This window comes from Chlorocebus sabaeus, chromosome 2 (assembly GCF_047675955.1).
Source record: "Chlorocebus sabaeus isolate Y175 chromosome 2, mChlSab1.0.hap1, whole genome shotgun sequence".
In the NCBI taxonomy this organism is placed as follows: domain Eukaryota; kingdom Metazoa; phylum Chordata; class Mammalia; order Primates; family Cercopithecidae; genus Chlorocebus; species Chlorocebus sabaeus.
In genome coordinates, this window is record NC_132905.1 from 33,545,324 (window position 1) to 33,688,324 (window position 143,001).

Sequence of the window (143,001 nt, forward strand, 5' to 3'; positions counted from 1 at the left end):
ACCCACTTCAGTCTCCTAGAGTGCTGGGATTATAGGCATGAGCCAACGCATCTAGCTAAGACTTGTTCTTGATTCCTCTTTTTCTCACCACTCTCATCCAATTCATCAAAAGGCTACAATGGTTCTGCCTCTAACCATTGGACTCTGTCTCCTCTCCTCACCACCCCTCCCCCTGCCTCGTGCAGGCTTACACACACACACACACACACACACCTTTTTTAAAAAAAAAATTATTTTATTTTAAGTTCCAGGATACATGTGCAGGACTTGCAGGTTTGTTATGTAGGTAAACGTGTGCCATGGTGGTCTGCTGCACCTATCAACCCATCACCTAAGTATTAAGACCCACAAGCATTAGCTATTTAACCTGATGCTCTCCCTCCCCTCCAACCCCCTGGACAGGCCCCAGTGTGTGTTGTTCCCCTCCCTGTGTCCATGTGTTCTCATTGTTCAGCTCCCACTTATAAGTGAAGAACATGTGTGCACCACACCATTTTTTGGAAGCAAAGGTATCAAAGGCAAGAATTTGGCCACAGAGGTTTGTTCTGCTGATGAAAGCAGCTGAAAGAAGACTGGCAACTCATGCTGCCTGTTAATGATGAAATGTGTCCGTAGCATTTATCAAGACCCCATTGTGCCTTCACACCAGCCTCCCGAAAGTGGTGTATGACTGTAATAGAGAACAATAGTTGCCTGTCAATAGCCATTTTTCCCTTTTTCCTTAGTAACAGAGTTCTTTCATTTCAGCACATTGCTGGCCAGAATAAAGGCTGCTTTCCTAGCCCCTCCCCACAACCCTTGTTCTAGAGTTTGCATTTGGCTCAATTCTGGCCAACAGATTATAAGCAGACACATTGCTGGGACTTCTGGGAAATCTAAAAGGGGATTTAGTAGATATTTCCTCTTCCCTTTCTTTCCCTGCTGCCTGGAATGTAGATGCAATGACAAGCGCTCCTGCAGCCACCTTGGACCACAAAATCAAAGGCCACCCCCAGAACCAAAAGCTGGAAGGAGCTTGGGCTTCTGATAATTTTGTAGCACCAAAATCACAGCACTCAACCTTGGGACTTCTTTTACATAAGATACAGTCATCATGGCGGCGGCTGGAGTCCCGGATGGCATGGAGGAACCTGGCATGGACATGGAGGCCGGGATGTGTTAGAAGATCCCCATAGATGTGTAGAAGATAAATAGAAATTCCAGGACCTTGAAGACTGCACAGGAGGCAGTGACAAAAGAGTGTGGAAGTGAGAAGGCACCAGAAATAAACTTGGCCAACCTGGCTTTTTGCCAATGGCTAATCCTACCTGTGGCCAACATGGCCAGGATCATACAAGCTCACATTGCCAGCTTCACGGGCACCTTTTCTGAAATGTACAGAGTAGCCTGCCCCATTGGGGAGAGACACCAATATGTTCAGAGGGCACATGCCTCAGCAACAACATGCCACTGGTGGCTACCACACTGAACAACAGGGGCAGATGCTGTCAGTTCCCTTTACATGTACTGGTCACTAGCAGCTTCTTACTGTAGTCACCTGTGGCTCTGCCTTGGCGCTCCGTCTCATCCGAACACACAGCAGACCGGAAGTGCTGAGGAAGAAATGCCCCAAGAAGCAGCCCTCAAACAATGAAGATTTGCAGTTGGCAGATTACATCCTCCTCCCTGACTCCTTAGATGGAGCAGGACTTCAATTAAATTTTAATTGAAATGAATTTGATGTGATTCAACTTGTCTTTTGCCTTTTTTTTTTTTTTTTTTGAGATGGAGTCTCTGTGTCGCTCAGGCTGGAGTGCAGCGGTGCAATCTCGGTTCATTGCAACCTCCACCTCCCGGGTTCAAGTGATTCTCCTGCCTCAGCCTCCCTAGTAGCTGGGACTACAGGCGCACAACACCACGCCTGGCTAATTTCACCATGTTGGCCAGGCTGGTCTTGAACTCCTGACCTCAAGTGATCTGTCCTCCTCGGCCTCCCAAAGTGCTGGGATTACAGACATGAGCCACCATGCCTGGCCATCTTTCACTTTTGTTGCTTGTGCTTCTGATTCCCCATCCAAGAAATCATTGTGAAATCCAGTGTCATGAAGATTTCCCCCTATGTATTCTCAGGGAAGTTGTACAGTTTCAGGTCTTATGCTTAAATCTTTAATCTATTTTGAGTTCATTTTTGTGTTTCAATTTCAAGCTGGGCATGGTTGCTCATGCCTGTAATCCCAGCACTTTGGGAGGCCGTGGTGCGTGGATCACTCGAGGGTTTCAAACTCTTGGTCAAAATGGCAAAACCCTGTCTCCACTAAAAATATGAAAATTAGCCATGCGGGGTGGCGCACACCTGTAATTCCAGCTACTCAGGAGGCTGAAGCACAAGAATTACTTGAACCTGGGAGGTTGGAGATTGCAGCAAGGTGAGATCATGCCACTGCACTCTAGCCTGGGCCACAGAACGAGACTGCATCTCAAAAAAAAAAAAAAAAAAAAAAAATCCAGTTTTATTATTTTGCATGTGGATAGCCAGTTTCCCCATCATTTGTTGAAGAGACTATCCTTTCCCCATTGTGTATTCTAGGTTCTCTTTTTGAATATCAGTTGACCATATGTGCATATTGTGTGGGTTTATTTCCAGGCTATCTATTCTGTTCTATCTGTCTACACGTCTGTTTTTATTCCAGTATCATACTGCTTCAATTACTGTAGCTTTGTAATATATTAATATTTTGAAATCAGGAAGTACGATGTCTCCAGCTTTGTTCTTCTTTCTCAAAATTGGCTTGGCTATTGGGGGTCTCCTGTGGTTCCATATGAATTTTAGGATTGTTTTTTCTATTTCTGTTTTTAAAAAATGCTATTGTGTTAGCCAGGTGTGGTGGCATGTGCATGTAGTCCCAGCTACTGGGGAGGCTGAGGTGAGAGGATTGCTTGAGCCCAGGAGTTCAAGGCTGCAGTGAGCTGGGATGGCACCACTGTGCTCCAGCCTGGGTGACAGAGCAAGATCTTGTCTCAGGAAATTTAAAATACATAAATAAAATCTGTATTAAAAAAAAAAAGTCATTGTGATTTTGATAGGAATTGCATTGACTCTGTAGATTGCTTTGAGTTGTATGGACATCTCAACAATATTGTGTTCTAATCCATGAACACAAAATGTCTTTTCATTTATGTATGTATTCTTTAATTTGTTTCATTAATGTTTTGCCATTTTCGGTGCACAAGTCTTCTACCCCTTTGGTTTAGTTTATCCTAAGTATTTTATTCTTCCTGATGTTATTGTAAATGAGACGGTTTTCTGGATTACCTTTCACACAGTTCATTGCTGATGCATAGAAATTCAATTGACTCTGTATATTCATCTTGTATCCTGCAACCTTGTGAACTTGTTTATTAGTTCTAACAGCTGTTTAGTGGATTTCTTAGGGCTTTCTATATACAAGTTCATCTCATCTGCAAATGCAAATAGGTTTACTTCTTCCTTTTGTCTGAATGACTTATGATTTTTTTCTTCCCTGATTCCTCTAGTTAGAACCTTCAGTACAATGCTGCATAGAAGCAGTGAAAGTAGACATCCTTCTCTTGTTCCTAGTCTTAGAATGAAAGCAGTCAGTCACCATTAAGTATGACATTTGCTGTGGCTTTTATATAAATATCCTTTATCAGGTTGAGGAAGTTCCCTTCTCTTTCCAGCGTGTTGAATGTTCTTATTATTAAAGCATATTGGATGTCGTCAAATGTTTTCCTGAATTTATTGAAAAAAAATGTCTTCTCAGGGGAAAACAGAATTTTGATCAGTGCGTCCTAGTTAGTGCAATAACTGTGGCATGGACAGGTTTGTATCCTGTGCCTTGGGTCACTCCAGAAACACAGCCATTGGGTTTTCTCTACTTGGGGCCAGCCAGCTATGGCCTTAAACCTTCTGGAGCATAAGACAAGTAGCCACCATCAATCCTTCTGAAATATATAGCTTAAAAAAATCACACTCTGACTTTAAATTTGGCATCAGCACTCAGCCACATTATAATCATACCAGCCAGATTTTTAATTAAGGCCTCAGGCTCCAAATAATTTGGATGACACATGGATAACAAAATGAGAAAGAGTTATTGCCAAATGACATTTGATTGATGGGCTTGGACCTGTAAAGAGGATTATCTTGAGACCCCTAACAATATAGGTGACCAAGTTGCTAAATCTTTATGAGCCTCAATATTATGTCCTATTAAATATGTAGAATAATATTTAGCTCATAAGGATGCTATGATGATGAAATGAAATGGTGCAAATAAAGAGACAGTTACTTGGTCCAGGAAAAGCTTTGATAAGTTTTCATTAATAATTAACTATGAATAAGTCTTCCCACATAGTATTCCAATGATCCACTTAAAATGTCTCTCTTAATAACAAGGGCAAGGCATGATTTGTTTTTGTACATAATTTTGTGAATAAATAAAAGAACAATCCCAGCTAGTAAAGAAAGGAAAGGGAAGGGAGAGGAGGGGTAGGGAGGAGCACTTCTGCGCTCAGTGAATAACTAGGCTAAAGCTCTGTACAATGACTTTTCTATTTCACTAAATGCCTTCTGGTTATGTTCTCAGAAGCCACCAACCTCTCTCCTTTCCACAGGACCCCGACAGAATCTTAATCATCACAGATGGACAACTTCATAAACTTAGCACGTTGACAAAAATCAGCTGTCAATGACACAGAAGAGGCCTGTTTGTCCCCCTCCCACCCCCTTCTCATTCTTCAACCAGCAAACCACCTCTCCAAATAGAGGCCAATCTAGGCCAGGCAAAGGAGAAATATCAGTTATTTGTTGGGGAGCCGTGCTCTCTGGGAACTCAGAGAATTAACAGCAGGGTGCCTGAAGGGTAGGTAGTCTACCACCTAGGGAGAGCAGAACAGGGAGGATAGTCAGCTTTTAAAACTCTGCTCTTAACAAAAAAAGAAAGAAAAAGAAAACAATTGGCTTTATTATGAACTTCATAAGGACAAGAACCAGGTTTTGCAATCACTCAAGATATCTAATACAGTAGCCCTTTAGTCTAATTTATCATTTTTTTTCTTTTATAGGGAGCCTTTTTGTGTCATGTTTAAGAAATCTTTGTCTACTCTGAGGTCATGAAGGTGGTCTCCTATGTTTTCTTCAAAAGCTTTATTGCTTTACCTTTCACGTTTAGATGGATTTAAAAATCCATCTGGATTTTTTTTTTTTTTTTTTTGGTATGGTGTGAGGTAATTTTCCACATGAATATATAATTGATCCAGTACACTTATTGAAATGACTGGTTGGGCACACTGGCTCATGCCTGTAATCCCAGTATTTTGGGAGGCCAAGGCGGGAGGATTGCTTGAGGCCAGGAATTTGAGACTAGCCTGGCCAACATAGCAAGACCCCATCTCTATATATTAAAATAACATTTTTTAGAAACCAGATATTTAACATCAACGGTACAGTTTATTTAGAAAAGGCAGGAAACGTGCTTGATTCTTTCATTAACTAGTTTTAGAAATAGAGTTGGTTTGCCCACATCCTCCAATACTGGTTACATGAATGTAGGTATTATTATGAATTCATGTATTTAAATATAATCAGTGTGTTTCCATTGATTGCAGTTATTACCCTTATTGATGTTCAAAATGTCCCATGTTTAGGAGCCTCTTCTTGCTGACTCTGCCTCATTTTGACATGACCCTACCATTTGCTTTTTATGGCTTCCTTGCTCTCTAGTATGTTTGCAGCAATAAATAATGGACAAATAGAAAGTCTTTGGTCAGATAACAATCCCTCAAGGTTGACTGATGACTCTGTAGAGTTCAGTGTGAGCAGCCACTTGTGCAACAGCTATGTTCAAGGGCAGGGAGACCCAGACCCAAGAGTAACTCCCCCACCCAGAATGGGACCACCCCGGGGGTGATATTAAAAGGCCAAGCGACCAGGCACAGTGGCTCATGCCTGTAATCCTAATATGTTGGGAGGCCACGATGGGCAGATCACTTGAGGTCAGGGGTTCAAGACTGGCCTAGCCAACATGGCAAAACTCTGTCTCTACTAAAAATACAAAAATTAGCTGGGTGTGGTGGCAGTGCCTGTAATCCCAACTACTCGTGAGGTTGAAGCACCACTTGAATCCAGGAGGCGGAGGTTGCAGTGAGCCAAGGTAGTGCCACTGCACTCCAGTCTTGGCGACAGAGTGAAGCTCTGTCTCAAAAAAAAAAAAAAAAAAAAAGGAAAAGGAAAGGCCAAGCCTTCAGATCAGGAAGAAAAGGGGGTGCCAGTGGGAGCAGACACTGAAATAATAATGGTAATAATAATATTTATGAAAACTCACTGTGTGCCAGAAGCTAGTCTAAGCTCTTTGAAAGTATTAACTTATTTAATCCTCACAATGATCACGGGAGTGAGTATGATTCCCGTATAGTATAAACAGTATTATCTTCTGTTTTACAGACAAGGAGACTGAAGCACAGAAAGGTTAAATAACTTGCCCAAGGCCACACAGCCACCAAGGGATGGAGTCAGGAATCGAATTCAGGCACTGCCCCAGCCCGAATGGAAAAGAAGACAAGCCATTCCTCCTTCATGGATTTGGTAAGGATGGCCGTGGAGGAGGTTCTAGCACCTGATGGGAACCTGGACGATGTCATGAAATAGCCAGCATTCCAGTGTGAATTTCAGTTCGAGCTGGCCTGGGTGTGTTCAGTGTAAGGTTAGCCATAGTTACCATTTCATTCCCCTCCCCTTCATTTCCAAGAACTCCCTTCCCTCTCTGTGCCTCCAGCCTCAATGTCCGGCCCTGCCTCTGCCTTCACTGGAACATTTCTCTGCTTCTTCCCCGGCATCCCTGAGAAATTCACTTCTCAGCCAAGGTGGTAATATTACAAATAAAAGTTTAAAATAGTGCAAATAAAACTTTCTGTTGGATGATTACTAGATGCTAGGAGTGGACCCATGCTTTGCAAATTTTCTCAATTACCCTTAGTTTATAGAGGGGGAAGCTGAGTGGTTAAGGGTTTTGTTCCAGACCACAAAGCTAGTGAATGCTGGGCTAGGATCCTCTGCAGATAAGGATGTCTCACTTCTAAGCCCTGCCTGTGCCTCACTCTTGAACCACTACTGCCCTCTGCTGGGCCCTTGGCAGCACTGCCTCACTAGGCTGGGTACCACATCTTACCTAGGCATCTACAGCAGTGGCCCCAGGCGTTTCTATCACAGGAGGGAAGGGGTGGCCAGGAAGGAAGTAGGAAAGGTATTTCTTGTTCTCAGAGCTCCTGCAGAGTTCCTCAAATTGCACCAGTCAAAAACATACATATTAATATTCTTTGCTATGACGGACATTATTGGGATAATTGGTTAAATCTGAATAAGGTTATGTAACAGTAAAGGGACATAATGTCTACGATTTACAAACAATTCAGAAAAAAAAGTGTGTGTGTGGAGTGAGAACATAAACAAATGTGGCAAAATGTTAACATTTGGAAAATTTGGGTGAAGGATGTAGGAAATTCTTTATACTATTCTTACAACTTTTCTGTAAGTCTAAAACTACTCAAAATACAAAGTTAAATAATTACAACTTCAGGAAGTCACAAACCCCAGCTCCCCAGACTCAGGAGGTTCTCTAGTAACCCACAGATTATCAGAGGGCTCCCTCCTGGCCCCGCTTCCTGATGAACACCATGGTAGACAGGGCATTTAGGGGCCCGTGAGACTACGGCGGGGAAGAAGCTCACTCTTGGGCAGTGGCTACGGGGGTCTTCAGTGCCCACAGGATCCCACGCATGCCCCCTCCAACACACGCACTGGTGCACAACCACAGGAAGTGACTGGGGACCCCCAACAAGGATAAGCTTGTGGGTGTCTAGAACTGGTCAGCATAGTGAAAGGAGTGGGAGGCATTTCTCGTGAGAAAGAGTGAAAATAACAAGATAGAAAACTTGGGAAGAGAAGGCTGGGCAGCAAGGGGAAAGTCGGGAGGCACTTAAGAATCATTGTAGACATGTGTCATGCAAAAGAGGAATGAGATTCAGTCTGTGAGGTGTAAGAAGACAGAAGGAGGCCGGGTGCGGTGGGTCAGGCCCGTAATCCCAGCACTATAGGAGACCGCAGCAGGCGAATCAGTTGAGGTCAGGAGTTTAAGACCAGCCTAGCCAACATGGCGAAACCTCATCTCTACTAAATTAGCTGGGTGTGGTGGCGGGCACCTGTAATCCCAGCTACTCAGGAGGCTGAGGCAGGAGAATTGCTTGAACCCAGAAGGTGGAGGTTGCAGTGAGCTGAGATTGTGCCACTGTACTCCAGCCTGGGTAAGAAAGCAAGACTCTGTCTTTAAAAAAAAAAAAAAAGAAGACGACGACAGGAGTCCTGGGCAGAGGCACTGGGAGGCACACACCATTCTGCACCATGGCTCGTGGTGTAGAATGAAAGCATTGGATAGAACAGCAGCACTGCCCCAGAAGGGTCACCTCGGGACATCCTGAGGCTCACCCTGGGATGCTCCAGCAGAGGGTGCTGCTGACCAGTTGCGGCTGGTTTCTGAGAGGGGCTGGACTCACTGGAGGAAGTTTCAACCACTGTTTCTTAACCTCAGCTACACTTTGGAATCACTCCCGGGAACTGTTTTTTAAACACTCATGCCTGCGTCCCACGCCGAGAAATTCTTATCTAATTGGTCTGAGGTACTGCCCGGCCATTGGTAGATTTTTAGGTTCCTCAGGCGATTCTAACGTGGAGCCAAGTTTGAGAATCAAAGGCTTAAAAGGCTCTACCTCTACGACTCTTGGAATCTACGAGAAATAGAGACCACGTGGGCAAGATCAGAGAGCCCATCTTTGCTGCAGGAATAACTTCAGTTGCCTCAGTCAAATCCAGATCAGAGTTTACCCTGAACCTAGACTCAGTCTGATGGATGTGCTTTTTACCCTAAAAATGTACTGAAGTTTGTTAAAATTGAGAAGTGATATTAACGTAAATAACACAATGGTGTTTCTTTCATTTGAGAACTCCCTAAGTTTTGGTTGACTTGGGAACTGGCAATGTCTTTTGGTAAATATTGGATGGTGTATAAGTTAGTATGCCATGGCCAGGCCATGAGTCCATCTCTGGGGCTCCCCAGCCCAAGTGCCTGGCCTCTGAATAATCAAACAGAGAAGTTACTCTTGCTTTGTTCCCCTTCCTCTCCTTTCCCCAGGAGACCAAAAGGTAAAGCTGCCCTTTCTTCTCAAGGGAAGGGCACCCAGGTCTCTAGAATTCCGGCCCCAGGGGAAAATTAATAGCTGCTTCTGCTGTCAGGTGGGAGTGGGGCCACCTGAAAGCAATGCTACCCAGGCCCTTCCCCAGGCCTGAAGGCTGGATTGTCTTACTGAAGGGAAGCGAGTAGCCCTAGCTAAAAAGTAGATCCTCAAGTCCAAAACAATGGAGGGGCTCATCTCCAGACCTTAGCTCCTCTCTGTCGGTGACTTTATCCAGTCTTCTGGCTCCTGGTGTAGACTAACGCCCACACCCTGATCACTCTCAAATTTCTATTTCCATCTCAGACTCCTCCCCGGGACTGGATATCCCTGTGTGGGTATCTCACAGGCATCTCAAACCGAACGTGTCCAAACCCAAACTCCTGACTGTCCATCTGCATCCACCTCCCACCTGCACCTGGTCCTCCCACAGCCGTCCACAGTTCAGAAATGGCAGCGCCATCCTTCTGGCTGCCCAAGCCAACTTCACAGCCATCCTTGACTCCTCTTCTTCCCTCTCCTCCATACCTAATCCTTCTGCAGATTCTGACAATCTGACCATTTCTCACCACTGCCCCACTCCCATGTCCCCCGCTGAGCCACCTGTGTGTCTGGATCGCTGCTGTTGCCTCCTCTGTGATCACCCTGCTTTCGCCCTTGGCCCGCTGTAGTCTGTTCTCAACATAGCAGCCCTTTGCAAACACCACTTTGACACTCCCAGGCTCTGAAGAGTCACTCCTAGGTTCTGAACTCCCCAACAGCTTCTCATCTTGCTCAGAGTAATTACTCAGGATCTCTGCGACCCCTGGGTTTCCTGCCAGTGCTCCTCCCTACTCCCCTGCTCCATCTACCCTGCAGTTCCTCCACAACACAGGTGTCTTTGCACTTCCCCAGATACCTGAACAGCCCCCTCCCCCAGAGCCTCGAGGTGTGTCCATTTGCCCAAACACCACCTCTGCAGTGAGGCCTTCCCTGTTCACCCTATTTAAAATGGCAATCTCTCCCTACCAGCATTTCCTCTTCCCTCCTCCTGGCTACAATTTTCTCCATCTAACAAGCTTTCTCAGGTTTGTGGTTCTTCCCTAAAATTAGCTCCATGAAACAAGGACTTTTTGTTGCAGTGTCTGGACAGGGCCTACCCCAGAGCAGGCACTCCACAAGTGCTGGCTGAACGTTCGCACAACCAGCCGTGGCTCACGCCTGTAATCCCAGCACTTTGGGAGGCCAAGGCGGGTGGATCACCTGAGGTCAGGAGTTCGAGACCAGCATGGCCAACATGGCGAAATCGTCTCTACTAAAAATACAAAAAAATTAGCAGGGTGTGGTGGCACGTGCCTGTAATCCCAGCTACTTGGGAGGCTGAGGCAGGAGAATCGCTTGAACCTGGCAGGCAAAGGTTGCAGTGAGCTGAGATCCCACCACTGCACTCCAGCCTGGGCAACAGAGGGAGACTCTGTCTAAAAAAAAAAAAAAAAAAAAAAAAAGAAAAAGAAAAAAAAGAAAGAAGAGAGAAAAGAGAAGAGAAAAAAGAGATCATCAAGGCCAGTGTGTGGGGGCTCTGGATATGGAAGGATGCCAGATGCAGGCAACTGCACAGGTGCTCTGTGCCACTGGCCTAGGGCCTCCTATGGACTTTACAGGCCTGGACAACAGAACCTTTAGCAGATGGAGTTGAGCCCAGGGACCCTCACCACTTCAGCACCATGTGAGCCCTCGGCCCCTAGTGCAACAAAAGGGAGCAAGGCAGCCAGGGAAACTGCTCATGTTGGTTTTCCCAACAGTCTTGGAAACTGGTGGCTTAGAGTCAGATTTTGTGGGGTTTAGGAAGGTAAGTGAATGCAGCGGGGTTTTTTGCATCTTGAATGTGGGTAAGCAATTCGCTGTGGAAGTTCCGACGGTAGTAGGTTTCCTGTGGGTGAAATGACAGAGGCCACTGTCCAAAAGGTAATCAATCTAGAGGTCCCACTGGCCTCAGACATTTGCCCTGGTAAGGTTGGTCTGCTGGCTCCCAGGAGTTCAGATCCTCCTGTCCTGGGGCAGGAGACACACACACAGTGAGGAGACAACACAAGGCCTCCCCAAGGAAGTGCTGTTGACAGTGAGAACTGCAAGGAAAAGAGGAGTTAGGCAGGCTGAGGAAGAGCTGGGGAAAGGAAAAAAACTGGGCAGAGGAAACAGCACATGCCAGCGCCCGGGACAGGCACACACCCGGAACAAGGAAAGACAAGCAGCAGCTGTGGCTGTGAGGGCCCGAACGCGTGGGTCAGGCACTGGCCAGCTCACAGATGGCCCCAGAAGCCTCGTTACCAAGTCTGAACTTTAACCTCAGGCCCCAAAGGGTTCCAAGCAGAGAGCTCATCCCAGCTATCATGTAAGAAATGGATTAGCAGAGGTGGCCAGGCTGTAGGGAGAGGGCTAGAGGCAGCCTTAGAAATCCTGGCAGGAGGCAGGGCCTGGCCCAGAAGGCTGGCGGTAAGGATGAGTCCAAGGATGTTTGGAAGGCAGAACGGGCAGGCTTGGGTGACTGATGAGATCACCCCAGTTACTGGCTTGTGTGACAGAACACATGGGAAGTTAGAGAACACAGGACTCAGGACATGGGTAGGAAAAGGGCATAGGTTTGGGTTTTATCATGCAAACTCCATGTGAGAGGCCTCACAGGCAGCTGGAAATGCAGGTCCACTTGGGCTAGAGACACAGACTTGAGAAGTGTGGTGATCAGGGCCCTGGGAGGGGGTGGGAACCCCCAGAGGGGACAGTTCAGTGTCCGAGAGCCTCAGGCAGAATGCCACCACCCAAGGGATGGCCCAGAAAAGGGACACGCAGAAAGAAGACTGAGGAGGAGCAACTAAGGGCAGGAGGAAAGCCAGGGGGGCAAGTTGCAAAGGCCAAGGACAGAGGGAGTCTCTAGAAGTAAGGGGTGGTCAGTAGCATCCTGGAAAGCAATGCTGGCTTCACATAAGTGAACAAACGTCCACACCCTTGGCCTTCCGCCACCCCACCGTCAAAAACCACACATGATCTAGAATTTAATATGTTTATTTGTGTAGTAGGAACATTCAGGTATATAAATAAGGTAAATGCTTTCCAATGTACAGTATATCATGTTCTTACATTGCATGGAAAAAGAATCTACATGTATTGTTCAACACGGATCACGAGTGCACAGAGATCAGCTGCATTTAGTGAAATGCCAAGTTGGGGAAATGGCACAGCAGTAGCGCACAGGCACACACCTATCTGGGGAGGCCGTGGGGACTGTGAGGTGGACTCTACAAACTGAGAGCTGCTTCAAGGTCGCCCATGTCTGAGTGCAGGAAAAGTGAATATTAACACCCGGGCTATCAGGGTGAGACAACTGAATTCTGTCATGTCCATCCACTTTACAAAGGGGCGGGGGACACCACGGAGAAACTGACCAGAAATGCTCTGCCCTGTCACAGAGGAGACAGGGCCAGGGCAGACACAGGGCTGACCGCTGGGAGGCACAGACACTGGCAGTGATGGGGCCCATGGGATGCCTGGCACTCCCAGCACAGACAGCTCTCCAAAGCAGGTAGGGAGGCCCTTTCTGTGTCTGGGAACTTTTTAGTTAAACAAATCCTCAGAGTGGAATTAAGAAGGATGTCCACAGCTGTGCACAACTCAACCAGAAAAAAAACAAAAACCAAGGTTCCTAAGATCCTTCAACAGAGGCGCTTCCCATCTGATCTTACCCTTCTGTTTTAGAAGGTATTAAATAACAATAAAAATTAAAACTTGTTATCAGTATCAACTCTAGAAGATAACCCATGGCTTCAAATCTTCCTGGATGGGTTCTCTGAGCCCAGATTTCTGGTCCCCAACTCACATGACATCCAGGGCCAGTGAGCGTTCAGCTGGCCTCTGTTACAGTCTGCCCTCCACTGTGAGACTCCTGGCCCCTTCCTGGCCCTGGTATTCCTCCTGCTGCTGCCCCTAGGAGTCCTCCAGCTGGATAACAATAAACCAAACCGCTGTCTCCTAGTCCCTGACTTGTTCTCCTGACTCCTAGTCCTTTGGTTTCATCGGCCGTTGATGTCTGCTCAACTCTTCCCCTTTGTAATCAGCCCCTAGCACCCAGCGAGCATGATGTAAGACAGAAAAACGGTTTACTAAAGGCCAGAGCCCTGTGCATGGAGGATTTAAAAGAAACACACCCAAAGGACACTCATAAAAACATGTATGCACATTCTGCCTGCTAGAAAACATTCTTAACCTCTTTTCTACTCTGGTGTTCCTTTAAGAAAAACCAGCATAAGCAGTACAAGAACCTAACGCAGGTGAAAAAAAAGGCACCCAAACAGCAAGGACAGAGGTGGCTATATGGATGATTATTGGCAAACAGTTTCACTACAGACAGAATCACCAGGTGGCTAAACCTTCTGAGTGCTTTATGCAGGGAAGGTCCTCTGGGGGGCTGCAAAGGGCTAAGCCCTGCCCAATGCCCGGGAGACCACTGCAAGGATATTCTCTGCTTGATTTCCAGAGGGCCCTTACCCCCACGAGTGGAGGCTTTCTATGGATACAGGGCCGCCTGCGTCCATTCAACGACACAGTGAGGGAGGAAGCACTAGGCCAGGCAAACACAAACCCAGAAGGGCAAGAGGCCTCTGAGGCAAGCCTGGGATTGGCCCATCACAGCAGCTGCTTCCTAGAAACCCCCACAACCATCTTCTCCTGGTTCATGGCATCATCATAACTTCATTAATTCACTGAAACAGAGGGACCATTATTTCCACACTTTTAATAGCAATGTGCTATTGGGTCCCACAAATACTCAGGAAATAATCCACAGTCAAACCAGTAGTTCAGCGTTATTATTCAACTGACCTAAGAATTCCATGGATCCCGTTAGCCAACACCATTCCTTCAAAGTGAGGCGGCCTCCCCTCACACACAAACGTGCCCCAACTCCACATCCCCATTCAGAAAACTAAGTTCAAGAAACTCTTTTCATTAAGTCCTGTGCCTGTTCTCCCATTATTCATGAGTCACCCATTTGAGTCTTTGCTAACCTAGAATCTGGCAGAAACACCACACATCATGTGTCCTCAATGGGTCACCCACTTCTACCCTGTTACTACTTTTAAGAAGGAAACATGAAGCTCCAAATTGGCTGCGTCATAAGGATGTGGGCAGAACTTCTAGGCTTTTAGTCTACATAATCCCCTACAAAGCAGGTTTCTGTTGTCCCCATTCTTCTCTTCTTGGCCCCTGATGATATCCACCCATACAGGGAACTGCTGCAGGTTCCTGAGCTATGTGGACAGAGGACAGCCCTTGGCCAGAGCGGGAAGTGGGGTCCAGAGCGAGTCACAGACAGGCCCTCCCTGCCCAGAGTGGAGGCACCACCAGGCAGGAGGAGATGGCCTCCTTCCCACAAGCAGTCTAGACTGTGGGCAGAGGAGATGAGTTGGATTCTCAGGCCAGCCATTCCCACTAAGAATAGAACTTCTGCACACCCTCATGTCCTCTTGCCTCGTTAGGCTGGCCTCCTAAATGGTGTGTGAAGCACCAAGATGCTGTAGGGGATGTTCAGGTTGGCCTGCTTCTCTCGGAGGGACCCAGACTGTGTGCAGGATGGTGGCAGTGTGGTGGCTGAGAATCCCATCTCTGGCATTGCACCAACGGAGGTCAAACTACCAGCTGAGCTCAACAAAAGTAACTATCATTTATTGAGCGCTTACTATGTGCCAGGCATGGTACTACATGCTTACATGCATTACCTCGTTATATCCTCACAACCACACCGCGAAGAAGGTACTATTATCAGACCCAACTGGCTTCAAAGTGGAAGCTTAGAGCAGCCTGGTAACCTGCCCACACCTAGGGTGATTTGATCCCAAAGTCGGTCTTAACTGCTGCTCTCGGCCTCAGTCATACTGCCTCAGTTTCCTCATCTATAAAATGGAGATAATAATACCTAATCAAAGGTTGTTTTCTGGATTAAAAAGGATAACGTATGTAAACCCTTAGCACTACGCCTGGCACATATTAAGCACTATACTATTGTAATCCTTATTAATAAACACACTGATATCTCACTGGCTCAACAATAAAAAGAAGGCGCCTCAGTAGGTAGGCATTTGATGGGAAAAGGAAGGGGAGGGTTGGGGAGGAGACAGTGTCTTTAAACAGCCAACGAATTTGAAACCCACTGGACATAAAACCCTAGACTTCACATATTCTGCCCCTCTATTCTCATAAATCATCCACATGACCTCAAAACTCCAACACTTCGGCATCCAAAGGATACCTCCTAAACTGCACTCAAAGTGTGTTGGGAAACATGGTCCCCATACAAACAGGTGACAGCCTTAATCAAGAGACAGCTCCAGGTGAGAACGGCTTCCATCCACCTGAGAGGCCAGGTAAGGCCACTGCTGGTCAACCTGAAAGGTAGGGGCACATTCAGATGGCAACAGCAGCCAGGACTTTTCTGAGAATAGGGCCCACTTTCTGCAGGGATGGGGATAAGGAGAGTCCAGGCCCAAGAGAAGGTGGGCCAGGCAGAGCCCTGAGATAAGAATCCTTCATCACTACTTGGTTTAAACCCTAGCACCCCATGCAGGTCATGGCACAAGGCCCCCACCGAACAAGAGAAAATGAGTCAGGAAGTGAGAGCTGTTCATCTCTTTAAAAACTGGAAGCTGGGCAACTGTGTGGAGGGTAATAAAGGGAAAAGGAAGTTTGTTTTGACCAAGTCAGGGAAGAATATGAGGCTCTGCCCAAGTATTAGCCACCACCTTCAGGAGCCCAGAGTTTGTTCCACCTGCTCTTTGGAGCCCAGTGTTCCAAAGCACAAGTGAGAGTCCATCTGCAGCTTACTGTCTTGCAGTGTGTCCACAAAAGTCACCTGGACATCCTCCCCACCCTGACCTCAGAAGAACAGAAACCTGGGTTCAAGTGAAATTGTCCTCCCGACTCCACCCCTTTCTTAGCACATAATCACTGTGCAAGAAAAGTGGGCCCAGATATGTTACTCTGGAAGACGAAAGACAATAGTGCCTAAGATATTACTAAAACAGGGAAAGGCTTCAGCAGTGACATACCACATTCAGTAAAGTGATGAAAATCTACTGCCTTGGACATGCATCTAGGGCTGGCTTTGTAACTAACAAGACCCCTGCTTCACAGTTTTCTGAGCAAGGACGCTCTGTCCCAAGTCATTGATACCCTCCCACTACCCAACTCTGTCAACAGCGGAGATGAACCTGAGCTTTGGGAAACATGGTCCCCATACAAACAGGTGACAAGGGCTGAGCCAAGGGCTCACTGACAGTGTGAAGATCTCAACTCAAAGATCCATTCAAATAAGGCTCCAGTCGATTCAGCAACTAGCTCAGACCCAAATCACAAGGTCTGTGTAGTCTCCCTTAAAACATGTTTTTGGGATTTTCTTGCATAAAATAGGTCAAGTTACAGGATAAAAACCCAGTGGAAAAAAATTCTATAAAAATGGTTTCGAAGTCCACCTGTGTAAAGTCAAAAGTTACATCCTCCCCAATGAAAGAGATTAGTTTCAAAGGATGTGAAACTAGTTCTCATACATTATAGGACTGTACAATACTAAGAGTAATTACATTTTAAATGCAAAATACTGTAGCTATTAAAATGCCCAGAATATGAAACAAGTTGCCTAAGAGGGTTTAACTTTCAGGAGTAAAACATAAATGGAACCTTTTTGAATACTAAAAGCAGCTAAAAGGGCGACATGCACACACACAAAAGGCAAAGACTTGGCACCCTGTGAGCAGTCATGAGCAGAGCTCCCAGGGGCTGGGGGGTGCCCATCAGCCCTGGTTTCTATGACCCCCTTGTTCCACCAGGCAGGAGCCAACAGCAATTTAAGCTCCCACCTGGCTCAGGCCAGGCCTCCTGAGCTAGAGGGAAGGAAACTGCAATACCTTGGTGTACTCACACCACATTCACAAAAGCAAGAAGGGCTGGGGGACCCTCCAGGTGTCCTGTGGGTAAAGTGCAGGATAGAGTGAGCCCTGACTCCACCACGCTACGCTGGGGAAGCTCCCTGCCTGGTAAGGTGCTCCTGACTCTCACCCAAGGTAAGAAGGCTGTTGTGAGAATGTAGGGATAGAAGTTGGAAAGCAAAGCAAAAGTCTCTGAATCAGGATTATGCAGTATTTATGAATAAACAAATGAGAGGCACAAAACCACACATGGAAGTGATAAACAGGGAATTCACGACAAGGGAGGGCACACAGTTGCAGTCACATTTTATTTTTGACCAAAAAAAAAAAAAAATGGGTCTAAAGCAAGTGATGCCATTCATTAAGATGTGAATGTATATACGTAAAAATGGTTTCTTGTATCTTGTCTGTGAATAGGAGAAAGAGAAACATTGCGCTATATGGACACAAGACAGTGGTGCTCTCCCAGCTACCTGACAAAAATTCTTCATCTCCAGAAAGCATGCAGGGGAAATCAGAAAATAAAACACAAGCTGACCCTCTGGTCTGCCTGCTAGCAGCTCTAGTGAGCACTCAGCTTTGGCTTCCTAGGACCCCCCTTCCCCACCCCACCCGCCACCAAGTGAACATGAGCCTTGCCCAGTATGCTCGACTCCCTGATCCCAAAGGCAGCCCTATTCAAAAGCAGGTCTCTGTAGCTGGGCCCCAGCTGAGACTCCCTCCTCTCGAGGAGCCCACCATATGCCCACAATGGGCCAAAAGAGACAAATGAGGAGCCCTTTTGGTATCTAGTTTGGTGATCAAGGTTCCTTCTTCAATCTGAAAACTACAGTTTCATTATCAATCACCTTTACTGTTTGGGTGTGCTGCTGAGATACCTACTCACCTTGAGGATAAGCATGTAAGGGCCTGAAAACACTTCCTGTTTGGGGGGTGCCCAGGACCTCACTCAACGAGCCTCTACTGGCATGAACTTGCTCAGCCAGAATCACAGAAGAGTGGAATTGGGAGTAGCTCTGAAAAAGGGGCCCTTGAGAGTGATGCATCCTGCCCGGGGTCACACAGCCAGTACTGAAATGAAACCCCTTGTAATAATACGTTTTGTTTTTAAGGGGCCTTGGACCTGAATAAGAAAAGCCATGAGGCTGAAATGGAAATAAAAGTTCAGCAGAAAGAAGCTGCTTCAGCCCTGCACACATGTGGGAAGTCACTCAAGGATGTGTGAGCTGAAACATCCCGAGGACTCCATCCTCTGCTGGACGCTCTAGAGACCTGGGCTGACTGTGCACTTTCAGGGAGGCAGTGAGGCTAATTTACAAACAAAAACACCACAAACCAGCACTAGACAACGGTGCTGAAGCAAATCATTACACCCTCGTTGGCAATGAAAACATCTATGGCACCGAATAATTTAATATATTTGGGCACCAAGTTCTCTCTCTGGCACTCCATTGCTTATTGGCCTGACAAAGAACTAATCTGTCCTCCCAAAGTCAATCTCACCCCTGAAATTAGGGAGGGGAAAAAAATCACAGTTTAAGCAAACAACAACAACAAAAGGTCCCCCAGTATAATATAAACTACATTTAAACTGGTCACATTATATAAAAAGTGTGCATTTAATCTTCAAAATAGTCAAGCCTCTAATCAGGTTAGGTTTTCCATAGTTTTAAGCAGGACTTTGTGGTTTTAGTGAAGAAGTCATGGTACAATGGAAATCACTGTAAGAAATAAGTAACTTTTAAAACAAACACAGACACACACACTCCTCTTAAGAGTAATATATACACAACACAGCAGCTACATGGGTGTTCAGGCAAAGGGTGCATGAACAACAAGCCCTCTGCTCCCTGCCTGATGAGAAAGTCCCCAGAAAGGATTCAGCAGCAGAAAGTCTACAGCACATACGTGGATGGCATCGTCCCTGAAAACACACAGTTAGGTGGACTGACCTACAGGAGACACTGGAGCCTAGACATGTGGGAAAGGGCTCAGTTACAGTACATTCTACTGCTTACACTTGAAATATTACAGTGTGTTTTTTCTCCAGACTACTATAAATAATTTTTCGTGCTTTCTGAAAAAAATAAAAACTGAAATTTTCTTTCAGTCTGTAATGAAGGTGAACCCATCTTATAAAGCAGAGCTTATTTATATTCTGCAGGATTTTGGTGTGGATGGACAGAAGGCTTATCTGATTAGTAAGCCTCCATTCCTCCGACCTACAGAAGGCAACTCTCCTGCAGCTCCAAGCAGGGATTTCTAGAAAAGACTAGGTGTACAAAACATCCAAGCTGTGCCTCCCCCCACAGGTGGGGAAGTCCCCTGATTTGGTTGGACACAGATGAATGTCTGTGTTTGACTGAGCCCAGAAACAGTTCAATTGATAGGAGCTGGAACCACCAAGAAAACACTCCTGACCTGGGCAGCACTGTCTTCCAGATAAATACTTTTGTTTTAAAAAAATCCAAATGGTTTTACAACCCATGACTTCTTTCCAACTCAAAGCTGTAGTTTACTCACAATGCAAATTCTAAACACATAGACTGCTGTATGTACAGATTTGTTGAACCCACAAATAAAAAATACCCTACCAAAAAAAAAGTGAGTTGAAGCCTCATCATTGTCTAAGTCACACCAGCTGGGCTTGCCTTGGAGACCTGCCCCTGCTCAGTTCTGCTCCTGTTCTTTTGGCCCTGGGTGGCCCCTACTCGTCCTCTGTGGTGGATGTCAGCATCCCCTTGTCGATCAGATGAGACCGCAGTGTGTTGAAGATATGGAGCTGCTGATCTGGCCGTAAGGTCAGGAACTGCTGAATCAGTTTGCTTGGGTTAGGGCCTCTGGAACAGAATGTAAAGAAACAGCACTGAGCTGGGCCCCGGAAGCTTCCAGGGCCTGATTATCCGAGTGACTGCTCTGATCTCTGGATCAGAGAGTTATCTATTAATAGACGGCAGGAGAAGGCCTCAGAAAATCCGTAAGCAGCAACAACTGAAAATTGCATTATTTGGGATGCTTTTCACTGGAACTGAGATGCTGCTAAAATTCTAGAATTGCACCATACTTAAAAATCCACCAACTTGGTTGAGATGGAAAGGTACTATACTATACCTGATAAAACTGGCGATGTATACATTGACAAAGGTGGCCATCAGATACTGGCAGTCAAAGCGATCCATGATACCTCCGTGGCCAGGAATGGTATTGGCAAAGTCCTGTTAGAGGCAGGGGAAGGATGGGTGAACTTGGGCTCAGCCACTGATCAATCCCAACCTAATGGTCCCACCCCAATGTCTGGCTTCTGTCCTGAGTAGCTGAGGGCAACAGAAGGTGAGAAGTATTAAATCCACTGGTGAGGCTATATTAGGACACAATTTTATTGCATTACAAAATGTTCTTAAAATCATTTACTTAATAAAGACAGGAGTCTTGCTATGTTGCTCAGGCTAGTTTCGAACTCCTAGCCTCAAGTGATCCTCCCGGCTTGGCCTCTTAAAATGCCGGGGTTACAGACATGAGCCACTGCCTGGCCCAAAATGTTCTTTTGAAGAAAGCTATTATTAACAAATAAACTGAAAAACAACAATTGCATTTTCCTGAGAATAAAGTATTGTTATTAATTAACTCACCTAAATTCAGTGCATGGGTCAAGATCACACATTAAAAGCCAGGGTGTATAGCCCAGTGTTTTGGAGGGAGCAGGGAAGGGGGAGAAAGGTAGAAGATGGGTGAGGAGGGAGTGAGATGAGAGGAACACAAGAGGGTTTTCCTACTTTGATTTTAAAGGCTCGTTTGAATCCACTTGCGAAGAATCCTCCAAAGGGGCCAATGAGCGAGGCAAAGGTGGAGAGGGCAATGCTGTGAATCTGGAAGGGGTACATCCGGACCGTTTTCTGAGAAGAGCAAATGAAGTAAAAGTTAAGGTGCGTACATGCCCAGTGTTACCGTTTGAGTTGTCAACTCATGTTGACATTTGACCCCCATTGTAGCCTCAGTGGGAGGTGATGCCTAGTGGGAGGTGTTTGGGTCTCAGGGGCAAATCCCTCATAAATGGCTTGGTGCCTCTCTCCTGGTAGTGGGTTCTCTCTGTCAAAAGACGAGATAAGCATTGGCAAATGGGTTGTTAGGAAGTGATGAAGCCCCTGGTTTTCCTCTTTGCATGTGTCTGCTTCCACCTTTGACCTTCTCCGCCATATTACAATGCAGCACAAAAAGCCCTCACCAGAGGCCAGGCAGCAGCCAATGCCACACTTCTCGCACTTCCCAGCCTGCAGAAACAAGCTAAGCAAACCTCTTTTCTTTATAAATTACCCAGCCCCAAGTGTTCTATCAACACTATATTGTTATAATATACCTACAATATATATAATGTGTAAATATATAATAATGCTATAACAACAGACAGACCAAGACATCCAACCTCATAACTCTTTATGAAACTAATTGCATATATATAGGTTTTTAAATCAATAAAAGGAGTGAATTTTTCCCATTTTTGTAAATTTTTAATCTCAAAGTTAATGGAAAACATTAAAATATTCTGCATTCAATCTGTTGCAACATGCTGTTTTAGTGGAAGTATATAAAGAAAATCCAGCCTTACACAGATACATAGTTGAAAAGAGTATTTTAGTCGTAGTCTCAGATGGTTTTGGGTATTCTCTGACACTACACCAGAGCTTGACAAGCAGTCATTTCTTGAGTATTAGGTGTGATATAGAATCCAGAATTCTATCAATGTACTTTGTTCTCTCTTACATTAAAATCCATTGGTCTATCTCATACTTGAATGTATCTTTTACCCATGTATGACTATATAGCACCGTGTATCAGCCATTTTGAAAATAATGGTTCACTGAGTTATGTAAATCTTCCAAATGTAGACACATTTTATTATACAGTGTCAAATATGTTTGTTTTTCTCATGTGATCAACACACACACACACACACGTTAAGAATCATCACAGGCCTCATCAGAAAAGGCTTTAAGTATTAGGAAGTTGTCAAGTTCACACTAGCAGGTTAAGTTTTCCAAAATTCTAATGTTCATTTGAAAGCCAAATTTTATCCTTGGTAACAATTACTGTCAGTCATTTTTCTTTTTTTTTTTTTTTTTTTTTTGAGACAGTCTCACTCTGTTGCCCAGTCTGGAGTGCAGTGGTGCGATCTCGGCTCACTGCATCCTCCGCCTCCTGGGTTCAAGCAACTCAACCTCCCGAGTAGCTGGGACTACAGGCACACGCCACCACGCCCAGGTAATTTTTTGTATTTTTAGTAGAGATGAGGTTTCGCCATGTTACCCAGGCTGGTCTGGAACTCCTGACCTCAAGAGATCCACCTGCCTCAGCCTTCCAAAGTGCTGGAATTTCAGGTGTGAGCCACCATGCCTAGCCTCAGTCATTTTCTTTAAAGTGATAGGCTCACTTCATTTCTTTTCAAGAAAAATGTCTGCCAAATACCCAAGTCTGAAAAATTATAATTTGTTGGTTCTTTCCAAGTAAAATTTACTTTCTTTTCTAGAAAAAAGCAGCTAATTCAGTTCACAAGTCAAACAACTGCACACCTGCTTTCCCTTTAGGCAAGCACTGTACTGCAGTACTTAGCAGAAATGTTTTACACATACTTTCCGTTTCAGTAGAGTACTAAAAAGGTGTGTATACAAAGGTCAAGATTTAACAAAATTAGTAACTTTACTATTTCATAGACATTCATTAGAAGAACTGGCCTGTTTGTACTGTGAGTGTGTGGCATTAGGAACCCACTGCCTTAACTCACGCGAAGGCATCAGCAGTTTTAACCACTGTTGCTTTTGCGCCGTATCACAGCAAATGTCAACACAATGAAAAAGGCAAATAATGTCACAGTCTAATTATAAAAGAGTTGTGACCTCACAGACCCCCCACACTATCCCTGCAACTAAAAGGATCCCACAGCCTTCCAGGGATCCACAGAACACACTTTGAGAACCACTGGTCTAAATGATCTGACGTTGGGGGAAACATCTTCTGCCCGTACCCTGACCTGGCGTGAGCAATTCTCCCTCATCCTGGGGCTTACAGCTTTGGGAAGGAGGAAGCTAGCTTTTTTTGGAAGGCAGGTGGTGGAGGGGGATCTCTCTTTGTAGCCACTGTCCACAGAGGCCGCTGACCCCCTGTGAGTGGCACATACCCAGCCAATGACTGACTGGATCACCCCAGGAATGTTGTACTCCTGCAGGCGAAACAGGTCCGAGGGCTCACAGTCCACAGTGAAGCTGTTGGTGTCGTTGTTGTACTCCACAGGGCAGACGAAGCATCTGTACCCGGACATCACATAGGATAGCTGAGAAGGAATAACAGAGAGACTGGCAAGGAGGTAAGTTCCAGCCATCCAGCCTAGACACGGGCACCTGGTTTGGCCATGTTCCTCAGGGTGCCCAGTACCCTGCTAACTGCAAGCTATGTGCTCAGTGGTTCATGTTTTACCATACATACTTTACCTCAATTTAAAAAAAAAGAGGCTCATGACCCATCAAGGTTACACATAGGCACCCAAACACCTAGGCCCCGAAAGAATCTGGGAAAACCTAAAGGGACTGGGGCAAAAAACTATAGGAAGACTCTCTCCATTTGGGGAGCTAGGACCACTTTCCTCAGAATCTCTGAACTCAGTGATAACTGGACAGAGGCCATGGGGAAGGGGCACAGTGAGAGTCAGACCTCAGGAGGAACAAGGCTGGAAAGCAACAAAGCTGGGCAGGGAGCATGAGGGGCAGTCAGACAGCGCTGAAGAAGGAGGACTGCCCCAGGGATCAGAAGCAGAGAATGGTGTTCTGGAAAGGGTGGGAAGATCACCCACCTCTGGGCAAGGCACATGTAGGAGAAAAGCTGTGTATCTCATCTTCCCTTGGGTGCCCTCACCCTGACCTTGGAACATCAAATGCCTGACAAGAAGGCTACCTGCTGATGTCACCGTGCCTGGGCGTGAGAGGGCACAGAAGGTGCTCTCCAACTGCTAGCACCCTTCCTGAAAGCTGGTGGATGGCTGGCACGGCCAGTGGCCCTCTTCAGGGCAAGGTTGCCATTCAGCAGGACAGAGTCCTGGTCTCCAAAGACACTCTCTAGCTCTGGACAGGCCTTGGAAGGTGGTGTGAGACCTCTGTCCACCCAATCCCTCACACAGCTAGAAGCCACCACCTACCAGAAGGCCAAACACCACAGTAGCAAAGAAGCCCCCAATGAAGCCTTCCCAGGTCTTCTTCGGGGACAGCTGTGGACAGAGAGCAAGTTCTTAGCAAAGGATGTTTTGATAACTACAGTTTTGGGAACAATAAGTACTTGTTAAGAACCCTTCTTTCATAAAACCCCATTCTCTTAACCATATCACCTTCCAAAGCTCCCCCAAATATGGTTTCCTTGTTCCCTACCTTATACCCTCCCTTTGGTTCCCTTTCTGTTTCAATCAGTCATTCGAATAGTTTTATATTAGAAAACTATATACTAATTAAATGACTACACTCAAATCCAGATCAAAGTCCCCAAAAATGTGTCCCAAAAAGATTATATAAATCTATAAAAATATTTTCCTTTCTTCTTTTTTCAAGACATGATCTTGCCCTGTCAGTCAGGCTGGAGTGTAGTGGCACTATCACAGCTCCCTGAAGCCTCAACCTCCTGGGCTCAAGAGATCCTCCCGTCTCAACCTCCCAAGGAGCTGGGACTACAGGTGCATGCCACCACCATGCCCAGCTAATTTTTAAATATTTTAGTAAAGACATGGCCTATGTTCCCCAGGCTGGTTTTGAACACCTGGCCTCAAGCAATCCTCCTGCCTCAGCATCCCAAAGTGCTAGGATTACAGGCATGAGCCACCATGCCCAGCCTATTTTCTTTATTATCTTTTTTTTTTTTTAATCAGTTGTCAGTGTTTTCCTTTGGCCTTTCTCCAGGATGACATGAAGACATGGTCACAATACAACACAGCAAGATTTCTTCTGTCTGCCAGGCTGATCCACTCACATTGAGAGCACCACCCTCCCCCTCACAGTGATATTTCACATTAGGGTAATCCATTTACCTTGATAAGTGGGGTCCGACCAAAGAAAAAGCCAAACATATAGGCCATGATGTCATTACAGATCACACAAGATATGGGGACAATGAACCTAGAAATGAACCAAAGTAAGGATCAACTCAACCAAGGTGACAGTGCCTCAAGAGTACACAAAACAGTGCCATTCTTAAATTCCAGTACCAAAATCACCCATAAAATTCTGATAACCCATTAAGGAGTAAGTTAAAAACATAAAAATACCAAAAAAGTCATACCTAGCACCTGACACAAAGTACACATTCAAGTGTTTACTGAATGACTACTGAATAAGTGGAGGTTGCAAACTAAAAGGTCATCTGTCCTTTTTTCATGATAAAGAAATATACATAAACAATGATAGAAATTTAATTTTAAAAGGAACAAAAAGTTTTCCTTCTTTCCCCCATCCCTATCTCCATTCCCAAAAATAACCACTTCTAATCGTTTCTCATTTTTATTTTCCTAGTGGTTACCTCCCCGATTCTAAATAATATGCTTTAATGTCTAATTACTGACCTTTTTTGCTGTTTATTACTAGCTCTAGTAGGCCCTACCTTTTCCTAGGACTGTATTGAGCATGAAACCCCAACACACACAGCTAGATTTCCTCTCTGCCCGTCCCCTGCTGTTCCAGTCATCCTCACTATGAAAGAGGTGGTTTCCACACTTGCACTCTCTCTCTCCTCACTCTCCATGCTGACACTTTTTAAAAAGTTCTTTGATTACTGTTTTTTGTTTTGTTTTGTTTTTTTGAGATAGAGTCTCTCTCTGTTGCCCAGGCTGGAGTGCAGTGGCACAATCCCGGCTCACTGCAACCTCCACCCCCAGGTTAAGTGATTCTCCTGCCTCAGCCTCCCGAATAGCTGGGATTACAGGCGCCTGCCACCATGCCCAGATAATTTTTTGTATTTTTAGTAGAGACGGGGGTTTCACTATGTTGGCCAGGCTGGTCTTCAACTCCTGAGCTCATGAAATTTAATTGTAAAAGGAACAAAGAGTTTTCCTTCTTTCCCCCATCCCTATCTCCATTCCCAAAAATAACCACTTCTAATCATTTCTAATTTTTATTTTTCTAGTGGTTACCTCCCCAATTCTAAATAATATGCTTTAATTATTTAATATTTAATTACTTAATATCCAGCCTCCCAAAGTGCTGGATTACAGGCATGAGCCACCGCACCTGGCCTTTTACCTTTTCACTAAGATCACCTAGCTGCTTCGGTTGGCCAGTGGTTTCTATCAATGCTGACAGATGAAACCACTGCATTTTTGGAATAAAATCCACTCAGTATTTGCATATTAATCCCTTGACACACTGCCAGATTCTATTTGCTAATATTTTATTTAGAATGATTTACCTATAATCGCAGCAGAAATGGGTTTATCATTCCTGCTTCTCTCTCCTCATCAGCTTTGGTATAAAGGTTAGATAAAACTTAGCTGTTAACCCATTTGGTCCTGTTTCTTTTTCCAGATATGGAATTTTACATAATTTTCAAAGCTCATTTGAAGTTATTGATCTATTCACGTTTTCTTCTTCATGACTTTTAGTACACATTTTGCCAAGAAATCATGAATATTTCCTCTAGGTTTTCAAATCTGTTGCCATACATGTTGCATTGTCTTTGCGTCTTTAAATATTCCTGTACCTGTTAGTCTAGAACAGTGATTCTCAGAGCATGGGTCCTGTCCAGCAATATCAGCACCACCCAGAAATGTACTAGAATTTCAAATTCTCAAGCCTACCCCAGATCTAATGAATCAAAAACTCAGGGGTGGGGCTCAGCAATCTGTGTTGTAAGGAGCCCTGCAGAGGATTCTGATGTGGCTCAAGGTGACAGCTACTGGCTTAGAGGGTATCTGTGCATGAGAAACATTCACAAAATAAAAGGGAAAATCCACCTCCCAACTCTCACCAGATCATTCCTTCAAATAGGTTGTGGATAACAAGATGTGACTGTGTTACAACAATCAGCAGCGTCACATGGGTCCAGCCAAACTGCAAAAAAAGAAAAATAAACACTACTTACCAGTTTACCTTGAAAGTAACTTCAAAGAACAATCAGTACCAAATAGAAAATTGCTGAGAAACAGGTAGGAAAAATATCTGCTTTTGTATCTGACTTATTGAAAGTGAACAGGTAAGATCAGGCTTCTGAGAGTAACACTTTGTCCCCCACAGCCCACTAGTGAGTGAGCTCTCCCATGCTCTGAAAGCCTGGGTATTTTTCATTTTCTTAGTAGTTACTGAACACCTGGAGCACTCAGAGAGGAGCTGTTCTCTAGTGAGTCAGGGAATAAGCGGTAGCAAGTGATGTACCAGACAGGACATCTGCAGGCAATGTCTGAAGCTTCAGCTTGTGCTTTCTCTGGAACCCACCTCAGAGTCCTAGTAGAGAGGCTGCTTAAAGTATAAGTTAAGTAACAGTGACTGGGTCTAAGTCAGTGTAGAGTCGTTAAACCTAAATGGGCATTCTTCCTTCATGCTCTAGATCCTTACAGATCAGACCATGTTCCTGAGTTTTGATTTGTCACAGAAAGCATGAAAGGCTTGTTGAGTTCCTGAAAAACTTTATTTAAATCAAGAATTCTGACACACACACATGCATTTCCTTTACCATGTAGAACTGCAGTCGATAATGCTTCTTGACCAGACTCAGTACAAACATGCAGAATCCTAGTTTGAGGTGGGAGGAGAAAAGAAAAATGAATTATGTTCTGCATTTATCTTTGCCCTTCTTTAGCTATGTTAAGTAGTTCTTTGGCTGATTTATTCCCAGCAGCTAACCAGTGCACAATGTCAAAGCCCAGGGGAGGAAAACAGTATCCAGATAAACAGTCACAAGGAAAAAATAACTCCTCCAAAACAGTAAAAGGAAGGCAATATTTTATAGTCATGCAGACCACACTAAACTTAGAACATGGTTCATCAGATAGGAATGTTTATTTCTAGAACAGGGACCAGCAAACAGGGGTCAGGCCAGCTGCTTGTTTTTATAAATAAAGTTTTATTCAAACACAGTTATGTCCATTTGTTTACATATTGTCTATGGCTGCTTTCAAGCTACAACTCAACAGAACTGAGTACAGTCATGCTCTGAACAACGAGGTTCTGGTCAACAACAGACCACATATACAACAACAGTTCCCTAAGATTATAATACCCATTAGATTGTAATACCGTAAGATTTACTAATTACCATATAGTACCTTTTATATGTTTAGATACACAAATACTTACCATTGTGAAATAACTGACTACAGTATTTATTTAGTAAAGTAACATGCTGTACAGGTTTCTACTCTAAGAGAAGTAGACTACACATTATAGCCTAGGTGTATAGGAGGCTATATCATCTAGGTCTGTGTAAGTTCACTCTACGATGTTTGCACAATGACAAAATCACAACAATGCATTTCCCAGAACGTAGCCCATCATTAAACGATGCATGGCTGTAATTGCAAGAAAGACCCTATGGTCCCCAAAGCCTAAAATATTAACTGTTTGGAACTTTAATAAAAAGTTTGCAGGCTGCTGTGCCTACAGAGTAGCAATTCTTTTATTCCTTTACTTTCTTAATAGACTTGCTTTCACTTTACTCCATAGACTCGCCCCAAACTCTTTCTTGTATGAGATCCAAGAACACTCTCTCGGGGTCTAGGTCTGGACCCCTCTCTGGTAACATCTGTCTGGTGAACCCCAAAGGGACAATACTGAGGAGACCTCCCCCAACCCAAAGGAAACAGACTGCAGCACTGATTGGCTGACTTTTTTTTTTTCCTGCAATTTAGACTGCTTGTTCCTGTGAACCAACCAGTGATCTCTGGCTGCAGCTCAGAAGGAACAAGAGGGACTGGTGATATAAAAATCTGAATCAGTATTCTAATTCTGGGAACATATTGCAATCAGCTACCAACCCCATATCAGCTTGGTTCCAACAATTACCCAGTTCATGGAAAGCCTTCTTTAGTTTACTTGGGATAGTTTTGCTTATTTTGCTTTACTGATACGGAATATATCGCTGTTGTACTATTTGTGTAGGAATGCAGGATAAGCTTACTCAATGTTCTCTTAAACACTTACAAAATCTTGCAGATATCACTTTGTGTCCCAGTTGTGAACGACCCTCACCATACTGACACTTTCTGACTGAGCGCCTCTCTATCCTGAATACGAGAGACCTCGATAGGTAGGCAGGAATATCATTGCCCCTAATCAGCCCGAAGAAGTTACAGAGGATGGATCTTCATCCCTCTGCAACCCTTAGGATTAAGGGTTCTCTTATAAAAGTGATGGGGGAAATGTCAGAGGCATTTGAACTAGAGTAACTCCATCTTGAATAGGAGCTGGGTAAAATCAGGCTGAGACCTACGGGGTCTGCATTCCCAGACGGTTAGGCATTCTAAGTCACAGGATGAGACAGGAGGTCGCACAAGATACAGGTCATAAAGACCTTGCTGAGAAAACAGTTTGCAGTAAAGAAGCCAGCCAAAACCCTCCAAAATCAATATGGCAAAGAGAATGACCTCTGATCGTCCTCATTGCTACACTCCAATCAGTGCCATGGCAGTTTACAAATGCCATGGCAATGTCAGGAAGTTACCCTATATGATCTAAAAAAGGGAGACATGAATAATCCACCCTTTGTTTAACATATAATCAAAAAATAACCATAAAAATGGTCAACCAGCAGCCCTTGGGGCTGCTCTGCCTATGAGGTAGCCATTCTTTTATTCCTTTACTTTCTTAATAAACTTGCTTCCTCTTTAAAAAAAAAAAAAAAAAAAAAAAAAAGGTTTGCCAATACCATCCTAGTATTCACAGGGCTGGGAGAAGAGGGATCCACATGGTATAGGGTCAAAACCACCTTTTTATCTCTCTCACAGTGACCTAGATGGTAGCAAAACATGTCTGCAAACCCCTTCTCCAGGAAGGAAAGGAACCTTTACCCATAAATATGCAGAGCCCCCTCAAAAGCAGTCCTGCCCAGAAATAAGTACGTCACTGTTCCAGACCCCTGACCTCCCACTGTGGAAGGCTGCTTTCGGCATCTGCAGCATACACTCTGAATATCCTCGATGGCGGCAGACCCCTTCGCAGATTTTATATTTTAATAGTCAGGTGTCATTCACAGAAGTATTGCTATCAAGCTGATCAAAAATAGGTCAGACTGACGTTGCGGACAGAAGAAATTTTTCTGTACCTCAAACTAGCTTTGAAGGCAGCTATGAAAAATGATCAGCATTATTAGAATTAGTACGTGGCCTCAGCTGAGTTTATATTAATATAATGCTTTAATGTTTGTGAAGTTTTAAAGTATTTGATTTAATCCAGAGTAACCCTGCAGTTTTAGCTCTAGATTACAAAACAGCTGAGACTCAGAAATATTAGGTTCCTAGCTCCCTCTGAGGTTGCAGTCTTTTTAAGCCTAAATCCAGTAAAATTTCCACCATGCTACAATGTCACCCAAGGCGGTCTCCTAAAACAACTCCCCTAAAGATGGTAAGTTCCTAGATGATTTTTGTTTCAGTCCCACTGCAGAATCTTTGCCAACAGGAGAGTCAAGGCAGGACCATGCTGTGCTGTTCCTCAATGGTGGCTGAAACACAGGGGCAGTTGGCACAGGCTACAGTCCCGCCCCCACACTCCGTTTCTCTTAAAAGAGCTCCTACAAGGGCAGGCGTGTGGCTCATACCTGTAATCCCAGCACTTTGGGAGGCTGAGGCAGGTGGATAAGTTAAGCTCAGGAGTTTGAGACCAGCCTGGCCAACATGGCAATAGCCTGACTCTACTGAAAATATAAAAATTAGCTGGGCATGGTAGCATGCACCTGTAGTCCCAGCTACTTTGGGACCTGAGGTGGGAGGATCGCTTGAACTCGGGACGTAGAGATTGCAGTGAGCTGAGATCATGCCACTGCACTCCAGCCTGGGTGACAGAGTGAGACCCTGTCTCAAAAAAAAAAAAAAGGAAAGACCTGCTACAGCCTGACATAAAGCATCAGCTCTGCTCCCCTGCATGGTCAGAGTTAATGTCACAGAACTGTACACTAACCAAGAAATTCCCCAATTCCTACTTGACAGACATACAAAAACAATACAGACACAAGAAGTGGTGAACTGTTTAATGCATACCTATTAGATAGAGAGTAAAGGAAATGAACCGGTGGTATTTACTGAGAATCCGCAAAGGCTCTTCTCTCTGGACCAGGGTGAAGAAGTAATCCGTCACTGTCTCACCATAGAAGAAATAGTTTACACACAGGAGAAAGTACCTGTAAATGAAGACAGGTCATTGCCGCGGGGAGCACCCTTGCCTTTACAGCAAGGCAGTCAGACATCCCAGAGGAGGGGACAAAGGGCAGCACAATACCCTCCACCCTTGAGCCCCCCAGCACAGCTCACAGAGGGACAGGCAGACCACGGTTTCCTGCTCTCTGGTGACACCACAGGTGAGAAATTTATCTAGAAACAGCAGCTTTCATTCACTCTCCATTTCTCCCAAACTTGAGACTCATTTTTGCCCCTTTTGTAGCATTCCCATACCTAACTGAGGGATCTTTGAACCATACGACCTTCAAAAACACGCCTCATCCTGCTTCCCCAGTCTCGTTTCCACTCTTCCCAACAGGAACTCCTTCACTCCTATCACAATGGTTTCTTCCGGCTATGCCGCCTGTCTGCTGTTCTCCTGCCTTTTTCCTGCTCCTGACATTCTCTTTGCATCTCCATATTTTCACTCCTTGCTCAAATGCCATTTTATTCATAAAACTTTGCATGACCTAACATGACATCTGCCTCCCCTGCATTTACTTCTATAGCAAGTAATATGTGATTATCTGACTAAGCAATTCATGATGCATCTCCCTCTCTGAAGCCTGGCTCTGACACAGACCTTCCGCTAGCGTTAACTCTTCACTTGCGTATCCTCTCTCCTCAACTGGCGTTCGTGAGAAGAGAAACCATCCCTTGCAGCGTCCACAGTACTGCCGAGTATGGGACCGTGCAGCCACCACTGCAAACCCCCAGCAAGGATCCTGAGACAGAGAAGAAAGTGGAGAGCTTTTCTTTCCCATTCTTTTTTTTAAATTATGAAGTACAAAAACTTCGTATTTCACTTCTTTTCTGTTACATGGAAAAAGCTTTCTTTGTAAAGTGACCACAGCCAGGAGTCAGGCCTCCTGAGTATGTTAACAAAACGCAAAACACTGCTTTCCAGCTAAAGAACAGCCGCAACAGGGACCTGCATCTTAAGCCACAGGGCAATCACAGTTCCATCTGGAGGCTGGGAGGCAGCTCGTGCTGTTCGGTGATAGGAAACACCTCAGGAAGTGGGTGCCCAGCCTACATCTGAGCACATCGGCTTCCTTGACGGTGACCAGGTTGCTGGGGCAAAAACCACTACTCTCCAGCCGGCTAAGTCATGGCCTCAACCCCTGTATCCCCCGCACAGTGGAGTGAGAAGGTCCACATTTGCCTCAGGTTTTCTCAGCATTGTGCAGTGCTCTGCTCAAAAGTCACCACCTGAGAATACTACAGCCAATAAAGCAGAGAGTTTCAGATCAGAAAGGGGTCTCAGACATGTGCTACAGGTTTTTCTTTCGTTTTTGCTTTAAGAAAGCTGAGTCCTTTCCTAAGAAACAGAGAAAGCCAACTTTCCCAGCAGAGCCCAGGTCCCATGCATTCAGTCTCACTTCTGTCCACTCTGGCACTCAAAACACCTCTGATGAAGTAGGGCTCAAACACCAGTCTGGAAACCACAAAGTCTCAACCATCTGTCTTAGATACAAGGAAACCAAGTTCCAGGGATAACAAGCAAAACCAGCAGCAGAACCTAACAACTTTCAGACAACTCTAGTGGGATGCTGAGATATGACAGCATGAAAAATATACTGATCTAGAAAAACGGGATCATCACGCAGAGTTTAAGGAATCCAAATACCGAGGCAAACACAGTCACAGAATGCAGCCCATCTGGTTTCTTCTCAGGAAGAGTCCAGACTTCAAGTAACTATTAAAGACTAATCCAAGGCCAACCACACAGTCTGGGCTATTAAATACTCAGGTCTCAAAGGCACTGTGCAAGTCTGCAGCAATCACCTCCTTTTTTCTGCTAACATTCTCTTACCCATTTCTTTACTCGTTGCTCAAATGCCATTTTCTTCATAAAACTTTGCATGACCTAACATGATATCTGCCTCCCCAGCATTTATTTCTATAGCAAGTAATAGAAATACCCACCATCACTGTAAATACCTGCCAAAAAGCACATCATCCAAATTCTAAGGGCCTCTGTTAGGCGGAGAGCTTACCAGCTGAGGGTCCTGAACCAGGGCAGATCATAGGAGTGGTAGACGTTGTAGCCAATAGTGATTATCTCGTGGAAACACTTAATCTGAACACACATCACCTGCGGGACACAAAACATTCACTGACACCCCAATTCTTATGATTTTTGGAAATGGAAACCAACGGGTCATGAGCCTTCCAGAAAATCCATTGTACTTAAGAAAAATATCAGGCTTCCAATGGTTCTGCTTGCTTCCTCTTCCTTCCTCTCTCACACCATCCCACAGAGCAATGCAGCCCTCTGTGTAACAGGGAGTAGATCCAATTTTCCACTCACAATAAAATACACACCCTGATATTTCAATTAACTTTTTTATTTTTTAAGACAGAGTTTCACCATATTGCCCAGGCTGGTCTTAAACTCCTGGGCTCAAGCAATCCACCTGCCTCAGCGTCCCAAAGTGCCAGGATTACAGGCGTGAGCCACTGCACCCAGCCAAAAAGACTTTTTTTAAAAGTAGAGACGAGGTCTCACCTTCTTTCCCAGGCTGGTCTTGAACTCCTGGGCGATCTTCCCCACTTGGCCTCTCAAAGTACTGGGATTACAGGTGTGAGCCGCCATGCCCGGCCCTCAATTAACTTTCTATTCTAGAACCTCGTTTTTAACTTTTTATTCTAGAACCTCCGAGGAGTCAACCAATCCATTCTCCTTTTGACTTTGAGTACTTTAAAAGTCTCATCTGCTTTGCTCACATGCAGCTGATGGTCACCTGACCCTGTCCAGGACAGTGGGAAGACAGAGAGAGCAGCTCTGTGGACTGAGATTTCTTAATAAAAGCTCTATACCCAGGAGGGAGGCCCCATGAAAACAAGAAACAAAACCAGGAGTCACATAGAGACATGGCTAGGGTAAAATTTTACAGAGTTGGAATAATAAAGTCGGTTGTTTGTTTGTTTTGAGACAGAGTCTCACTCTGTTGCCCAGGCTGCAGTGCAGTGGTGTGATCTCAGCTCACTACAACCTCTGCCTCCTCGGTTCAAGCGATTCTCCTGCCTCAGCCTCCGGGGTAGCTTGGATTACAGGTGGCTGCCACCACGCATGGCTAATTTTTGTATTTTTAGTGGAGACAGGGTTTCACCGTGTTGGTCAGGCTGGTCTCGAACTCCTGACCCTGTGATCCGCCCGCCTCCGCCTCCCAAAGTGCTGGGATTACAGGCGATAAAGTCAGTTTTTTAAATGAAGATACATCTTCAACCATATACAACTAGCCTACATCAATGGCCCTCCAGGTGGCTACTGAAAAGTGGGAAGTCACAGATGTTCTATGGCAGAGGTTTTCTGAGCAGCCCGGACCCCTGTCAGTTCCCCCAACCAACCCAATATCTGGCACTTAAGACAACCCGGCCTGCAGCAAAAACTGAAAGGAAAACTAAAATAGTATGAAATGGCACTTACGATTATCATTAAAACCATTGGTCCCAGGTAAATGATGATGAAGAAAAATGCAATCATGGCCAAAGTCAGGATGCCTCTCACCCACCAGTTCTTCCATCTATGTCAGAGTAGGGGAAGGAGAAAACACCAGTTAAAAACACCAATGCACAAACTCAAGGGACATGGATCTTTCTGAGATTTGAGGGCCCTGAGCTCAGTCCTTTCCAGATTCACCTTGACGGAAGCACCAGCCACATGCTGGCAGGAGCAGGGCCACAGTACCAATGCCTCAGCCACAACCAAACTTGGCAGAAAAATACACCTAGCTTATATCTTAAAGAAGGTATCAGGCAAAAAACAAACAAACAAACAAAAAACCAAGGAAAATGTAGTACCCTCTGCTTCTGTATCCACTTGGATGGTTTCTACAGCTGACTATCTGAAGGAAAAAAACACTTTTTTTCCGACAGCAGGCTCCTACACTGTACTGCCCTGAATAATTATGGGAATAACAGTAACATTATGCAATGATAATAACAGCTACCACAAATATGCCTTAGGTAATTTTATGAGGACTTTACATATATTAACTCCTTCAATCCTCAACACACTTTGCTTTTATAGACGAAGAAACAGAGGCACAGGTTGAATAGCTGGCAAACAGTAAAGCTGGGATCTGAATCCAGGGGTCTGACTGCAAAGTCCACGCCCTTAACCACTGCACAATTCAGACTCCCAAGGGCACAGCTGGAGGCACACATAGGAACACTGAGATAATGCTTTGGGGTCTTACAAGTTGTTTTTGATCTACTCACATAGCTGTGTTAAAAGAACTAAGTTCTCAAGGGCCAAAAGTTTTAACTAGATTCACCTAGGTTAAGATGTTTCCCAGTTCTTCCTGGAGAATTTAAGGAACTGTTCACAATGGATGTGGGAGAGAGAAACTAAACTGAACTGGAAACATGGACTCCTCAGTGAAAAGCAGCCTGCCCATTAATCACAAACCCAAGGCCGGTTTCCTGTGCTATGCAGTGTCAGCTGACCTCACCCACCTCCATCCCTCCTGTCCCCTCTTCCTCTTTGGACTGCACTTCCTAGTCCAGTCTGGAGCACCCTTCCAGGGCCAGATCCTTCCAGCCTTGGTTGCCCTCCCTTCCTGGTCACTGTGCTCACTGCCACCGCTAAGCACTAGATTACACTCAATGGAGCCTGGAGCAGCGGCATGGGAGGCTGAAGCAAGGGAGCCGGCCTGCTCTGCAAGACCACAGGCTCTCTGCAGGCTCTTCCAGGGCACTTGGACATGGTGCAAAGCCCCCAACAAGCACCTGCCAGGTTACCTTGAAGACAAGTTGGAAAGGGCCCTATTGAGGACCTCCGGGGTATCATCTGCAGAGACTGGCAGGGGTGCAGATTCTGCCCGGCTCTCACTGTCCGATGCAGTCTCTCCATCTACCTTTGCTTCTGACTCTGACTCCTATGTGGCAGAAATATAGAAGAGAAAAAGGTCAAAAGTGCTGAGTCAACCACTGAGAAGTCTACGCTTGTCATGAGAGATCTGTGGGGAAAGACTCCAAACAGGGCCTAAGAACCTGGCACAGTCAGGTGATGGAACCGACAGGACTAGCAGCAATCCTGACACTTGTGACATGTGCCGAGGTGGCCAGCCGCACTCTGCTGGAAGAGAGGTGTGCATCTGCACCATGTACCATCTGCTCAACTGCAGAGGACAGATCCAGAAGAGAGAACATGGCTCCTTTGTATCCAAAGAATGCAAAAGGGAGGCAGGGACTGGTTTTACCAGGAGGTTATCCCTGAGCCTGCTAGGGCAGTAAATGGCACTGACCAAGCTCTCTCAGGGGAAGCCAGGTAGTGTGGGCTATTGCCCTGGTAGACCCGTTAATGTCAACATGCCCCAAGTCCACAGTGTTATTTCTGGACTTCACTAGAGCACTCTGTGAGGAGGTCAATCACAGTCAGTGTGGACGACGAACTAGACAGCCTACTCCAGCCAATGCCTGAGCCAGGACTGGTGCACCTCAGTCCTTTCCCTGCCACCAGGCCCTGGGTGTCAAAAGACCCGAAGGAACTCACCCTGCTCCCAGCCTGGGTGAGGGAACCAGAGCCATGCCAGCAGTAAGCTCTTTACCCAAAGTATCAAGGGATGGGATATTCTGAATCCTAGGAATCATCCTACTACTCAAGTCTTTTCTTTCGTAAGGGAATTTAGAATAGCTGCTATGAGAAGAGGTGGGGGAGAAATTAAATCACTTAGAGTAACAACACTACTTAGTATCTGTATAGCATGCACAGTCTGAAGAGCCTTTCCCATGCCTGCAAGCTTCAGAGCAGTACTGGGAGGAAGGGAAAGGACAAAAGCCCCATTTACAAATAAGAAACAGGATCTGGGAAGTTCAACATGTGGCCCAATGTCCCATATTAACCCAGGTCCTCTGACCTCCCTGATGATTGATAAATACATGGAATTGAGCACTGTTTCACATGTTCATTGGCCATTTGGATATCTTCTTTTGTCAAGTGTTTTTCAAATTATTGGCGAGTTTTTCTCGGAGTTTTCTGCCTTCCTTTTTTTTATTGATTTGTAGTGGTTTATGTGCTCCAGATTTGAGTACTTTGTGTTACCAATATGTTCTCTCAGACTGTTCTAACCCCCACCTTCACCTCAGGCAAGGTTAGACACTCCAGTTATAGTGGCTCTGGGTAAGTCATCCAAGTGCCTCTATACTTTGGCATCTTCACCTCATAAAAGGGGCCCAGTAAGGTAAGGACCCTCCTTCCAGTGGGGATTCCTTGAAGAGGTATAACCGAACTCTCACCTGGAGCTGTGTCCCAGTACACCACTCCAGAGGTTCTGAAACACAGTAAGGTCTCCAGAGTCGCCCCTCTCCAGGGAGACTAAATGAAGACGAAGCATTTAGAACAGCTGTCCAGTCTTTATTTCAACATTGACACCCACACACCATCGGCAACCACCAGTTGCCAGTAATATTACGGTAATCATTATGAGTTACAAGGTAATGATGCTGCCTGATTATCTGGCTCTGACCTCTAAAATCTCGGGGCTTCAAAATGCTAGCACCTGGACCCCACCGAGACTCCCACAGATGCATTCCAAGAGCCTCTAGAAGCTGCAGGGACTGTGCTCCAGCACAGCAGGCGAGAGGGCACTCACACACAGAAAGCTCGGTACAAGGTTATTTTTAACTTATCCATCCTGTTGTCAAGGAGACTCACAAAGGCTGCTAGTTCCCCAGGCAGGGAAGGACAGGAACGGAACCCAGGCAGCGTCCTGTGAGGGAGGAGCAGGCAGCTCCAGCTCCGTGCTAAGAGCCTTTCTGGATTTCCCGTTAGCCCAGCACTGCATCCTGCAACACTGTCAGACCTGACTCCTCTCCTTCCTTGTAGGAAGGGGTGAAGTGAAGAGGGGTATCCGGAAGCAGGGAGTAGTAAAAGGAGATAGAAAACTGTTACAAAGATACCGCAACTATTGTTACCAAGACCTCAGGAGGACCCATCTGAACAACTAAGAAATGAAGTAATCACCTGAACAAACAAGGCTGAAAGAGATTCACTTTCTAGGTTTTCCCTGCCTTTAAGTGAGTAACTCCAGGTTCCCTGGGCCTCATCTGGGCCTGCTAAGGAAGCATCCTCTGAGCAGGAGACCAACACAGACCACGCTCTCCCAAAAGCTGAGATAGAGCCGAACATGTGCCAAGGGCAAATCCCTGTGAGGGGGGAAACTGCACAGCCTGGGGAAGACACAGAGGAGGAGGGGGGGGACAGGTCAGCCAGCCACCCAGCTCCTGATGTCCTGTGGATGCCAAAGGGAACAGAAACGAGAGAACGTGGAGGTCTGCAGTCTTCTGGCTCCTCCCCACCCCGTGGACAAAGGCATTCTGCTTGGTGAAACAACTGCTCACACCTGAGAAAAGGAAGCTGCGTGCCAGCGGCAGCTTCCACAGAGGGTCTGGAAGGAGGCAGGGACCTGGAACCCATGCTCCTTCCCACAAGAAAGGTGGTACATTCTGAACATGTTCATCAGTTTGCTCCTCTGGGGCACAGCGAGGCGGGAAGATGTCAAGGAAAACTTTCTGCAGAATGAGGCAGCAGCCAGTCCAGGAAAGCAAGGCCCAGGGCCGGCTCTGACATTCATGATACGCAGCACAGGCCTCCATCCTTTGGTCTTCAGTAGGGAAAGGACTCCCTATCTCGGAAGGTTGTTGGGATGACCAATGTGACCTCGATGAAAGACTATGAAAACTATAAAGTCCTGAATAGCAGCAGGTGCCTGCCGCACTCCCCTCAATAGCCTAACCACAGCACACAGGACAGAAGGACGAGAGCCTAAAACACCCACCCCAGACAAGCTGGGCACCCTTCCCAAGGAGAGCATCAGGCCTTGCTGGGGCCAACTGCTAATAAATGATCTGGGCACAGCATTTGCCTACCTTGCTTCAAGCTCTTTCACATCGGCAGCCCCGACTCAAAACTGTGTAAGGTGGTGTCTGAAACACAAGGGCTAACCATTAAAGCAACAGTCCATGCTAGTAGACTCTGAAGCTGAACCATCTGCCAAAGTGTGGGAGGAAATCTTAGGACTTGTTTCTACTTACCTCATTCTTTTCTTTCCCATGTATGCTTTGTAATAGGCATTATCAGGACACATGTATATGTTCATGAGTGTAAATTGGGACACATGGTAAAAACACCATATACATGTCAGACATGGCGGTGTGTCAGGGGCCAGGAGTTACCTGTTCACCACTGCACTGAGCGGTGTCTGGAACATAACAGGTGCCCCAAGATTTGCTGAACTGGTGAGCTAATTAATTCTACTTGACCTGTGATGGACCAAAGTGTCCAGACTACACTGAGATATGATAGCACACACTTTCCTGCTCGTGTGCCTGACTGGTGCCCCTGCAGCAGCCCTGGAAGCAGGACCAGACCAGCGTCCACTCCTGCCTTGCTCCTGGTGGGAGGCGAGACCAGCACGGCAGGAAGAGGCTGCCATGCCTCTTCCGACTCATACCCACCCAGCTCCCAGGCACCCCTCCTCCTTCCTTCCCTATTGATCCCGAGGGCCAGGAACACAGGCCAAGTGGGGCAGACCCTCTCAGGTTCTCTCTCAACCACCGCCCATCCTCTCACAGTTCCTCAGCCACTTCCCAAGGGGGCTGTAGTGCTAGAATAAACAGGAAACAAGAGTGATGTTTTTTTTTTGTTTTTTTTTTGAGACGGAGTCTTGCTGTGTTGCCCGGGCTGGAGTGCAGTGGCCGGATCTCAGCTCACTGCAAGCTCCGCCTCCCGGGTTTATGCCATTCTCCTGCCTCAGCCTCCCGTGTAGCTGGGACTACAGGCACCCGCCACCTCGCCCAGCTAGTTTTTTGTATTTTTTAGTAGAGACGGGGTTTCACCGTGTTAGCCAGGATGGTCTCGATCTCCTGACCTCGTGATCCGCCCGCCTCGGCCTCCCAAAGTGCTGGGATTACAGGCTTGAGCCACCGCGCCCAGCCAAGAGTGATATTTTAAAGGAAGGGGGAAAGCTTCTCTGAGGGCCCACCCCTTTTGGTTTACATAGACCCTCTAGGGAAAGGCAGAAGCACTTAGGATGAGGGACACATATAGTGTCCTGTGCACTGTGGGCTCAGTAAGAGTCATTAGCATTTTTGGAGAAACTCATGCTCAGAAAGCTTCTCCACCAACTGCCCAGAAGCTTCCATATACACAGCACTGACCCGAAGATCAGAACAGAACAGAAGCAAGAGAAGGCAGTGAGGGAGGACCAGAGGGAGCAGTGGGCGGGAGGGGATGTTCCTGCCTTAGCCTCCCAAGTAGCTAGGATTACAGGTGTCCGCCACCACGCCTGGATAATTTTTATATTTTTAGTAGAGATGAGGTTTTGCCACATTGGCCAGGCTGGTCTTGAACTCCTCACCTCAGGAGGAAGGAAATTTCATTAAAAGGCGGAGTTCAAGGTACTGGGGGGTTATACCTCCAACAACTCTGCCTTTCCCACTGACACTGCATTCAAATTCACAAGTTTCACTGACTAACTCCATAACTTACACAACTTTTTGCATTGCTTTATATACAAATTATCAACTTTCTCCTGGAGGAAAGTCATTAGTCTAAGCCTAACCTTTCTGCTGAATACTATGGCCTCCATCTTCTAGATCAAGCCCTGTGGCCAGTTGCCAGGGAGGGCAACACCCCACTCACACAGACAGGATCTTAGGAGAGAAATTACCAGAGATGGTTCTATCCTTAATAAGCATCCTTAATAAGTGTCAGGGACTTAGGTGGCCATCTCAATGAAAAAGCCAAGTAGGCTTTCATCTGAGTTCCTACTGAAAAAAATATATACGCATATATGTGTGAGAGTGCGCATCTGTGTGTGTGTATTGTTAGGAATAACAAAGAAATACTTTAGCCCTAATACTAACTCCATTTGGCAAGTTCAATTGTCAGAACAAAACACCAAGCAGAAGGAGGACCCCACTCTGAATGAGTTTACAATCATCCCCAGTATGGCCATACCCTGTCCTTCAAAAGCCTCATAGCAATAATGGGATCCAAAGCTACCCAGATGGACAGCTTCACTTCTGGCATCCCTAACAGGTTAACTGCACTCAGAGAAAGGACAAGAAAATACATGAATGTGGCAGATTCAGCTTCTTAAAACCTAACTCTGGCTGTGAGCCATTTTGCCTCCAGATAAAGCTATTTACAAAGGACCACAGGGGACTTGGTAGAGGACACACCACTGGTGGCAAAGGACAACTGTCCCCAGGACAGTCACACTCGGAGCCAGCCATGTGCTCGCCATGCCCTCTCTTCCTATCTCCTCAGAGACTCACTCCATTGCCCTCCCCATCTTCTCACCTCTCTCCCTCACTACAGCCCTACTTACAACCATCTAGGCAGGCTCAACAAACAATTTTTGACAGCTCATCCAACCAATACACTTTTTTCCCCACTTCATGAGTAAACCTCTGGGAAGAGCTGTCGACATTTCATGTCCCCTCCCTGGCTGTGCATCATTCCTCAAACCACAACAACCCAACTTCAGCCCCACCTGTTCCACTGAAGCAGCTCTCCCAGGTCAACAAGGACCTTGTCACAAAACCCACCGGGTACTTAGTCCTCAACTCGTTCAATCCCTCAGCAGCTTTTAATGCTATTATTGAAAAATAATCTTCCTCTGGCGTCCAAGCAGCACCTCTCCCTAGGTTTCCACTTGCCTCTCTGGCCAGGCATCTTTAGCTGGCCTTCTCCTTAGGAACTGCCTCTTCCTCGGCCTGTCCCTTCATTTGAGGGCTCCTTGGGGTTGGTCCTAAGCTCTCCTACTATTCTGCTGCCTCCTACTCTCCCTGAGTTTTCCCATTCATTTTCATGCTCCCTACTGTCTCTTCTTGAGCTACAGACCCTAACTCCAAATGTCGAATAGATGTCTCCACAGACACCTAAAACAACATGTGTCCAAAACCGAGCTCATCTCTTCCCACAAATGTCTTCCTTCTACTATGTGACCTATCTTAGCAAATGGTACCCTTTACCCTGAATTCTCAAGAGAACAAGGTGGCCATCACCCTTAGTGGCTCCTTCCTCAGCTTGTAGATCTGTCACCAAGCTTGTTCATGCTACCTCCAAAACAGCTGTCAGCTGCATCCACTCATTATGCCACCCATCATTCCCGTAGTTCAAGCCAACATCATACCTCCTCTGAGTAACTGTAACAGCCTAACTGGCTACCTCACCTTCAGCCTAGAGTCCATTCCCACCTACACTCTTGCCACTGTAGCACAAGGATCTTCCCAGAAATTCTGATTGTGTCACTCTCCATCCTGAACCCCTCCCACAGCTCCCCAGTACCTAGATAACAGCTCTTTAAAATGGCGTACATGCCCCTTGGGATCAGGGTCTTATCTACTCATCCAGCCTTACCTCTTACAGCCATTCTGAACTAGAATCAGCTTCTAGAACAGGTTATACTTTCTTACCTTTAGGATTTTTGCTCCTGTGTTCCTATCTAAAACAGTCTGCAAACCACCCTCTACTGAAACCCACTTCTCTTCCAGCAAATTTTCACTGATCCTTTAAGAGTTCCCTTTCTCTCCAAATATTCCCCAGCTGCCTGTGTGTCCCAGCGGCCCTTGTCCTTCCTTAGGAGTGCTCCCCACCATGGTCCATGCCTGTAATCCCAAAACCTTGGGAGGCCAAAGTGGGAGGATCGCCTGAAGTCTAGGAGGTTGAGGCTGCAGTGAGACCTGATCATGCCACTGCATTCCAGCCTAGACGACAGGGCAAGATCCTGTCTCAAAAAAAACCAAAAAACAAAAAAGGACTGCTTCCCACACTGCACAGTCTCCACCTCAAGACCATCATCTCTCTGGGGAAGCCATGTTGATATCCTCACCACTGTACCCCCAGCACCTGGCCTGGCACCTAGAACCACATCTGCATAGGGAGCCACAGTCAATTACATTGAGAGAATCCAGGGTTTACTACAGTGGCAGGTACAGCTGGGCTACATATAGCATAGAGCAACCATTCATTTTTGCACTCAGTTGCACTATAGGAGGCATTTTAGGGCTGCAGCCAGCTGTCCCACTGTTTATCTCCCTGTCTTCTTAGGCGTTTGTGGCCAAATGTATCCTAAGTGATATGGGGGTTTCCAAAAAAAGTACAGGGTCTGTATGTCTCAGAAAGGACAAGGAAAGCCTGTCTGAAATCCAGTTTCTAGGAATGCAAGGCTTTCTAATTCAAATACATACAGTTGTATTGAGTCCCAACCTCTGCACAACTGCCAATCTCATACATTAAAGCCGTAATTTTTGTGACAAGGAATGATCAGGAATCCTTCTTTCTCCCAACACTCTCTCACACCTTGCCCATTAAAGCCTCCTTCTGGAGTAAATGCATCTGTTTACTAACAGCAAGCATATAACTATAAATGTGAAAGAGCTGCAGGAAGTACCAACCTCCATCACAAGCCATTACTTAATTCAGAACAGAGACTATCAGAGACAGGAAAACCACTCAGGTCCCCAGGAGGCTCTGCCAATGGCTCTGTTCTGATGACATCACTTGTTTTCCTATTGTCTTCCAGGATTAGGGGAAAAACACCAAAAATCAGAAGCCCCACTGGAGTTCAATAGGTCCTCCTATTATCAGTTCCTTAGTCGGGCATCTCTCTTTAGTATTTAAAGGAAAATTAGTTTTCAGCCTTACTGGGAAAGGAAGGAAATTTTTTTTTTTTTTTCAGTTTATTAAGATAAAGCTCTTCCAAGGAGGGAATATGTTGAATACTGCCAAAAGATCTAGTAAGATGGAGAAAAAATATATATTTGCAATCTCAAAACTGGGCTCAAGTGTGCTCCCCAGACCCCTGCCAGGAAGCAGAACCAGGATAGCTGCTGGGTTCCACATGCAACGAGCCCCTAAATCATAAATCGCTATCTGGTACCTGCTTCGTTGTCACTCAACTCACAATAGTGCTTTCTACAAAGATTCCTAGACAAAATAAGTAGACATGAGAGCAAATGTCCCCAGTGTCTCATGCCCCAACCTCTCCTACTCCTGTGGGCAGGCAAGCACCCTGAGGCTGTTTACCATATTGGAACTTTATATTGTCACTTTTGTACTATTCCTGGTTTATAACCAACACTCATGGAATCAAGTACCAATCAAATAGACTCTAACTCTTCAAGGGAGAAACTAGTATGTTTCTCCCTTGAAGAACATGGAATTAACAGTGTTCTCAATCCCAAATTTGTCATATTAGTTATAGAAGAAATTATGGGCTGGGCCCAGTGACTCGCTCCTGTAATCCCAGCACTTCGGGAGGCCGAGGTGGGTGGATCACTTGAGGTCAGGAGTTCAAGACCAGCCTGGCCAATATGGTAAACTCCGTCTCTACTAAAAACACAAAAATTATCTGAACGTGGTGGCAGGCACCTGTGATCCTAGCTACTTGGGAGGCTGAGGCAAGAGAATTGCCCGAACCTGGGAGGTGGAGGCTGCAGTGAGCCGAGATCACACCACTGCTCTCCAGCCTGGGCAACAAAGCTAGACTCTGCTTCAAAAAATAAAAGTAAGAAAGAAAGAAAGAAAGAAATTATGAAAGCCACAATGCTAAATAGTTTCTCTTTTTGATAAATCACTAGGGATGCCTGGGGAAAATATTAAATTGAAAATGAGAAAGGCATTGAAGACAGACTCCTAATGGCCAATGATAGGACAATTTGAACATTAAAATAATAAACAAAAAGTGATTTAAACACAAGTATATAAAAATTTATGAGTTCATAATGATAACTGTAAGAAACTACTGGCCAGGCACAGTGGGTCATGCCTATAATCCCAGCACTTTGGGAGGCCAAGGCAGGCGGATCACCTGAGGTTGGGAGTTTGAGACCAGCCTGACCAACATGAAGAAATCTCATCTCTACTAAAATTACAAAATTAGCTGAGCATGGTGGCCCATGCCTGTAATCCCAGCTACTCAGGAGGCTGAAGCAGGAGAACTGCTTGAACCCAGGAGGCAGAGGTTGTGGTGAGCCGAGATTGAGCCATTGCACTCCAGCCTGGGCAACAAGAGCAAAACTCCATCTCAAAAAAGAAAACAAAACTACTTTGGCCACCTTTGAAGGGTGCTGAAACACCAAATCTTTTTTTGAAAACCAGTAATTAAAAGGAAAGAGCCTCTCTACATTGCCCAGGCTGGTCTAGAACTTCTGGCCTCAAGTAATTCTCATGCTTTGGCCTCCCAAAGTGCTGGGAGAATAAGCATCAGCCACAGCACCTGGCCATCAAATTACTTCCAAATATCCATTACCCCAGCAAAGAAAAGTCAATGTGGCCTCAGTGTGATCTCTCCAGGCTCTGGAGACTAAAGTCTTCAAACACAAGTAAATAAAACAACCTCCATGCTGCTAAATCAGATAGACTCTCCTGCCTTCATCTTATCATATATCTTGGCAATGTCAGATCTAGTTGACCATTTCCTCCTTGAAACATTCTCCGCTCAGCTACTTCCATACCATACTTATCAGATTCTCACTCTACCTGACTGGCTGCTCTTTCTCAGTCTCCTGTGCTATTTTATCTCTATCTGACTTCAAAATGTTGAATGGGACCTGGGCTCAGTTCTGGACCTACCACACTCTCTCCCTAGGTATCATCATCCAGCCCCTTGGCTTTAATTACCAATTCCATGCCAATGACCCCAACACTTGTATCTCCAACCCCAACTTCTCCCCCAAGCTTCAGACTCATATTTCCAACCACTTACCGACATCTCCACGAGAAAGTTTTTACAGGCATCTCAAAAATAACACATCTAAACAGAGCGCTTTTGACATTGTCCGTAAAACTGTTGATCCTGAAGTCTTGCCTAGTCAATCAGTTGACAGCATGCGAGTCTATGTACCCTGCATAAGCCAGAAACCTCAGAGGTACAGATTGAATATCCCTTACCCAAAATGCTTGAGACCGGAAGTGTTTTGCATTTGTTTTTTCTTTTTTTTTCTTGTTCTTTTTTTTTTTTTTTTTGAGATGGAGTCTCGCTCTGTCGCCCAGGCTGGAGTGCAGTGGCCGGATCTCAGCTCACTGCAAGCTCCGCCTCCCGGGTTTAGGCCATTCTCCTGCCTCAGCCTCCCGAGTAGCTGAGACTACAGGCGCCCGCCACCTCGCCCGGCTTGTTTTTTGTATTTTTTAGTAGAGACGGGGTTCCACCGTGTTAGCCAGGATGGTCTCGATCTTCTGACCTCGTGATCCACCCGTCTCGGCCTCCCAAAGTGCTGGGATTACAGGCTTGAGCCACCGCACCCGGCCCTGTTTTGCATTTCAGAATTCTTTTCAGAATTTGGAATATTTGCATTATACTTACTGGTTGAGCATCCCTAATCAGAAAATCCTAAATCCAAAATGCTCCAATGAGCATTTCCTTTGAGCATCACATTGGCACTCAAAAACTTTCAGATTTTGAAAATTTCAAATTTTTGATTTTGGGATGTTCAACCCTTAATTCTTATCTCCCCATCTTCCCCCAGGTACTGGACACTGCAGTTAGGTCCCTCTTAAAAATCCATTCAACTGTTTTCATGGTATACAGTAGCTTGTACAGTCTACTTATTTTTAATCCTGCCCCTCTGCCACAGTGATAGGTTCACGAACAGGCATTTACCTCAGCTTAAGGCAATGTGCACCTTGACTGTTTTGGAGTAGGCACTTGACTCAAGATGGTACAATCAGTTCAAATAGCAAAAATAGCTAGTGGTATTTTAGGCTATATTAACACAGGCATGGTCTGGTTCTAGTTAGCATTAGTCAGACTTTACCTAGAGGCCAAATATGTCCAATGGAGTGGTTAAAACAGAAAGGAGACCAAAAAGAGCAAGACGATATAATGAATAGATGAAGAAACCAGAAGGGCTAAGCGTGGAGACAACCAGGAAATGAGCATACTCTACTGCAGTACTGAAAAGGAGAAACTGGTTTTATGTTCCTAACAAGGAAAAATTATTAGGTAAATGACGGTAAATCAATTTTCTGTGCAGCTATTAACAAGACAACTATAAACACCGTGCAGCAACATGAAAAAGGCAGAATATAAAACTGTGTCTATACTGGGCTATACTACATACACAAAGTATGAAAACAATTGATGTATGTGTCAGTTATCAATGGATTGCCTCTCAATGTATGTGTCAGTTATACATTGACTAAATCCCTGGTGACTCTGCTGGGCTTGGATCAATCCCTTTCAGGTCCACTGCTACCTCCAGGTTTTGTCAGTATAGAACTTTCTGCAATAATGGAAATGTTCTCTCTGTACTGTCCAATATAAAAGCCACAGCTGCGTATGGCTATTGAACAATTAAAATGTGGCTAGTGTGACTAAGGAAGTGAATTTATGTATTTATTTTTAATTAAATTTAAACTGCCGCACACTTCACATCCACCAGAGTGGCTATTTTCAAAAAAGAAAAACCAAAATAACAAGTATTGGTGAAGATGTGAAAAAACTGAAACCTCTGTGCACTGTTGGTCAAATGTAAAATAATGCAGCTGCTATAGTAAACAGTCTGGCAGTTCCTCAAAAAATCAAACACAGAATTACCACATGACTCAGCAATTCCACCTCTGGGTATACACCCAAAAGAACTGAGGGCAGGGACTCAAAGAGATATCTGTACACCCATATTCACAGCAGCCTTATTCACAATAAATAAAAATGTAGAGGCAATCCGAGTATCCATCAACAAAGGAATGAACAAAATGTAGTATACATACACAGTGGCATATTATTCAGCCTTAAAAAGGAAGGAAATTCTCACACATGCTACCACATGGATGAACCTTGAGGACATTGTGCTAAGCGAAATAAGCCAGACACAAAAGGACAAATATATGATTCCACTTACATGAGGTACCTAGAGTAGTCAAATTCATAGAGACAGAAAATAGAATGGTGGTTGTCAGGGGCTGGGGGAGTGAGAGGGGAGAGTTGCTTAATAGGTACAGAGTTTCATTTGGGGAAGATGAAAATATTCTGGAATGTTTGTTCTGGTGACAGTTGCAAAACAATGTGAATGTACTCAATGCTATAGAACCATATGCTTGAAAATGGTTAAAATTATCAATTTTATGTTATATATAATATTTACCCACAGTAAGGAAAGGTTTAATTGGCCACATGTGGCTAGTGGCTACTATACTGGACAATGCAGACAGTCTAACAGCTGTATCTACCCCAACCTGCAACCAGGGAGAAAACTGCTAAGGTTCCCCAAAGCTCTGATTCCCCTACTACTGTGAGGAGGGGGCTAGAACCCCCAATACCACCTCAGCAACCTACAACTTCTAGTCCTCAATAGCCAGGTGAACAGGATTCTGAACAAGGTTCAATCAGTCAAGGACAGACCTATCCCTTCAGCAAGCATATGAAGCGTTAAGTAGTTGCAGGGCTAAGAAAAGACCTGAGCAAAGCCATCCTCAGCAGAGATTCCAGCTCTCCCCTGCCTTTCTTTTAAATTTAATTCAGTGGCCAGTTACTACTCTGCCTTTTAACAGAAGCAGTAACAGATATAACAGTTGTGATTCTCGCAGCATCAAATGGCAGTGGCACAAACAGCTCAGCTTCATCATCATCGGCATATGGGCAGCCGGTCAAAAAGTAAAATGAAGAGAGGCATGCCAAACACTCCAATATTCTTAATCTTGCATTACTTTTCCCTCTTTTTAAAAAACATAAGGGCACTGAATCACAACAATTCTGAGTTTTTACTTCATTTTTTAAAATGTGTCAGTAATTTATACTGCTAAGATGTACACACTTTACACAGATGCCCAACCCCATTATTTTTTAAGTAAAAACAGGGGAATTATTTAACAAACCAGGGTTGGTTTGCTTTTTAACTGCACATAATATATATGGAAATGACCTGAAAATTACTAGAAACATCCTTCAAAAGAACACAGTTTGGTATATACTTAGTAGAAAAGGTTTGTGAATAGTGTAACAAATACAATTTTTACCAATTTGTTATGGGGAAAAGATGAACAAAACAAAGCTGGTTACCAGCTGCACAGGCATTATTATTCCTTTGACATCTTGCTAATAGTCTTTTAATGAAGATCAAAACACCTAAAATTTTCTTCTGATGCTTTACAAAGATTCCTTACACTTGTTTACATGCACATCATCCAAAAAAAAGGAAAAAAAAACCTGTAATATACTTTTAAATTACTGAACTATAAAATTTTAACATAATTTCATCTTCAAATGAATTTATCAAGACCATTGAGTCATTCTTTGATGCTTCTCTGTTTTACATTTTCTGACATAAAATTTCAATCTGATTTTCAAAGCAGCTTGCTTACCCTTCTGTTCCACTGCAAAGACACACGGGTTAAAGCAAGGTTTTCCTGACATCAAGTGCCTCACCCTCACCTGTGCTGAAATAACAGCGTGAATGAGTCTCAGTTCATCTTCACTGTCAGATTTAAATTTTGTTTGGAGAACCCCTAACATATCAGCAGAGAAGACAGTTGGCAAATCACTGCAAAACACCACCTTACATCTCTGACAAATGAGTCATTACTACTCGAGGATGCACCTTGTGAGATACAACGATCACCCAGTATCAAATTCCTACTGTGTCCCCAAACCACCAGCTGCTCAGAAACTGGCTGTGTTCTCATTCTGTCACTCCAACCAGAAATTGGGGTACATACTGGTGGCTCTGTTTGTACATATCAAACCAAGATTCACAAGCTTTACTGTTAATAGAAAAGTCTACTTATAGTCTTATATTCTGAAAATATGTCATTTGATGACCTGGAGACCAGAGTCAAACAGATTCCATTATAATCTGGAAACAGCTGAAAAATCCTGGTGAGATTTTACAGGGTTTTTAAAAAAATGATGACCTAGGCCGGGCGCAGTGGCTTACGACTGTAATCCCAGCACTTTGGGAGGCCGAGGCAGGTAGATCACTTTGAGGTCAGGAGCTCAAAACCAACCTGGGCAACATGGTGAAACCCCATCTCTACTAAAAAGACAAAAAATTAGCCGGGCATGGTGGCAGGTGCCTGTAATCCCAGCTACTCGAGAGGCTGAGGCAGGAGAATCACTTGATCTAGAGAGGCAGAGGTTGCAATGAGTCGAGATCGTGCCATTGCATTCCAGCCTGGGCAACAGGAGCAAAACTCTGTCTCAAAAAAAAAAAAAAAGGACCTAAAGCAGAAGCCAATTTTTTGGCTTCCCTGGGCCACATTGGAAGAAGAACAATTGTCTTGGGCCACATATAAAATGCACTAACACTAATGATAGCTGATAAGCTCAAACAAACAAAAAACTCATAATGTTTTAAGAACGTTTACGAATTTGTGTTGTGTTGTGGGTCGGACAAATGTGAACTAAAGGACCTAAAATGATAATCTGTCAGTAACAAGCTCCTTCAGAAAGAAGTGAAATAAATGCCTGCCATCTATCCCAATCTGAAATCTTCGCCTACTGTGGTCTGAATATTTATGTCTCCCCAAAATTCATACGCTGAAATTCTAACCCCCAACTCAATGGTATTAGAAGATGGGGCTGTTGGAAGGTGATTGGGTCATGAGGCTGAACCCCTCATTAATGGGATTAGCACCCTTATAAAAGAGGTCCCAGAGCAATCCTTCTTCCACCACATGAGGACTCAGTGAGAAGCCATGGATGAATCAGAAAGTAGCTCTTTACCAGACACAATCTGCTGGCACCATAATCTTGGACTTCCCAGACCCCAGAACAATAAGAAATAAACTTCTGTTGTTTATAAGCTTCCCAGTTCATGGTGTTTCATAATAGTAGCCCAAACAGACTGACACATGGCCTCTCTTTCTCTGCTCAGGCCCCAGATCCCACATCTTCCAGTGCTCTCCCACACCAATCAACTCCTCCTCTCTCTACCTCTACCATATGATCTTTTCTCTCAGAATTTTTTCCACTCTTCAGATGTTTGTCCTAAAACCATTTTCCTTTCAACTCCATTCGGCCTGGAGTCACCAATTCACTTCTCCTCTTTACTTCCAAACTCTTTTACAAAGTCTGCATCTACCATATGTTCTCAAACTTCCTGAGTCTGGCTTCAGCCTACACTGTTTCAGAAAACCGTTTCCTGAAAGATTAGCTCCTGACTGTCAAGCCCCACACACTGTTCTCCAGCATCCTCACAGCGATCTCAGCAGCATCCAACCAATTCTTGTTTTGCGTGCCACCATTCCCCTTCCCACCCAGATCCCTGGTGTCCTGGACATTTAGTGTCTTACTATCCAGCTTCATTCCACTCTGTGCAGTAACGGTTCCTTTATTTTGCTTTTGAGTACTCCTCCCACCCCCTACTCCAAGTGTAGGCACATAATTCAGACCTGATTCATCAGAGCACTGTGCTCCCTTGACCACAGTGACCAGGTCAAAGATGACAAGAACACATAACAGCGATTTCCTGTGCTTCTGAAGCCACCAGGAGGAAGGCATGACCTTTCCCATGGGACTCTCACCTGCTGGCCGACATCTTGCTACATCTAGCTACTACCATTTAAAATCCAAAAATGAAGCCAACATGAGGGGGAGCCAAGAGATGGAGGGAGACCAAAGCTTGGTGATATTTGAGAACCTGGATTAAACCAGGCCTGAAGCTAGAATTACCTTAGTCTTCTAAGTTACATGAGCCAATGGATTCCTTTTTTTCTTTTTAGTCAATTTGAGTGGCTGCCTGCATTTACAATTAATCACATCTGAATCCTCTCCAATGACATCTTCTCTGTTTTTCCTCCCCACACTTTCTAAATGCCAGTAGCTCCTCCAGGCTGTATCTCCACACTGCCCCTTAGTGAGCTGACCCTGCCATTCAGCCTCTCTTCTGTGGACCAGCTCCCATAACATGAGTTATGTCCTCTCCTCCAAGCTCCAGTGCAACCTTTCAACCTGTCAACAAGATACCTCCAACTTAGTGGGTTCAAAAACAACCACCATATTTCCCACCCACACTAGTTCATCCTTCTGCTTTCCTTCAAGACCCTAATCTCCCTGAAATGTGCCCCATGGAAAAGACTGTCCACACATCACTGTTGCCAAATCCCCTGCCCTATACACCTCCTCAGTTCTCACACTATGCAGACCCTTTCTTTTTTCTTTTTTTTTTTTTTTGAGACGGAGTCTTGCTCTGTCGCCCGGGCTGGAGTGCAGTGACCGGATCTCGGCTCACTGCAAGCTCCGCCTCCCGGGTTCACGCCATTCTCCTGCCTCAGCCTCCCGAGTAGCTGGGACTACAGGCGCCCGCCACCTCGCCCGGCTAGTTTTTTGTATTTTTTTAGTAGAGACGGGGTTTCACCGTGTTAGCCAGGATGGTCTCGATCTCCTGACCTCGTGATCCACCCGTCTCGGCCTCCCAAAGTGCTGGGATTACAGGCTTGAGCCACCGCGCCCGGCCTCTTTTTTCTTTTTTTGAGACGGAGTCTCGCTCTGTCACCCAGGCTGAAGTGCAGTGGCCAGATCTCAGCTCACTGCAAGCTCCACCTCCCGGGTTTACACCATTCTCCTGCCTCAGCCTCCCGAGTAGCTGGGACTACAGGCGCCCACCACCATACCCGGCTAGTTTTTTTTTTGTATTTTTTAGTAGAGATGGGGTTTCACCGTGTTAGCCAGGATGGTGTCAATCTCCTGACCTCATGATCCGCCCGTCTCGGCCTCCCAAAGTGCTGGGATTACAGGCTTGAGCCACTGCGCCCCGCCCAAGCAGACCCTTTCATTTAGGGTCTTTCCCATTCTCACAGCTAGCACCCTTGCTGAAGCCTGCAGATCAACCCTTCACTACTACGCTGGCCTCCTAATTGGCATCTCCACAAATTCCTCCCTTCTCTCATTTATTCTCCACACACTACCATATTAATCTTCAAAAAGCACAGCTCTGATTACACCCCTCCTCCATTCATTTTTGCCTAGTGAATTAGACAAACTGTTCCCACTCTAGGTCCTTCACAATCCATCCCAGTCCATCCCCCACACCACCTGCTCCAGCCAAGCAAAACTGCTGCTCCCTGTTCCTGATTACATCCCACCCTTCCCTCCTCTCCCCCTTTACTCTCAATCTTTTCTCCTCCCTGTTCATCCTTACAAGCCACTAAGATAAACCTCTTCTGATTGCTGTCTATGGGTAGGCAGAAAACTCCCCCCAACAAAATTCACTTCCTAATCCCTGGAACCTGTGAATATTATCTTACACGGCAAAAAGAGTAAATATTACCTTACATGGCAAAAGATATGACTAAGCTAAGAGAGAAGGGATTTATCCTGGATTATCCATGTGGGCCCTAAATGTAATCATATATATCCTTATGAGAGAGGGAGGAGATTAGACACAGAGGAGAGAGCAATGTGACGACAGAGCAGAGACAGACGTGGCTACAGCCAAGGAATGCCAACAGAAGCTGGAAGGGAGACAGCTAGATCCTCCCTAGATGCCCCATATGATTTTTTATCAGTTATATTTACAGTAAGAGGGCACCTTCCATAATTTTAGACTTTGAGATTATAAAAAGTAGGGACTGCCTTATTCATCTTTGTTTACCTTGAGAGCTCCTTGCCTTGAACCTGTTAAAAACTCAAGGAGTAATTTTTTTAAAATGAATGAAATCCATCAACCTTTATCTACAAGGCCCGCAATATTGCCTTGCCAGCATTTGTGTGGGAAAGACAACCTTAGAGCTACAGTTACATAAACACAACTAATGACTAAAAGCACAGCATTTCAGCCCTTCCCAAAGGTTAAAATGACTTGGGGTGGGGGAGTGCCTCCAAGGAACGACCATAAAATGGAGCGTGGTAATAAATGAGCTACATTTCCCACAGCAGCAAAGGTCCTCCCAGGGATAATGACTAAGTAGGCAGAGTAAAAACTTTTAGAGTCCTAAGCGGTTCAATCTTGCCCTACGGAATGTGTAGGTCTATAGATGTTTTCATTCATTTCCCTTGAATAACGGGAAACGCTCTAAGCAGAGCTGGAACAAATCAGCTGAGTCCAATGGCTCATGCCTGTAATCCCAGCACTATGGGAGGCCAAGGCAGGCGGATTGCTTGAGCTCAGAAGTTTGAGACCAGCCTGGGCAACATGGTGAAACCACATCTCTACTAAAAATACAAAAATTAAATGAGTGTAGTGGCACACACCTGTAGTCCCAGCTACTCGGGAGGCTGAGGTGGGAGGATCTCTTGAGCTCGGCAGGTGGAAGCTGCAGTGAGCCAAGATCGCACTACTGCAGCCCAACCTGGGCGACAGACTAAGATCTTGTCTCATTAAAAAACAAAAAAAAAGACATCTGTCTTTTGTGCCAACTGGACAGTACACTGGAAAGCTCCTTCAGATACTGGCACTTCAAAAGGCTATATCCTATTAAGAAACACCTGCTTTATTCTTCTAACATCACTACCACCTGAAATGACTGCACATTTGTCTGTCTCCTCCAGTCGGACAAATGCTCAGAAGGGAAGAGACTTTGTTTATTCACTGCTATATCCCCATGGCCTACAACACAGCCTGGGACATACCCTGACAGTGTTTCCAAGCTGCCTCTCTCCCAGAGAACTACCAAGGGTAGTGAACCCAGAAGGTCAAGGCTCTTAGAATGAAAGCCTCAGCTGTGAACTACCACAGCCAGAGAACACCTCACAGCCCAAGAGAGCCTCGAGGCTCGGCAGCTGGGGAAAAAGTTTCCGGGTATGAGCTATGGGACTTCTACTCCCAGAGGTGCTGGCTGGGAGCAACGATCTCACAATCAGGCAAGCTTGCAGATGACAGGACAGCTTAGCACTCAGGCCCTCCACGTAGGTATTCTGGAGCCTGAGGGAGACATGAGGTGGGAACGGGGTGGAAAGAAATCTCTCTATAGGCAAAGTCTACAGGCAAGGAAGGAACTGCAGGTCAGCACAGTGAGGGTGGGGAGCTGTGCACAGTCATCATTTGTCATACCCACATGCCACCTGAAGAGCTTCATCCTATTAGGGGGAGGCCATGAAAGTTTCCAAGCCACAAACCTCCAAAGCAAAAGCAAATGCCTCCGACTCAGTCACAAAAACACAAACCGAAAACATTCTCAGTACTTAAGAATGGTAAGACCAGGAACTCACTAAAGCTACATTAATAATGAATATCAATCTTGTAAATACATTAAGGGAGAGTGATAAACAAGACATAAAACAAAAAGGGCTGCAACTGTCTTTCCAAAGCAAGTCACTCCTCATCTCAGGGAGAAGAGTAGCTCAAATGCATGGGAAAAAGGGGAAATAGTACAAGCTGTAAGATCTTGGGAGAAATCTGACCACTGGGTCTTACCTTTTTCATCCATAAAAAGGAATTCCTATCTTAAGAGTTATTGGGAAAATAAAACAAAGCTGTGTTTTTCAAACTATAGGTTGAGACCTGCTGGGTCTTGAAATCAATTCAGTGGGTCACAACTAGCAAAATATAAAATAAGATATGGAACCAGAAGTCAGGCTAGTGGCTCCCCTGAGTGGGAGCAGTGACTAGGAGACATCATGAGAGATGCTTCCCAGGGACTGGTGCCATTTTGTTTTATCTTGGTTGCAGGGATGTGCTTACTTTATGAAAAGTCATTGTAAAAATATGATATGTGGCTGGGCGCGGTGGCTCAAGCCTGTAATCCCAGCACTTTGGGAGGCCGAGACGGGCGGATCACGAGGTCAGGAGATCGAGACCATCCTGGCTAACACGGTGAAACCCCGTCTCTACTAAAAAAAAAAAATACAAAAAACTAGCCGGGCGAGGTGGCGGGCGCCTGTAGCCCCAGCTACTCGGGAGGCTGAGGCAGGAGAATGGCATAAACCCAGGAGGCGGAGCTTGCAGTGAGCTGAGATCAGGCCACCGCACTCCAGCCTGGGTGACAGAGTGAGACTCTGTCTCAAAAAAAAAATAGGATATGTACACACTCTATATGTATGTTATACTTTAATAAAAAGTGTACATAAAAAGTATAAGATAGACTCAAACAGAAAGGAAAACTTCTGAATATATCACAAATAGTAAGTACTGCTTCTTGTAACTTTTGTATCCAAGTGATACATGCCTGCAAGGTGGTACTGGGACACACTGTAAGTTGTTACTTACTCCTGCGGATCAAGGTTCAAAATAAGCCCCAAAGGCCCCAAGATAATCCAGACAAAATATTGTGAACTACACTACACAAAAGCTGGCTATCACTGTGGGACAAAACAGGAGGGAAAGGAGACATAGTATGGCTGACCTTTTACAGATGAGAACCTAAAACACAAAGCCATAATGCCTGTGTGGTACAAATGCATTCTAAATGGCATGCTTTTCCAGTTACTCCACTTATATTTTCAGAGCTATCCACACCAAGGTGTCCTCATTTAAAAGCCTTCTTCTTTTCCTCCATAATCCTCAAGAGGAGGAAGAAAACCAATCAGTAAAGCAAAGTTTTTGTCTAGAGACTAATTTGTGTGTGTGTGTGTGTGTGTGTGTGTGTGTGTGTGTGTGTGTGAGAAATAGAGACGGAGTCTCACTTTGTCACCCAGGCTGGAGTACAATGGCGCAATCTCGGCTCACTGCAACCTCTGCCTCCCGAGTTCATGCAATTCTCCTACCTCAGCCTCCCAAGTAGCTGGGACTACAGGTGTGTGCCACCATGCCTGGCTAATTTTCTGTATTTTTAGTAGAGACAGGGTTTCACCCTGTTGGCCAGGCTGGTCTCGAACTCCTGATCTCAAGTGATCCACCCGCCTCGGCCCCGCAAAGTGCTGGAATTACAGGCATGAGCCACTGTGCCTGGCCTGCCTGGAGACTAATTCTTATGCCAGTTCAAAAAGTTTCCAAACTAAAGATGAAACAAAAGTACACCAAGATAAACAGGAAATGCTGTCTTTGAAACAAAAACCATAGGACACTAGCAATAAAAAGGCTGCAATCTCGGCCAGAAAAAGGAATCCTTAAAGTTATCAAACACAAGGTGGGATTCTTTAGAGATGAAAGTTTAACAGGAAAGAGTTGCAGTTCAGTGCTCTCATCATTCCCCTACTCCTAGTTTATCAGCACGAGGAAAAAAAAAAAACTTGAAAATATACTTATATCAATGTCACCAATTATGAATATTTTAAAAGATCATTGCCTGTTTTTTGTTGTTGTTGTTGTTGTTATTTGTTTTTTTAAAAAAGACATGGAGTCTAGGCCAGGCATGGTGGTTCATGCCCATAATCCCAGCACTTTGGGAGGTGCAGACAGAAGGACTGCTTGAGGCCAGGAGTTCAAGACCAACCTGGGCAACACAGCAAGACCCCACCTCTACAAAAATTTTATTTATTTATTTATTTTTAAGAGATGTGATCCTGCTATGTTACCAAGCTGGACTCAAACTCCTGGGCTCAAGCAATCCTCCAACTTCAGCCTCCCAAGTAGCTGAGACTACAGGTACATACCACCTTGCCCACTGATCACTGCATTTTAAATCTTAGTTTTAACTCTAAATTAAATGTAGTAAACGAAGTAAATGTAATTTAGTACATCTTAGTAAACACTAAATTTTATCTACTAACCTACACAGGAATGGTAATTTATGTTGTGCATTTAATTTTTATCAAATTTGGTTTTTATTTGATATTCGCTAATGTGTCCAAACTTGGTGCACTTGTGTCAGTTTTACTTTTTTAGTTTTATAAATTCTAAGTACTTTTTAATGAAATATTGGGACTAGCCGGGCGCGGGGGCTCACGCCTGTAATCCCAGCACTTTGGGAGGCCGAGGCAGGCGGATCACGAGGTCAAGAGACAGAGACCATCCTGGCTAACACGGCTAAACCCCATCTCTACTAAAAATACAAAAAAATTAGCCAGCATGGTGGCAGGCGCCTGTAGTTCCAGCTACTCGGGAGGCTGAGGCAGGAGAATGGTGTGAACCCACGAGACAGAGCTGGCAGTGAGCCGAGATCGCGCCATTGCACTCTAGCCTGGGCAACAGAGCAACACTCTGTCTCAAAAAAATAAATAAATAATAAAAATAAAAGAAATATTGGGACTGATACTAAGTATATCATATGTTAATGTAGCATTAACACTGTCAACTTGTTAAGGTGGTGCTTCAACACTAAAAATAAACACTAACATGGCAATATTTTATTTTGCTGCACGACAAATTCCTGCTGAAACCAGAGGCCTGGTTCTCATTGCCCAGGCAGCTGCTAATCTTCAAAGCTGATTTAGTACCAACTCAACCTCCTGACAACCATACATGCTTGGAACAGCCAGGTCTGACCAGCAAGGAGTTCATGACCAAGTCAGAAGGTGGCTCAGCATGTGATCTCTGGCTACTTTGTTCCCCTGATAGTTTTGCCCTTCTGCCAGGAACCCCTATGATGAATCAATACGCCTTTACTGAATCACGTGGGAGCTACAGAAATCTAAGACAAATAACCTGACTCCAGAGACCATCTGCTGAGGAGACAGCATCTAATGAGGGTTTGGACAGTCAATTTCCAAAGAAGCCTGGAGAGGAGACAGAGATGAGGAAATTGGGTGGGAGTGTCAGGAGAGCTCCACAGCAGAGGCTGGGGCTGGAGCTGAGTTGGGCCTCGGGATGAGGCACTGTGCCACACAGGCCTGGCACTGCTCCAGGGTGCCCTTGCTTTTGGCCTGCAGGCCCCATGGAACCCAGCGGCCCCTGTCACCTCCTCTTCTCTCTGAGACTGGGTACAGAGTAAGGCAAGGGCTACCCCACTCCTTATGGCCCTGCTGGCTGACCCTGAGAAACTTCCAAGTCTTCCCTGTGTTAGGGGCTCTTTGGCCAACCTGTGGGAGAAAAATGGCTGGCGGAAGCCAGGAAGCTGGGAAGGCCGAATCGTAACACAAAGAACATGGAACTGAGATTCAGCACACCTGGGTTCAAACTCCAACATGTCAAGTTACTGAACTGCAGGTCTGTTTGCTCATCATGGTAAAATAAGGGCCAATGCTTCTGATAATCCAGTGAGCCCGTTTCTAGAAATGGACACAGGAGGACAGTTGGTTACTGCATGGTCAGCCCTGCTGAGCAGCCAGCCAAGCCAACACAAAGTCACACTGCCTCAAACCCTCCTCAGTTATCACAGTCGCAGCACTTTGAAAAATGGATCATTTTTTAAAATCCTTTAAGAAAGTGTCACATTTTAGATCTCTACTTCACACCCCATTAAAAGATATTCCAGATGGATGAAAGATTTCAATGTCAAAAGCAAACTATAAAAATACTAGGAGGGCCAGGCACAGTGGCTCACACCTGTAATCCTAGCACTTTGGGAGGCCAAAGCGGGTGGATCGACTAAGGTCAGGAGTTCGAGAAGAGCCTGGCCAACATGAGAAACCCCATCTCTACTAAAAATATAAAAATTAGCCAGGTGTGGTGGGGGGCACCTGTAATCCCAGCTACTTGGGAGGCTGAGGCAGGAGAATCACTTGAACCCAGGGGGCAGAGGTTGCAGTGAGTCAACATCGTGCCACTTCACTCCAGCCTGGGCGAAAGAGCAACACTCCATCTCAAACAAACAGAAAAAAAACACTAGGAGAAGTCTGTGCACACTGGCTCGCACCTGTAATCCCAGCACTTTGCCAGGTTGAGGTAGGAGGATCACTTGAACCCAGGAGTTCAAGACCAGCCTAAGCAACATAGTGAGACCCTATTTCTAAAAATAAACTAAAAGAACATATAAGTTAAGTACTCATATGGTGGGGGAGGCAAGGAGAGGAGGACTAAGGCCCTTCTAAGCATGTCATCACAAGCAGAAACACAGGAAGACTGACAGGTTTAGCGAAAATAATTTAACACTTCAAATGGAACAACACTAAAAATGACAAATTGAGAAAAATCTACAGCATGTAACAAAGGGTCCAACTTCTTTAACTATTTAAATAACTTACAAGTCAATAAGAAAAATGTGAACATGCCAATAGGAAAATTAGCAAAAAAGAAAAGTCATTTACCAAATATAAATAGCATGTATATTTGAATACTCAATCTCACTAATAATCCATGATATAAAAAATAAAATAGCCATGAGAAACAATTTTCCTCACATCAGGTTGATGGGCCAGGATTGAGAAAACTAGTATACTATACTCAAATAGTACTCATGGAAATGGAAATTAGCACCATTTTATAGGATCGCTTGAGCCCAGGAGGTCAGGGCTGTAGTGAGCCATGATCGTGCCACTGCACTCCAGCTTGGGTGACCAGAGCAAGACCTGGGCAAAAGAGTGACACTCCATCTCAAACAAACAAACAAACAAACAAAAAACACTAGAAGTCTGTGCACACTGGCTCACATCTGTAATCCCAGCACTTTACAAGGTCAAGGTAGGAGAACCACTTGAACCCAGGAGTTCGAGACCAGCCAGAAAAAAAAAAAAACAACAACCCAGAAAAAGAAAAAAAAGGAAAGTCCCCAGAAGAGACTGGTATCTCTGAAGAAACAGTTCTTGGTAAATTTTCAAAACGGTTACTCCTTAGTGGTACGTTTTCAACAGAGAGGTCACTGCGTACATATTGAAAAAAATCTCTGTACAAATAATTCTGTTGAACAATAGGAGATAGAAACAGCAACTGTTCAAGAGAAAATTGGGTGTTTGGCTGACATCCCTGTGAGAAAACAAAGCTCAGGTGGCTTTTACGCTCCCAAAAATCACAAGAGGGGACAGATATTGACCCAACCACAGTGCAGATAGCATTGTAGGGGGAGATTCTACTCAAAGTGCCAAAAGATCAGCAATGAGGAAGGATTGCAGGGCATCTACATGCCACCTTGACACTGGAAGCAGATTTGTGGGACACCATAAACCTACAGTTGAAGGGACTAAAGACTCATTTTTTATGCCGTCAGAGTTAAGCCCATGGAAAAAAACTGGCCAGAAGCAATCAGACATCTGGCCAGCCTGCCAGTCTCCATGAGCCTCAGTTTCCACATGTAACAAAACAGATGGCCTAGACCTACTTCTTAACCTTATCCTTTCATATTTTTGAACCAAAGATCTCTTATTTTGAAGACTGTCTACTAAACTGCATTAGTGACTGATTCATTTCCCCAGAGAGAAGCGCCCCCATAAAGCTGAGAAGAGCCTAACCATGGCGTCCTCAAAAGGCCCTTTAGACAGCAGGACACCTGGGTTTCAATCTCAGCCACACTGATACCTGTGCCACCTCTAGCAAGTCATTTTGCAGCATCTAGGGAGGAGATGTTTCTGTTGCGATGGCAGGAAGGGGATGCAGCTGCAATAACTTGTATCCAAAGTCATCTTGTTAAAGCAGCCCCATTACTGGCTCTCTTCAACAGGTCATTTCCACACAATTTTGTAAGAGCTCAAGATCATGTTAGATAAACAATTACTGCTCTTAGAGGTTGCAGTGAGCCAACATCATGCCACTGCACTCCAGCCTGGGCAGCAGAGTGAGACTTCGTCTCAAAACAAAAACAAAAACAAAAACAAAACAGCAACAACAACAAAAAACAAGTACTGCTCTTAGAGATCAAGAGACACAAATCAGACAATGAGGGACAGAGAGCTGAAAGACTGGTTTTTCCTCTACTTTTAGAGAAGTGTGCCCCGCTGGGTGCAGTAGTGTGCTGCTATAGTCCCAGCCACTCAGGAGGCTGAGGCAAGGAGTTCAAGACCAACCGGGGCAACATGGCAAGACTCTGTCACCGAAGAAAAAAAAAAGAAAGAAAAAAGAAAGAAAAAAGAAAAAAAAATGTGGCTAGGCAGCATGGTTCACACCTGTAATCCTAGCACTTTGGTAGGTTATGGCGGGTAGATTACTTGAGGCCAGGAGTTCGAGACCAGCCTGGGCAACATAGGGAGACCCTGTCTCTACAAAAATAAAAAGAAAGAAGTGGGCCTGGACATACTTGAGAGCTACTGGGATGCAAGGAGTTTTCTGCAGATTAATCCCTTTATTTACCAAACATTTATGTACCAGACATCAAAAGACCTGCAAGGCCTGTGCTCTCCTAGGGTCCACTACTGATGTGCAGGCAGCTGCTTGTGACTATACTTGACCTCCCTCTTTCCTATCCCCAAGTCTACAAAACAGTCCCCCTTCCCTTTCTGCCTGGCTGTCATTGAATCAGCTCTTACTACTGCTAATGAAGACTCCCAGCAACCACAACTGGTCTTATCTACTCTACATACTTATAATCTCCCAGCGTCTCCTCTGTATTGCGTCTTAGATCTGTCCATTTTTAACAGGCATCTTCAGGCCTTTAGGAGTTCTCAGAGACTGCTGGTTGTCTCCCAACATCCATTCTCCTTTTCTTCCACTGTAATAGAAAACTCAATGCTTAGCCAAGCACATGACCCCTCAGGAGGGACATTTCCCAGCTTCCCTTGCAATTAGGTAAGAACATGCAAATTAGTTCTGGCCAATGAGATATGAGCAGAACTCATGCATTTTTCAGAAAGTATCCTTACAGGAAAAAAGCTGACCTCTCTCTCCTTCCTGCTTACTGAAGTATGAAGTGATGGCTGGAATTCTAGCAGCCATCCTATACTAGAGATAGAAGCCACACACTCAGGAAGGTAGAAGAGCAAAAGAGTAGAAACCTGAATCCTAGACACTGTGAAGCTGCTAGAATTCTGACCTCCAGACTTCTTTCAAGTGAGGAAAAATAAACTTCTAGCTTGTTTATTATATTTAGTTTTCAGTCATTTGCAGTTAAAAAGACATGGACTATTTTTTGGTATAAAAGTCTGAAATTTTGTTGTAACGGTTTAAAGAAACAGGTTATAAACGCATAGTGGTAGTTATTTCATAAGAGAATAGAGGCTAAAAAAATCATAAACAACAGCTTAGCAGTATCCAGAAAATAGCAAATGTATTTTATAAAGGTTTACTGCTCAAAAAAACTTAGGTCCTATCACCTGAGACGACAGCATCTTCATCTGTCATCTGGGCCACCGTGGGAAGCCCACAAGGGTGGGATAAACCATGTCTCCTTATGCTACTCGCACCCTCCCGTGGCACTTGACATTGACCTTTTCCTCCCTCTCAAAAACATTCAGGCTTTGGTAGCACTCCACACTCTCCTGACTCTTTCGTTGGTTTCCTTTCCTGACTCCTCTGCTACATCACCCACCTCTAACCAAGCACAAGCACTTCCCAGGGTCATTGTCAGTACCTGCCTGTCTTAATGCCAAGAGCAGAAGCCCAGAATTCACAAGCATCATCAATCAAGAGGAATCATTTTTATCCTTCACCACATACACAAAACAAAACCAAAAAATGTCAACAAAACTGTTGCAACTGCCTGCTTCTATGTTGTAATGCCAGCTCAGTTTCTCAAAATTGGATGGGCACAGTGGCTCATGCCTGTAATCCCAACATTTGGAGAGGCCAAGGTGGGAGGATCACTTGAGCCCAGGAGTTTGAGACCAGCCTAGGCAACATAGTGAGACCCCATCTCTACAAAAATTTTTACAAAATAGCTGGGCATGGTGGCACATGGCTGTGGCTCCAAATCCTCCATAAGCTGAGGTGGGAAGGTTGATTGAGAGTGGGAGGTCGAGGCTGTAGTAAGCCATAATTATACCACTGCACTCTAGCCTGGGCAACACAGCGAGACTTTGTCTCAGAAAAACAAACAAACAAAAACACAAAAACAAAAAACTGCAAAAAACAAAACATACAACTTGAAACTTCCTGCAGAAGCTAGGAGACAAAGCCCATGCTTTGGGCCCCAATATCCCAGGGAAATGAATGTCAGTAAGTACAGTAAGGAATGAAACTATGGCCTTAGAAACAGCAGGGGACAGGCATCACCAGAGGATGTGAGATTTCAGCATATTTCTGGATGACAAAATAGTCTGAAGAGCTAAGATGGATGAAACAAAACAGAAAATGCAGCCAAGAGGGTACTTCAGGAAGGCTCTGGAGGAAGTAGGAGCCTCTGCCCTCTGAAACCCTGGAGAAGCTCCAGACCAATATCTGGCAAATGGGATAGTGGATGAGAGAAAGAACTAGGGATTGTAACAGAAATTGAAGGTCTGTACACTGAAACAACTATGCAAGTTACAAGCTCTATTCCCAGACTCACCTGCAGAGAACGTGGCTATTCCTCCAGGCGCAAAGCTGGTATTATCTTTAAATAAACCAAATAGACCATCTGGGTTAATTTATGCTTACAGCGTGAATACTGAGCCCTAGAATGGAACTCTCCTAATTCTTGGATTTGGTGGGGGGATCGGGGGGTCCTTCCTCTCTACCCATTCATCCTTAAATGAGGCCTATCGGGCAAAAGACTCCATCTACACACCCAGAGATCTTAGTCCAATTTTCACTCAGGAGAGAGGTGAGCCAAGACACTACTGTGTCTTGTCTCCCCATTCTTTCCTTGCCACAACAGGAAAGCTTACTTTGGTTATTCTGCCCCACTCCATCCTGTTCCTCTTCCACAACTGCAGTTGGAGGGGAAAGGGAGGACAGATGACCCTTTGGTGTACAGTCACCAGACCCAAGAAGGAGACTACTGGGCATTAAACTGTGATGCTGAACTCTGAGCCACTCACAATACTAGTAACTGGATGGGGCTTCATGCTGCCTCCCTTGGGGAGGAAGTGATATGTTCTGCAAGTCAGAGGGGAAAGGACTGGATCAAGCCAACACACGCTGCAAACCCTCCGCAGTTAACATTTTCCTAGGAAGACATACAAGGATTGTTAATACACAAACTTCACAGAATGCATGTAATCCTCAACATGATGGTTTCCACGTTTATATGGAAAAAAATGTGGCTGGGCGTGGTGGCTCACGCCTGTAATCATAGTACTCGCAACCTCGGCTCACTGCAAGCTCCGCCTCCTGGGTTCACCCCATTCTCCCGCCTCAGCCTCCCGAGTAGCTGGGACTACAGGCGCCCGCCACCACGCCCGGCTAATTTTTTGTATTTTTAGTAGAGACGGGGTTTCACCATTCACAGGATGGTCTTGATCTCCTGACCTTGCGATCCGCCGGCCTCCGCCTCCCAAAGTGCTGGGATTACAGGCATGAGCCATAGTGCCCGGCCCATTCTTTTTAATTGTAGCCAATCTAGTGGATGTGCAGTGGTATCTTATCAAGGTTTTTAATGTGCATCTCCCAGATGATTAATCATACTAGGCATCTTTTCATGTTTATTGATCATCTAAAGTACCCATTTTTGGCTGGGCATGGTAGCTCACATCAACAATCCCAGCACTTTGGGAGGCTGCGGTAGGAAGAATGCTTGAGCTCAGGAGTTCAAGACCAGCCTGGTCAACATAGTGAGACCCTGTTTCTACAAAAAATACAAAAATTAGCCAGGCATGGTGGTGTTTGCCTGTATTTCCAGCTATTAGGGAGGTGAAGGCAGGAGGATCCCTTGAGCCCAGCAGTTTGAGGCTTTGGTGAGCCACTGCACTCCAACCGGGCAACGGAGTGAGGACCTGTCTCAAAAAAACAAAGTGCCCATTTTTCTACTGAGTTGTCTTTTTATATATATTTATTTTGAAGTAATTATTTATAGATTCTAGAAATTAGTCCTGCATCAGATACATTGTTATCAATATCTCCTGATTACCTGTGGCCTTCCTTTTCACTCTTAATACTGTGGTTCAATAAACATAAGTTCTTAATTTTAATGTCGCTCAATTTATCAATAATTTCTTTTATGGTTAGTGCTTTTTATACAGGAGTAATGTTTAAACATCACCATGCCAATATCGTACCTAAAAAATTAACAATTCCTTTATTTCAAATATCCAATATTCAGATTTACCCAATAACTTAAATTCTTTCTCTTTATCGCAGTTTGATTGGATCAGGATCCAAATTAGGTCCAGAAATCATCAATATGCCTTGAGTTTTTCTTTTTGTTTTTTTTTTTTTAAGATGGAGTCTTGCTCTGTTACCCAGGTTGGAGTGCAGTGGCGTGATCTTGGCTCACTGCAACCTCTACCTCCTGGGTTCAAGCGATTATCCTGCCTCAGCCTCCCGAGTAGCTGGGATTACAGGCATATGCCACCGTGCCTGGCTAATTTTTCTATTTTTAGTAGAGATGGGGTTTTACCATGCTGGCCAGGGTGGTCTCAAACTCCTGACCTCAATTGATCTGCCTGCCTCAGCCTTCCAAAGTGCTGGGATTACAGATGTGAGCCACCGCACACAGCCTTAAATATTTTATTTAGGCGATAGGGTCTCACTCTATTGCTCAGGCTAGTCTGGAACTCCTGGCCTCAAGCCAACCTCCCACCTCAGCCTGTAGAGTGCTGGAATTATAGGCACAAGTGAACACATCCAGCACCTAAAGTCTTTTAATCTATAGGTTTTACCTTTCATATTTATCTCTATCTCTCCTCTCTCTTCCATGTTTTTTCAAATCAGAGAGAGTAGTGTGTGAAAGTGGTAACACTCACACTGTTTTTTTTCCCTCTGTTCTCACACTGTAACAACAATCACAGAAGGCTCTGTGACCAAATGTTTGGGGATATCTCCCCAACACACCCAACAAGCAATCAATTCTGCAGCAGACAGTAGCTGGGTGCCCTCCAATTCAATTCACTTCAGCCACTATTTACCTGGAGATAGCTTCAGAAACCAGAGGTTAAGAACTCAGTCCCACAAGACCATCCTCTCTTTCCCATCAGTTGCAAATCTGAGGCTCAAGAATTTCTGATCTACCAGCTTCAAGCTGGAGTCCCCATTACCCCCGCCCCCACCACCACCTTTGAGTTTGACTAATTTGCTAGAATGGCTCACAGAACTGAGTAAAACACTTACTTACATTTACCAGTTTGTTACAAAGGACACTTTAAAGGATACAAATATACAGCCAGGTGAACAGATACATAGGGAGAGATCTGGAAGAGTCCCCATTGCAAGAGCTTCAGAGTCTCTAGTGTGAGAGCTTCTGTCCCAGTGGAGTTGGGGTACACCACCCTCCCAGCATGTTTTTACCTTCCTGTAAGCCTCCACATGTTTAGCTACTCAGGAGCTCCCTGAACCCTGTCCTCTAAAGCCTTGTATAGAGACTTCATTAGATGCACATGTTGCATGGACAACCATGCAGAAACGTGACTAAACAAAAAGGATACTATCTAATACTAACAGACTAAGTGGGGAAACCCAGCAAGGCCTGTCTGTTCAGATTCTTCTTAGCCTCCCTGTGCAGCAGTCTTTCCCCCAGGCTACAGGGTTTTGAAATGAGGTCTTATAGCAATCAAACAAGGAAAGCCAGATAATTTTTTATGGCCAGCTCCACGATAGAAAGGCAGGGGAAGATTCCTGCCTTGGGGAGAGAAAGGAGCAGGTGAACGGGTCAGAGAGGGAGATTCTATCTTCTGAGGCCTGCTTCTGAGTTTCCAAGTGCCCCAAAGTTATAACAAGAGACTTTAATGAGGGCTTTGAGAATTATAAGCCAGGAAATCACAGACATGGAAAAATAAATTTACACACACCCAAAGAAATTTACACACACACTTATTTACTAAAGCAACCAGGTCCATGTGTTCTTCTGTCTCTTGAATTTCCTATAAACCAGCACTTAGAACTAGAGTCTTGATCAAGTTCAAATATGATTTTACGATAAGATTTCTCCATCAGGCGGTACATAGTATTTGGTTGTCTCTGTGATGGTAGTAGCATTGATGATTACTGCTTCATTCCATTAATTCACTGGGGATTGGAAATTTTAAGTATTTTAATTATATCACTTCATCATTTATTCTATGAAGAGAAACTTTCCCTAATCAACTACTTGAGCTCTAAGGTACAATTTGTAAAGGAAAGAAATGATAATGCCTTGGAACAACCCTATAAGGTTGATACTATTCTCAGCCCTATTGTTCAGATGACAAAACTGACACACGTTAATGATGGAACTAGGCTATAAACCAAGGAGTCCAACTCCTGAGTTTATAATTGTAATCAGCAGGCTAAAATGCCTCTCCTAAAATCAAGAAACAAGTGAATACTCAGTATTACTCTGCAGGGAGGAGAGATCACAAAGACAGGCATTCATACAGTTAGAGTGGCTACAAATTTACTGCAGAAGGGAATATATTAATTGCATCAAAACCAAAACAAAGTACATCCCTTTGAGTCAGCAGTTCCAAACAAAGGAACTTATCTAAGAATACCATACATGTGCAGAAAGGTTTTTGCTTTAACAAGGGTTGTTTCCTGCAGCATTACTTACAATAGCAAAAACCTTAAAACAATTTAAATGCCTGATTGGTTCAATAAGTTGAGATACAGTCACAAAATGAAATGGCACATCACTAAAAATGATGCTATATCAACAGAATGAAGGACAAAAACCATATGATCATTTCAGTTGATGCTGGCCGGGTGCAGTGGTTCGTGCCTGTAATCCCAGCACTTTCGGAGTCCAAGATGGGCAGATCACCTGAGGTCAGGAGTTCAAGACCAGCCTGGCCAACATGGCAAAAACCCATCTCTACTACAAAATGCAAAAATTAGCTGGACATGGTGGCAGGCGCCTGTAATCCCAGCTACTCGGGAGGCTGAGGCAGGGAGAATTGCTTCAACCCAGGAGGTGGACGTTGCAGCAAGCTGGGATCGCACCACTGCACTCCAGCCTGGGTGACAGAGCAAGACTCCATCTCAAAAAAAAAAAAAAAAATTTATGCTGAAAGAGCACTTAACAATGGTTCACAATAAAAACTCAACAAATTAAGTATAGAAGGAACATACCTCAACCTAATAAAGGTCATATATGACAAACCCACAGCTAACATCATACTGAATATGCAAAAGCTGAAAGCCTTCCTCTAAGCACTAGAAGACAAGGATGTCCACTTTCACCAATCTGATTCAACATAGTACTGGAAATCATAGCCAGAGCAATGAGGCAAGAGAAACAAATGCAGAGCATCCAAATTAGAAAGGAGGAAGTCAGACTCTCCCTCTTTGCAGATGACATGGTCTTACATACAGAAAAACCGACAACCATCAAAAAACTCTTGGAACTGATAAAATAATTCGGTAAAGTTGTAGGACACAAAAACAACATACAAAAATCAGTAGCATTTCTTTTTTTGTTTGTTTTTGATACAGAGTCTTGGCTCTGTTGCCCAGGCTGTAGTGCTATGGCATGATCTCGGCTCACCGCAGCCTCCACCTCCCAGGTTCTAACAATTCTGCCTCAGCCACCTAAGTAGCTGGGATTACAGGTATAGGCCACCACACCCAGCTAATTTTTGTATTTTTAGCAGAGATGAGGTTTCACCATTTTGGCCAGGCTGATTTTGAACTCCTGGCCTCAAGTGATCCACCCACCTTGGCCTCCCGAAGTGTTGGGATTACAGGCGTGAGCCACCATGCCCAGCCTGTGTGTCTGTTTTTATGCCAATACCATGTTGTTTCAGTTGCAATAGCTTCATAGTACATTTTGAAATCAGGTAGTGTGATGTCTCCAGCTTTGTTCTTTTTGCTTGGGATCACTTTGGCTATTTGGGATCTTTTGTGATCCCATACAGATTTCAGGATTTAAAAAATATCTGCGAATCTGTACCTTGTTTTAGGTAGTATGGTCGTTTTAACCATACTGCAGTGCAGTGGTGCAATCGTGGCTCACTGCAACCTCCACCTCCCTGATTCAAGCGATTCTCCTGCCTCAGCCTCCCAGGTAATCCCAGCATTTTGGGAGGCCGAGGCAAGTGGATCACCTTAGGTCAGGTGTTTGACACCAGCCTGGCCAATGTGGTGAAATGCTGTCTCTACTAAAAATACAAAAATTTGTTGGGCATAGTGGTGTGTGCCTGTAATCCCAGTTACTAGGGAGGCTGAGGCAGGAGAATGGCTTGAATCCAGAGGGCGGAGGTTGCAGTGAGCCAAAATGGCACCACTGCACTCCAGCCTGGGTGACAAGAGCAAAACTCTGGCTCAAAAATAAATAAAATTAATTAATAAATTAAATTAAAACAGACACACAGACCAATAGAACAGAATTGAGAACTCGGAAATAAATCTATGCATTTACAGCGAACTGATTTTCCACAAAGGAACCAAGAACACACATTGGGAAAAGGACAGCCTCTTCAATAAATGGTGCTGTAAAAACTGGATATCTGTATGCCAAAGAGTGAAACTAAAACCCTACCCTATCTCTCTCCATATACAAAAATCAACTCGAGGCTGGGCGTGGTGGCTAATGTGTAATCCCAGCACTTTAGGAGGCTGAGGCAAGAGGATCACTTGAGGCCAGGAGTTTGAGACCAGCCTGGGCAAAATAGCATGATCCTGTTTCTACAAAAAAAAAAAAAAATTAAAGAAATGACATATGTGGCCAGGTGTGGTGCTCACACCTGTAATCCCAGCACTTCGGGAGGCTGAGGTGGGCAGATCACAAGGTCAGGAGATCGAAACCATCCTGGCTAACACGGTGAAAACCCATCTCTACTAAAAATATAAAAATTAGCCTAGTGAGGTGGCAGGCACCTGTAGTCCAAGTTACTCGGGAGACTGAGGCAGGAGAATGGCATGAACCCAGGAGTCGGAGCTTGCAGCGAGCCGAAATCGTGCCACTGCACTCCAGTCTGGGCGACAGAGTGAGACTCTGCCTCAAAAAAAAAAAAAAAAGAAAGAAAGACATGACAAATGTTTGAGGTTATGGATATGCTAATTACCCTGATTTAATTATTATACACCGAACACATGTATGGAACTATCACTCTGCATCTCATAAATATACGTCAACTAAAAATTTTTTTAAATGCTGGGTTAAAATATTTTAACACTTGAGCAATATTTAGGGCACATGTGTATTTTTTGAGACATTGTCTTGCTCTGTTGCCCAAGTTATAGTGTAGTGGGCTATATTGCAGCCTCAGATTCCTGGGCTCAACTGATCCTCCTGCCCCAGCCTCACATGTAGCTCAGAATGCAGGCGTGCACCACCACGCCCAGCAAATTAAAAAAATATTTTTGTAGAGACCTACTTCTGTAATTTTTAATAATACATGCTTACATCACTTCTAGCCAGAGATGCTCTGAGATAAATTTTGAAAAAATAAGACTTAAATAGGTAGAAAGGTCAGGCACAGTGGCTCACATCTATAATCCCAGCACGTTGGGTGGCCAAGGCAGGCAGAACACTTGAGGTCACGCATTCGACACTAGCCTGGCCAACATGGTGAAACCCCATCTCTACTAAAAATACAAAAATTAGCCAAGCGTGGTAGCATGCACCTGTAGTCCCAGCTACTAGGGAGGCTGAGGCAGGACAATTGCTTGAACTCGGGAGGCAGAGGCTGCAGTGAGCCAAGATCATGTCATTGCACTCCAGCCTGGGTGACAGAGCGAGACTCTATCTCAAAAAAAAAAAAAAAAAAAAAAAGGTAGAAAAATAGGTAGAAATGAGGGAGGGTGACAGAAAGAACACATTTCAGGGGTAGGAAAGAGCAAGAATCAAGATACATGACACAGAGGCACCCAGCAGGGAGAAAGGCCAGTTAAGAGAGAAGGCTATATAAAAAAGAATAAAATCATGTCCTTTGCGGCAACATGGATGCAGCTAGGGGTCATTATCCTAAGCAAATTAATGCAGGAAGAGAAAACCAAATACTGCATGTTCTCATTTGTAGAGTGAACTGGGAGCTACACATGGACACAAAGAGTGGAACAACAAACACCAGGGCTTGTAGGTGGAGAGTGGGAGGCTGGTGAGGATTGAAAAACTATCCATCTAGTACTATGCTCACTACCTAGGTGACAAAATCATTTGTACACCAAACCTCAGCAACATGCAATCTGCCCCTGTACCAAACCTGCACATGTACCCCCTGAACCTAAAATAAGAATTGGAAGGAAACAGAGGGACAGAAGGCTACAAAAGATCTTAAAGTTTAAGTATTACGAAAAAGAGCCAGAATTCTACCATTCCACCCCACCCCCCAATAATTATTAGGGTAGTTTCAGAACTCCTGGAAGAGACGAAGGACAGATGGATTAGGAGGGACCTAGAGCAAATCCTAACAGGAGGGAGCTCAATTCACAGGGTTTACAATAAGGCAAGCAATAAATCCTGAAATCTGGGAAATCTGAAAGAGCAAAAGACAGATAAGGATTCCAGGAGAGGTAAGGAACTCGGATTTAGAAGGATACTGCAGGCATTAACAATACTGCAGTCCTGAAATGTTGAAATCTCCAAAAGCAACAATCACACAACAAACAACAAACAAACAACAAACAGATAAGGATTCCAAGTCACACCTGGTTCAAATCTGCATCCCGCAGATTCGAACAAAGGAATAGGAGATTTCAAACCTGAGTAACTGAGTCATCTGTGATTTTATCACAGAAAAAAAAAACTGAAAGAGGGTGGTAAGAGTAGAATGAGAGAATTCAGATTTGAGACAAAGTCAGTTTGTGTGGACTGAAGGGCATGCACCCAGGAATGTCCTATAGACCACTGAAACCACAGGACTAGCCGGGCATGGACTGTGGAGATACAGCTCTGAGAGCTGTCCACTCAGGGCTTCGGCGTCAATGGCAGACATCCTCTCCACATCAGAGACCCAGAGACAGAGAGTGTTGCCCGTAAATCCCAAGTCCCAAGAACTCTCAAAACCTCAGCAAAGTCTTCACAGAGAAGTCCCAAGCTGGCCCTATGGTGACCTTAATACAAAGGAGCTTCTGCCAAAGGCAACAAATCAAAAAGATGTCTGACTTTGGTAGGACAGGTCAGGTCCTTCCACACAGACAGCAGTGCTCATGAGAACCACAGTGTGGCATGAGGCTGTCCCTGGGGAGAGACAGGTGGGAGAAAGGAAACCTTCACAGAGTACCCTTTGCTCCCTAAAAATTCTGAACCACACATTGCCTATTCAAAATAACATCATAAAGTTTAACTTTCTTCAAAAGGTCACTCAACTTAGTGGGCTCAATGCCATCCCTACCGTTGGGGCAAACAACATGAGAACAAAGATCAGTGACTGGCATAGGAAGCTGCCTGGTGGGGACCATGCGTGGGGGTGGGGAGGGGGTGCCTCACTATTACCCCAACCAAGTAACCACCACGTGACAAGATTTGGAAGGCAGGAACCCTGCCCAATGCCTGGAACAAATTAGCATTCTTTCAAGGAGACTTTGGCAAAATTAATAGTGAAGAGTCAGTGTCCGTCTCCTTTCTGAACCAGACGCAGTATGACACACAAACAGCTGTACTTTTTCACCCCCAACAGCCTCTCGTGCCAGTACAGAAGGCCTGGGAGACCTCAACACCACAGAATGTAGGTTAACAAACGGTGGAGAGGAATGCCCTCCACCTATGTAGATCCTACAAAAGATAGAAAGGTGTGAAAACCAGAAATAGTAACACTCAAAGGATGGTTATCTGCCCTGTGAAATTAGTTACAATGGCCAGGCACAGTGGCTCATGCTGTACCAGCCCTTTGAGAAGCCGAGGCGAGAAGATCACTTGACCCCAGGAGTTCAAGACCAGCCTGGACAACATTTTAAGACCCTGTTTCTATTATAAAATAAATATATATTTTATATATTTATACATAAATTAAAGAAATTAGTTACAAGATTCATTTTAAAAAGAGTTTCTCAAATATATTCAAGATTATATAATTTCTGGCAGTTGTAAGGCTGAGAATAAAGTGAGGGAGGGGAAATGCTTTACATTAGTAGGGCAGTGAAGGTTTTATACAATCTTCTTGTTTGTCAAACATATTCTGAACGATTTTATCAAGTATTATGTTCCCATATACATCAGCTGTTAGACTCTCATGATCACTTTCTACCTTACCAATTTAAAAATGCTGTCGGCTGGGAACAGTGGCTCACACATGTAATCCCAGCACTTTAGAAGGCCAAGGCAGGCAGATGACCTGAAGTCAGGAATTCGAGACCAGCCTGGCCAACATGGTGAAACCCCATCTCTACTAAAAATATAAAAATTAGCTGGGCGTGGTGGTAGGCGCCTATAATCCCAGCTACTCGGGAGGCTGAAGCAGGAGAATCACTTGAATTCAGGAGGCAGAGGTTGCAGTGAGCAGAGATCCAAGCCATTGGACTCCAGCCTGAGCAACAAGAGAGAAACTCCATCTCAAAAAATAAATAAATAACAATAAAACTATTAAGTATTATTGATTTTAAAAAGATCGTATTATTTCTTTAAATCAGTAAGGAAAAAATTGATTATGTGGAGTCAAAACAGGCATAAAATTCTCAATAATATCCTTATGAACACTGATAATACCAGCCCCTCGCAGAAATACAGACACTGTCCATAGCAGACCCTGGAGTCAGTGAATGTTCTAAAGAGAAGTGTTGAATACCGAATGACTGCTTCTTACTAGAACAAATGGTTCTCGTGCTAACAGTCATTAACTGGAAAGCATTTCTTCCAAGCAGCCTCACCCGCTGCCTGGGTGAGGCGCCTTGTGGTCTTCAAGCACTGTGCTGGGAGTGCCTTTCAAGGATACCAGAGTGGCCACTCTCAGGAAAGTGCTTACAAATGTCTAAATCACAGTCATCCGATAACCAGGAAAACTGAACCTAATCCACTTTCTCTACAAAAAAAATATATTTTTTCTTCACAGAGTCTCCACATTTACTCTCTGAGACCTTACTTTTAAACATTTAACATTTTGAAAGATTTATATAGTATTTTTCTGATTTTGTAGCCAAATAAGAAAAATAGGTAATATTTGGATATCATATCTATCAACGTTAATCACTACAGACGCTTTTAAAGTCTGTAAATTAATTCTATGAGAAAAAAATAAAAAACAACAACCGGGAATGAGAAGACCTTCAAAGGCCAGGCGCAGTGGCTCAGGTCTGTAATCCTAGCACTTTGGGAGGCCGAGGCGGGCGGATCACCTGAGGTAAGGAGTTCAAGACCAGCCTGACCAACATGGAGAAACCCTGTCTCTACCAAAAATACAAAATCAGCTGGGCGTAGTGGCGCATGCCTGTAATCCCAGTTACTTGGGAGGCTGAGGCAGGAGAATTGCTTGAACCAAGGAGGCAGAGGTTGTGGTGAGCTGAGATTATGCCATTGCACTCCAGACTGGGCAACAACAGCGAAACTTCGTCTCCAAAAAATAAATAAATAGAAGCCCTTCATAATACGAACCACTCTGTATCTAAACAACTATGTCATCTTGAGCTAATAACTTAAAACTCTCTGAGCTGTGGCATCCTCTTCTATAAAATAACTACCTCAAGCCGGGTGACATGGCTTGGGCCTGTAGTCCTGAGCTACTCAGGAGACTGAGGCAGGAGGATGGCTTGAGCTCAGGAGTTTAAAGCTGTAGTGAGCTATGACTGTGCCACTCTACACTCTAGCCTGGGCAACAAGGTGAGACCCTATCCCCAAAAATAAAAAACACCTCTAAAGTCCCTTCTAGTCCTAACATCCAAGGAGAGCAATTTAACATTTTTAAAAGATGATAAAAATTCTTTTTTTTTTTTTTGAGATGAAGTCTTGCTCTGTCCCCCAGGCTGGAGTGCAGTGGCGCCATCTCGGCTCACTGCAAGCTCCACCTCCCAGGTTCATGCCATTCTCCTGAGAGGCTGGGATTACAGGCGCCACCACACCCAGCTAATTTTTTTTTTTGTATTTTTAGTAGAGAAGGGGTTTCGCTGTGTTAGCCAGGATGGTCTCAATCTCCTGACCTCGTGATTCACCCGCCTCGGCCTCCCAAAGTGCTGGGATTACAGGCGTGAGCCACTGCGCCTGGCCGATAAAGATTCTTCTAATGAAATACCATATTAACTTGGGCAAACACAAAACATTTTTTAAAAATAGATTTTGGAAAAACTTTAGTCAAAAATCGTGAAGTAATTGAGTTTTTTTTAAATAAAATCATACTGTTTGAGCAACAAAAATAAGAAATATAAAATACTGGGTTATAGGACAAAACAATCTTTCACCTCCTCTCCGTGTCAAGCCTGGGAATCATAGTTAAGGTTTACTGATATTTTAATTCCCAAATTACTTCTCAACATAAAAAAATTTTCTTGAAAAAAATTAAGCATTTCTCTTACACCTGAAGTCGTTATAGTTCTTTAATATTTTGAGTAGTTCAATCTCAAAGTCTATTGAAAACCATTTTTTAATTATAAAAGAAGATAATTGCATACAACAACGTTCAGTGGTCCTTCTACAGTTAAACCTTGTATTCGGAGTACTGAAAAATTCCTCAAGAAAATAAACCAAAAAGATAGGTCATAGAAGGCTAAGTCCTTTCTATAAAACTTTCCTTAAAAGGTAATGAATATGAATAGGTTGTACAAATATGTATAACTTGAAGATTTCATCACCTTTCAAGAGTGTGAGATGAATATTAAAGTTTTTTCTATAAAAATCTATTTTAATCAGTAGCAACATAGCTAATATATTACGATGTGACAAGCTCTGCTGGCAGCCCATACATACATTTAATCCACATGAATATCCTGTGAAGCACATACAATTTTATGACCCCCATTTTAATGATGGACAAACTGAGGCTGCCACAACTTCAGTGATCTGCTCAGAGTTACACAGCCTCTAAGTGGCGGAGCCCAGGCTCAAAGTAGATGTAACCGACTCAAGCCCCTGCTCTTACACACTATCTTCAGTTAAAATTTAAACTCCCCCCCCTTTTTTTTTTTTTTTTAATTGAGATGGAGTCTCGCTCTGTCCCCCAGGCTGGAGTGCAGTGGCGCAATCTCAGCTCACTGCAAGCTCTGCCTCCCAGGTTCACGCCATTCTCCTGCCTCAGCCTCCCAAGTAGCTGGGACCACAGGTGCCCGCCACCATACTCGGTTAATTTTTTTTTTTTTTTTTTTTTTTGAGAGGCAGTTTCGCTCTTTTGCCCAGGCTGGAGTGCAACGGCACGATAGTGGCTTGTCATAACTTCTACTTCCCGGATTCAAGCAGTTCTCCTGCATCAGCCGAGTAGCTGAGACTACAGGCATGTGCTACCATACCCAGCTGATTTTGTGTTTTTAGTAGAGACGGGGTTTCACTTTATCGGCCAGGCTGGTGTTGAACTCCTGACTTTATGATCTGCCTGCCTCAGCCTCCCAAAATGCTGGGATTACAGGCATGAGCTACCACGCCTGGCCATGTATAGGATTTTTAACAAGGGAACATTTTAACAACTGTGAAATCTATCATTTGTCTTTGAATGTATATAGTAAGCTTTTGTTTGTTTGATTTTTTGGTTTTTTTTTTTTTGAGACAGAGTTTCGCTCTTGTTGCCCAGGCTGGAGTGCAATGGCACAATCTCAGCTCACTGCAACCTCCGCCTCCCAGGTTCAAGCAATTCTCCTGCCTTAGCTTTCCCAGTACCTGGGATTACAGGTGTCTGCCACCACATCCAGCTAATTTTTTTGTGTTTTTAGTAGAGACGAGGTTTCACCATGTTGGCCAGGTTGGTCTCGAACTCCTGACCTCAGGTGATCCACCCGCCTTGGCCTCCCAAAGTGCTGGGATTACAGGTGTGAGCCACCGCGCCCAGCCCATAGTCAACTTTTTAAAACTCCTGATTTATTCTGTTTCATAGTTTGGGAAACACGTCTATGACTTTGGCTTTGCCAATATTCTTGTGTTAGAACCCAAGGAAATTAGAAATAATAAAACAGGGTTGTCTTTTTAAGGAAATGCATTATGAAACAAGAACTTCTTAATTTCATAAAAGAATCTAGTGAACAATTTTCAAGTCAGTGCTTTAAAAGCTCTGGAATAGGCCGGGTGCAGTAGCTCAGGCCTATAATCCCAGCACTTTGGGAGGCCACGGTAGGCAGATCACCTGAGGTCAGGAGTTTGAGACCAGCCTGAATAACATGGAGAAACCCCGCCTCTACTAAAAATACAAAATTAGCCAGTCATAGTGATGCATGCCTGTAATCCCAGCTACTCAGGAGGCTGAGGCAGGAGAATCACTTGAACCCGGGAGGCAGAGGTTGCCGTGAGCCGAGATTGCGCCATTGCACTCCATCCAGCCTGGGCAACAAGAGCGAAACTCTGTCTCAAAAGAAAAGGAAAAAAAAAAAAAAAGCTCTGGAGGCTGGATGTGGTGGCTCATGCCTGTAATCCTAGCACTTTGGGAGGCCGAGGCAGGTGGATCACGAGGTCAGGAGATCGAGACCATCCTGGCTAACATGATGAAACCCTGTCTCCACTAAAAATACAAAAAATTAACCAGGCGTGGTGGCAGGCGCCTGCAGTCCCAGTTACTTGGGAGGCTGAGGCAGGAGAATGGCGTGAACCCGGGAAGCGGAGCTTGCAGTGAGCCGAGATGGCGCCACTGCACTCCAGCCTGGGCGAAAGAGCAAGACTCCGTCTCAAAAAAAAAAAAAAAAGCTCTGGAATAAACTTGAAAGATTCCTCAAAATGTTACAGTTGCTTAACTGCTGTGGCAAAACTATCTTGTAAATAGAAAATCATTAGTATCAAAATAGTCTGGAGAATGTTTATTTATAAAAGTCAGAAGGTATTTTGTTATATTTAGCATCTGGGAATGGAATTTTCAAAGCCAATTGCTAATAAAGGAAATGTTCTCCTCTGGGAACTGTGCTTATAATTTTAAAGTCCCAAAGCACGGTATAGTTGCCAAACTAAGAAACTTGGAGTTTAGCCTTTGGGAATGATCCTCTTCCTACCCAACCATGTTTTTCTGATGGAGCTTAGGAAAGCAAAGGATGAGATGTGGTCTGAAAGACTGGCATCTTAAAATTTATGATTGAGTTGGCATTTCAGGAGATTTTGTTTTGGAAGTTAGAGTAGAGGTTCTGGGAGATCGTGCCACTGCACTCCAGCCTGGGCGACAGAGAGAGACTCCGTCTAAAAAAAAAAAAAAGAAAAAAATCCCATACCTGACAATTCAGTGACAATCCAGAAGTTCTGAATGATGGGGTGAGGAACTGATTTTTCTTGTTCTCGGTAACAAACATCAAGCTTTTAAAAGAGTGCACAGCAGCTGTCTTTTAGGGAACAACATGCCACGAATGGACCTCATGACCCCAGGCATTCTGTCACTGTATAAGTGATGTAAGTGCACCTCTAGCTGGACAGTTCCTCATGTCCTCCTTGTCTAAAGTACGGGATGTGAAAGTAAGATGGTTCAACTAGCACTTCATCTCTGGGGGATGGATCTAACGAGTCCAGGAAGGACGGCAGAATCTTTATGTTGCATATCATAACCCTAAGGTTGTTTTTAGACATTCTAATTATTGTACATAGTTAGCTTTTCAAAAACATGGCCCACCAGCTATCATGCCTTCTTTCTTCTCTCTCTCCTCACACCTTCTAGGTCCACAAAGTCCCACTGACATCAAGTATGATCTCACCCTTAAACAGAGCTACAGAGCCTCCAAACATCTGCATACTTATCAACTAGCAGTAAAAGGTGAGCCAGAATTATTTCAGGCTGAACCAGGATAGCCAAATGAAAAATTAGAGACTTCAAAGTATCTTGTCTCTGCAAGCGACTGCTAAATCCTCAGCCCCAGTCCTAAATTTTCTCCAAAATGTGTTTTTGTTTTTTGAGACAAGGTCTCAAACTCCTCGGCTCAAGCAATCCTCCTGCCTCAGCCTCCCTAGAAGCTAGGATTACAGGCGTGCAGCACTGTGCCTGGCCAAAATACATGTTCTAAAAATCAGTAGGAACAGTTATCTTTGGATGGTCCACTGTCAATTGCAATAACATTAAAGTTGTTTTAAAAAACCCATAATCTCATTATCTTTCACCCAAAACATTCCTCCTAGTGTAACTGCTCTGTTGACATCCTGTCACCAAATTTTGTGTTTTCTTCCTTCTTCGTGTCTCCCTAATATCCATTGCGTCCAGTCATCAAAAAGTTACAGGCTGCATTAGGGGAAGCCGTGAGCCTGGTGCAAGGCAACAGGGATTGGTGGGAACAGATAATACTGAGCTCCAGCCAACCATTGATCGGGTGACAAAGTGATGATGGACCCTCCAATTATCTAAGACAGGCAAGAAATTTAGATTGCTAGGATAAATTTTCTGATTTTTAAGACAATATGTGGGCCAAAGAAAACATCTACAGGTCACTCATGGGCAATCCCTGAGTGAACCAGTCTCGCTCATTCTGGTCCAGGTTCCCTCAGTCTGGTCCAGGCTCCCTCGGTCCATACACATCACTACCAGAGCAGTTTTCCAAATACAGGGCTCCTGATCACTGCCATCTCAGAAAGCACAACTACTGCTACAAAGTCCTACACTGCCATTCAACCTCCACAGCAATAAAACCAATCCCTACCTTCCTTAACTCCCCTACACAGACCTTTCACTTCACCCAAAGGAGTGTACTCCCCCACCCGTCACCCCCACCCGCCACCCCGGGCCACTGTCCCTGCCAAGATGGCCTCCTTCCTACTCTCCTCCCCTACCCACCAGAGCCCACACGGTGCAGGAAACCCATCAACCGGGGGAACGCCCTCCAACACCTGCTGATGACGGGCTGGCTCACTGCGTAACACCTCTCTGCTCAAAGTTGATGATTTCATGCCCAAGAAGGGATTTACATCTCCCAGGAGGCAAATGCTATGGCCTTGTCCTGATTCCCCCACCCCCCAAAATAATAATATTGTAAAAGGGAACGGAGAGCCTAAGTTGCGCTCAGAGGAGCCGCCTCCCTAAGAAGGCTCTGCACATCTTCACCTCCAGGAAGGCCTCAGGGAGTTAGGGGAGAAGGGAATCCCCGCAGCCAGCCCAGCGAGGCAGGAGGCCTTACGCCACTCCTGGCGAGCTCCTTCCTGCGCCCCAGGGGAGCCACTCCAGCCAGACCCTGAGCCGGGACCCCGACCCGCCGACCCCTGACGCGCGCGCCGCGAGGGCCGGGCACCCGAGGACCCTTCGCGCTACCCGGGCCCGGGTCCGCAGTCGGCTGCGACAAAAGGTCAGAGGACAAGACGACCCCTCTGCGCGCGTCCCCCGCGGGCCTCCCGGACGCGCCGCTATCCCGGCCGCGCCCACCCCGACGCTGCCGCTACCTTGTCCTCGGGTGGCGCATCCGGCTCATGGGCCACCCTCTGCCTCAGCTCGGTCATCCTGGAAAAACCGGCCCGACGTCGCCGCGAGCTAGCAGCGAAGCCGCCAGAGCAGGCAGCTCGGCGCGGGCACGCGCGGACTCCCTCAGCCGGCCCCGCCCCGCCCGAGAGGCGCGCGGCTCCGAGCGGCTCACAGTTCCCTTAGCAGCCTAGCAGCCAGCCCTGGAGCTCGGCCCACCCAGTGCCGTCGCCGCCCTTTCACCCGGGCCGAGCTGGGTCAGCCTTCCCTAGTCCAGACCCGCGAGCTCCCTCTCCCCGGAGAAGGGCTCGGAGCGAATGCGCATGTGCAGCGCCGCCATCGCGGTCCGGAAGATCCACCAATGGCGCAAATACGACAGGGAGGCGGGGCGACGGGGGCGGGGCGGAGCAGAGTCGAGAGGCGCACATTGGACGGCAGCGCCAGGGCCGGGAAAAGGCGTGCGATTCAGAGTGCGATTAGCCAATGGGAGCTCCCGCTTGACCACGGATGGCCGGAGCTGGCGCCCTGGTTCTGGAGGTGACCGGTTACTGAAGGCGAGAGGCGCCACCCGGAGGACAAATGCTTGCTGACCTGGGCCAGGGCTCTTCCCTTACGCAAGTAAGTAGCTGTTATTTAGGTCGAATGGAGAGGCCAAGTGAGCCGACCTGATTAAGAGCATTTTATCACGTATCACATGATGAGAAATGAAACCCACACTTCAATCTGCGTTGCTTTGCCAAGCGGTCGCTAGTACTTATTGAGCGTTAATTGTATACTAGGCACTGAGCTGAGTAATCTCTTTAGTTGGCTTATTTCATTTAATTCACACATGGCTTGGAAGTGGGTATGATTTGCATTTTACAGTTAAGATCTTCCTCAGTTTCTTTTTGTTTGTTGGTTGGTTGGTTGGTTGGTTTGGTTGGTTTTTTGTTTGTTTGTTTGAGACGGAGTCTCGCTCTGTCGCCCAGGCTGGAGTGCAGTGACGTGATCTCGGCAAGCTCCGCCTCCCGGGTTCAAGCAATTCCAAGGCGTGCATCAACCACGCCTGGCTAACTTTTGTATTTTTAGTAGAGACAGGGTTTCACCATATTTGTCGGGCTGGTCTCAAACTCCTGACCTCAGGTGATCCGTCCGCCTCGGCTTCCCAAAGTGCTGGAATTACAGGCATGAGCCACCGCGCCCCGCCCTTCCTCAGTTTTTCGAATTTGTCTTCTGGACTATGGAAAGATCTTTTTTGGGACAGAAGTGCTGTCTACTTTGTTTACTGTGCATCATGTATGTCTTTGACACATCCATCTTAAGTACTTGTTGGATGGATTTAAAACTTTTAAAAGGACCTTAGCCAAGGTCTCCCAGCTAGAAAGTGCCTAGCAAGAATTAGAACACAAATAGGTTTGTTACCAGCCGACACTCTAACGACCATATTATACTGCCTGCCTGAATTTATTAAAATTTGTGTTGCTCCAGCATTGCCTTTGGTGTTTCCTGTTCTTTCCTATTCACTGCCCCGTAAGTGATGTAAAACACGTATAACATTGGGTCCCCAATTTAAGCATATTGTAATCTCACAATGAGACACTTGCACACAAAAGAATTGCAATTTCCTTTTTTAAAAAAATATAATTTTACATTTTTCTTATTTTCAATTTTTAAATTTTAATTAATTTATTTCTCTCTCTCTCTCTCTCTTTTTTTTTTTTTTTTTTTTTGAGACGGAGTCTCACTGTGTCACCCAGGCAGGAGTGCAGTGGCGCAATCGCGGCTCACTGCAAGCTCCGCCTCTCGGGTTCACGCCATTCTCCTGCCTCAGCCTCCTGAGTAGCTGGGACTACAGGCGCCGCCACCAGGCCCAGCTAATTTTTTTGTGTTTTTAGTAGAGACGAGGTTTCACCGTGTTAGCCAGTATGGTCTCGATTTCCTGACCTCGTGATCCGCCCGCCTCGGCCTCCCAAAGTGCTGGGATTACAGGCGTGAGCCACCGCGCCCCGCCTATTTCTCTTTTTTTTTTTTTTAGAGACAGGGTCTCGCTATGTTGCCCAAACTGGTCTTGAACTCCTGGGTTCAAGAGATCCTCCTACCCGGGTCTCCCAAAGTGCTGGGATTATAGGCATGAGCTACCACACCTGGCTAAAATCTCCTATTGGTAATTTTGACCTGAACTGTGAGTTTTGGGGCAGGTAGTGAGAATTCCAAAAACAGCATTATATGTGATTATATGTGAGTATATTCCCGAGTAGCTTGGGCGATAGGTGTGCAGCACCACACCCAGCTAAGTTTTAAATTTTTGTGTAGCAATGAAGTCTCACTTTATTACTCAGGCTGGTCTTAAACTCCTGGGCTCAAGCAGTCCTCCCACATAGGCCTCCTAAATTTCTGGGATTACAGGGATGAGCTACAGCATTCGAGCAAGATGATTGTCTAAGACAGGTGGAGATGTTAGTGTCTAGAACTTCACCTTTAGGGGCACATAGTTATGAAAGGTCATATCTAAGTGAGTGTCATGTCAGTCCTTCTAGAAACTCAGCTGTTCCTTGTCAAATCCAGCCTAATAAAAGGAGGCTTGGAGAACCAATGCACATAAGTCAGAATTATGGAATGCACAGTATGATTCTAGGATGGATAATATCCTAAAATGTGCTCTGAACAAACTCCTCATCCATTACACTCAGCCCTCTCAGGTTCATGGAACTCAGATCAAGTATAGTCCTGAAGCCAGTGCTATGTAACGAACAGGGGTCTGGTGGAAGTCATGCTAATAGGCCTTTAGGCAAGCTTTAGGGCCTCTCTCTCTCTTCGTTTTTTGTTTTTTTGGGGTTTTGTTTTGTTTTGTTTTGTTTTTTGAGACAGAGTTTCACTTTTGTTGCTCAGGCTGGAGTGCAGTGGCATGATCTCGGCTCACTGTACCTCTGCCTCCTGGGTTCAAGTGATTCTCCTGCCTCAGCCTCTGTAGTAGTTGGGATTACAAGTGCACACCACCACACCTGGATAATTTTTTGTGTATTTTAGTAGAAACAGGGTTTCACCATGTTGGCCAGGCTGGTCTTGAACTCTTGACCTCGTGATCTGCCCGCCTCAGCCTCCCAAAGTGCTGGGATTACAGATGTGAGCCACCATGCCCGGTCAGGCCTTTCTCTTAATTGTAGAAAGAAATTAAAAGTAAAAGTCTCCCTCCACCTTCAGCTAAAAGAATTTTGTTACTTTACATTACCTTGCACCTCCTCCTCTGTTCTTGATTTTTCTGTTATGTTATATTAACTTTTTCCTCCAGCCTTGGGGCACATCTTGTACACAGTGATTTCTTTTCATTGCACTCCTTGGTTAGTTTCATTATTTTTAGATGCTATGTTGATTAACAGAAGTCACTAGCATGGGATTCCTGGTCCCCCAGAATATGCAGGCCGATTGCAAGCTCAGTATAACTGGGCAGCTGTTGCTATAGCTATTATAATTCTATAATGAAAACACCTTCCTTCATCTTGATACTGGAAAACTACAGTGGTACAAATGGCATGACAATTCTTCAGTTCCCTGAATAGTGATTTCTCTTCTCTTAAGAGGGGAAGAATTATCACTAAACATTCCTTGAACACTAAACAATAAATTCATTGAAAAAGAATTTATTTTTGTTTTTTTGTTTTGTTTTTTGAGACAGGGTGTCTCACTCCATCCCCCCAGCTGGAGTGCAGTGGGGCACGATCTCAACTCACTGCAACCTCTGCCTCCCCGGTTCAAGCTATTTTCCCACCTCAGCCTCCCAAATAGCTGGGAGGACAGACATGTGCCACCACGCCCGGCAGATTTTTGTATTTTTAATAGAGATGGGGTTTCACCATGTTAGCCAGGCTTGTCTTGAACTCCTGACCTCAAGTGATCCACCTGCCTCAGCCTCCCATAGTGCTGGGATTATAGGTGTGAGCCACCGTGACTGGCCTGAAGAATTGTTGATACACAAAATCAGGCTTTATCTGATTTGCTCTTTCTCTTGCCCCTTATATTGCCTTTTAGTTCTTAGTTTGAGAAATGTTTTCAGATAGCTAAAACTTCTTATTCAGTTTAATGAAATGACATACAAAGTGAAAGTGAGAATAAGCTATGCAGAATTGTCTAACTCTTGTTTTTTTGAGGCAGGATCTTGCTCTGTCGCCCAGGCTGGAGTGCAGTAGCACAATCACAGCTGAACTCACTGCCCGGGCTTGAGTTACCTTCCCACTTCAGCCTCCCGAATAACTGGGACTACAGGCGCCATCACTACACCCAATTAATTTTTGTTTTTTGTATAGAGATGGAGTCTTGCCATGTTGCCCAGGCTGGTCTCGAAATCCTGGGCTCCAGGGATCCACCCACCTTGGCTTCCCACAGTGCTGGGATTAGAGGGGTGAACCACCATGCCCAGCTTTGTCAAACTTCTTACAGCTTCAAAAAATGCAAATCCTGCACTCCCATAAACCTACAGGCCTATTAGATTATGACATATAGAATCTGAACGATGTCAGTCTTCTCTCTGACAAACTGGAGGCCTCACTTTTTCAAACCAATACTCTACCTGGTGGTTTTAAGCACAAATATTCATCTATTGACCACACACGCTGTAAAGTACGTCTCCGTCCTGATTATTCATTAGAATTACCTGGACAAGGCTGGGCGCACTAGCTCACACCTGTAATCCCATCACTTTGGGAGGCCAAGGTGGGTGAATCACTTGAGGTCAAGAGTTCGAGACCAGCCTGGCCAACATGGCAAAACCCCGTCTCTACTAGAAATACAAAAATTAGGCCGGGCGCGGTGGCTCAAGCCTGTAATCCCAGCACTTTGGGAGGCCGAGACGGGTGGATCACGAGGTCAGGAGATCGAGACCATCCTGGCTAACACGGTGAAACCCCGTCTCTACTAAGAAATACAAAAAACTAGCCGGGCGGGGTGGCAGGCGCCTGTAGTCCCAGCTACTCAGGAGGCTGAGGCAGGAGAATGGCGTGAACCCGGGAGGCGGAGCTTGCAGTGAGCTGAGATCCAGCCACTGCACTCCAGCTGGGGCAACAGAGCCAGACTCCGTCTCAAAAAAAAAAAAGAAATACAAAAATTAGCTGGCCTTGGTGGTGGGAACCTGTAATCTCAGCTACTCGGGAGGCTGAGGCAGAAAAATGGCTAGAACCCAGGAGGCAGATGTTGCAGTGAGCGGAGATCACGCCACAACACTCCAGCCTGGGCAACTCCATCTCAAAAAAAAAAAAAAAAAAAAAGAATTATCTGGACAGCTGCTAAAACTACTGATGGAGGGGCCACCCTAAAGTAAGTAAGAATTTCTGGAGGAGGGCCAAGTGGAATAGAATTTTTTTAAGCTCCCCAGGTGAGTCTCAAGTGCAGCCAGGATGGAGAATAATTCTGATACATATTACCTTGTGAAGAAATTTGCCAGATACTGCATAAAATACTTTACAGCATTTTCTCTCAGTATTCATTTTCTGATCAACAATACATTTTTACTGAAAAAAGTATAGAAAATACAAAAAGGTACAAGAAAAAATTAAAATTATTTGTGGCACCATCAGTCACAGATGTTAATATTTATATTCTTGCTTTTCCATTCCATTTACTGTACACATATACCTAGATATAACAGTTTTAGAAAATTGGAATATCTTTGTTTATTCTGTTTCATAATGTGATTTTTCTCTTTATCGTTAAATGCCTTTTGCAAATGGTACTTTAGAGGCTATACAATATTCCATCTTACAAATTTATCATAATTTACCTAACAAATGCAAATATTGTTAGACCTTAAGGTTATGTCCAATTTCTGGGGAATTATTAATAATTCTGTAAGAGGCCAGACATGGTGGCTCATGCCTGTAATCCCAGCACTTTGGGATGCAAAGGTGGGAGGATTGTTTGAGCCCAAGAGTTTGAGATCAGCCTGGACAACATGGTGAAACTCTGTCTCTACAAAAAGTACAGAAAATTAGCTGGGATGGTGGTGTGCACCTGTAGTCTCAGCTAATTGGAAGGCTGAGGTAGGAGAATCACCTGAGCCTGGAAAGTCAAAGCTGTGGTGAGCCAAGATTGTGCCACTGTACCTCAGCCTGGATGACAGAGTGAGAAACTGTCTCAAAAATAATCATCATCATCATCATAATTCTGTAAAAAACATTCTTTTTTTTTTTTTTTTTTTTTTTTTTTGAGACACTGTCTTGCCCTGTTAGCCAGGCTGGAGGGGAGTGGTACTATCTTGGCTCACTGCAACCTCCGCCTCCCAGGTTCAAGCAATTCATGCCTCAGCCTCCCGAGTAGCTGAGATTACAGGTGTGTGCCACCACGCCCAGCTAATTTTTGTATTTTTAGTAGAGACAGGGATTCACCATGTTGGCCAGGCTGGTCTGGAACTCCTGACCTCAAGCAGTCTGCCCTCCTTGGTTTCCCAAAGTGCTGCGATTACAGGCATGAGCCACCATGCCCAGTCAAGAAATATTCTTTTTTTGTTGTTGGTTTTTTGAGATGGAGTCTCACTCTGTTGCCCAGGCTGGAGTACAATGGCGTGATCTTGGCTCATTGCAACCTCCACCTCCCGGGTTCAAGTGATTCTCCTACCTCAGCCTCCCGAGTAGCTGGGATTACAGGCGCCCGCCACAACGCCTGACTAATTTTTGTATTTTTAGTAGAGATGGGGTTTCACCATGTTGGCCAGGCTGGTCTCAAACTCCCGACCTCAGGTGATCTGCCCACCTGGGCCTCCCAAAGCGCTGGGATTACAGGCGCAAGCCACTGCACCTGGCCCAAGAAACATTCTTAAGCATGCTTGATCTTGGTAAGTTCCCTTGATTTCTTCCGTAGGAAAAAACCCTAGAGATTGAATTTCTCTGTCAAAGAATAAGTAAAATTCTAAGGCTTTTGATACACATTTCTAAGTTTCCACCAGAAAAATTATACCAATGTATACTCCCACTTGCAATGTATTAAAGTGCCTACTTCCTTGAATCCTTCCTAACACACCGGGTGTTCACATGATTTTTATTAATTTGATAGGTTAAAATTCTGTCTCCATTGAATTTACATTTCTGTGCTTATTAATGTGGCTAATAAACTTTACTTATTTACTAAGACTAGGACTGGACAGTGGAGGCCAGATACCTCTGGCTTTTTGTTTAGATGAATAAATTTTCTTTTTCTCTTAATCCATTCAAGTTGAGTTCTCTGTTACTGAAACCTAAACTATACTAACCAATATAATCCTCTGAGGCATACTGAAGTCTTAAAACTTACATAGTCATTCATTATGTTTTATGGGTTTTTTCTTATGTTTAGAACCCATAGGAAGATCTCATGAATATTTACCAAAATATTTTTCCATTTCTTACTGGGTTCAGATTTGAATTATTTATCTAGAATTTATTCTAGTGAATAATTATTAGGAAGTCTTTTTTTTTTTTTTTTTTTTTTTTTTTTTTTTGACATGGAGGCTGGCTCTGTCACCCAGGCTGGAGTGCAGTGGCGCAATCTCGGTTCACTGCAACCTCCGCATCCCAGGTTCAAGCAATTCTCCTGCCTCAGCCTCCCTAGTAGCTGGAATTACAGGTGTGCACCACCACGCCCAGCTAATTTTTGTATTTTTAGTAGAGACAGGGTTTCACTATGTTGGCCTGGCTGATCTTGAACTCCTGACCTCAGATGATCCACCCACCTCAGCCTCCCAAAGTTCCGGGATTACAGGCATGAGCCACTGCACCTGTCCAGAAAAGTCTACAGTTTTTATTCTTTTCTAATAGTTTAACCAATTATCTGATCAAAATTTACTTCATTCTTCCACTGATCCAATAGTACCTTTACTCGATGTTAAAGTAGCCGCTTAAAATGTAAATTGGATCACATCAAAGACCTGCCGCTGACCACATTCCCTTGCACTTTTAGAGAGCCTACAAATTCCTGCAAGAGCTCGCCCCAGCCTCTCTGCAACCTCACATTGCACCGCTCTTGCTTCAGACACATCAGTCTGAGTTCCACATCAAACTTGTCTGAATATATTCCAAGTATGCTGACCTTTATAATCATGCTATTCTCTCAGCTTAGAAAGCTTTCTTCCGGGCCGGGCGCGGTGGCTCAAGCCTGTAATCCCAGCACTTTGGGAGGCCGAGGCGGGCGGATCACAAGGTCAGGAGATCGAGACCATCCTGGCTAACACGGTGAAACCCCGTCTCTACTAAAAATACAAAAAACTAGCCGGGCGAGGTGGCGGGCGCCTGTAGTCCCAGCTACTCGGGAGGCTGAGGCAGGAGAATGGCCTAAACCCAGGAGGCGGAGCTTGCAGTGAGCCGAGATCGCGCCACTGCACTCCAGCCTGGGGGACAGGGCAAGACTCCGTCTCAAAAAAAAAAAAAAAAAAAAAAGAAAGCTTTGTTCCAACTCTCCAAACAGCTGCCTTCTCTGATAAGATGCTACCTCCTCAGAGAGGCCTTCTCTGACCACAGTCATAGGCATGTTTATGTCCTCATTTCTGTTTAACATAAAATTAACATAACTGTACACCTCTTTATCATCTGACACTTTTAGGAGCACATCACTTCTATAATAGCAGAAATAAACAGATTCACGTACATCGCGGGTCCCACATGGGTAGGGTTTAATTGACATTAAAATGTCTTCAAATCTATTACACTGTGATTTGGCATTAAACCAAAATGATATTATGTAAGCAGACAGAACTGAAACAGAGTAGTGGAGCATATGCATTTGTTTTTAGTGAAGCAAATGTTCCTCACTGGAGGAATGAACACATTCCACATTTTGCAAAGGAACTGAGATTTTAACGGACCCAAGAAAGGAAAATACCCACAAACAGATGATGCTGTATTATGTTTTGATATTGAGATGTATGCAAATGGATAGTCCATCACACATAAAGCAAAAAAGTGCCAACATCAAAACTTACAAATGAGTAGCAGAGGCTTGCAAGAAATTCGAGAGACAATAGAATAGCACTATTGAAAAATGCTGCATCATCAATACCCTTGACAACACAGAGTAGGATATTATACAGAAAAACAGCAGTATCAGCAACTGAGTGGGGAAACAGTAGGAATGCCTTAACCAATGTAGCTTAAATTTTTTCATGTTTGCACAAGAGTAATATATAAGAATGTTTTTAAAGTCTAAAAGTTCTTTTAAAACAAAATAGACCTGGCGTGGTGGCTCACGCCTGTAATCCCAGCACTTTGGGAGGCCGAGGCAGGCAGATCACATGAGGTCAGGAGTTCAAGACCAACATGGCGAAACCCCGTCTCTACTAAAAATACAAAAATTAGCCGGGTGCAATGGCGCTTGCCTGTAATCCTAGCTACTCGGGAGGCTGAGGCATGAGAATTGCCTGAACCCAGGAGGCGGACGTTGCGGTTAGCCAAGATCGCACCACTGCACTCCAGCCTGGATGACAGAGCGAGATTCCTTCTCAAAAAAAAAGGGAAAAAAGAAAGAAATTCTAAGTGATAAAGCATTGTATAACAGTTTGAGGCTGGGCACAGTGGCTCATGCCTGTAATCTCACACTTTAGGAGACCGATTGGGAAGATCGCTTGAGCCCAGGAGTTGAAAACCAGCCAGAGCAACATAGTGGGACTTCCTCTCTACAAAAACATTTAAAAATTAGCCAGGTACAGTGGTGCACCCCTGTAGTCCCAGCTAGTTGGGAGGCAGGAGGATCCCTCGAGCCCAGAAGTTGGAGGTAGCAGTGAGCAGTGATCTTGCCACTGCACTCCAGCCTGGGTGTCAAAAGGAGACCTCCCTCTCTAAAAAATAATAGTTTGACAGTTTTCTTTCTTGTGCTACATAAAATAATTGTACACATTACAATTGAAGGCATCTTATAATAGAAATACCAGAAATGCCCTTTCCTGTTCCCTTTTAAGGCTGACCCAGTGCTTTAAGAGGCTGATACAGAAGGGTAAAGTTAAGTCTCCACAAAACCCAGGGAAGAGACTGTGAAACTCCTCTTGGAACCTTGTATGGAGTCATAGCTGAACTAGAAAAAAAAAAAAAAAAAAAAAGGAAAGAAAGGCATTCCAAAGTAAAGAATAGACTAAGGAGAGGAGATACTTGAAGCCATAATGATTGAGAATATGTCAGACTTGAAATGAATCTTCAGTTCCTTCAATAAGATAAATAAAACTAAATCCATACCTAGATACATGGTAGAAAAACTAAAGAATTCTACTGATCAAGATATTAAAAGTAACTAAAGAGAAATGGTGTAAACAAAGCAGGAGAGAAGCAACAAACCCTGTCCATCCTGTAACAATTGAAATTTTCTGGCTAGGCACGGTGGCTCACACCTGTAATCCCAGCACTTTGGGAGGCCAAAGCGGGTGGATCACCTGAGGTCAGGTGTTTGAGACCAGCTTGGCCAACATGGTGAAACCCCGTCTCTACTAAAAATGCAAAAATTAGCCAGGTGTAGTGGTAGGCACCTGTAATCCCAGCTACTTGGGAGGCTGAGGCAGGAGAATTGCTTGAACCTGGGAGGTGGAGGTTGCAGTGAGCCAAGAAAGCACCACTGCACTCCAGCCGGGGCAACAGAGCAAGACTCCATCTCAAAAAAAAAATTGAATTTTTGACACAGATAAGCAATGATTAAAAAATGAGATTGCTAATATCTGTAGTTAGTAAAATAAAGATAAATGAGCATGTTGATACACAGTCTTGGCTAGAATGTAAATTGCAAACTTTTAGAGATTTAGTAACATTTATCAAAAATTTAGCCGGGCATGGTGGCGCATGCCTGTAATCCCAGCACTTTGGGAGGCTGAGGCGGGTGGATCACCTGAGGTCGGGAGTTCGAGACCAGCCTGGCCAACATCGTGAAACCCCGTCTCTACTAAAAAAATTAGCCGGGCGCAGTGGTAGGCACCTGTAATCCCAGCTACTCGGGAGGCTGAGGCAGGAGAATCACTTGAACCTGGGAGGCAGAGGTTGCAGTGAGCCGAGATCGCGCCACTGCACTCCAGCCTGAATGACAGAGCAGGACTCCATCTCAAAAAAAAAAAAAGAAAGAAAAGAAAAAGAAAAGAAAAAAAATTAAATGTGTACGCTCTTTGACTCAGCTGTATTACTTCAAGGAGTTGATATCACCAAAGTTGCCTAAGTGCTCAAAGGTGTTTGTAATTAACAACAGGAGATTGATAAGTTACATACATGTGATGCTATCTTTTAAAGAGGTACTGATATAAAAAAGATGTACGTGGCATAAAATTAAATGTACTTTATTAAGTACTTTTTCGAAGTGTTTACGGAATGAGTGCATTTTGAAAAAGTGTATTCGAACTTTCAAAAAAGCTTTAAAAGCTTTATACAAGGAACGATTGAGTGATTGTAAGAGCTGGCAGTGGAATGTTAAGAGGTGAGAGGGAGCTAAGTTTAACATAACAATTCACCTCTTTATGGTGTGACACTTAGGAGCGCATCACTTCTGTAATTGAAAAATAAAGTGCGTATTTGCAGCAGCTGTCCTCTTCAGGCTGCAAGGAGGCTTTTCCTCCCGGTAGGCTTGATTTGCTTTTCACTTTCACTTTCGTGGCTGGAAACTTTCTACCCACGGAGTTGGAGGCTGAGGAAGCACCATAAAGCTGGGGCTTGACGAACCGGGGCCTGGGCCGGATCCCCACATATGCCCGGACTTGTTCAGTGGTCAGGTTCAGGAGTCAGGCGAAGAGGCGGGGAGACCTGCGGGACGCTGCCCCGCCCTGCACCCGCTTCCTCCAATGTATGTTCTAGGGGGCGGGCCTCGCGGGGAGCATCGGCACGATTGGCCCTAAATTCTAACCCGCCCAGGCCGTGGGCCGGGCAGCGTGGTGACGTCGCAACGCGGCGCAGGGTAAGAGCGCGCGCTGGCGGACGCGGCGGCATTAAACGGTTGCAGGCGTAGCAGACTGGTAGTTCTTTTCCTAGGTCTCAGCTTCTCGTGACGACGTTCGCCCGCTCGCTCTGAGGCTCTTGAAGCGGAAACCGGCTAGACTTTCCTCCTTCCCGCCTGCCTGTAGCCGCGTTGCTGCCACTCCGCCACCATGTTCGAGGCGCGCCTGGTCCAGGGCTCCATCCTGAAGAAGGTGTTGGAGGCCCTCAAGGACCTCATCAACGAGGCCTGCTGGGATATTAGCTCCAGCGGCGTAAATCTGCAGAGCATGGACTCGTCCCACGTCTCCTTGGTGCAGCTCACCCTGCGGTCTGAGGGCTTCGACACCTACCGCTGTGACCGCAACCTGGCTATGGGCGTGAACCTCACCAGGTGAGCCTCGCGGCGCCGAGAAGCCTGCCCCGGCCCACCCCCACCTCCGGCGCTTGGCGGGATGGCTTCCGAGCCGAGCCCTCATTGGCTGGCGTGGACCATCCGCACCTTCTCATTGGCCTGCCATGCAGGGGGGTGGGGCCCAGCTGAGCGCGCGGTTCGGAAAAGCCCGCGCTGGCTGCTGCGCGAACCTGCTTTTTCGCGCCAAAGTCACAAAGCGGGTGGTGGCGGGAAAATGACTGGTTTTTCTGCAGTGCCAGGAACACTGCTCCAGAGCTTTTTGCTCACTAAATCCTGTTGGCCTTGAATGGACGCTTTAGTTGTGGCTTTTTTGTTTCCGAGATGGTCTCGATGTGTTGGCCCAGGCCGGTCTCCAACTTCTGGGCTCAGGCGATCCTCCCGGCTCAGTCGCGATTGACTTTAAATGCTTTATAATGTGCCCTTGCGAGAAAAGTGTCAGCCTGTCATCCTACTTAGTGGCAGGAGATTGTTTCTATCCAGAAGGGAAACTGCTGGTGGTATTTTAGTATAAATACTGCCAGATGCATCCCAAAATGTCTGCATTAATATTCGCATCCTCCAGCAGTGCAATTACCCTCCACCAGTTCTGAGACGGCCTCTGGGTGAGAGTGGTAACCCCTTCTAACTGCATTAGAAATACAGACCTTCAGCAGATGGTGTTGATTTTAAACCATGTGTCTCCTGTCTTCTAGTATGTCCAAAATACTAAAATGCGCCGGCAATGAAGATATCATTACGCTAAGGGCTGAAGATAATGCGGATACCTTGGCGCTAGTATTTGAAGCACCAAGTAAGTCGTACCTTTTTACTGAGTTATGAAGCTACGGAAGATCAAAACTCTGTGCCAGTGTTTCTCAACAGCATTTGCTTTTTTTTGGTAGACCAGGAGAAAGTTTCAGACTATGAAATGAAGTTGATGGATTTGGATGTTGAACAACTTGGAATTCCAGTGAGTATCAGTTTCTGATTGTAGCGAGTGCTGTACACAGGCATGATAGTTATGTCATAGAATGTTGTTTATTTTTACAGACAGGGTCTTCCTCTGTTGCCCAGGCTGGAGTGCAGTGGTGCCATATAGCTCACTGTAACCTGGGACTCCTGGGCTCAAGCAATCCACTTAGTCTCCTAAGTGGCTAGGAAGGACTACAGGTCTGTCCCACCACGCCTGGCTAATCTTTTTATTTTTGTGTGTGGGTGTGGGGGCAGTCTTGCCCAGGCTGGTCTGGAACTCCTGGCCTCAATGATCCTCCTCTGTCAAGATATGTTAATATAATTTAAGCCTACTTCATAACAGAACTTTTTCTAGAAACATATCTACTGGTGCATGTTTTAAAGAGATTTTAGTATTTGGATAGTTGTTTACCACAAGTCTAAAACTCACTGGTTAAATTTATTGTTTACTGCCAGTTGTCTATTTGCATTAACTTCTTCCATGAACCTCTTTTAAAATTTGCTTCCTTCTAGGATGCTTGGTTTTTATTAAGTGGGTTTGAAAGCTATCTTAGAAGAAATTTATCCAGGTTAGGTTTATAAACACCAAAGGAGAGAAGAAATGTTGGAATGTTGAAAATGCGTAATATCATATTCTCTCGTTTTCTTTTAGAAAGTAGTTAGACCTGCTTGCGCCGTCATCATTTCTGTGGCATACTCTAGTGTTCTCTTACTTTATCCCTGGAGGATGAGGAGGAGGAGGCGCTTGTTCCCTGGGCAGTGCATTTAATAGCCTTTTTTGTTTGAGTGGAGTTTGTTAAGAAATTACACGAGTCAGTATCAGAAAATCTTGATTCTGAGTTGTTTAGATGTTGCCTTTTAAGAAAGTGAGGGTGCCAAATCATTAAATTTCTAACAATTAACTTTTGGAAAATTTTTGTTCTTAATAGGAACAAGAGTACAGCTGTGTAGTAAAGATGCCTTCTGGTGAATTTGCACGTATATGCCGAGATCTCAGCCACATTGGAGATGCTGTTGTAATTTCCTGTGCAAAAGACGGCGTGAAATTTTCTGCAAGTGGAGAACTTGGAAATGGAAACATTAAATTGTCACAGACAAGTAATGTCGATAAAGAGGAGGAAGCTGTAAGTAGTTTTTAAGTAAAAAAAATAGTTTGAAGAGAATTGTAATACTGCTTATTAGGTTAATTGCTAAAATTAAAAGTAGACAGAATTGGATCCCAAGTAATTTCTGAAAATTGAGTTACTGTTGAAATCTGCAACTGATTTGTAAGTGTCATCCATTTTAGAATTATATTTGCAAGAAGGGAATTACAAATTCAGCACATGTACATACCACAGAACAATGGTTTATGGATCAAGCCCACACAGGCTCTTAAGGGTAGGATTGGGAAGCTAGGCATCTAACCTTTAGCTTTCTGGAGATATTTACTCTATTACCAAATAATTAAGCATAGAACAGCAACTCAATAGAAGGATATGGTTAAGAGTAAAAGTCTACCTGTTAGGAGCGCTTATGTAATCCTTATATTAGCGTACATGTTGTGGGTCCAATTGGTAGCCCATTTTAAAGGTGGAGAAGCAGGCTGAGCAACCTTAAGTGACAATTTAGCCAAAGTCACAGGCTGTAGGAATCAAAGGTTAAACAGGAAGACTTCTCACTAAGGCTAGAAAGCAGACTCCATGCAACTTTGAGAGTACCTAGAGAGCCCTTGTTTAACCAAAATAGGAAAAATTAGCCGGGCATGGTGGTGCACACCTGTAACCCCAGCTACTCGGAAGGCTGAGACAGGAGAATGACTTGAACCGAGGAAGTGGAGGTTGCAGTGAGCCCAGATCATGCCACTCCCCTCCAGCCTGGGTGGCAGAGCAGGACTCCATCTTAAAAAAAAAAAATCGAGCCCTTTCCCCTGGCTGGCAGCGCGGAGGCCGCACGATGCCTGGAGTTACTGTAAAAGACGTGAACCAGCAGGAGTTCGTCAGAGCTCTGGCAGCCTTCCTCAAAAAGTCCGGGAAGCTGAAAGTCCCCGAATGGGTGGACACCGTCAAGCTAGCCAAGCACAAAGAGCTTGCTCCCTACGATGAGAACTGGTTCTACACACGAGCTGCTTCCACAGCGCGGCACCTGTACCTCCGGGGTGGCGCTGGGGTTGGCTCCATGACCAAGATCTATGGGGGACGTCAGAGAAACGGCGTCATGCCCAGCCACTTCAGCCGAGGCTCCAAGAGTGTAGCTCGCCGGGTCCTCCAAGCCCTGGAGGGGCTGAAAATGGTGGAAAAGGACCAAGACGGGGGCCGCAAACTGACACCTCAGGGACAGAGAGATCTGGACAGAATCGCCGGACAGGTGGCAGCTGCCAACAAGAAGCATTAGAACAAACCATGCTGGGTTAATAAATTGCCTCATTCGTTAAAAAAAAAAAAAAAAAAAAATCGATAACCTGAGCGTAAATTAAAACTTGGTAAATCAAGGACGAAGGTCCTAATGTCATAAGCTTGTTAGGATTAAATATGGTAACATTAAAGAGCTTAGCATATGCTGTGTCTGGCATATTATAAGCTTACAATAAATACTATATATTGCTTTCTTGTCCCTTGAATGGGTAGTCAACATTTAGTTTAAATAAAGTTGTAAAATTCAGTTGGAAGTTGTTTTTTTTTTTTTTTTTTTTTAATAAAGGCTAGGAGCTGATTCTTTATCTGTTTCCTGAATCACATTTCCACTCCTCTGCTAACCTCATTTTTTTCTTTTTCTGTTTTTCTTTGTTTTTGAGACAGGGTCTTGCTCTGTCCATCCAGGCTGGAGTGCAGTGGTGCAGTCATGGCTCACTACAGCCTCAAACTCCAGGGCTTAAGTGATCCTCCTGCCTTGGTTTCCCAAGTAGCTGGGACTACAGGTGTGTGCCAACACACCTAGCCTGGTTTCCTCTAATTTCATTCTTCCCCTTCCATTACAGTCTATTTGTTGAAGAAATTAGATGATTTAAGTTTTCCAGAGTTTGGATTTTGCTGATTGCATTCCTGTGTATATGTAAATTCTTCCACCCTGTGTCCTACAGACTGGTAGCTATAGCCCTGGAGCCTTGATGATATTCAGGATGTTTTGTTTCGGGGGTGAGAAAGCACGAATACTTTATAGGTGGTGGTGTGTGCCTCTAGTAGAAGGCACAAGGGGTCTGGATGTCTTCGCAGTGTTAGCAGCTATAATAGTCATTGTCTAGATCCATTAAGTCATTAGAGTTTGCAGAGCTGAAATTAATACGTTTTATTCATTTTTTGGCTGCTTATCAGAAGAATTTCCATAAAGAAAAGCTTTCCCATATTATATAATTTGGTTATCTAAATTATAGGAAAGACGAGCTAGATACTCGATTCTTTTGCTTTATGCATCAGTCTTCAAAATTTTCATAGCTCCCTCCAAAGTGACTAATAAAAGTGTTTGTGGGTTTTTATAAATGCAAGCTAATAGATTGCAACTTTCTTGATGTTTTTCAATGATGAATCTTCCGTTTTCTCTTGTAGGTTACCATAGAGATGAATGAACCAGTTCAACTAACTTTTGCACTGAGGTACCTGAACTTCTTTACAAAAGCCACTCCACTCTCTTCAACGGTGACACTCAGTATGTCTGCAGATGTACCCCTTGGTAAGATAATAAATTTGAACCTTGTTTTGTAGGTAGTATATGTGATACTCCTCAGTAATTAACTATCTTCCGGTCTTTCAGTTGTAGAGTATAAAATTGCTGATATGGGACACTTGAAGTACTACTTGGCTCCCAAGATCGAGGATGAAGAAGGATCTTAGGCATTCTTAAAATTCAAGAAAATAAAACTAAGCTCTTTGAGAACTGCTTCTGAGATGCCAGCATATACTGAAGTCTTTTCTGTCACCAAATTTGTACTTTTAAGTACATATGTAGATATTGTTTTCTGTAAATAACCTATTTTTTTCTCTATTCTCTGCAATTTGTTTAAAGAATAAAGTCCAAAGTCAGATCTGGTCTAGTTAACCTAGAAGTATTTTTGTCTCAGAAATACATGTGATTTTTATAATACAAGAGGGTCTTGACTCTAAATGCAGTTTTAGAATTGTTTTTGAATTTAAATAAAGTTACTTGAATTTCAAACATCACAGGGCAGTGCCTTCATTTTGACCAGGACTGTTGGAAGTATCCTACTGAATTCCCAGCTACAGCTACCCTTTCATGTAAATGGTTTTTCCGTTTAGAGCAGCCTGATGGAGAGCAAAAGGATTTCAAATACAGTAGGTTACTAGATATTTTAGGGGGATTTGCTTGTCAAACTTGTTATTCCAATTTGAGGACAAGGAACAAGCAAGAGTAGTACAAATCCTGTGTATTTCATTTTACTTAGCAAAAGTTAATACTCTTTAGAAGCTTCGTGTACCCAAAGTCGTGTTGGCTTTATAAGGATGTTAATGGAGTGTTTCTTTTTAGCCTAGGGAGTCTTACAAGTCTTTGATGTTTCAGTAGATCTGTAATGGGACCCAAGGAGTATGGTTCTGCAAAATTTCTCTAGTATAAATACACTTTTTGCAACTTCACTCACATAAAGGATGAAGATGTCTTAAATTCCATGGATGTTGGATCCAACCAAGAAAGTGAAAAAGCCCTGAAGTTATGAAGAAAGACTTAAAAACATTCCCATTAATAGCTGTAAGATAACTGTGCTATGTATTAATTTTTTGCGTGGTGCAGTGCCTCACACCTGTAATCCCAGCACTTTGGGAGGCGGGCGGATCAACTAAAGTCAGGAGTTCGAGACCAGCCTGGCCAACATGGTGAAACCCAATCTCTACTAAAAATGAAAAAAAAAAAAAACTAGCTAGGCATGGTGGTGCATGCCTGTAGTCCCAGCTACTTGGGAGGCTGAGGCAGGAGAATCGCTTAAACCCGGGAGGTGGAGGTTGCAGTGAGCCGCGATCATGCCACTGCACTCCAGCCTGAGCAACAGAGTGAAACTCCATCTCAAAAATACATATATATTTTTTTGGCTGGTTTGATAGTAGTAGGTTATCAGAACTTACATTAGTGTCACTAAAGTAGGTATACAACCCCCACTGCTGAATTTGGCTTTAGAAAAAGCATTTTTTAAAATTGCTTTATCATAATCCTTTTTTCCAGTGCATTTTTGTGTTTGGTATATTAAATGACTAGTTTATTAAATTACTTGGACTGAGTTCTAGTTACTGGACATCAGAATTAACCATGTCCAGTAGTAAGTATTCATTTTCCTACAGTGTGCCTGAGTGAAGAAGGAAACAGGCTGCAAAAGAGGCTGATGGAATTTTGGGGTGATGGATGTATTTCCATCTAGACTGGTGATGGTTTTAGGACCATACGTATTTTCAGAGCTCATCTATTTGTACTTGTGTATAAATTATACCTTAATAAACAACTTTCTAAAAAGCTTCATGTGCAGCAAAATGTCCCTTGTGGGCAGGCCTTTTACCTGGACAAGGCCTGAAAATAAGCACAAGTTTGTGGAGCTATTCAAGGGGAAGTATAGCGGGGTGTTGACAGCACAGACAAATATGCTATTCAAGGGAAGTGTAGTAGTGGGGTGTTGACGGCGAGCGCCCGTGGAAGGCTGAAGGCTAGCGCCTTGCAGCGGATATCTGGCCGCACTGACTGCTGGTCCTGAGGCTGCGACGGACTCGGCTTCTGCCTCCCTGGGAAGCCATGGCGCTCTCTAGCCTGGCCCCTGTTCTGAGGAAGGGAGAGACCACGTAGCTGGCTTGCCCTGGGCCTGACGGTGACCCAGGTGGGCGAGGACCCTAGGTGCTCGCCCGCCACAGTGGAGGTAGCCGGCGGCGGGCACAGGTCGCGGCTGCCTAAACAAAACCCACGAATCGGCATTCGACCCGTGCAGCCCCGGTGCCTCCCGCAGCTGATACTCGGTAAGCGATAGCCCGGGAAGCTGGTTGAGGAAACAAACGCTTCCGGCGACGCAACTTCCGACGCGCCTGCTTCCGGTACGCCACTTCCGGCGCACTGATCCCGGCTGGGGCGGGCTGAGTGGCCCTTAAGCGGGCCGTGCCATGCGACCTCGGGCGCTGCCAACCGTGGGCGAGCTCTGGGTGTGCGGGCGGCCTGGCGCGGCGCTCCGGTAAGGCGTGTGTGCGACGGGGTGGGGACAGAACCGTCCTTTTGGGCTCTGGGCGTGTCCGAGACCGCGCTTCCCGCCGAAATCAAGCTCCGAGTCATCCGTGTGGGGCATTCGTCCTCCCTGGCACAGTTTGTTTTACGTCTAAATTCGCGTCGGTTCTTATTTAGCTCTCTGGCAAGGTCTGAAGACGGGCAGGAGAGTAACGTATGTAGAGACACGTAATGCCAGGCACTGTGCCAAACGTTTTATGATGCTTTTAGAACTCTCGTAACATTCAGGTGCTGAGGGAGTTTGAGGGTAGTGGTGAGCTGATAAAAAGCCTGTTGGGAACGAAGACTGATACTTTGAAAATGCTCGTTTTTCTTTTTCCCCTCTTTTAGAATCCTCTTTGCCAAGAGTAAACATTCGTCTCCCCTCTCCCTCACGCCCCTGCAATGTGTTGTTTTGATGCGGATGTATGAATGATGTCAGGACGTACTTAACAAAAAAGTCTAAGTGCAAGTTAGATGTGGTTAAATTCCTTCAAAAACCACACATATTGGTAGTTTGAACTTTTATAGAATTAAATGCAGTCGGGATCACAACACTAAAAACCTAGTATTTGACGCAGTTTGATCCAATCTTTTTTGAAAAGTATAGAGATTAGCATTATGCTCATTTTTCAGTACTTGATTTCTAGACCAGGATGTAATAAATAAAAAGGGACACTAATATTTAGCACCAATTATTTAATTATGCTAGTTATTTTACATTGACTGCAAGCCACTTAAAACAGTTTGTTGGGCCGGGCACACTGGCTCACGCCTATAATCCCAGCACTTTGGGAGGCCGAGGCGTACGGATCAAAAGGTCAGGAGTTTGAGACCAACCTGGCCAATATGGTGAAACCCGTCTCTACTAAAAATACAAAAATTAGCCGGGCATGGTAGCAGGCGCCTGTAGTCCCAGCCACTTGGGAGGCTGAGGCAGGAGAATCGTTTGAACCCTGGAGGCGGGGGTTGCAATGAGCCGAGATCAGGTCACTGCACTCCAGCCTGAGTGACAGAGCGAGACTCCGTCTCAAAAAAAAAAAGAAAACAATTTGTTAATTTTTGGAATTAAGTATGTTCAAAGTACTTAGAACAGCTGGCATCTAACAAAGACTAGTTAAGTACTAACCACCATTATTGTGATGATGATAATGATGAATTTTCAAGATGCCAACCCAGAGAAAAACTAGTCCTTTTTTTATGTTGCCCTTATGCCCTTATTGAAATACTTCATTTTATTATTATTATTTTTTTAAAGACAGAGTCTCTTTCTGTTGCCCAGGCTGGAGCACAGTTGCCCGATCTCAGCTAACTGCAACCTCTACCTCCTGGCTTCAAGCGATTCTTCTGCCGCAGCCTCCCAGTAGCTGGGACTACAGGCACCCTCCACCATGCCTGGCTAATTTTTGTAGTTTTAGTAGAAACGGGATTTCATTATATTGGCCAGGCTGGTCTCGACTCCTGACCTCGTGATCCACCTGCCTCGGCCTACCAAAGTGCTAGGATTACAGGTGTGAGCCACTGCGCCCGGCCAGTTTTCTTTTTTTAAAGATATGTTTTTGAATTTAGAATTTTAAAACTTTGACTAAAATATATTTATCCATTTTGATCATATAGCTTTGTTACTTTATGGAGGAAAAGTGGACAAATAAAAAAAATTATTTTTATTTTATTTTATTTTTGACATAGAGCCTCATTCTGTCGCCCAGGCTGGAGTGCAGTGGTACAATCTCGACTCACTGCAACCTCTGTCTCCCAGGCTCAGGCGATTCTCGTGCCTCAGCCTTCCAAATAGCTAGGATTACAGGCATGTGCCACTGTGCCTGGCTTATTTTTGTTTTTGTTTTTGTTTTTTTTTGAGGTCAGAAGTTCGAGACCAGCCTGGCCAAAATGGTGAAACCCCATCTCTACTAAAAATACAAAAATTAGCTAGGCATGGTGGTGCATGCCTGTAATCCCAGCTACTCAGGAGGCTGAGGCAGGAGGATTGCTTGAACCCAGGAGGTGAAAGCAGCAGTGAGCGAAGATCGCGCCACTGCACTCCAGCCTGGGCAACAGAGTGAGACTCTATCACAAAGAAAAAGAAAAAAAGGAGTTCGAGAGCAGCCCGGCCACCATGGTGAAATCCAGTCTTTACTTAAAAAATACAAAAATTAACCAGGCCTGGTGGTGCATGCCTAAAATCCCAACTACTCAGGAGGCTGAGGCAGGAGAATCACTTGAACCCGGGAGGTAGTGGTTACAGTCAGCTGAGATCAACCCACTGCACTCCAGCCTGGGTAACAAAGCAAGACACCGTCTCAAGAAAAACAAACAAACAAAAAAACCCACAAATTTACGGCAAGAAACTTTACAGATCTTTTGCATTAAAGGGTTGATCTCTATCGAGGGGCAATAGGCAAAATGTTGATTTGAGTGTATTCCATTTCCTGCCCTCTTCTCCCTCCCTGTCAAACAAGAGAATCATTTGAGTATGTGCTCCTCTTGCTTTTTCTTAAAAGTGGGAGCAGGGGGACAGGCAATACTGTGGTGTCAGGTGGACCTGGATTTAAGTCCTCATTATTCTACCTAGTCTCTATGTGACTTTGGAAAAATTAAAAGTCAGGGAATCTTGGTGCCAAAATAAACTGGAATGTGATTCTTGGTGAGTGTCTTCACTGTCATTCTACAAGGACAGACCAGACTAGATATTTAATATATAGTGAGAATGTTTTCACTGTGTCAGAGGCATATCTGGTTCTCCATATGCGTATGCCTCTGACACAATGAAAATTGAGCAGTGAAGTGTAAATTGCCCATTGCTAGTCTGACATGGCAGCCCAGAACTCCAATGCAGAGCATCTAATAATCCTGAACTCATTGGCTGTAATGCACCATTGTCACCTACAGACAATAACAGGGTTTTTTGTTTTCAAACCGTAGCTGTGTCAGCGTGTTATGATGCCGTCCCGTACCAACCTGGCTACTGGAATCCCCAGTAGTAAGGTGAAATACTCAAGGCTCTCCAGCACAGACGATGGCTACATTGACCTTCAGGTAAATGCAGACGAGAACTGCAAGACTGGCTGGCTGTGTTTCTGTTGAGTTAGCCGAAAGACCTTCCAAATGGAGGGTTTGCTAACTCTCCCTAGGGATTAGAGGGAGCAACAAGAAGAAAACTGAGCTCTGAGACCTTTTCAGCCATAATTGCAGAAGAGGGCTGTGGCAGGGTAGTTTCAAACCAATTCCAGTATTGTCCATCTCTAAGAATTTTTAGTTGTAATGCCAGAGCCTTGCAGTTACAGGTTTTATTTACTTTATTCAGAAACTAACTAGATTGTGTTTTGTTAAGATGGAGTTTTTTTTTTTTAAGGAACTTTAAAATTTTCGTTAGGTGGAATTTTTTTTATCAGTGTTTATTTACACTTTAGTCAAAGCCAGTTCACCTTTTAAGGGAGAAACTTATTGCTAAAGCCAGCAGATTGTAGGAATCTTCCTTCTTTCCTGATGTCATGAGATCCAATTTATTAAAGGTATTCTTTGTGATAAATAGTAAGTGAAACAGAGTATTTATTAAATTTGTATCCTACCTTAACCATTTATAAACTAGTCAATACTATTATAGCATCTCCTTTTACGCACTTCCCCTTACAATAGCATATTCTAGGTGGAACCAGGGCCAACGAGGAAGTAGCAGGAACCCATCCTTTATAAATAAATAAATTACTCTTTGGACCCACATTTGAAGGAAAGATAAAAATAGATCTGGAAAGCTTCCAGCCCTTAGGTCAGGCACAACCATGAGCCAAACCTTAGAAAATTTGTCTCTGAATCTTAACCTTGAATTGAGTTTGTTCATAAGGCAGGTTTACTGGCTGCGTGGAACAAACAATTAATGGTTTGGAATAAACTGAAATTGCCTTCTTTTCCTTTTTTTTTTTTTTTGAGACAGAATTTTGTTCTTGTTGCCCAGGCTGAATGAAGTGCAATGGTGCCATCTCGGCTCACTGCAACCTCCGCCTCCCAGGTTCAAGCAGTTCTGCCTCAGCCTCACAAGTAGCTGGGATTACAGGCATGCGCCACCTTGCCCAGCTAATTTTGTATTTTTAGTAGAGATGGTGTTTCTCCATGTTGGTCAGGCTGGTCTCGAACTGCTGACCTCAGGTGATCTTCCTGCCTCGACCTCCCAAAGTGCTGGGATTATAGGCATGAGCCACGGCGCCCAGCCTCTTGTTTTGTGTTTAAGATGTAGTCTTGCTCTGTTGCCCAGACTGGAGTACAGTGGCGCAGTCCTGGCTCACTGCAACCTCCCTCTCCCAGTTCAAGCGATTCTCATATCTCAGCCTCCCTAGTAGCTGGGGGACTACAGGTGTGCACCACCATGCCTGGCCAATTTTCGTATTTTTAGTATAGATGGGGTTTCACCATGTTGGGCCAGGCTGTTCTTAAACTCTTAACCTCCAGTCATTCACCCACCTTGGCCTCCCAAAGTGCTGGGATTACAGATGTGAGCCACCGTGCCTGGCCTTTTCTTCCTTTCTTTTTCTTTTTCTTTTCTTTTTTTTTTTTTTTTGAGACAAGGTCTTGCCCTTTTGCCCAGGCTTGGGTACAGTGGCACAGTCAAGGCTCACTGCCACCTTGACCTCCTGGGCTCAAGCAGTCTTCTCACCTCAGCCTCCTTAATAGCTGTTACCACAGGCATGTGCCACCACACCCAGCTAATTTTAAAATTTTTTGTAGAGACAGGATCTGTTAAATCCCCATAAGTTAGTACAGCCATCTATGTGCCAGGCAGTTAATAAATATATGTCTAATAAATGAATGACCATAAAGTCAGTTCTGTTTTTGTTTATAAAAAGTTTCTTATGATACAATGAATGATTTATGGAATGAGATTCAAACTAGAGTGAATGACATTCCTCTGAGATTCCTTTGAGTAACTGTGAGAGCAATAACTAGAGCTTCATCTCTTGCATCTCTTGCCAGTCCCTTTTATTTCTCAGAGCTGCACTGGGTGGTAGGACATACTTAAGACACATAAAGCATCTAGTTTGGTTCTTAATTACCCTCCTGTTTTTGTTGTTGTTGTTGTTGTTGTTGTTGTTTTTGAAACAGGCTCTGGCTTTGTCACCCAGGCTGGAGTGCAGTGGTGCAATCTCAGCTGGCTGCAGTCTTCACCTCCTGGGCTCAAGCCATCCTCCCACCTCAGCCTCCCAAGTAGCTGAGACTGCAGGCACGTACCACCATGTCCAGCTAATTTTTGTATTTTTTGTAGAGATGAGGTTTCACCATGTTGCCCAGGCTGGTCTCAAACTCTTGAGCTCAAGTGATCCGCCTGCCTCAGCCTCCCACATTGCTGAGATTACAGGTGTGAGCTCTCCTCCCTGTTTTAAAGTGTTTGAGGCTGGGCTTGATGACTCACACCTGTAATCCCAGCACTTTGGGAGGCAGAGGCGGGAGGATTCCCTTCAGCCCAGGAGTTGGAGACCACCCTGGGCAACATAGTGAGACCCTGTCTCTACAGAAAATTTTAAAAATTAGCTGGGCATGGTGGCGTATGCTTGAAGTCCCAGCTACTTGAGAGGCTGAGGCAAGAGAATTGCTTGAGTCTAGGAGTTTGAGGCTGCAATGAGCTATAATTGCATCACTGCACTCCAGCCTGAGTGACAAAGCAAGACTCTGTCTCTAAAATCATAAAAATTAGGCAGGGCGCTGTGGCTCACGCCTGTAATCCCAGCACTTTGGGAGGCCGAGGCGGGCGGATAACCTGAGGTCAGGACTTCGAGACCAGCCTGGCCAACAAGGTGAAACCCTGTCTCTACTAAAAATACCAAAAAAATTGCTGAGTGTAGTGGCAGGCACCTGTAATCCCAGCTAGTCAGGAGGCTGAGACAGAAGAATCACTTGAATCCAGGAGGTGGAGGTTGCAGTGACCTGAGATCGTGCCATTGCACTCCACCCTGGACAACAAGAGCAAAACTCCGTCTCAAAACAAGCAAAAAAAAAAAAAAAAAACCCATAAAAATTAAAAGTAATTAATTAAATGTTTGAACCCAGGTATTTGCATAACGTTCTTCATTGTCTTTTTTTGTCTCTGTTTCTCTTCCAGTTTAAGAAAACTCCTCCTAAGATCCCTTATAAGGCCATCGCACTTGCCACTGTGCTGTTTTTGATCGGCGCCTTTCTCATTATTATAGGCTCCCTCCTGCTGTCAGGCTACATCAGCAAAGGGGTAAGCTGATGGGCATGTGGGAATAAGCTGTGAGATGTTAAAAATGTTAGCCAAGGCTCTAGTGTGTGTGTGTGTGTGTGTGTGTGTGTGTGTGTTTCCCAGTGGTCTATTTTTTTTTGAGACAGGATCTTGCTCTGTCATCCAAGCTAGAGTGCAGTGGCACAACCTTTACCTCCCTGGGCTCAAGTGATCCTCCCATCTCAGCCTCCCAAGTAGCTGGGACTACACGTGTGTGCCACCAAGCCCAGCTAATTTTATTTTTTATTTATTTTTGTTTGTTTTATTTTTTGCAGAGGCAGGGTTTCACTGTGTTGCCCAGGCTGATCTCTAATTCCTGAGCTCAAGCAGTCTGCCTGCCTCAGCCTTCCAAAGTGCTGGGATTGCCAGTGTGAACCATTGCACCTGGCCAATTTTTTTTTTTTTTTTGGTCGATTTTTTTTCCAATTTTTACGGGGACGTAGTAGGTGTATATACTTAGGGGATACATGAGATATTTTGATACAGTCATGCATTCATAATAATCACATCAGGCTAAATGGGGTATCCTTCACCTCAAGCATTCATCATTTGTGTTACATTCCAATTATACTTTTATTTATTTATGTATGTATTTGTTTATGTATTTATTTTTGAGACAGAATCTCACTCTGTCATCCAGGCTGGAGTGCAGTGGCATGATATCAGCTAACTGCAACCTCTGCCTCCCAGGTTCAAGCTATTCTTGTGCGTCAGCGTCCCAAGTAGCTGGAATTACAGACGTGCGGCACCACACCCGGCTAATGTTGGTATTTTTAGTAGAGACGCAGTTTCGCCATGTTGACCAGGCTGGTCTCGTACTCCTGGCCTCCCAAAGTGTTGGGATTACAGGCATGAACCACTGCGCCTGGCTTACTTTTAGTTTTATATATATATATATATTTTGTTTGTTTGTTTGTTTGTTTGGTTTTTTTTGGACACAGTCTTGTTCTGTCACCCAGGCTGGAGTGCAGTGGTACAATCTCAGCTCACTGCAACCTCCGCCCCCTGGGTTCAAGTGATTCTGCTGCCTCAGCTTCCTGAGTAGCTGAGACTACAGTGGCAAACCAGCACGCCTGACTTATTTTTGTATTTTTAGTAAAGACGGATTTTTGCCATGTTGGCCAGGCTGGTCACGAACTCCTGACCTCAAGTGGTCTGCCCGCCTGGGCCTCCTAAAGTGCTGGGATTACAGGCGTGAGCCACCACATCCAGCCTTAGTTATTATATTTTTAAATGTACAATAAATGATTCTCTAGTCATTTTGTGCTATCAAATACTAGAGCTTATTCATTCTATGTAACTATGTTTTTGTACCCGTTAACCATCCCCATTTCCCCCCACCTTTCCCAGCCTTTGGTAACCATCATTCTGCAATATCCATGAGTTCAATTGTTTTAATTTTTAGTTCCCACAGATGAGTGGGAACATGGAAAGTTTGTCTTTCTGTGCCTGGCTTATTTCACTTAACATAACATCCTCCCGTTTCATCCATGTTGTTGCAAGTGACAGGATCTCATGCTTTTTTGTGGCTGAATAGTACTCCATTGTATATATGTACCACATTTTCTTTATTCATTTGTCTGTTGAAGAACACTTTGGTTGCTTCCAAATTTTGGCTGTTGTTAATAGTGCTGCCATAAATATGGAAGTGCAGATATCTCTTTGACAGACTGATTTCCTTTCTTTTGGGTATATACCTAGCTGTGAGATTGCTGGATCATATGGTAGTTCTATTTCATACTGTTCTCCGTAGTGGCTATGCTAATTTACGTTCCCATCAACATTGTACCAGAGTTCCCTTTTCTCCACATCCTTGCTAGCATTTGTTATTGCCCGTTTTTTTGGATAAAAGCCATTGTGGCTGGGTGCAGTGGCTCACACCTGTAGTCCCAGCACTTTTGGAGGCCGAGGCAGGAGGATCACTTGAGCCCAGGAGTTCGAGACCAGCCTGGGCAACATAGTGAGACTTCGTGTCTATATTTTTTAAAAAGCCATTTTAACTGGGATGAAATGATATCTCATTGTAGTCTTGATTTGTATTTCTTTGATCAATGATGTTAAGCACCTTTTCTTATACCTATTTGCCATTTGTATGTCTTCTTTTGAGAAATGCCCATTTTTGACTGAATTATTTTAGATTTTTTTCCTATAGAGTTTGAGCTCCTTGTATATTCTGGTTGTTAATTCCTTGTCAGATAGATACTTTGCATATATTTTTTTCCATTCCGTGAGTTGTCTCTTCACTTTGTTGATTGTTTCCTTTGCTGTACAGAAACTTTTTAACCCGATGTGATCTCATTTATCTGTTTTTGCTTTGATGGCCTGTGCTTTTGGGGGCATTACTCAAGAAATCTTTGCCCAGTCCAGCATCCTGGAGAGTTTCCCCCATGTTTTCTTGTAGTAGTTTCATAGTTTTAGGTCGTACATTTAAGTGTTTAATCCGTTTTCGTTTGATTTTTGTATATGGTAGGAGATTTGAGGGGTCTAGTTTCATTCTTCGGCATATGGATATCCAGTTTTCCTAATACCATTTATTGAAGAGACTGGTTCTTTCCCTAGTGTATGTTCTTTTTTTTTTTTTTTTTTTTTTTCAAGAGAGAGTCTCACTCTGTCTTCCAGGCTGGAGTGCAGTGGCACCATCTTGGCTCACTGCAGCCTCAGCCTCCCAAGTAACTGGGACCACAAGCAGGTGCCACCACACTTGGTTAATTTTTTTTTTCATTTTTTATATAGACGAAGTTTTGCCATGTTGCCTAGGCTGATCTCGAACTCCTAGACTCAAGCAGTCCAGGAGTACAGTGGTGTGATCACAGCTCTCTGCAACCTCGATCTTCTGGGCTCAATCAGTCCTCCCAGCTCAGCTTCACAAGTAGCTGGAGTTACAGGTGTGAGTCATCATAGCCAGCTAGTTTTTTTGTTTGTTTGTTAGAGATGAGATCTCATTATGTTGCCCAGGCTGGTCTTGAACTCCTAGGCTCAAGCAATCCTCCTGCCTCAGCCTCCCAAAGTGCTGGAATTACAGGCTTGAGCCACTGCACCCCTATGGCTGTGTTCCCCGTTGTGTGTTAATTATGGTCAGTGTGAGGCCCACCCTAGCCTCCCAAAGTACTGGGATTACAGGCGTGAACCACTGCACCCGTTGGATATAGAATTTTATCAAATGCTTTTCTAGCATGGATTGAAATAATCATATGGTTTTTGTCCTTTATTCTGCTGATATGATTTTATCACATTGATTGATTTGTATAAGTTGAACCATCCTTGCATCTCTGGGATAAATCCCACTTGGTCCTGATGAATAATCTTTTTAATGTATTGTTGAATTTGGTTTGCTAGTATTATCCTCCTTATTGAGGATTTTTGCATCAATACCTGGTTTTGGTATCGGTAAAACTAGCCTCATAGAATGAGTTTGGAAGTATTCTCTCCATGTCTGTTTCTGTTTCAGAATAGTTTCAGTAGGATTAACATTCTTTTTTTTTTTTTTTTTTTTTTTTTTTTTTTTGAGACAGCATCTCATTCTGTCACCCAGGCATAGTTCAGTGGTGCGATCTCAGCTCACTGCAACCTTTGCCTCCCAGGCTTATGTGATCCTGCCACCTCGCTAGCAACTGGGACCACAGGCATGTACCACCATGCCCATCTAATTTTTGTGTTGTTTGTCGAGACGGGGTTTTACCATGTTGACCAGGCTGGTCTTGAAATCCTGAACTCAAGCAATCTGCCTGCCTTGGCCTCCCAAAGTGCTGGGATTACTGGAGTGAGCCACCATGCCCAGCCAAGTATTAATTCTTTAACTGGTATAATTCAGCCGTGAAACTATCAAGTCCCAGGCTTCTCTTTGCTAGGAGACTTTTTATTACGGCCTCAATCTCATTACTCTTTGTTTGTCTATTCGGATTTTAGGTTTTTTTCCTGGTTGAATCTTTGTTTTTATATTCATGTCTAGTACAGCAGATTCCAGCAGAAAGAACAAAAAGATTTGCATTTTGTTCTCTGTTGGCAAAACATGTTTTTCTTCCTTTGAGCAACAGTAAACTTCCATAGTTCCTATAAGGGAGGTGGTGGCAGGTAGACAAACTTGGTCTCTGAGATATTAGACAGTTTGCCCTGTAATAGTTTGGAACAACATGGCTGAGCCTGGCATGCAAGGGTCCTGATTGGTAAAGGGCTGTAGCTGGAGCAGCATGCTGTCATTGTAGCTGTGCAGTGCCATGGACGTATTGTCAGTGTTTGGAGAGAAATAGCAGTTCTGTTATATGTGTGGGGTCACTGTGCCTCATAAGTCAGTTCCTTCTTACATTATGTTTGGATGGAGTTCCTGTTGAGCTTCAATATGAAACCTTAGAAACCTAAAGTAGTTGGTGGTTCTTTCTCATGGGCTGTCCCCACATACACAGTATCTAAGTTGTCTTGAACCAATTCTGACTATAATTAACACACAACAGGGAACACAGCCAGCCAGGTGCAGTGGCTCAAGCCTGTAATTCCAGCATTTTGGGAGACTGAGGCAGGAGGAATTCTTGAGCCCCAGAGTTCGAGACCAGCCTGGGCAACATAGTGAGACCTCATCTCTACCAAACAAACATACAAAATTAGCCAGGTATGGTGACTCACACCTGTAACCCCAGCTACTTGGAGGCTGAGGTGGAGGATCACTTGAGCCTTGGAAGTTGAGGTTGCAGTGAGCTGTAATCACGCCACTGTAATCCAGCCTGAGCAATAGAGCAAGACTCTTACCTCAAAAAAAAAAAAAAAGAAAAGAAAAAAGAAAAAAAACCCTGAAATTCTGAGAAAAACACAGAGTTTATTGTAGTGGTAGCTGTACAATTACAAAAGGTGAAAAACAATCAAAGTGTCCAGCAGTTGTATGTGGGGCAGTTATGTAAAACTGTGGCATGTCTTTCAGTGGAATGTTACACATCCTTACAGCTTAAATATATGAAGAAGTTTTAATAATATTGGCCACAGGACACAGAGTATGTTGTGTTTACAACTAAGAGCTTTAAAAAAAGGAAAAGCTAAAATATCTGGATGAGAATGGGTCATTTTTTTCTTTATAATTGTTAGTACTTTGTAGTTTTTCTTCAATTTATAATCAGGAGGAAACCTTTTCCCTCGGTAGTATACAACTCAAAATGTACTGAAGAGTATAAAATACTGATCTAAGGATTAGGTATGAGACTTTATTTTAAAATGTGTAACTCTTACAGTACTAATGTGTTTGCCTCCTTCTGCCACCAGGGGGCAGACCGGGCCGTTCCAGTCCTGATCATTGGCATTCTGGTGTTCCTACCGGGATTTTACCACCTGCGCATCGCTTACTACGCATCCAAAGGCTACCGTGGTTACTCCTATGATGACATTCCAGACTTTGATGACTAGTACCCACCTAATAGCTGAGGAGAAGAGTCCCAGTGGAACTGTCCCAGCTTTAAGATACCTAGCAGAAACTATAGCTAAGGACTAAGGAATTCTTCTGCTTGCAGATGTTTAAGAAAATAATGGCCAGATTTTATGGGTCCTTCCCAAAGATGTTAACTGAACCTACAGTAGCTAATTAGGACATGCTCTGTTTTTCATCCCTTGGCCCTGGCAAGAGCTCCTGACAAGTTTTTCCACAGGAATATGTATCATGGAAGAATAGAGGTTATTCTGTAATGGAAAAGTGTTGCCTGCCACCACCCTCTGTAGAGCTGAGCATTTCTTTTAAATAGTCTTCATTGCCAATTTCCTCTTGTAGCAAATGGAAGAATGTAGTATGGCTAATTTCTTCTTACTAAGTAATTTATTTTAAAAATATCTGAGTATCAGCCGGGCGCGGTGGCTCACGCCTGTAATCCCAGCACTTTGGGAGGCCGAGACGGGCGGATCACGAGGTCAGGAGATCGAGACCATCCTGGTTAACATGGTGAAACCCCGTCTCTACTAAAAAATACAAAAAACTAGCCGGGCGAGGTGGCGGGCGCCTGTAGTCCCAGCTACTCGGGAGGCGGAGGCAGGAGAATGGCGTGAACCCGGGAGGCGGAGCTTGCAGTGAGCTGAGATCCGGCCACTGCACTCCAGCCTGGGCGGCAGAGCGAGACTCCATCTCAAAAAAAAAAAATAAATAAAAAAAATAAAAAAAATAAAAATATCTGAGTATATTATCCTCTACACTTATCCCTACCTTCATGTTCCAGTGGAAGGCCTTAGTAAAATCAAAGATCATTGAGTTCATCTGTAATGGTTTTTTACTTGCTTTCTTACTGACAGCAACCAGGAATTTTTTTTTTTTCCTGCGGAGCAAGTTTTCAAAATGTAAATACTTTCTCTGTTTAACAGCCCTTGGCCCATTCTGATCCAGTTCACCAGTAGATTGGACAGCATACAATTTGGATCATTTTGTCCCTTGTAAATCAAAATGTTCTGTAGATTATTCCTTTAATGGCTGGACTTTTGGCTGTTTCCTAATGAAACATATAGATAAGTGGTTATTATTTCGAGTTTATAACCCTATTGCTAGCACCTTGTATGATGTCATCATTCTCATGATTCCAAGGATCAGCCTGGATGCCTAGAGGACTAGATCACCTTAGTTTGATTCTATTTTTTAGCTTGCAAAAGGTGACTTATATTCCAAAGAAATTAAAACGTTGAAATCCAAATCCTGGAATTAAAATGAGTTAACTTTAAACATTTCAGAAAACATTGTAATGATTTTGTGATATCTTTAATCCCAGTACCCAGATCTACCTTAGTTTCTAGGTAGCTGGCATGGTGGGTCACACTCTACTTTCCCTAACTCTGAGGTATGGACTTGGGCAACTGGAAGCATGGACATGCCATCAGCTGAGTTGGAAGACTATGGGAAGAGCAAGTTTTAGATATCTACTCAGTATCCAAGTGGAGCTGTTGAGGAGGCAGTTGCGATGCATGTGTGTGTCTAGAGTTTAAGAGTGGGTCTTGGATGGAAATAGAAATTTGGGAGTCAGTATTTGGACAGTATCTTTAAAATCAGCGGGCTGTTTGAGATCACCAGTAGAGTGAGTGTGGTTGGAGGGGAAAAAAAAAAAGACTCTTGGAAATGAGGGACAAAGAGAGGGTGACCTGAAGCAGCCTCCAAGATTAGGCACTTTTGGTAGTGGGAATGTTGACTGGGGAGTCCAGTAGTCTAGAGTTCTTGATCCTTGACAGTGAATATGTGAGGTGATATATGAAGCTTTATCTTGGGGAGTGGTTGCCAAGCAAAGCTCAGATCAGAAGGTTTTGGCCAAACCAAATGATTTGGTTTGTTTGTTTGTTTGTTTTATTTTTATTTTATTTTTTTTTTTTTTGAGACAGAATCTCACTCTCACCCAGGCTGGAGTGCAGTGGCTGGCCGGATCTCAGCTCACTGCAAACTCCGCCTTCCGGGTTCATGCCATTCTCCTGCCTCAGCCTCCCGAGTAGCTGGGACTACAGGCGCCTGCCACCTCGCCTGGCTAGTTTTTGTATTTTTTAGTAGAGATGGGGTTTCACCGTGTTAGCCAGGATGGTCTCGATCTCCTGACCTCGTGATCCGCCCGTCTCGGCCTCCCAAAGTGCTGGGATTACAGGCTTGAGCCACCGTGCCCGGCCTATTTTTATTTTTATTTTATTTTTTTGAAACAGAGTCTTGCTCTACTGCCCAGGCTGAAGTACAGTGGCAGTGGCAGTCATAGCTCGCTGCAGCCTTGAATTCCTGGGCTCAAGTGATCCTCCCACCTTGGCCTCCCAAAGTGTTGGGATTACAGGCATGAGCTACCGAGCCTGGCCTGTTCGGTCCTTTTTTAAAAAGTTGATGCTGCTGGTCAAAAAAAAAAATAAACAGAAGGGTATAAAGTGAAAAGTAAACATTTGGGCATGGAGTGGAGAGTGTGCATTCACTCCAGCTTACCTCTCAAGGTTTTCCAAATAAATTTCTTAATATACCCCTTCCTGAAATGCTCTAAGCACATATATACATACCTAGTTTTTAAAACTTGGTCTCCCATTGTATGGTTCTATAATTTTTTCCCCCCACTGATTCTATTTTGTATATCTTTCCATATCCATGGAGATCAGTCATATTCCTGTTAATGCACATTATAAGTGTAGTTTTTCATCCTATGCATTTAGTAGTCATAGGATCGGAGCAGAAACCAACCAACTTCCTACCTGGGGTAGGAATCTCCTCTCCAGAGTTCCCTGAGGAATGGCCTTTGCTGCTCTATTTGAACATTCACACTTGTGATCTTATTCCAGCTGGCATTGTTACAGAAGTATCATTTGTGAAGCCAAAATCAGATTCCCTGCAACTTATATGCTTTTACCATAGTTGTATTATTTGGTGTTTTATAGAAAAGACTTAAACCTCTACGGCCATACTACCCTGAATGCTCCCAACCTCATCTGATCTTGGAAGCTAAGCCGGGTCAGGCCTGGCTGGTAGTTGGATGGGAGAAAAGATCTAAACCTCCATAATAATGTTGAACATTTCTTGACCCCTTTGCCAGGTATTCTGCCAAATAGTTTCATTACGTATCTCATTTTAATCCTTAGAAAAGTCCCGAGTTAGCCAGGCACGGTGGCTCATGTCTGTAATCCCAGCACTTTGGGAGCCTGAGGCGGGCGAATGACCTGAGGTTGGGAGTTTGACCAGCCTCACCAACATGGAGAAACTCCGTCTCTACTAAAAATACAAAATTAGCTGGGCGTGGTGACGCATGCCTGTAATCCCAGCTACTTGGGAGGCTGAGGCAGGAGAATCGCTTGAACCCAGCAGGCTGAGGTTGCAGTGAGCCAAGATCGCACCATTGTACTCCAGCCTGGGCAACAAGAGTGAAACTCCAAGAAACAATTCTGAGTTAGGTAAGATTCTTAGGTAGGAAGTAGGTGAGATATTTGGGATTAAAGTTAGTAGGCAAAGCCTGGGCCTGGCACGGTGGCTCACGCCTGTAATCCCAACACTTTGGGAGGCCGAGGTGGGTGGGATCACTTGAGGTCAGGAGTTCAAGATCAGCCTGGCCTAAAAATACAAAAATTAGCTAGGTGTGGTGGCGGGCACCTATATCCCAGCTACTCAAGAGGCTGAGGCAGGAGAATCACTTGAACCCAGGAGGTGGAGGTTGCAGTGAGCCAAGATCACACCACTGCACTACAGATGGTGACAGAGTGACACTCCATCTCAAAAAAATAATAATAATTTTTAAAAGGCAAAACCTGAATTCCCTTTACCAGATATGACAGCCAAATGCTTTTAGGTACTGGGCCAGTGAAGAAATGGGGGAGGTGGGTATGGACAGTAGTAGTTGGGGGACCGTGGTCAATTGTCAGATGCATATTTTACCTGAAAGTAGCCTCCTCCCCACTCCAAAATGTTGGCCAGACCATATATCCTAACTTTTTAAAAGGATGTTCTCATTTGTAACAATTCTTATGCCTCTTGTTAGTCATTTCCAAGGCTAAAAACCCTCTCCAGTTGCTTCAGCTATTCTGCATGTGATGGAAATTTCAGATCCATTGCCACTCTGGTGGGTCTCTTGGTTAAGCTTCACGTGGTCATATACCAGAGGCACTTCTGTTCTGCCAGGAATTGTGAGGTGCTGGAGGTACAACAGGAAAAAATAGGACTTGGGTAGTGAGGAACACAGGTTGCAAACCAGCAGCCACATGTTGGCCTGCATTTGAGGATTTATTTTTTGAATTGTTCCATTTTATCTTCTAACCACCTGTCCCCAAGTTCTGCGCATTTTGTTTCTGAAAAGGGAAATGTTCACATGATCTTGATTTTGGACTTGAAAAATCAGGTAGTCCTTCATTGCTGAGAGGCTCCAGCCAACTCAAGTAAGGTAGTACAAGTTTTAGCTGAGCAGCATTCTCCAGTTCATCAAAGTTTCTACCACTCTTATTTTTATATCCAGCATGCTAATTTTCCTCACTAAGGACAAAGACTGTCTTCACCCCTCCCACAAAGCCTAGCACAGTGCTTGTAGGCACTCAGGTTTGTCAAATGAAGAGCTGGAATCGTGTGCATTTCCATCCCAGGACACTGCTCCTTTGAGGTATGGATAGGTAGGCGAGTACCGACCTACGTTTACTTCAGACTTTCCTAAATGGCCCTCCACCAGCTGCCTAGCAGGCCAGCTACTCTTCACACAGTTGGTGCTGCCTGGTCAGTCATGCCTCTGCCTGGCACCCTCTGCCCAGGCCAAGGAGCCCATTTCATGACCTACCTGTACCAGCTGGCACAGGAGAACCTCCTGCCACTGGTGTATGGTAAGGGAACCTGGTAGACGGACAGTAACAGCACTGGCTTTCTGCTTACCTTTGAAGGGTCATATACCAATCAATGCACCTTAGTTGCCTTGATTTCTCATTAAATTCCTATCCTAGGCTTCTCTCCTAGATTTGGTCCCATAGGCTCCTGGCCTCACAGGTATGTAGTTCAGTGATGGGGCCTCAGTTTCCTTCTAAAGTGGGGATAAAACAGTTCCTACCTCACAAGGTGATTGTGAGGATTAAATAAAAACAGTTCCAGATGGTGGTTCACACAGCCTGGCACAAAGTAAGCTGCTGTTCAAGAAAGTAAAGAGGATCACTGCTTTGGCTTCAGGGAGCAGAGCCTGGGATGAGGCAGAGGTGGAGGGAAGAGAGACCATCTGTTACCCTCTTGCCATCTTGAACCTGATGTTCCATGGCAGAACCACCCCAGAGCCAGCGGCAGGGGCGAGGGTTGATTGCCCAGCCCAGGCAGGGCTCCTCTCCCTGACAGCTGCTGATGGAGGGTGTGAGGAGGTCTCAGGCCCCTGGTCCTTTACCAGCATTCGGCTGGGCCTGGAAGGCTGTGTGCTCCAATCCTCTGGAAAAGGTGAAAGGCCCTGCAGGGAAGTCCTTGAAGACAAAGAGGTTTTGCAGCTGGAGCATCATCAGATTGCCTCTCATGGAGCTTGTTTTTCCTCTATTTTTTTCACCTCCACTCAGTCTTGCTCCTTGCTATGCAAATACAGTCTGGTCTGTGGACTGGCAGCATCAACATCACTTGGGAAATTTGAAATGCAGAATCTTGGGCTCCTCTCCTAAATCGATATCTGCATTGTAGCAAGAGCCCTGTATGTCAAGAACCCTACGTATTAGTTGCATGTCAGTGTCTGAGAAGCATTGGCTGATAGGGGCTCACTTTCCCTCCTAGTCCATCTCCTCACCTTGAGACGACCTCCTCAGGCAGTGCCAATGGGTGGCCCTGGGTGCGGGGGCACTTAGAAGGTATAGTCCCTCCTCTTTGATCCACTGTTATTCTCTCGCTAAGACAGTAACTCCCAAAGCCTGCAGGACTGGCAGAGAAACAACGCAGGAAGACTTTGTGAAGATCCCTTTTTGTGATCAGTGAGAAGTTAAGACAGGAGTCCCAAAGATGAGGAAGGTCAGTGGCAGGAGTGGAACATGCTTTGGTTCCCTGAAGGCCCAGGGAAGGGGACGATGTGTAATTTATGGCCCAGTGAGAGGCAGGATAGGTTTTCTTTCTGTTTCTGTGGGAGGCAGGCCTGGTGGCTCAGGGGTTTACTCCGAACGCTGGAGGTGCTGGCTGGCCTCCATCCATGGATCTCTAATGCCTCCATTCTTTCATTCCTCTCACTAACACAAGAAGAACCAGCTGGCCGGGCGCGGTGGCTCAAGCCTGTAATCCCAGCACTTTGGGAGGCCGAGACGGGCGGATCACGAGGTCAGGAGATCGAGACCATCCTGGCTAACACGGTGAAACCCCGTCTCTACTAAAAAAATACAAAAAACTAGCCGGGCGTGGTGGCGGCGCCTGTAGTCCCAGCTACTCGGGAGGCTGAGGCAGGAGAATGGCGTAAACCCGGGAGGCGGAGCTTGCAGTGAGCTGAGATCCGGCCACTACACTCCAGCCTGGGTGACAGAGCCAGACTCCGTCTCAGAAAAAAAAAAAAAAAAAAAAAAAAAAGAAGAACCAGCTAGAAAATGCTCCAATCTGAGGGTTAAAGTTTCTTGGCTAAGATGCTAATCCTTCGAGAGGGTTTTCTCTAGAATTAGTGTCTACAGAGTCTGCCCTGAGACCACCATCCACAGGGCTGCTTTTGCCCCACAGCTGAAATAATGGCAGCAGCAAAATCACCAGCACATCCTGGGAGGGTCTGTGGCCTGATAGGCTGAAGAAAAGCGTGCCCCTTTGTCCGTAGTTGCAAGGAGATGACTTGCATTGGGAAATAGGAGGTGACCATGAGGAACCTGGGCAGTAAGACCAACTGTCCCTGTAGCTGTGATCAGAAAAGTGTAAGACTTGGCCGGGCGCGGTGGCTCAAGCCTATAATCCCAGCACTTCGGGAGGCTGAGACGGGCGGATCATGAGGTCAGGAGATCGAGACCATCCTGGCTAACATGGTGAAACCCCGTCTCTACTAAACATACAAAAAACTAGCTGGGCGAAGTGGCGGGTGCCTGTAGTCCCAGCTACTCGGGAGGCTGAGGCAGGAGAATGGCGTGAACCCGAGAGGAGGAGCTTGCAGTGAGCTGAGATCCGGCCACTGCACTCCAGCCTGGGTGACACAGCAAGACTCCGTCTCAAAAAAAAAAAAAAAAAAGAAAAGAAAAGTGTAAGACTTAGCTGACTGATGGCATTGGGCATGGTGACCAGCACCTGTAGTCCTAGCTATTTAAGAGGCCAAGGTGGGAGGATCCCTTGAGGCCAAGAGTTCAAGACCAGCCTGGGCAACAGATCTACAAATTTTTTTTTTTTTTTTTTTTTTTTTTTTGAGATGGAGTCTCGCTCTGTCTCAGGCTGAAGTGCTGTGGCAGGATCTCGGCTCACTACAACCTCTGCCTCCCATGTTCAAGCTATTCTACCTCAGCCTCCCGAGTAGTTGGGATTACAGGCACGTGCCACCACGCCTGACTAATTTTTGTATGGTTAGTAGAGATGGGGTTTCACCATGTTGGCCAGGCTGGTCTTGAACTGCTGACCTCGTGATCCTCCTGCCTCAACCTCCCAAAGTGCTGGGATTACAGGCATGAGCCACCATGCCTGGCCAAAAAATTTTTTTTTTTTAATTAGCCAGGTGTGGTGGTGTGTGCCTGTAATCCTAGCTACTTAGGAAGCTGAGGTGGGATCAGTTGAGCCCAGGGTTTGAAGTTACAGTGACCTGTGATGGTCCACTGAACTCCAGCCTGGGCAACAGAATGAGACCTTGTCACTTAAAAAGGCCAGGTGCGGTGACTCACGCCTGTAATCCAAGCACTTTGGGAGACTGAGGCAGACAGATCACAAGGTCAAAAGTTCAAGACCAGCCTGACCAACATGGTGAAACCCTGTCTCAACTAAAAATGCAAAAATTAGGTGTGGTGGTGGGCGCCTGTAATCTCAGCTACTCAGGAGGCTGAGGCAGGAGAATCGCTTGAACCCAGAAGGCGGAGGTTGCAGTGAGCCAAGGTTGTGCCACTGCACTCCAGCTGGGCAACAGAGCAAGACTCCATCTCACAAAGGAAAAAGGGGAAAGGAAAAAGAAAAAAACTCACTGATCAGATTTGTTGATAGCTCCAAGTTTCCCCCAGAGTTATTTCTAAGTATTTTACGTTTTGTATAGCCTTGATAAATGAGGCCTTTTAGGCTGGGTGCAGTGGCTCATGCCTGTAATCCCAGCACTTTGGGAGGTCAAGGCAGGTGCATAGCTTGAGACCAGGAGTTCAAGACCAGCCTGGCCAACATGGCAAACCCTGTGTCTCTACTAAAAATACAAAAATCAGCCAGGCATGGTGGTGTACTCCTGTAATCCCAGCTAGTCGGGTGGCTGAGGCGTGAGAATTGCTTGAACCTGTGAGGTGGAGCTTGCAGTGAGCTGAGATGTTGCCACTGCACTCCAGCCATCTCTAAATAAATAAATAAATCAGGCACAGTGGCTCATGCCTGTAACCCCAGCACTTTGGGAGGCTGAGGCAGGCAGATCGTTTGAGCCCAGGAGTTCAAGACCAGCCTGGGCAACATGGCAAAACCCCATCTCTACAAAAAAAATTAGCCAGGTATGGTGGCATGCACCTGTAGTCCCAGCTACTCAGGAGGCTGAGATGGGAGGATAGCTTGAGCCCAGGAGGTGGAGGTTGCAGTGAGCCAAAATTGCACCACTGCACTCCAGCCTGGGCAACATAGTGAGGCCCTCTGTCTACAAAATAACAAAATTAAAATTAAAATAAAATATGAAATAAAATGGATTTTTTCCTATTCATTTTTTTCTTTGAATAGTTCTTTGTTAATGTATAGAAACACTACTGATTTTTATATGTTGCTTTTGTATCCTACAACTTTATTTAGTTCTGACAGGTTTTTGGTGGTGTCTTCAGGGTTTTCTATATATAAGATCATGCCATCTGTAAGTAGAGACAGTTTTACTTCTTCGTTTCCAATTTGGAGGCTTGTCATTTCTTTTTCTCGCCTAATGCTCTGGCTAGGATTTCCATTACTATGTCGAATAGAAATGGTGAGAGTGGGGATGCTTGTCTTGTTTCTAATCTTAGTGGAGGCGCTTTCGGTATGTTCACAGAGAATTTGTCATAGAAGGTAAATTCCAAGGTACTACATCAAAGTACATTCCTTCTATACCTAACTTGTTGAGAGTTTTTACCATGAAAGGTTGTCAAATTTTCTCAAATGCTTTTCTACATCTATTGAGATGATCATGTGATTTTTGCCTTTCATTCTCTGTTTTTTTTTGAGATAGAGTTTCACTCTTGTTGCCCAGGCTGGAGTACAGAGGTGCGATCTCGGCTCACTGCAACCTCCGCCTCTGGGTTCAAGCGATTCTCCTGCCTCAGCCTCCCCAGTAGCCGGGATTACAGGCATGTGCCACCACCCAGGCTAATTTTGTATTTTTAGTAGAGACAAGATTTTTCCGTGTTGGTCAGACTGGTCATGAACTCCCAACGTCAGGTGGTCTGCCCGCGTCGGCCTCCCAAAGTGCTGGGATTACAGGCATGAGCCACCGTGCCTGGCCTGCCTTTCATTCTCTTTACGTGTGTATTACATTTACTGATATGCATATGTTGAACCCGGGATGTCAGAAAATGTCAAGTATTTTCCCCATTTAATGGGGAGTGAAACCACAGTGAGACCAAAAGCACCATGGACTGATGCTGGCCCAGGATCGAGGACTCCTCGTTCTGAACATCAACTCAAGATGATCTTCCACTATATATTTCTCCCTGGTGTTTTCATCTCCCCACCTCCAGCAAGGAGCAAGAAACTAACCTCTCTCTGCCAATCTTATCAGACCAGCAATAAAAGAAGGTCAGTATCTCAGTGTGTGGAAATTACGACTTTGCAATCTAGGAAAACAAAGGAGGCAGGCACAAAGTCTAGAAAGTCACATAGGGTGTTGGCAGAGTAGATTCACGTTTATATACCAAGTCCCAGGTCACCGAAACTTGAAACTTGAGAGTACTTTGGGAACAAAAATATCTCTTCATTTAAAAAAATAAACATTAACCAAAAAAGTAGACCACAGAACTTTGAATGCAGCTCTATCTTGATGTACTTAAGTTCTCCAAATGTCTTAACTACAGTGACAGCTCTAATCTAACCTTGGTTTTTATCTCCAGACTTTGATTTAAATTTGCATGTCAAGTCACCTTGAATTCGACGTTTATGTTTATCCATGAATTATCTTTGGGGCATCTACTATGGACATAGCTTTGGTAGGTATCAAAAAGGAATCATCCACCATGCCCATCCTCCAGAAGTTTGCAATATACTTACGTAGAAATAGATCTATATTTGAAATAACTGAAGAAATATAAGTAATATTAATAAATAAGTACAGTCAGCCCTTCATATCTTTGGGTTCCACATCTGTAGATTCAACCAACTGCAGATCAAAAATATTTGGGAGAAAAAACAACAAAAAGAACAATACCAGCTGGGTGTGGTGGCTCACACCTGTAATCCCAGCACTTTGGGAGGCCGAGGTGGGTGGATCACCTGAGATCAGGAGTTCAAGACCAGTCTGACCAACATGGTGAAACCCCATCTCTACTAAAAATACAAAAATTAGCCAGGCTTAGTGATGCATACCTGTAATCCCAGCTACAGGGAGGCTGAGGCAGGAGAATCGCTTGAACTCAGGAGGCAGAGGTTGCCATGAGCCGAGGTAATGCCATTGCACTCCAGCGTGGGCAAGAAGAGCGAAGCTCCATCTCAAAAAAAAAAAACAAAAAACAGTAATAACAGCAAAAAAAAAAAAATCCTTATGAAGAATAAAAAAAAATTAGCTGGGCTCTGTGACCCATACCTGTAGTCCCAGCTACTTGGGAGGCTGAGGTGGGAGGTTCGCTTGAGTCCATGAGTTTAAGGAGGCAGTGAGCCATGATCTCGCCACTACACTTCAGCCTGGGTGACAGCAAGACCCTGCCTAAAAAATTCAACAAGGCTTATCATGAAAATCAGTAGTTCTTGGCAACCACTCCTTTCTGTTGAAGAGACAACCACCTTCAGTTCTTCCAGATGAAGCTTTTAGTATTGACTTTCATGTCCATGTGAAATATTTTTATTACCATTTCACAGTTGTTCAGTATTAAGCCTTATCAACTGACTGTATCTAGTGCTGCAGATTGGGCTGCTGTTTGGTCATCCTTCGTCACAGACACGTACTTTCAGTCCCTCCATTTGTCCATATAATTGTGTCATTTTGGTTGGATCAATATTAATGTTGATGTTACTAAGAACACACAAACGCTATTCATAGCTGAGCCAGAACTCTTAGTATGACTGACTTCTTTTCCTTCTGACACAACTTTTAGTTTTTCCTTGGAGTTAGTAATCACGTTTGTTTGCATGATATTCTATGTATCTATGTATCCCTAGTTAAGCCCAAACTGACCCCATTTGTATATATCCCCTAGTCTCCCATCTGTTTCATCTGAAAGAACTCTCTCCATAAAGGAGGGTGCTGCCCTGTCCTCTTCCTGCCCATTGTCCCTCTGAAGGGAGGAAGTGACTGTAGTGCCTTCTAGCTTCCCGCGTGACTTCTGATTCTTGGTTCTTCCTTTGTCATCATTTTTCTCTCTGGATGCTTGTAGAATTGTCTTCAGTGCTCTGAAATTTCACAATGCATGTCCTGCTGTTGGCCTATTTCTATTAAGCACCCACTACCCATTGTGCCAGGTGCTCTTGGCCTTTTCAGTCTGGAATCTCATGTCCTTTAGTGCTAGGGAATTTTCTGAAATTAATTTATTTGATAATTTATTTCACTCATACCTTGGTTTCCTATTTCTGGAATTTTTTCATTAGATGTCGGTCCTTTTCTATTTTTCATATTTTTGTCTCTTTTCCATATTTTGTCTTTTTGATCTCCTTTGTGGAAGATTTCTTCAGTTTTTTTTTTTTCTTTCAACTCCTCTGTCATATTTTCTTTTCTTTTCTTTTCTTTTCTTTTCTTTTCTTTTCTTTTTGAAACGGAGTCTTCTGCCACCCAGGGTAGAGTGCAGTGGCACGATCTCATCCCACTGCAACCTCCGCCCCCCAGGTTCAAGCAATTCTCCTGCCTTAGCCTCCCAAGTAGCTGGGATTACAGGCGCGTGCCACCATGCCTGGCTAATTTTTGTATTTTTTACTAGAGATGGGGTTTCACCATGTTGGCCAGGCTGGTCTCGAACTCCTGACCTCAGGTCTCGGCCTCCCAAAGTCCTGGGATTAAGGCATGAGCCACTGTGCCCAGCCCTCTGTTATACTTTCTACTATTGTTTGGTTTTTTGTTTGTTTGTTTGTTTTGGTTTTTTTTCTTTTTTAAGACAGAGTCTCACTCTGTTGCCCAGGCTGCAGTGCAGTGTGGCGATCTCAGCTCATTGCAGCCTTTGCCTCCCAGGCTCAAGCAGTTCTCCTGCTTAAGCCTCCCAAGTAGCTGGGATTACAAGCCTGTGCCACTACACCCAACTAATTTTTGTATTTTTAGTGGAGACGGGGTTTCACCATGTTGACCAGGCTGGTCTCAAACTACTGGCCTCAAAGTGACCTGCCCACCACAGCCTCCCAAAGTGCTGGGATTACAGGTGTGAGCCACTATGCCCGGCCTTCTACTCTTCTGTTACTATTTTTTTTCTTTTCTTTCTTTTATTTTTTTGAGACGGAGTCTCAGTCTGTTGCCCAAGCTGGAATGCAATGGTGTGATCTCGGCTCGCTGCAACCTCTGCCTCCCAGGTTCAAGCAATTTTCCTGCCTCAGCCTCCCAAATAGCTGGGACTACAGGCACGTGCCACCATACCCAGCTAATTTTTTGTATTTTTAGTAGAGATGGGGTTTCACCGTGTTAGCCAGGATGGTCTTGATCTCCTGACCTCGTGATCCACCCACCTCGGTCCCGCAAAGTGCTGGGATTACAGGCGTGAGCCACCACCCAGCTCTGTTACTTGCTATCATGGTTTTAATGTCCAAGGACTCTTTTTTACATTTTACAGCAATCAATTTTTGTTTTATGACCATAACATTTTTATCTCAGTATATTATCAACATAAAATAGTCACTTATCAGCACAGCAGCGAGAATGATCCCTTTAAAATCTATTATACTAAGTTCCCACCCACACTCAGATGAACTTGATGTCATTAACAGTACCATTCCACCTGCTGCTTAGACCGCCTGTCGCCATTGCCTCCTCTACAGTTGTTAAACCTGGTTCTGGGTTGGGCATAGTGGCTCACGCCTGTAATATCAGCACTTTGAGAGGCTAATGGGAGGATCTCTTGAGCCCAGGATTTTTTGTTTGTTTGTTTTTTTGTTTGTTTGTTTTTTGTCTGTTTTTGAGACGGAGTCTCTCTCTGTCGCCCAGCCTGGAGTGCAGTGGTGCGATCTCAGCTCACTGCAAGCTCCGTCTCCCAGAACCCAGGAGTTTGAAACCAGCCTGGGCAACATAGTGAGACCCCATCTCTACAAAAAAAAATTTATTTTAATTAAGCCAGGTGTGGTGGAATGCACCAGTGGTCCCAGATACTCAGGGAGCTAAGGTGGGAGGATCCTTGAGCCCAGGAGGTGGAGACTGCAGTCAGCTGTGATCATGCTACTGCACTCCAGCCAGGTGAGTGCAGTAGGCTCATGCCTATAATCCCAGCACTTTGTGAGGCTGAGGCAGGAGGATTTTTTGAGACCTTGTGTCAAAAAAATAAAAAAACACATGATTGCTTCCCTGTTGCCCTTCTGCTGACCTAGCTGAGTTAGGAGACACGAACACAGCTTCATTTTTCAAATCTCTGTCTCCTATGGAAAATGCTGGCTTTTTTTTCCTTCTTTTTAAGGGAGGTTGGTTTGAATCAATTGTGTTTGAAACCTTTTTTTTTTTTTTTTTTTGAGACGGAGTCTCCCTCTGTTGCCCAGGCTGTAGTGCAGTGGCATGAGCTCGGCTCACTGCAAGCTCTGCCTCTCAGATTCAAGCAATTATCCTGTGTCAGCCTCCAGAGTAGCTGGGATTATAGGCATATGCCATCACGCCAGGCTAACTTTTGTATTTTAAGTAGAGATGGAGTTTCACCATGTTGACCAGGCTGGTTTCGAACTCCTGACCTCAGGCAATCCACCCGCCTTGGCCTCCCAAAGTGCTAGGATTACAGGCGTCAGCCACCGTGCCTGACCTTGAAACATTTTTTTTTAAGTATGTCCTGGCTGGGTGTGGTGGCTCATGCCTGTAATCCCAGCACTTTGGGAGGCCAATGCAGGCAGATCACTTGAGGCCAGGAGTTTCAGACTTGCCTGGCCAACATGGTGAAACCCCATCTCTACTACAGATACAAAACTTAGCCAGGCGTGGTGGTTCGTGCCTGTCATCCCAGCTCCTCCACCAAATGCCTCTTCTCATCTTTACCAAAAGAGCTTGTTTTTCTCTGGTGACAGGAGTTGTGATACGGGTTTCCTATTCTAATCTTCTAGTCCCAGACCAAAAAAAAAAGCCACACTTTCTTTGGGCCTATTTACCAGATTTAGGTGATAAGCTGAGAGTGAAGAGAGGGGCTGGACCCCCAGCTAGGGTAGGAGACGGGAAGCCAGCCTCTACCCAGGCCAGGGGAGAGGAGGTACAGGTTGTAGATCATACCACTGCTCCAACCTGTGCGACAGAATGAGACTCTGTCTCAAAAAAAAATAATAATAATATGTCCTCTTACTCCTTCCTTACTCCCATCCCCTACCTTAGCTGGGGGTCCAGCCCTTCTCTTCACTCTCAGCTGATCATCTAAATCTGGAAAGCACCTGGAGTGTACAAAGCACTGGGAAAGACCTAGCAATGATCAGGTTCCAAAGTTCAAAACCCTGTGAGTAATTGATACTCTGGAGTGAAGGCTGGAAGGCAAGGTTGTCTTTTGTCTAAGAGGGAGACAGCTACGTCTTGAAATCTGGACACAGTTGAGGCTGTGATGGTGTTTCTGTCTTCTAGTGTCAGTCTTGGGTTTTCCTATGTCATCTTCCAGACTTTGAAAAATGATTGTTGGCCAGGCATCACGGCTCATGCCTATAATCCCAGCACTTGGTGAGGCTGAGGCAGGAGGATTGCTTGCATCCAGGAGTTCGAGCCCAGCCTGGGCAAAATAGCAAGACCTCATCTCTACAAAAAATCAAAAATTAGCTGAGCATGGTGGTGCATGCCTATAGTCCCAGCTACTTGGAAGGCTGAGGCAGAATGATTGCTTGAGCCTGGGAGGTCGAGGCTCCAATGAGCCATGGTCACACCACTGCACTCATCCTGGGAGACAGAGTGAGACTCTGTGTCAAAAAAATAACTAAACAAATGAATAAGAAATTAGACAGGCATGGCAGTGTGCACCTGTAATCCCAGCTACTTGGGAGGCTGAGGTGGGAGGATTGCTTGAGGCTAGAAGGTTGAAGCTACAGTGAGCTGTGGTTGTGCCACTGTACTCCACCCTGGGCAACAGAGCAAGACCCTACCTCAAAATAAAAAGATAAAGAATTGTTCACTTAAAGATGGAATTACATTAAGCAAAATATTAAAGACTCCATATTAACAATCTGTCATTGTATTCTTCCAGAAAAAAAGCATACATAAAAATATATACAGATACTTTTTTTTCTTTTTTTGAGACAGTCTCAGTCTGTCCCTCAGGCTGGAGTGCAGTGGTATAATCTCTGATCACTGCAACCTCCATCTCCCGGGTTCAAGTAATTCTCCTGCCTCAGCCTCCTGAGTAGCTAGGATGCAGGCAGGTGAGATGTTGAAGAGTCCCTTATGTCATGGAAAGGAGCCTGGCCTCCCGTCTCCTACCCTAGCTGGGGGTCCAGCCCTTCTCTTCACTCTCAGCTCATCATCTAAATCTGATAAATAAGCTTAAAGAGAGTATGGCTTTTTTTGTCTGGGACTACCAGATTAGAACAGGAAACCCATATCACAACTCCTGATGCCAGAAAAAAACAGGCTCCTTCGGGTAAAGATGTAAAGAGGAACTTGGTTCATGAAAAGATTCAGGAAGCCAGGCGCAGTGGCTCACTGTAATCTCAGCACTTTGGGAGGCCGAGGTGAGCAGGTCACTTGAGGTGAGAAGTTTGAGACCAGCCTGGCAACTATGGTGAAACCCTGTCTCTACGAAACATACAAAAATTAGCTGTGCATGGTGGCGCACACCTGTAATTCCAGCTGCTTGGAAGGTTGAGCCATGAGAATTATTTGAATCTGGAAGGCAGAGGTTGCAGTGAGCTGAGATTGTGCCACTGTACTCCAGCCTGGGTGACAGAGTGAGACTCTGTCAAAGAAGGAAGGAAGGAGGGAGGGAGGGAGGGAGGGAGAGAAGGAAGGAAGAAAGGAAGGAGAAAAAAGATTCAGTAGCCGGGCGCGGTGGCTCACGCCTGTAATCCCAGCACTTTGGGAGGCCGAGACGGGCGGATCACGAGGTCAGGAGATCGAGACCATCCTGGCTAACACGGTGAAACCCCGTCTCTACTAAAAAATACAAAAAACTAGCCGGGCGAGGTGGCGGGCGCCTGTAGTCCCAGCTACTCGGGAGGCTGAGGCAGGAGAATGGCGGGCACCTGGGAGGCGGAGCTTGCAGTGAGCTGAGATCCGGCCATTGCGCTGCAGCCTGGGCGACAGAGCGAGACTCCGTCTCAAAAAAAAAAAAAAAAAAAAAAAAAAAAAAAAATTCAGTAGCATGAAAAAAAGTGGAACAGGAGAATTGGAGGAGAGTTGCTACCAGCAACAGGAGAAACTTGTACAAAAAGAAGGTTCGTACCTATAGTCAGATCAGAGAGGTTGTAGGGGGCGATCTGGAGTCCAAGAACATAGTTTTCAGATGAAATTCTGGATTCAGGGATAAACATTCAGATAACAGAATATTAGGTACAACCTTGTGTGTGAGTTAAAAAATGGAAATGAAATGAACTTTTTAAAAATAAATGAAATGGACTATTTTTAAAAAATATATAAATTACTAAAATTGACTCAGGAAGAAATAGAAAATTGGAATAAACCAACGAACTCTAGAGGATAGGAAAAGGGTCACCAGAGATCTTATGTTGTATCAACAGTGGACTGGCTAAAGAAAACATGGTACATATACAACATGGAATATTATGGGGCCAGATGCAGTGGCTTACACCTGTAATCCCAACATTTTGGGAGGCCGAGGCAGGCAGATCACCTGAGGTCAGGAGTTTGAGACCGGCCTGGAAAACATGGTGAAACCCCATCTCTACTAAAAATACAAAATTTAGCTGACTGTGGTGGCACACACCTGTAGTCCCAACTACTCAGGAGGCTGAGGGAGAGAATCACTTGAACCCAGGAAGCAGAGGTTGCAGTGAGCAGAGATTGCGACACTGCACTCCAGCCTGGGCAACAGAGCAAGACTCTGTCTCCAAAAAACAATAATAATAAAAATTAAAATAAAATATTATGCAGCCATAAAAAGAACAAGATCGTGTTATTTGCGACAACACAGATGGAGGTCGTTTTCCTAAGTGAATTAACACAGGAACAGAAAACCAAACACCACACATTCTCACTTATTATAAGCAGAAGCTAAACCTTCAGCACACGTGGGTACAAAGAATGGAACAGTTGACACTGAGGCCTGCTTGATGGTGGATAGTGGGAGGAGGGTTAGGATCAAAAAACTACCTTTTTGATACTATGCTCATTACCTGGGTGACAAAATAGTCTGTATACCAAACCCCCACAATACGTAATTTACCCATGTAACAAACTTGCACGTGTATTCCCTGAACCTAAAATAAAAGAGAGAGAAAAAGATCTTATGCCCCCAAATTTTCAGACCTAGTTGAACAATATTATGGAAAATTTCTACTAAACATTGAAGAAAGACTGGAGGTATATTTGCATTCTAGAATCTAAAGCAAGAGAGGCCAGGCGCGGTGGCTCACGCCTGTAATCCTCGCACTTTGGGAGGCCAAGACAGGCAGATCACGAGGTCAGGAGATTGAGACCATCCTGGCCAACACGGTGAAACCCCGCCTCTACTAAAAAAAAAAAAAAATACAAAAAACTAGCCAGGCATGGGGGGCGCCTGTAGTCCCAGCTACTTGGGAGGCTGAGGCAGGAGAATGGTGTGAACCCAGGAGGCAGAGCTTGCAGTGAGCTGAGATTGCACCGCTGCACTCCAGCCTGGGTGACAGAGCGAGACTCTGTCTCAAAAAATAAAATAAATAAAATAAAATAAATAAATAAATAAAGCAAGAGAAAAGTTTAGAAACATCACTATCCATTTAACAAGCCTAGTAGAACACTTATATCAAAGCTCATCCAAACCAATGTGTTAAGAAATGTACATGCCAACTTCATCTATAAATATTGATTTTAAGTTTGTAAATAAATTATAATAAGACAAAACCAAGCTGTGGGTTAAAACAAATAGGCAAAGTCAAAGGTCTATTAAGGAAATCTGTGTGTGCTTGATTGCCCTAATAGGTTGAAGGAGAAAAATCGTATGACTCTCTTGATAGAAGCCAAAAACCGTCTGATAAAATTCAACATCTATCCCTGATTTACTAAAAAGGCATATTAAAATTCCCTAGCCAGGTCTTTCCTCTCACAGGTCCCCATTCTCTCAATAGAGAGAGCTGTTTTTCTTTCTCTTTCTTCTATTAAACCGCCGCTCCTGAAAAAAAAAAAAAAAAAAATCTCCCTAACCAACTTCAAAAAGATGGGTCCTAACATCACCAAGATTATGAAGAATTAGTCCGGGCGTGGTGGCTCACGCCTGTAATCCCAGCACTTTGGGAAGCTGAGGCTGGCGGATCATATGAGGTCAGGAGTTTGAGACCAGGCTGGCCAACGTGGTGAAACCCCATCTCTACTAAAAATACAAAAATTAGCCGGGCTTGGTGGTGTACACCTGTAATCCCAGCTACTCTTGAGGCTGAGGCAGGAGAATCGCTTGAACCTGGGAGGTGGAGGTTGCAATGAGCCAAGGTCGCGCCATTGCACTCCAGCCTGGGCGACAAGTGAAACTCTGTCTCAAAAAGAAAAAGAAAAAAAACAGAATATGAAGAATTAATCACAGATGCTGTAACTAATAATAAAATACTAAAGGCATTCCCATTAAAATCAGAAACAAGGCAAAAATGCCCACTAACGTCTGTCATTTTGATTGAACAAAGCCAAAGGAGGTATGAATGTCAGTATACAGACAGCCTTGCAAGAAATAAGGGTTTCCTTAAGACTGGGCATGGTAGCTCAAGTCTGTAATCCCAGCACTTTGGGAGGTCAAGGTGGGCGGATCACTTGAGAGTCAGGAGTTTGAGACCATCCTGGCCAACATGGTGAAACCCTGTCTCTACTAATGGCACAAAAATTAGCCGGGTGTGGTGGTGGGCACCTGTAATCTCAGCTACTCGGGAGGCTGAGGTGGGGAGGGTTGGTTGAGCCCAGGAGGTTGAGCTTGCAGTGAGCCTAGATCATGCCATTGCATTCCAGCCTGGGCAACAGAGCAAGACTCTGTCTCAAAACAAACACACACTATGCAGTTATTTTTGAAAAAACTAAAAATACAAAAAGTAGCCAGGCATGGTGGCATGCACCTGTAGTTCCAGCTACTCGGGAGGCTAAGGCAGGAGAATCACCTGAGCCTGGGAGGCAGAGGTTGCAGTGAGTCGGGATTATGCCACTGCACTCCAGCCTGGGCAACAGAACAAGACCCTGTCTCGAAAAAAAAAAAAAAAAAAGACAGAGAGAGAAAGAGAAACAAGGCTTTCCCATTTTTTTCTTCTTTTTTAAAAATTTCAGTGAATGGCTAGGCGTGGTGGCTCCCAGCACTTTGGGAGCCTGAGGCAGGTGGATCACCTGAGGTCAGCTATTTGAGACCAGCCTTGCCAACATGGTGAAACCCCATCTCTACTGAAAAAGAGACACAAAAATTAGCTGGGCGTGGTGGTGGGTGCCTGTAATCCCAGCTACCCGGGAGGCTGAGGCAGGAGAATTGCTTGAACTCAAGTGGTGGAGGTTGTAGTGAGCCAAGATCGCGCCACTGCACTCCAGCCTGGGTGACACAGCAAGACTCTGTCTAAAAAAAAAAAAAAAAAAAAAAAAAATTCAGCGAATTTCAAATATGAGTGACCATTCTCCCAGGTGATGGAAATTTACTCCTGGCCATAATAAGAGTGTTCCCCTTTCTGACAGCAAGCAGGGAGGACTGTCATTTGGTGTCAAGGCCTCCAGAAAGGAGGAGCATCTGACTCTTGAGTGTCCACACCGGCTAAGATGTGTTTTGTTTTGTCTCGACCTTGGGTACTGGTGATACAGGTAGCTGTGGTTTTGTTCCCTGTTCTCAGCTATGAACATTCTTCTGATCTGTGTCTCTTAGCTCCTTCTGCACCCCATTTGGGCATGTGGGAGCTTTAGGTGGTGTGTGTGCCTACTTCGTGGGAGTGTTCAAGATTTTTTGCTGCCTTTGGACTCCTGGACACACATCAAATTGTTCTACTGCTCCCAGCCCATGCTGGGGTGCGTGCGTGAGAACCATGTGGGCTGCCAGACCCAGCTGCCCTGCTGTGCCCATAGCCTTTTCACTGTCTTGCCACTTACCAGACTCTACTTAGAAAAAAGGCATGGGTGCCTTCAGATTCCAGCTTTCTGGTTCGTCAAGGATATCTCTTGTTCTCCTGCTGGCAGCTCGCCACTTCCATCCCCCACCACCCACTTACAGCAATTTTTTGGGCTTCTAGGGGAGGGGACAAGATGCAGGGGCACATCTCAGATTCAAACCCACATGCTTCTCTCTAACTGTCCTCTTTCTCTGCATCTAGAGACTTCTAGTTAAAGAAGCACTTATCAAGCAATCTATGATGGAAGACCAATTTTGTTTTACTTCCAGTTGTCATGAATTAATCTTTTTGGCCTGTACACTGTTGAATGAGATGAGTCTGCCAATCATGCACTTGGATATTGTGACAACATCATATTGCTATAACAGCTGCTAAATGTTCTCAATATCTGTACTTAACTCATCATGGACAGTAATAGACAGTTCATGGATCAGCAGGGGTCCAGGGGTCACAAGTGTGTAACCTGGTATAGAGTCTCACTCACCTCATCTGCTGTTTCAAGTCTGAGAAAGAAGCCTGGGCACAGTGGCTGACACCTGCAATCCCAGCTTTGGGAGGCCAAGGTGAGCACATCACCTGAGGCCAGGAGTTTGAGACCAGCCTAGGCAACATGGTGAAAATTAGCATGGTAGTGCATGCCTGTAGATCCAGCTACAGAAGAAGCTGAGGCGGGAGAATCACTTGAATCCAGGAGGCAGAAGTTGTGGTGAGCCGAGATTGCACCACCGCACTCCAACTTGGGTGACAGACTGAGACTCCATCTCAAAAAAAAAAAAAAAAAAAAGAGAGAGAAAGACTTTAGAAACTAAAAATTTCAAGAACTTGACTTCCTTTTTCTACATTCTGCTGTGTCATTCCTTCCCTAAGCCAATAGGCACTGAACGCCCTAGCTGCTGCCAGACTGGAGACAAGCAGTCATGGAGTCACAGAAGACAGCAGAAATTAAAATGTATTGGTTAACACAGCAACTTTCAGTCTTGCTGTAGAAATGAGAAGTATGAAATTGGTACAAAAAGAAAAAGGAAAGAAAGAAAGAATGAGAGACTAATCATAATTTGTGAACACATTCATTGCAACTTACAAAAACCAAGAGGATTTTTCTTCTTTTTTTTCAACCTCTACATTAAGGACACAGAGATTTTTTCAAACAGCTGTTTGCACTAATAAGAGAGTTCAGCAGCAGGATAGATGGTTACAAATAATATCAAAATTGAGAGAACTTCTACTCTACTAGAATAACATTTAGGAACATTATCTCATTCACAATAACTATAAAACAAAATACTTGAAGATCAAATTAATAGAAAGTTACTGAATATGATAATCCGCCTTTTACAAGTTTTTGTTTGTTTGTTTGTTTTGTTTTGTTTTTTGAGACAATCGCACTCTGTCGCCCAGGCTGGAGTGCAGTGGCACGATCTCGGCTCACTGCAACCTCTGCCTCCCGGGTTCAAGTGATTCTCCTGCCTCAGCCTCTTGAGTAGCTGGGATTACATGTGAGCACCACCACGCCCGGCTAATTTTTGTATTTTTAGTAGACATGGGGTTTCACCATGTTGGCCAGGCTGGCCTCGAACACCTGACCCTGTGATCCGCCCGCCTCAGCCTCCCAAAGTGCTGGGATTACAGGCTTGAGCCACTGCACCTGACTACTAGTTTTATAAAATAATCTTTTTAAGTATCTCAGTAAGATGTTATGATTTTTTTTTTCAAACAAGCGAACAAAAACTATGCAGTTAGCTTTTTAAACTAAAAATACAAAAGTTAGTCAGGTATGGGGGTGCGTACCTGTAGTCCCAGCTACTGGGGAAGCTGAGGCAGGAGAATCACCTTAGCCTGAGAGGCAGAGGTTGCAGTGAGCCAGGATTGCGCCACTGCACTCCAGCCTGGGCAACAGAGCAAGACCCTGTCTCAAAAAAGAAAAGAGAAGGAGAAAATAAGGCTTTCCAATTTTTTTTCTTCTTTTTAAAAAATTTCAGTGAATTTCAGTCATGAGTGACCATGCTCCCAGGGGATGGAAAGATTATTTCATTCCACTAGTAAAAGCTGGGTGCAGTGGCTTGTACCTATAGTCCCAACTGAGGTGGGAAGATCACTTGAGTTCAGGAGTTAGAGGCTGTAGTGATCTATGACTGTGCCATTGCACTCCAACCTTGGTGACAGAGCAAGCTGTCTCTAAAAACAAAACAAAAACCTAATGTCTCAATATCATAAAGAAATGCAAATTCATCTACAAATGCAATTCCATTCTAATCAAAATCACGTAGAAGGAGTGGGGGGATTTGACAAAGTGATTCTGAAATCTATCTAGAAATAAAAGATTAAGATAATAGCCAAGAAAAAGTCAAAGGACAATCTTGAGAATACTTAACCTCTTTGATATTAAATGACATTATAAATCAGGCATGATGTCTCGTGCCTGTAGTCCCACTACTCAGGAGGCTGAGGCAGGAGGATCCCTTGAACCCAGGAGATCAAGGCCAGCCTGGGCAACATGACAAGACCCTGTCTCTAAAACAATAAAATAAAATGGCATTATAAACTTACAGAAATTAAAACAGGGTGATTCTGCATAGGCACCAAAAGAAAAAACAATGGAACAGAAACACTATGCAAAAAGAGTCATAAATATCAATAAAAGTTTTGTATATGATAAATGGGCAATTAAAATCACTAGAGAAAAGGATAGCTTATTTAATAAATAGTGTTGGAATAACGAATTAACAAATGTAGGCTGGGCCCGTTGGCGCACGCACGCCTGTAGTCCCAGCTACTTGGGAGGCTGAGGCAGAAGGATTGCTTGAGCCCAGGAGGTTGAGGCTGCAGGGAACCGTGATCATACCACTGCAGTCCAGCCTAGGCAACAGGGCAAGAGTCTGTGTCTCAAAAAACACACAAAAAACAAGTGGCCCAGTTGTCTGGGCTCATATTTGGATTGAACTTCCTCATCAAGTAAAGGAGGGTGACTTGCCACGTGACTTGCCTTGGCGAGGAAATGTGAGTTCAAGCATTATGTGTCATTTCTGAGTAGCGGCTCTAACCACCAGTGCGTCATTTCCCTTGTTTCACTTTCCCTCTGCCACGGTCCTAGAGTGATGATGACGCACAACAGAGCCCCCCATTGACCCATAATGAACGCAAAGTGTGAGAGTGAAGTACACACCTTTGTTGTGTTAAGCCACCGGATTTGGGGGTTTCTGTCACGCAGCATGCCCCAGCCTACCCCGGATGATACAGTCTCTATCTCATACTTCACACGTATTAGAGGAAAAACGAGTACATCAGTAAATTAGAAACATGAATGATTAGCATTTGCTGGGAGTATCTGTGCTTCCAAAGAGGGCGATAGGGAGAAGGCACTGTTTATTCAAAAGAATGAAGGACCAGCTTCGTAACTTGTAGCATGTGGGGCCCAGTGCAAAATGAAAATGCACAGTCCCTTGTTTAAAAACTGATTAAAAACTTCAAGAGGGTGACAGCAGAGCATTAAATCAAGCACAGGGTCCCTCTAAGCGTGGGTCCCTGTGTGTCTACACAGGTCACACACCCAGGACACCATGAAGCATCCCTGGCTGTGTCTAACTGATGTGTCTGCATCCTCCCTTTTCTCCTGGGCCAGTTTCTACTGCTCTGCCTCAGATAATACTTCCACGGGGCAGTGAGGTTGATATCTGTGTGTCATTCATGAAGTCTTGATACAAATATCACTTCAGTGAGGCTAAACCCCCATGCCCCATGCTACTTATCTCTGATCCTCATTCATTTTTTTCCTTAATACTCACTACCATCATAGTATATATTTCACAAATTTATCTTATTTACAAGTATTTCCCCTAGTAAAATGGAATCCACAAGGGCACAGAATTTTTTTTTTTTTAATTGAGTCTAGCTCTCTTGCCCAGGTTGGAGTGCACTGATGCAATCTCAGCTCACTGCAACCTCTGCCTCCTGGATTCAAGTGATTCTCCTGCCTCAGCTTCCCGAGTAGCTGGGACTACAGGCTCCTGCCACCACACCCTGCTAATTTTTGTATTTTCAGTAGAGATGGAGTTTCACCATATTGGTCAGGCTGGTCTTGAACTCCTGACCTCAAGTGATCCACCCACCTCGGCTTCCCAAAGTGCTGGGATTACAGGCGTGCGCCACCATGCCCAGTTAATGTTTGTATTTTTAGTAGAGACGGGATTTTGCCATGTTGACCAGGCTGGTCTCGATCTCCTGACCTCAGGTGATCCACCCACCTCCCAAAATGTTGGGATTACAGGCGTCAGCCACCACACCAGGCCAAAGACACAGATTTTTGTCTGTTTTGGTCACTGTGTAACCTCAATATTTAGGCTAGCCTGTCTGACAGGCTACACATTGGTGAATCCCTCCATTCAACAATATTTATTTATTTTATTTTATTTATTTTTTTGAGATGGAGTCTTGCTTTCACCCAGGCTGGAGTGCAGTGGCGTGACCTCGGCTCGCTGCAACCTCCACCTCATGGGTGCAAGTGATTCTCCTGCCTAAGCTTCCCGAGTAGTTGGGACTACAGGCACCCACCACCATGCCTGGCTAATTTTTTGTATTTTTAGTAGAGACAGGGTTTCGCCATGTTGGCCAGGATGATCTCAACTGCTGACCTCAGATGATCCGCCCGCCTTGGCCCCCCCAAAGTGCTGGATTACAGGCGTGAGCCACCGTGCCTGGCCAACAATAGTTAATGGTTGCCTCTCAAGTCACTGCATCATGTCATCTTCTGGGGCACAATAACAACCAGACCATAGAAAGTACCCTTAGGACACTTCCTGTCCAGTAAAGGACTTGGGTGCTTGAGCTATTGCTGGAATTTGTTTTGTTTTGTTTTGTTTGAGACAGGGTCTTGCTCTGTTGCCCAGGCCAGAGTGCAGTGACATGATCTCAGTTCACTGCAATCTCCGCCTCCCAAGCTCAAGTGACCCTAACACCTCAGCCTCACAAGTAGCTAGTACCACAGGTGTGCACCACCACCCCCCACTAATTTTTGTAGATGTATTTTTGTAGAGTGCAGTGGCGCAATCTCAGCTCACTGCAGCCTTCACTTTCCTGAGCTCAAACGACCTTCCCACCTCAGTTTCCCAAGTAGCTGGGACTACAGGCACATGCCACCACATTCAACTAATTTTGTTTGCTTTTTGTAGAGATGGGGTCTCACTATATTGCCCAGGCTGATCTCGAATTCCTGGGCTCAAGCAATCCTCCCGCCTTGGCCTCCCAAAGTGCTGGGATTACAGGTTTGAGCCACTGCGCTCTGCCAATATTTGTTGAAAGAATGTATAAATGAATTTGAAGAAATAACCAGGGCAAGTTGGTTGCTATGTGGCCCAGGCTGGTCTCAAACTCCTGGACTCAAGCAATCTGCCTGCCTCGGCCCCAAAGTATAAGCCGCCAAACCTGGTCTCATTGTTAGAAATCTTGACAGCAATTGCAAAACATGATCTCATAGGATGTCATGAGGTTGGGCCCCTATAGGAAAAATATTATTTTTATTTATTTATTTATTTGAGACGGAGTTTTGCCAGTCACTGCGCCTGGCCTCTTTTTAGTTTTATTTTATTCTTTTAAATCAGCTTTACTGGAGTTCTATCTATGTTCCATAAAATGTACCATTTTAGGCCGGGCGCAGTGGCTTACCCCTGTAATCCCAGCACTTTGGGAGGCTGAGGTGGGCGGATCACCTAAGGTTGGGAGTTCAAGACCAGCCTGACCAACATGGAGCAACCCCATCTCTACTAAAAATAGAAAATTAGCCGGGCGTGGTGGCACATGCCTGTAATCCCAGCTACTCAGGAGGCTGAGGCAGGAGAATCACTTGAACCTGAGAGGTAGAGGTTGCAGTGAGCCAAGATAGTGCCATTGCACTCCAGCCTGGGCAACAAGAGGGAAATTTTGTCTCAAAAAAAAAAAAAGGTACCATTTTAACTATACAGGTTGATGCACTTAGATAAATGTATATACCTACATTCTGTATGCCTTTTTTATTGTGTTAAAAAACATATAACGTTAAATTGATGGCTAGGTGCGAGGCTCGTGCCTATAATCCCAGCACTTTGGGAGGCCAAGGCAGAAGAATTGCTTGAGGCCAGGAGTTCAAGACAAACCTGGGCAGCATAGTGAGACCTGTCTTTATTTTAAAAAATAATAAAAATAAAATTAAAAAATAAAAGAGGAAAAAAATGTTTTGATTATTTTTATTTTTCTATAGAGACAGGATCTCACTATGTTGCCCAGACTGGTCTCAAACTCCTGGGCTCAAGAAATCCTCCCACCTCAAGGTCCCAAAGTGTTGGGATTACAGATATGAGCCACCATACCCGGCAAGCGAGAAAAAATTTTTTTTTTTTTTTTGTTGAGACAGAGTCTCGCTTTGTCACCCAGACTGGAGTGCAGTGGCCGGATCTCAGCTCACTGCAAGCTCCGCCTCCCGGGTTCACGCCATTCTCCTGCCTCAGCCTCCCGAGTAGCTGGGACTACAGGCGCCCGCCACCTCGCCTGGCTAGGTTTTTGTATTTTTTAGTAGAGACGGGGTTTCACCCTGTTAGCCAGGATGGTCTCGATCTCCTGACCTTGTGATCCGCCCGTCTCGGCCTCCCAAAGTGCTGGGATTACAGGCTTGAGCCACCGCGCCCGGCCTGAAAAAATTTTTTAAAACATTAAATTTACCATCTTAATCATTTTTAAGTGTACAGTTTAGTAGTGTTAAATGTATTCACACTGTTGTGAAACAGATCTTTAGAACTTCGTCTTACAAAACTGAAACTCTGTACTCATTAGACATTAATTCCCTCTCCCTCTTCCCCGAGGAAAAGATTCTTTTTGAATCACCCCTATACAGTAAATGGAGCATTTAGTATATTTAGAGAACTCCCTAAAATAATCTCAAAATAGGGCCACTCCCAAAAAGAGCCAGTAAATCATTCAGGGCTCTTAAGGGTGCATTGTTTTTTTAATTCAACTCAAATTAACTAAGTAGTAAAAGAGGATTTGGGGACTCCTGTACCAGAACAGTCCTCTGTCCAGGGCTCACATGATGACCACAGGTAGTTTCTCTTTCTTTCTGACTCGACACTGTCTCTGGATGTTGTCTTCACACACTGGCTGGGAGCAGCACCAGGGGTTGTTGTGGGCTATGTCTTTCCTCAATCACAGCCTTTTCTTCTTGGGCCTGCCAAGAAGGAAGCTTTTCATTCCTGGAAACCCCAGCAGATGGGTCCTCTGCTGGATCTGCTTGGGTTTCCTGCCCATGATGACCAAAGGAATGCCCATGATGTCTTAAACAAATCAGGGCCCATGTGGGAGTTTGGGCGGGCGTTGATCCTCCCTTACTGCATGGCTGAGAATGGGTGAGCCAAGAATTAACCAGGGCAAGTTGGTTGCAGGGATAAAAGGCGGTGGGGGATGCTAGGGAGATACTGTGATATCTTTATATATTGTATTACTCAAGCATTCAGTATTCAGTGAGTTCCAGTTGCAAAATGATCATCTTGATGAATGTTTGGGATGTGGATCACACTGTCCCTGAATCAAAGTTTCAGGTGCAAACGGTTTATTAGAGAAGAGTGTGCTCCCAGGAGAAACCTGTAAGGGGATGGAGTGACTGGACTGTGAGTTACACCTCCAGGCAAAGGACCTGGGCTATTGTCCTCCCATGCCAGTCTGGCTACTGGCCAGGGAGAAGGGGGAATTGAAAACTCCCAGACACTTCCAGCTCTCCAAGCAGTCACTGAGGCTCCTGTGCCCAAGTTGCCCGCCATTCATAGCAAGCAGACAGGAGATGGGTGCACAGAGCTTGTCAAAGATGAGGCTTCCACGAGTTGGAGGCCAGCCTGGGCAACATAGTGAGATTCCATCTCTTTAAAAAAATACTAAAAATAATTTTTTTAAAAAAAAGGGCTGGCCAGGCACGGTGGCTTAAGCCTGTAATCCCAGCACTATGGGAGGCCGAGGTGGGAGACCTGAGGTCAGAAGTTCAAGACCAACCTGGCCAACATGGTGAAACCCTATCTCTACTAAAAACTACAAACATTAGCCAGGTGTGGTGGTGGGTGCTTCTAATCCCAGCTACTCGGGAGGCTGAGACAGGAGAATTGCTTGACTCCGGGAGGCGAAGGTTGCAGTGAGCTGAGATTGTGCCATTGCACTCCAGCCTGGGCAACAGAGCAAGACTCCATCTCAAAAAAAAGAAAAAACAAAAAACATGGCTTCCATAGAATCTACTACAAGGCATTACCAGGGATCTGGTATGAAAGCTGGTGTCAGGATGGGCGGGCCTGGGAGGCCCGGAGAGCTGGGGAGGGGGCAAGGCTTGTAGCTTGAGGTGAGTCACTGACAAAAGTGCCCATACAGAGGAGTAAACTACAGACCTGGCAGAGAGAGCACCTGGCCACGGGCCTGGAAGAATGCAGCTGTGGAAAAGAAAAGAGAAACGTGTGGTCTTGAGAGTGAAGAATGGAAAAACTTTTCCTCTGCTCTTTTATTTCGAAACGGGGTCTCACTCTGTCACCCAGGCTGGAGTGCAGTGGTATAATCTCAACTCACTGCAGCCTTACCTCCTGGGATCAAGTGATCCTCCCACCTCCACCTCCACCTCCAGAGTAGCTGGGACTACCGGCATGCGCCACCGTGCCCACCTAATTTTTTTTTTTTTTTTTTTTTGTAGAGATGGAGTTTTGCCATGTTGCCCAGGCTGGTCTCAAACTCCTGAGCTCAACTGATTCGCCTGCTTTGGCCTCCCAAAGTGCTGGAATTACAAGCATGTACCACCATGCCCAGCCTCCTCTACTCTTATATTCTGTAGCTCGGCCTGAGAGTTAAACTGTCAAAAGACAGATTAACAGGAGGAAAGTTTTATTTTGTGTATACACAGGGACTTCATAGAAAAGATGTGAAAACCTAAAGAAGTGGTTAGGCCTGAGAGCTTATATATCATTTTAACAAAGGGTGATAAATTGTGGAGAGGTAACTAGACAAAGAAAAATGGGTTTGGGCTTCTAGGGGTTGTAAATTGTGGGAAAGTAAATATAAGGGGGAAACTATAGATAGGTTAGATAAGGGTTATCTAGTAAGGTTTGTTTATGCAGATTCATCTTGGTACCATCTCCAGTGATAATGGTGATTAAGAGTTATTCTACTCTTCCTGGTAGGGAGAGAGAGACACCCTTACAAATGAAACTTTATGTTCTGCTTTTAGGCAGAAACGGGAGGGGCAGTGATATGGTTTGGATCTGTGCCCCCTTCAAATCTCATGTTGAAGTGTGATCCCCAGTGTTGGAGGAGGGGCCTGGTGGGAGGTGTTGGGGTCATGGGGGCAGATTCCCCCATGAAGGGCTTGGTGCCATCTCATGGTAATGAGTGAGCTCTTGCTCTGAGTTCAGGCAAGATCTGGTTGTGCAAAAGTGTGGCCCCTCCCCCGCCTTGCTTGTTCCCACCATGTGACATGCCTGCTCCCGCTTCACCTTTCACCATGAGTGGCAGCTCCCAGAGTCCTCACCAGAAGCTGAGCCCTGGCTCGTGCTATGCTTCTTGTACAGCCTGCAGAACCGTGAGCCAAACACACCTCTATTCTTTATAAATTCCCAGCTTCAGGTATTCCTGCAAACACAGTAACACAGGCAGAGAGTTCTTCCGGTGTCTGCTATTTCTTAATTGACTTTAGCTTAAAATAATTCTTGTGCCAATGTGGCATATTTTGGGGTGGCATATTCTGATTCCCTTCAAGGAGGACAGTCTAAGAGTGAAGGGAAGAGAGAGGAAGCTGTTGTTCAGTCTCCCCCACTTTGCTGCATCAACTC

At 44.8% G+C, this 143,001-nt stretch overlaps 4 protein-coding genes and 1 non-coding gene across 8 annotated transcripts; 4 read left to right on the top strand and 1 right to left on the bottom strand.

Moving 5' to 3' along the window:
• Positions 1–12,245: 12,245 nt before the first annotated feature.
• On the bottom strand, positions 12,246–81,843 carry CDS2 (CDP-diacylglycerol synthase 2). 2 transcript variants are annotated; one of them, XM_008018929.3, is made up of 13 exons: positions 81,518–81,843; positions 36,304–36,440; positions 34,988–35,084; positions 33,555–33,652; positions 31,378–31,517; positions 27,861–27,919; positions 27,159–27,241; positions 25,228–25,315; positions 24,352–24,420; positions 23,341–23,493; positions 20,945–21,064; positions 20,283–20,386; positions 12,246–20,011 (listed from the first exon to the last, which is right to left on the bottom strand). In XM_008018929.3, exons 1-13 carry the CDS (start codon positions 81,572–81,574, stop codon positions 19,879–19,881), a joined length of 1,338 nt encoding a protein of 445 aa, XP_008017120.1. In that variant the 5' UTR covers positions 81,575–81,843; the 3' UTR covers positions 12,246–19,878. The 2 variants fall into 2 exon arrangements, with proteins under 2 accessions (XP_008017120.1, XP_072863201.1); XM_073007100.1 differs by lacking the exon at positions 36,304–36,440 and having other exon boundaries at positions 19,670–20,011; positions 81,518–81,623.
• A 195-nt stretch (positions 81,844–82,038) lies between these two features.
• Positions 82,039–98,894, top strand: PCNA (proliferating cell nuclear antigen). 2 transcript variants are annotated; one of them, XM_008018946.3, is made up of 7 exons: positions 82,039–82,151; positions 93,458–93,794; positions 94,508–94,605; positions 94,697–94,764; positions 95,696–95,890; positions 98,288–98,411; positions 98,493–98,894. In XM_008018946.3, exons 2-7 carry the CDS (start codon positions 93,574–93,576, stop codon positions 98,570–98,572), a joined length of 786 nt encoding a protein of 261 aa, XP_008017137.1. In that variant the 5' UTR covers positions 82,039–82,151; positions 93,458–93,573; the 3' UTR covers positions 98,573–98,894. The 2 variants fall into 2 exon arrangements, with proteins under 2 accessions (XP_008017137.1, XP_008017132.1); XM_008018941.3 differs by lacking the exon at positions 82,039–82,151 and having other exon boundaries at positions 93,335–93,794.
• LOC119621542 (small nucleolar RNA SNORA26) lies at positions 91,410–91,532 on the top strand. Its single transcript, XR_005238095.1, has one exon. It is a non-coding gene; the product is annotated as a small nucleolar RNA SNORA26 (small nucleolar RNA).
• On the top strand, positions 96,648–97,206 carry LOC103246919 (small ribosomal subunit protein eS19). Its single transcript, XM_008018935.3, has one exon. It carries the CDS (start codon positions 96,702–96,704, stop codon positions 97,137–97,139), a length of 438 nt encoding a protein of 145 aa, XP_008017126.1. The 5' UTR covers positions 96,648–96,701; the 3' UTR covers positions 97,140–97,206.
• Positions 98,895–100,780: 1,886 nt separating the features above from the next.
• On the top strand, positions 100,781–113,830 carry TMEM230 (transmembrane protein 230). 2 transcript variants are annotated; one of them, XM_008018955.3, is made up of 4 exons: positions 100,781–100,896; positions 103,848–103,961; positions 107,014–107,136; positions 112,399–113,830. In XM_008018955.3, the coding sequence occupies exons 2-4, from the start codon at positions 103,863–103,865 to the stop codon at positions 112,537–112,539; spliced, it is 363 nt and encodes a 120-aa protein (XP_008017146.1). In that variant the 5' UTR covers positions 100,781–100,896; positions 103,848–103,862; the 3' UTR covers positions 112,540–113,830. The 2 variants fall into 2 exon arrangements, with proteins under 2 accessions (XP_008017146.1, XP_037846615.1); XM_037990687.2 differs by lacking the exon at positions 100,781–100,896 and adding an exon at positions 100,968–101,100.
• Positions 113,831–143,001: the final 29,171 nt, after the last annotated feature.

What these genes read in the sequence shown, in the direction of transcription:
- PCNA (XM_008018946.3), top strand. Translation starts at nt 93,574, where the DNA reads ATGTTCGAGGCGCGCCTGGTCCAGGGCTCCATCCTGAAGAAGGTGTTG. An exon ending in ATGGGCGTGAACCTCACCAG is followed by an intron (nt 93,795 to 94,507) that starts GTGAGCCTCGCG and finishes CCTGTCTTCTAG; the next exon opens with TATGTCCAAAATACTAAAAT. An exon ending in TCGATAAAGAGGAGGAAGCT is followed by an intron (nt 95,891 to 98,287) that starts GTAAGTAGTTTT and finishes TTTCTCTTGTAG; the next exon opens with GTTACCATAGAGATGAATGA.
- TMEM230 (XM_008018955.3), top strand. Translation starts at nt 103,863, where the DNA reads ATGATGCCGTCCCGTACCAACCTGGCTACTGGAATCCCCAGTAGTAAG. An exon ending in ATGGCTACATTGACCTTCAG is followed by an intron (nt 103,962 to 107,013) that starts GTAAATGCAGAC and finishes TTTCTCTTCCAG; the next exon opens with TTTAAGAAAACTCCTCCTAA. An exon ending in CAGGCTACATCAGCAAAGGG is followed by an intron (nt 107,137 to 112,398) that starts GTAAGCTGATGG and finishes TTCTGCCACCAG; the next exon opens with GGGGCAGACCGGGCCGTTCC.
- CDS2 (XM_008018929.3), bottom strand. Translation starts at nt 81,574, where the DNA reads ATGACCGAGCTGAGGCAGAGGGTGGCCCATGAGCCGGATGCGCCACCC. An exon ending in ATGCGCCACCCGAGGACAAG is followed by an intron (nt 36,441 to 81,517) that starts GTAGCGGCAGCG and finishes TCTGCCACATAG; the next exon opens with GAGTCAGAGTCAGAAGCAAA. An exon ending in TACATCGCCAGTTTTATCAG is followed by an intron (nt 20,012 to 20,282) that starts GTATAGTATAGT and finishes ATTCTGTTCCAG; the next exon opens with AGGCCCTAACCCAAGCAAAC.
- LOC103246919 (XM_008018935.3), top strand. Translation starts at nt 96,702, where the DNA reads ATGCCTGGAGTTACTGTAAAAGACGTGAACCAGCAGGAGTTCGTCAGA.